This window comes from Paroedura picta, chromosome 13 (assembly GCF_049243985.1).
Source record: "Paroedura picta isolate Pp20150507F chromosome 13, Ppicta_v3.0, whole genome shotgun sequence".
Lineage (NCBI taxonomy): Eukaryota > Metazoa > Chordata > Lepidosauria > Squamata > Gekkonidae > Paroedura > Paroedura picta.
Genome location: NC_135381.1, coordinates 28,954,014 through 29,098,192, shown reverse-complemented (window position 1 = coordinate 29,098,192; position 144,179 = coordinate 28,954,014).

Genomic DNA, 144,179 nt, shown 5'->3' with positions numbered 1-144,179 from the left:
GCTTCTCCCTTATACAAATTTTGCACAATTTATTTTCATTTTTTCACCCCTCCATAAAATACAAGTATTTGTCATTATTATTTGCATGTCAATCCAAAAAAGTGGCATACATTGGCTATATAGATTACACAAAAGAATAAATAAACCCATAACAGCCAAATCCCCCCTCCCTTTTTCAACCTGCACAGAAAATGAGTTATCTGTGGATGTACCTTTTCTGTGCTCCTGATTTCTGAAATGTTTTAATAATCTACCTGAACATTCCTTTTGTAAGAAATTGATTACTGCCTTTTTTTCTCAGACCACTTCTGGCATTCCTGAAACATGTACCAAACATCTGCCCTGTTGTTCTTCACTGTTGGTAGGAAGTTCTGATGTTCTGCAACAACCATTTGAAGCTATTGACATTGTGAGAAATAAATGAATAAGCTATCTATTGCTATCAGGGTCTGGGAATGCCAATTATCTGAATGCAGCAAAGTAATTAAGTGATAAGAGCTCTTTCAAATAACAGGGAGATTGTTATAGTAAGATGCTTCTTCTTGGCAGATTTCCCCATTCAAATTCTGGAGATTTTCAGTGAAAAAAGAAATATAGTGCTATACTCATTCTGTACTACATCCTTTTGTTTTCCTTTCCATAGTTTACTTCCTGCATTTCATGTAATCCATACATTTTATTTGGGCCATGGTTTCCCTGTCATGAACCCTGGTTCATGTCCCCTCCTCTTGCTTCAGTCTCCCTATCTTCTCCAGGCTGGTTGTCATGAAACCATAAATCCCTTTGCTGGCTCCTGGCTCCATCTGCATTCCAAAGCTGCCCTCAGCAGGGTTCTCTTATCTCCTTTGCTTTCTTGTGACCTTGCTAGTCTCACTGGAGACTCAACAGGAGTACCAGTTTAGATCAAAGCTGGGCCATCTGGCTCTGCTGGGAACTTTGTAACTTTTTGCAAATGTACCTTTCCCGCCATCCTGATCCCTCGTACTCCTTCCCATGCTTGGTCCCCCTATAAGTACACACTAAAGTCTATTGTATCTTTGTCTCTGCCAAGATGTTTATTCACCAAATCTTGTCATGTATCAGCTGTTGTATTGTTATGTTTAATAAAGACTTTCTTCTGGATCTTCGTTCTGCCTGAGAGCTTGGAAGCTCCTTTATCACAGACTTTACTCACTGACTCCTGATGCCTGACATTCCACAATTGCAGAGTCATCCCTCCAAATGCCTTTCTATCCTCCTCTCCTGATTCCCTCCTGGTGGAAGTAGAAAGTCCTGTCAAGTCACAGCTGACTTATGGTGACCCTGTGGGGGATTTACATTGACTAAGACTGTCCTCCAATATACAGGGTTTTCTTTTTTTCTGTACTGTGATTGGATTTGGTCAATACTTGGTCAAGGCTCAAGGGGGTGGCAGGTTACAGTGAATGAGCGATAGGGTTGTGAGTGTCCTGCATAGTGCAGGGGGTTGGACTAGATTACCTAGGAGGTCCCAACTCTATTATTCTATGAATCGATGAATGCTACAATAAATATTTGATTGACCCTATGGAATTTTCAAGACATGAGATGTTCATAGGTGATTTGCCATTGACACATCATGACCCTGGTATTCATTTTGTGGTATCCCATACAAATATCAGCCAGGGCCAACCTTTCTTAGTTTCCCAGATCAGATCCTGGTTTGGTTCTGGTCCAGTAGCTGCTCCATGTTTGCAGTGCCTTCCTATATGCTTCAGATGAGATGTCTGTTTTGTGTTTTATTTTTTCCTGCAGGTTCCTGGTAGATTTGACAATCACGTATTTTTAATTGGCACATTTTGACCTCTTCTTTTTTAAAAGGAATGATTACACTGTTTAACATTATCCTTAGTAGTAAAGTTAGACTCTTCTCTGTTCACTTTCTAAATATGTTTAGAAGACAAGGAATCTGAAATGAGGACTGGATTATCAATGCTGTTCAAATCCAGCTTTGATTCAAACAGAAAAAAAAGATTTCACATATTTTTACCCGATCTTGATTGAGGTGAGAAGATTGTACGTGTGTCTAAATGGTAATGAATCAATGCACCTATCTCTTTACCCTTAAATTTCCCAATGTGTAACAATATATCAACTATAAAATACCCAAAATACTAAGGTGATTAAAATAGGCATTCGTTGAAGCAACGTGGACATCCGTTTGCTTACTGTGTTCTTTCAAATTAAGCACTTTATCTAAAGAGATGAATGCGTGGAAATGTGTGTACAATATGTGTGCAAAACATTTGCAGTATAATTTAGAACAATTCCAAGAGTTAGACAGAAAGTAGACGTTTTCCCCATAAGTGTTCAAGGCTGCTGTTCCTGATTTGTAATTGAATGGAATAGAAGAGTGTTTGCTTATTACTGCTTGCAATTGTTGGCCCTGATGAAAACACTTGTTGAAATACAGTGGACAATCTAGTATGAAGAAATTGCTCTTCTTTCTTCTGTGAACTTTTTTTCTGATGTTCATCCTTCCTTTTTTAAAAATAAAACACCAGAGCTGCCACTGGATTGTGCCTTAAAAAACCCACTCAGTTGCTTCATTCCAACGATGGTCTGGCCTAATGTAGACTTGCCTGGAGTTTCTCTACTGGAGGGTTCCATGATCTTCTGTGCCATGGCCTCAGCCAAAAACCTGGTGGAAGAGCTTTGTTTTACAGGTCCTGCAGAACACAGGGGTTGTAGTGAGACCTCTCTCCAAAAAGTCACTGGATCCGTGGAACCTGATCATCTACCACCACATCTTGCACTTCGTGTTTCTGGGGAATGTTGTTGAGTGGACTACCACAGACTAGCTTCTGGCATACCTTGAAGAAACTTCTATCCTGGACCCATTTCAGTCCAGCTTCTGGCCATGGGGTGGAGATAGCATTGGTTGTTCTGACGGATGATCTTTGGAAGCAGCTGGATCAAGACAGATCAGCGCTGCATGTGGTGTTAGATCTCACAGCAACAATTAATGTTGTAGATCAGAGGTAGTCAACCTGTGGTCCTCCAGATGTTTATGGACTACAATTCCCATGAGCCCCTGCCAGCAAACACTGGCAGGGGCTCATGGGAATTGTAGTCCATGGACATATGGAGGACCACAGGTTGACTACCCCTGTTGTAGATTGTAGTTTGCCACCTTGCTGATGCTGAGATATGTGGGACAGCACTACTCTGAAAACAGAGGGTTGCAGTTGGGGAGGACCAATCCCATTGTTGGTCACTGTACTGCAGAGTTCCGCAGGGGGTGGTTCTTTTTAAAGCACCATATTGGCCAGCTGGTCTGAGAGTTTGCTCTTGGGTGTCACCCAGCTCTATTTCCTTATGAGTGGCCATACAGATTCCCCATAGAACAACTTGCCAGATGCCTGGCAGCAGTGGCTAAGTGGTTAAAGGAAAGTCGCAGGCAGCTGGACTTTTCAGAGTCAAAGGTTCTGTGGCTGGGCATGATGGGACCAGTGGATGGTGTGCTGCTCACCACTGAACAAGCATCCAGGAACCTGTTAGTGATACTTGATGCTTCTCTATCTAGGGAGGTTCAAACAATTAAGATAGCTAAGCAGGCATTTTAAAATCTATACTGGGCTAAACTACTTGTGCCTTACCTGGCCCTGGTTCACCTAGCCACAATCATCCATGTAACAGTCATCTCCTGATTAGACTTCTGTAGCTTGATCTACATGAGTCTTCCCTTGTCCTTACTCTGGAAATTACAGCTGGTCCAAAAAGGCAGCAGCCAGAAGTCTTACTAGAACACCATGGATGATTCATATATGCCCTATGCTTTGGCAGTTGAATGAGCTTCCAGTGGAGTATGAGATTTGGTTTGAGGTGTTAGTTTTAACTTTCAAGGCCATTTACTGTCCAGGTCTAGAATATCTGAGATATCTTCTCTCCATTACACCCCCCTCCCACAAGAGCATTATGCTCTACTGGTTCTAATACATTAGCGATTCCTTGCCCAAAAGAAGTTCCCTTGGCCTTTTCAGTCTTGACCCACACCTGGTGGAATGAACTCCCAGAAGTGCCACCGAGCTCACTGAGTTCCCCAAGGCCTGCAAGGCAGAGTTTTTCCACTGGGTATTCTGTTGAAGCCATGCTATACAGTCCATGAGAAGCCTACTCCCTTATCCAGTTCATACAAATGGCCCAGACTTCGAAATGGAAGATATTGACTGCTGTTTGTGATAGTTTTAATTAATTTAAACTAATTGTATTGCTTATTGCGTATAGGTTTTAAATGTTGTACACTACCCTGAGACTGCTGTGTAGAGAGGGGAAGTTTATAAATACAATAGTTCAGTCAAAATCAATCAATCTTTTTGGAGCCAAATAGGAAGAATTGACTTGGCTGGATTACTAGAGAAATAAACTACATAACTTGACCTCAGCAAGATTTTTTTTTTAAAAAAAGCAAAATAAAAATCCAAGATAAACATATCTTTTGTAGATCAATATATTCATCCTGTTGGGTGGATGGATCACAAGACGTCCATGGGAATGCAGTGTCAACACATATATGCACAAGACATTTGAAATGGAGTTTAGATCAAGGATCAATGCTTGATAAAGAGTAAGCATGATTTCAATTTTTTGTGTGTACTGCTTGTAATTCAACATCAAATTGTGACTTATTGAGAAATATGAGAAATGTAGCTGGGGTCTTACCGCCATGCTGTTATTGATGAAACAGGAAGGGCAGAAGAAGGAGGACATGAGGTGTCCGCGTGCTTGGCTGAAGGGCCACGTGTGCTGGCCCAGAGGGGGAGGACGTGTGATCAGCCATGCCTATTTAAGGCTCTGGGCTGCATCACAATGGCCTTTCCCTCCCTCAACAGCAGCAAAGCCGAAAGGCTTCCACCACCCACCTGCACACCCAACCTGTTATGGTCATGGTTGTTATGGTTGTATGTTGATGGTGGAGTTTTTTTATTCCTGTTTACATGTTGAGTTTATTGTCACAGCTTTTATGGGCAGCTTAGGCACAGTTAAGGAGCCTGTTTTGGGGAAGGGAATCAAGGGGATTGAACTCCTTAGGTACAGGGCTTTCTTAAGGAGGTGGCCTGGGGACAAGTGAGGCTAACTCGGATGAGAAAGGTGGAAGCTCGCAGGGCCAGGTGGCCTGGCATGGGCCAGGAAAGGTCCATGCCTCACCTGGCATGTCAGATTGGAACACCTCCCAGGTTGTCCCCAGCAGCAGGGGAGACCCATTTTCTCAGGGGAGGAAGTGGGTAGCTCCCTGATGCTGTGGAGGCAATCCGGGTGGCAAGGTTCATTGGTACAGGCTCCTTCTCTTTGTGACACAATAAAGCTGTGGCCAATATTGCACCCAACAGAGTATTGTGTCTTCCTTCCCGACCAGAAAGCCTACCTGCCAGTCAATGCAGATTTGTAAGCAAAACCTTTTTTAACTTCTATTAAAATCCCTCCGATGCTTTCCCTCGGTATGAATCTTTCAGCTTGCTTAAAATTTTGATTGAGATTAAAGTGGAAACTGTCCTTAACCTTTAAAAATTGTTTTTTAAAAATTATTATTTTTTAAACTAAGTCATGAAGTTTCCTAAATATTTGCCATTGACTTTTGTCTTTTTAGGCATATTTTTCCTAGTATTGTTGAAATTTATTTTTGTATCCATTGGGGCTCCATTTATTGGTTTGTTGAATGGAATGTACCTTGAAGATGTAGGTAATGTTTTCCCCCTTGACAGTTGTGGCAATTTTGCCAGGGCCTGGGGAATTTGGGCAGGGAAACAAGACATTTTGCAGAGAACTGAACCTAAGTATTATCAGGGGAGTTAATATACACAGTTGGCAGGTTTTCTACTGAGAAAAGGCAAGACAGGGCATTTCCATGAAATTTCTGTATTAAACTGAAGAGAGGAGCCTTCACTAAGTGGATATCCTTGGGAATCCAGCACATGGTTCTGCTATTGGTGAGATAGCAGCAAGCAGCAAATTGAACCTAGCTCTAGAAGTATGGGATTAGAATCACTCTTCTAGACATATTAAGTAATTGTGAGCAAGTTCAACTCCATGTTTATAAAAAAGAAACTATACATCGACATCAGAAAGTTTTAATGTCAGAAATCAGTATGTGCATTAAGCGCTGTCAAGTTAATTCTCATTTATGACAACACTATGAATTAATGACCTCCACAATATCCCATTGTTAACAGCTTCACGGAGTTCTTGCAAACTGAGGGCCATGGCTTGCTTTATAGAGTCAATCCATCCCATGTTGGGTCTTCCTCTTTTCTTGCTGCCTTCATTCTTTCCTAGCATTATTGCCTTTTCCAGTGAGCGAAGGGGCATATAGTTCACTTTTTGTGTCTAAGGTTGGAGGGACAAAATGAGATCCAGTGTATGGCCTGCTGGATGGGTGGGGCTAAAAACAAATTGTGAGAGCCCTAGTGTTGCCATGGTTGACACCAGTTCCTGCCCAGTTGTACAGGATGGCAACTCAGCATGGACATAAAAGCCCCCCCCGAACTAATAGTTTGGGGAACTGTAGCATCCAGGCTGTCACTGCTACCAGCGGGGCAGGCAGGATATCTGGAGGTGCATTGAGTGCACAGTACGCTAATCAAATTGCCACACTCTTGGTTGATCCCAATCCAAGACCAACACATTCAATGTCTGGTATTGATGGTACAGGAAGGTCCCAGAAGGAGAAAGCCTCGTGGGTTAGGATTGCCTCCCCTCATCCCCTCCCGGCATTCCAAGACTGGTGGAGGACAGAGAACCCGGCAGAGGCTAGTTTTATAAAAGCAACTGTTTCACCCGCCCTGGGCCAGGTGTCTGTCACACCCACCAGGTCTGCTCTTTGTTCGGCAAAGTAGTTCTGCACAGTAGAAGTTCTGTTGCTTACTGACATGGCATTGCACAGCACCAGTGTCAGAGGTGGGTTGTACACCTTTTCCTTCACCCTAGTGTTGCAAGGGATGGTGAACTCCATAGCATTTTATTCCACAGAGGTTCCTCCCTGCTCCAAATCCTGCCCACTCCCAGTTATCCCCAACAGTTCCTGGTATTTCTCAATCTAGATTTGGCATTCCTAGGTGCAGGTGACAACTGTTGTGATGGCTGCACCTTCCCCCCTACCTTGTCCCCCTCACCATGGGAGAACTACCTGTACTTTTTCACCATTGGCAGTGTTGTGTCAGACCTGCCAAGGACTGAATTGGATGTCCGAGGCGGAACTGGGGCTCGCAATGTAAGGGATCAATGTGTGGCTAGATTCCATCTGATGGATCCAGTTAGTTTAAATTGAAACTGACCAAATAACGCACACTGGCAGGCAGCTCCATTGTTTGCCTGTGTATATAATTTTTTTTTTTTTGTGGGGTGGGGTGATTCAATTCAGTTCAGGTCTTGGTTCTGCTTGCACCATGCTGGATTTCTAACAAAGAGCTCAAATCACTACCAGTGTCTGTGTCTACAACTAACCCCATGGATCTAACAGACAGCATGGCAGTCTGCCTCACATTTCTCACTGCTGAAGCTTGCCTTTTGGCTGCTCCAGGATGGCTTCAATAAGAAGTGAGGAGGGTAAGCTTGGAGGCAGTTCCATCAGTTCCTGCCTCCTATGGCCATTGATTTGCTGAAACTTGTCACTTGTCCCTGGTTTTCAGTTTTTCCAGTGATGTGAGCATATGGTCAAAACTTCTCAGTTATGATTCCAGTTACTGAAATGCAATGACATTACTCTGTGATCTCCTTTGTGACCCCTTTTACTATGTCATCCCTTACTGGGTAGATTCATCCCCATTATGAATTCAGGAAAAAGTAGTATACAGGGGAACTATATTGAAATATAGAAGATATATCAAGGAAAGACAGATGGGGAAAGGCAAACATCTGTACAATATATGCACTGGAGAAATAATATCTGGTATTTAAACAGATGTTTTGTCACTGAACATCATCTACACATAATGTATTTTTCCCTGAATTTTTCTCAGTGCTTACACCTACCTGTTTTCAGTCCACATCTGTGTGTTCTTTAGTAACAATTTTCAGACCTTGCAGAAAAAGTGCTTTTTTCATATGACCCAAAATATTTCATGGCAAGGTCATACAAAACCAGCTCAGCATGAGATATTTTCTTACTGTATATCAACTTTTGTTAGTCCTCAGAGGCTACATCAGCAAGCAGCCAAATCTTATTGGGTGTAAGACCGTTTCAAACTTTTCTAGGAAGGTTAATTCCAAGGAAAGCTATTTCAGTGATCAACTGAATTTATTTATTTGACAGATGGCCATGTGTATATGTATGCGTATACATATACGCATACATATACGCATACAGCTGCCAAGTGTAGGGGCTTCTGGCGTGACCTCAGTGGCTGACTGCTCACTTCCACAGAAGAGCAACATGGACTAGATTAAGGGCCAGGGTTGAATTTATCACCTTAGAAAAAAGTGATATCTGACAGATAGCCCACACATTAAAAACATTGGACACTTTTGGAGGGGGGGGCAATAAAAAGGCAGATTTATAGAATGGAGAGAGGGAGAAGGAGGAAGGATGGCAATGAGGAAAGGGGCATTCTGAAACAACTCAAAATGGCAGGCATGGAGAAAAAATTAGTTGCATGCATTTCCACATTTGGCAGCCTCAAATTAGACCCTGTTAGTCCCTATTTAGCCTCTTATGGCTAAACAGAAGAGCAACTATTTTATGGTAAGTGGCAGAAATGCTGTCTGAAGCCATCTGCCCATGAGGCTGGGAGTTCAATCCCAGCAGCTGGCTCAAGGTTGACTCAGCCTTCCATCCTTCCGAGGTCAGTAAAATGAGTACTCAGCTTGCTGGGGGGTAATCAGTAATTACTGTGGAAGGCACTGGCAAACCACCCCGTATTGAGTCTGCCATGAAAACGCTAGAGGGCGTCACCCCAAGGGTCAGACATGTCTCGGTGCTTGCACAGGGGATACCTTCACCTTTATCTTTACCTAGTCCCTATTTTTAAAAAATGGAAACTAGTTTTCTGGTGATTCCTTTGTTCTGAGGGGGCAATTCAGATTGTGCCCAAAGACTCAAATCTCAGTGCCAAAATGGACAGAAAAAAACAAGCCTTTAAAAGGCAAATCCAAACAATATCCCTAGAGTGGAAACAGTCCCTGTTTGAATTCATAGTTGGTTGACAGATATTTCCCAAATGACTGATGAATAATGGAATGGAGATTGCATCTGTGATGAGATGAGGCTCCTATCATGAGAACCCTTTTTTCCTTTAAGTTACAAGTTAAGATGTATAGTTCTGCTTTAAGTCTATTGATACTATTGAGTAATCGTAACACGAGGCTATTTTGTTGTGTTTTGTTTGGATTTGCCTTTAATAAAGGAAAACATTTCCAATTGTCAAATGTCTGGTTGAACAATAGTTGCTGGATAACAAAGACAGTTTGTTGGAGAAGTTTCCTATTTTCATTTTTAAAATTCCTATTTGAGATTTAAAAAAAAGATTTATAGAAACTCTGATGCCATGGGAATTGCCTAAGAACAGAAGAGTAACTATTTTATGGGTTTACTACTGAATTGTGGAACTCATTGTCATGTTTGCATTTGGCTCATGTCATGGCAGCTTGACCAGTGTCCTGATATCCTCCCGGGGAGCTGGATGCCACTCTCCCTCTGGTTTCCTCTCCTGGGTTCTCAAGTTCTCTCAGGCCTTTTCACCATCTGGTCTCTTATCGTTTTGTGAATATTATGGCTGCACCTTCCTGCCTCTAGATCAGCTCTTCTCAACGTTTTTACTTTGAGAACCAACAGAAGTGGTGCAATCATGCAGAACATGTTTGGGAAACATAGCTGTATACACACCAATCTAGAGTCCCTCCCCTTCCTGCCCCCTCAAGCCCATCATTGGCCATGGGGGAAGGTTAATATATAAATTAATTAAATCTCACCTATTTGGGAAACCCTTCCTGTGCCATGAGGAAACCCCAGGATTTTACCAAACTCTGGTTGTGAAAGCCTGCTCTAGATAGTAAGTTGTCTATGCTCTTTGAAGATAATGGGATATATTGTATAAGATCACAGATTGTGGGAACAAATGGGACAGGGGCAAGCTGAGACCTATATCTGCTTCAAACTTCTGTATGTTGTGAGCTTCAACAATGAAGCATTCTATGTAGCCATTAACAGGCTCTCAATAAACCTCTGAAGTTCTTTCTAAGACTCAGAGTTTGCCTTCTTAGGATTGAATTGCTATGGACTATGATAGATTTGAAATAAATATTCATGGCATTTTGTACTGGATTGTGACTTTTCTCTTGTGGATTTTATACCACACCAATATTGGAATTACAAATTCTGATGGCTCATAAAAATAAACAAACACCGGGAGGCTAGAAAGTCTTGGATCAGCCAAACTTACATAAAGGTATTCAGTGAATCAAAAATAAATGTTGAAATGGAAAATAATATGATTTGTTCCATTGGATAGAATTTCAGTGATTATGATGAATGTGTTTCCTGAATGTTATTTTATTTCAGACAACACCTGTTTTGACTTTAGACATACCATTCAAATAATAGCCAAAGGTTATATTTAAATCCATTTGGCAAAGGATAAAAAGGAGTAAAATTTAAACTATTACAAGACACAAAGGAAATAGGTGGATTGGGTTTACCTGATTTGAAATAATATTTCATGACCTGTTCATCAGTTTGGATTAAAGACTGGTTTGTGTTGAAGAACAGAAGATTACTGGATTTAGGAGGACTTGATTTGAGACTTGGATAGCTTGCCTACTTTATGGTATGACAAAACTATGTTTTGTACTACTTTATGTATATGGGGGGTGGAATGGTAATGACTGGGGAAGGGAATGGCAAACCACCCTGTATTGAGTCTGCCAAGAAAATGCTAGAGGGTCAAACATGGCTTGGTGCTTGCACAGGGGATACCTTTACCTTTATGTATATGGAACATGCATCAACTTAGATTATGGACAAAAACACTCATGTATTTCTACAAAAGAAGCTTTTTATAGGAGAAATAAATGGTGGACATATTGAGATATACTAGATTTTTCACAGGAGGACTGTAAAATGTAAACAAGAGGACTTGGTAGGTGAAGGTCATTCTTGTCAATAGTTCTTTTATGTACAAGTATTTAAAAGATTTAGGCAGGTAAAAAGTTCATGGTGTTGACCAAGTTAAGACAGTTTTTGAAGTAGAATTATGAACAAACTAGCTTCAAAGCCCGTTCCTAAGAACAGGCCTTGAAAGGGTCACCTCCCCTGGCCAGGCAGCTTAATGTGACTTTGGACCGCATCTCACAGCCAGATCAAGTGGGGTGAGTGGGGGCTGAGCAGCTCATTAGCAAGGCCAGTACAGAGCTTCTTAGCAGGCAGTCAGCAGGCCGGGAGGTCTTCGTTAGCGTTAGCAGGCCCTTCACCACGATCCTTTGCCCAGGGCCCTTTCCTCTTACCTGCTGCTGGCTCCAGGCACTGAGGCAGGTCTGAGAGCAAAGAGGCTAGAGTCCAGGGACAGAGGGCAGGAGCTGCAGGGGCAGGGCCAATCAGGGTGCAGCCCTATTCCAGCCTGGACAGCCAGACACGTTCCAACCCCCCAGGCTGTTTCACAAATATATAGAGGAACAACAGTGAATAAGGATTATAAGCATATTATTGCCAAGTTGTATAAAATATGACTGAAATTTGAGACAAAGGAAGTATCTGTGAAAAAAAGGTATGATAAAAAGGGCGAAAAAATTGGACATATGATATACAAATGGAGCAATGGGAAAATGCGTGTTTCATGGGTCTTAAATTTACATGAAGTCCTAAAGTAAGGAGAACTTTTGGAGAATGATGTTGGGAGCAGATTACATTTCTGGAGTCACAGTTACAGTCTCTCAAACAAGGTCTCACACATTTATATGCTCGCCCCTCCTGAATATGAACATCTCTGTGTGCCATGAGGTTGAAAGTGAGTGCAAAAAGTGATAGTCATGAAAGAAGTCTTCACCCCCTGGGTAACACAGGCCATCATACCCAGAAACCAATCCCTGTCTGCCCCTATGTGGCAAAGTGCCAGGTGTGCCATACCCATGTCTGGAGGGGTGCAAACACCCAACACTTGTCGTTCTTCCTCTTCCTTAGGCACCAGCAAGGGATGCACTCCAAATAGTAACACTGGAGGAAAGAGTAGAGGCCAACAGGAGGAAGAAGCTTAATCCCAATCAGCAGGGAAAAGTGGAGGGGAAGCAGGAGCCCCTCTCCTAAAAGGTTTCCTACACTCAGGCTGCCATAGGAGGGCTGTCACTGTGGCCTGCATGGAGGGCCCAAGAAGTAGTCACTTGCCACATTGTCATTGCAATGATTGCTGTAGATATTCAACCTGTTGTAGATATTCAAGCCTTTGTTCATAAAGTCACCATGAGTTGGAAACCACTTGACAGATCCTAACAACCATCCCTCTTGAAGACGTATTTGCTCCCTACCTAGGTATGAACAAAGGAATATTTCAATATTTTGCCTTTTGTCCTTAGCTTGTTTTCTCTTGGTTATGTAGATCAGGGATATGTATTAGACAAGTTCAAAAAATATCCTGTGTGTGTACACTAGGTATCATATGACACATAAGTCTCGTTTATCAATGCATCAAATAATGTTGAGAATTTTGAATATATTATGGGAGGAACTCCATGGGGGAAATAATCAGCCAATTTTGCAAAAAATAATTGTGTCTTCCACTTGCGAAATCGGTGTTGAAATGTCAGAAATAGGGAATTCCAAACAAAGCCCGTTCCACGGCAGTTAGTTTGACATCAAGTATTACATGTTATTGGACCTAGGAGTAAACATCACAAATCCCCATCTGTTGAGTGGAAAGGGATGTGCCTAGGAGCCATGTCTCTACATTGAACCCCACCTCAAAGTCACTTCTTAAATATTTTCACATGAGTCACTGGATCCATTCTAATCACGTTTTATCTATGACTACTACTCTCTCTCTCTCTCTCTCTCTCTCTCTCTCTCCCCTCCCTCCCTCCCCCTTCTCGACATATTCTGCTTTCCCTCTTTCTCCTTCAACTGTTCCCATTTTTTTGTGGAGAAAATCAGAACCCCATGGTCCAATTAATATTAACTATCAGCATAATGGCAATTATCAAGTGCATTTAATTACATCTGTTTTAGTGAATCTCCTGATCTTCAAAATAGCAATTTGCACATAATTGCTGACTCCACTCCTACCAAGCAGAATGACAATTAATTCATCACAGAAGCTGCAATGAGGCTGATGCAACCCCCCCCCACACACACACACTTTGTTTTTTTTATATTTAGTATTAATTAGTCTGCATGACAAAGTAACAAATTAAAATAAAAAGCACAGTAATATAACTTAAAGGCAATGTATCCCCCCTCCCCATTGCTGCCAAAAATAAATTCATGATAGAAAACCAGCCAGTTTTCAGCGTCCTTTATATTAATAAGTGCTTCAGTAAAATTGTGTAAATCATACATTGTAGACTTTTGACTGTTGTCATCTGCCCTAAGCCTCCAGGGAAGGGTAAATAAGAAATAGAGTAATAAATTAATTAAAATTAAGTATTTTTATTTTATTTTTTAAAGAACACTCTTTTCCAAGATCTTTACATATTCACTATCAGAGTAATTTTGATTAACCATTTGATTGACCCTTTTAACCATTTTCATCTTTATATAGGTTGACACTGGCATTCCTTTCGTTTACACTGCTACTTTTTAAAATCCTTTTGTTTGTATGCTATTTAGATGTTATATGCCAAGTGGGGTACTATTGGTTAAAATGCTCATTTAGTCTTACACTACTCCATTTAAATGCCTACCCAGTCATGAAGGCATTTAAATGGGGGGGGGGACCTGTCATCATCTGATGAGCACTCTGGTTGCTCCTGTAGCCAGCACATCCATCGACTGTTTATAACAGGTGCTCTGCTAAAAGGCGAGTTGCTTCCTGCTTACAAACATGGGATAGCAAACCTCACATTTGCAGCCCTCCATACAGAAGCTCAACCCCACGTTTCTCTTCCACTGTGTTGCACCTTTCCTCTTCTATATGAGGCCTGGCTTAGGCTGAAGAGCAAGCAATGTGCTCTTCACTTACCAGTCACCGGCCTGTTAATCATCAGTGACCAATCAACTCTCAGAGGTGTTGGGGGGGGGGGACTCTAAACTTCCCCAGAATAATCTTTTTAAAATCTTTTTTAAAAAGATTATTATTCATTGATATACATCAACAGCACATCATTAACCCATTCAATGAGACTTATAATAGGGATTCACCTTCTCCTGTCATTTTGGAACCCGCTGTTCAGGTGACAGCCAATCCACATCCCGCAAACACCCCCATGTGATCTCTGTAAACCCACCAATCAGCTCACCTTTCCACTACGCCCCCCTAGATCTTTTCAAGAGGACATCATTATACAATGGAGAATTTGTTCTTGGCAAAGCTGGGTAGGTTAGCAGTTCAATGGCCTGTCAATCACTGGAGGGGAAAAAAGCAACTCTCAGCAGTGTTTGGGGGGCCTCTAAACTTCCCACAGAATACCAAAACCTTTTTTTAAAAAGGAGACTTGTTCATTCCTATGTTCATTCACCCATTGAACAGGACTTATCATAGGGATTCACCTTCTCCTGACATTTTGGCACCTGCTGTCACTTTCTCCTGTCATTTTGGCACCCTCTGGTTGGGAGACAGCCAATCCACAGTGGCCTGAACATGCCCCAATGTGATCTCTATGAAGCCACCAAGCAGTACACCTTTCAGCCATTTCCCCTCAATCTTCATAAGAGGAAATCAGAATGGAGATTCTGTTTATGGTGATGCATCTCTCACCTGTGCTGCTGATAGCCAAATGGCCAAATGAGGGTTCTTTTGCCCAGCCCCAATGAGTCACACTGACATAAAAGCCTTTTTATATTTTTACTGCAGAAGAAATATAGACACAAGGGGGCTCCCAAATCTGTGCAGAGAACAAGAGGATTACATTGTGTTAAATATACTTTCTCTGGAGATGGGAAGAGATGATGCCTTGCAGGATGAGCCAATAGCCTGGGGTCTCTACCTCCCCACTCCACCTGCTGGGAATACCCTTACGCAAGCCTTCCAGGAACTGCTGACAGGTCCAAAAAGCTGCTCGCATACTTCCCCCACCCCAACCTCCAATTGTTTTCATAAACAGTAGTGACACAGTCTTTCTCTCTAGCCTTGAAAAGATATAAAATAAACTTTGTTCTTGTGAAAGAGCTTATACCTATATGCATCTATTAACATTTAACATATATACATAATTACATAGTTGCAGGTGTCAGCCATAACTGATAGGACCTATAGCATATACCTTTCTGCTTTTGATTACATCTAGTTCAATTCACAATACACAGACACCTGCACAATATACTTCTCAGTGGTTGAGCACAAGCAATCCTGAGCAGATATATTCAAAAGCAGATTGTTTAATTTTAAAACCAACACAACTCCTCAAGCATTCAATCATTTAGTTCCACTGGACATTTTAGTTTCACTTCCCAAGTTTCATTGCAAGGAAAGAAATTCTTGTTTTTTTCAATCCCCCTCCCCCCCCGCGTCAGATTTTTAAAATGCTACATTTCTGCCCCCTCTCTTTCTTTCTTTCTTTCTTTCTTTCTTTCTTTCTTTCTTTCTTTCTTTCTTTCTTTCTTTCTTTCTTTCTTTCTTTCTTTCTTTCTTTCTTTCTTTCTTTCTTTCTTTCTTTCTTTCTTTCTTTCTTCCTTCCTTCCTTCCTTCCTTCCTTCCTTCCTTCCTTCCTTCCTTCCCTCCTTCCTTCCTTCCCTCCTTGTTTCTTTATACATACATACATATCTTTATTACGGTCATAGACCAGCAAAATTAAAACTATTTCACAGTTACAGAAATAATAGAGCTAAAACATGGTTTTACTCATAAAATAGCATTATGTATGCATGTAGTTTTCTTTCTTTCTTTCTTTCTTTCTTTCTTTCTTTCTTTCTCTCTCTCTCTCTCTTCAGGCACGGAGACCTTGAGATAACATTCCTTCACTGAGCAGAGAAGGGGAGAGAGAAAATTGTTGTGGCGTATTCAGCCCCTGGATGATACCTCCCACCTGGACTATTTTAAAACAATAAAAACTTCCAAATTATACACAAGCTACATTGGATTCACTGAGCCTAATAATTTTTAACTGACCATTACTGTCTCTTTCAAACCAGAGGAAAAAAAGGACTTTAAAGGTTGCTTTCTTATACTTGGACATTGTGAACACACTATCCAATTTCTCAAAGATCACACCATAGGATCTAGAGAGGGAGAAATTTCTGGGGTCTGCTCAGATGTAAACAGACCATTAATACTTCTAGGCAACAAATGTCAGTAATTTGTGATTACATTAGTTCTTATTAAGTCATAAACTGAAACACATTTCACTTTTGGCACATTAGCAAGCAGAATGCCACAACTGAATTGAATTCTGAAATACTCTTAGAGAGACAACTGACTAAATGAACCTGAAATATAAACAGCTAAAATCGCCACCATTGGAAACCAACAACTTTTCACTTGGTGCTGACTTAGTTCAATTAATACATAGTGGCTACATATTAAGTAGTGGGTACTTAATATTCAAATAAGGAGAAACTTTTTACTCAAGACTTTAACATCTAATAATCTACATGATTGCTGGAGAAGACTCTTGCGAGTCCCTTGGACTGCAAGGCGAACAAACCGGTCAGTCCTAGAGGAGATCAGCCCTGACTGCTCCTTAGAAGGCCAGATCCCGAAGATGAAACTCAAATACTTTGGCCACCTCATGAGAAGGAAGGACTCCCTGGAGAAGAGCCTAATGCTGGGAGCAATTGAGGGCAAAAGAAGAAGGGGACAACAGAGAATGAGATGGCTGGATGGAGTCACTGAAGCAGTCGGTGCAAACGTGATGGGTCGGACATGACTTCGCAACTAACAACAACAACAACAACAATCTGCATGATATATAATGCCATTCCTTTAACAAATGGCCCAACATTACCCAGATGCTATATGCTCTATAAACAATTCTAAACCTCAACAAAATTTTATGGAGGGCTTGCTCCTCCAAGATTTTCTTAAGAGCACAGTAAATCATTTCAGCTTGCATTTACACATACATTGTCTTAAACATTTTGCTCACATTAAATGTGGTGCCTGTCAGCAACAGCTGATTGGTGCACGCTCCCCTCTACCTTCTCAGGTTCTGCCTAAGAAAGCAGGGGGTGGGATGCATTTGGGTGGATTGCCAAAATGCAAGGAATGGGTGGTTCAGTTTGGATGAGCTGAAAATGTACATCTGAGCTGATCTGCCTGTGCTTATTGTTATTGTTAGGTGTAAAGTCATGTCTGACCCATCGCGACCCCATGGACAATGATCCTCCAGGCCTTCCTGTCCTCTACCATTCCCCGGAGTCCATTTAAGTTCGCACCAACTGCTTCAGTGACTCCATCCAGCCACCTCATTCTCTGTCCTTCCCTTCTTCTTTTGCCCTCAATCGCTCCCAGCATTAGGCCCTTCTCCAGGGAGTCCTTCCTTCTCATGAGGTGGCCAAAGTATTTGAGTTTCATCTTCAGGATCTGGCCTTCTAAGGAGCAGTCAGGGCTGATCTCCTCTAGGACTGACCAGTTTGTTCGCCTTGCAGTCCAAGGGACTCGCAAGAGTCTTCTCCAGCACCAGAGTTAAAAAGCCTTAATTCTTTGATGCTTGTTTATGGCTGCGAGCCACCTAGCTTTGATGTATGAGTCATACAGATAGAAAAAGGCTCACCTAACAAAATTCCAATTATTTTTTTAAATTTCTGTTATGTAGCAAGAACACCGTGTATCTGCATGCAAGTGGAACGAGCAGGGTTACCATTAGTCATGCGCTGCAGCACCTTGGACTGCTTGAAAGGGGTTTGTTACGCCAGACAAGAGCCCACAATGTTGGACTGGCACTATGAGCCCCCACACCAGACTGCCACTGATACCCATGCTGACCTAGGCAAGAAAAGCTAGACTACTGTTACAAGGCACTCTGGGAGCACCAGTAGTTATGCTTGGAAGAACTGACTCAGCTCCTGAATATGGCTTTTTACACAGAAACTGGGGGTCATACACACATCAAGATAAAAAACATCCACCCTTCCTCATACTCACACACACACAGGCCATTGTATTGCCAAATAGTGGCAGGCAGACTTCTTTCTCAATTTCATTCTGAAAGAAAATCCTTTGTTGCACCAACCCTTTCCTGTATCAACACTGAACCAGCTTGCCAGGCGTTTAATTATTACCATCAGCTAGATGTTATATATCACCCCGTTTCTGGATTCCTGATTTCCCCCAAATTTTTCTGTTGTTAATCATCTTGAGCTCTTCCATCCTAGGGCAATCAAACCTTTTGTTTATTCCCCGAAAGCTCATCCAGCTGATGTGATTTCCCACCATGTATGTGGCTGAAAAAAGGCTTAAAGGGTCTCAGGCCACCAAGGTACTTCTCTAGTGAGCAGCATCCCTGGTATGGATCCTGCCAGACATCCAACAGGTCCATTCATGTTGCTCTGTTTCTTTCCAGTGTACCCCATGTCCAGATTGGTCATTACAATTCTTGCTGATCCTTATTTCCCCAGATCTAGTCCCTTTCCTTCCTTGTTTTTTCTGGTGTGAGTTTGTTACCCTAATTAACTGCATATGTCTGCTAGTTCATTATTCATCTAGTATATGTGTCCCAATAAAAAACTGAATTGTTTTATTTTAATATGTGTTGTCTGCCTTGGATTCATAAAGGAGATAATCGCCTCATAAATACTAGCAAAAAATCTTGCTAGTTACCCCCTCATGCTCAGCTAATTCCCACTGTCACATGTTTATTAACATTCATTTAGGATAATACGTTCCTCAGGGAGTTATTCTCACTGACCATTTCCACACTGGGAAAGGCTGTACTGGCTCCCATGTGGGAGCACAAATCCAGGGCAGATTACTGGTATGCAGATGACACCCAGTTATATTTGTTGATAGGCACCCATCTGGCTTCAGCCCCATTTTCTTTGGACAGATTCAGGAAGCTGTGGTGGATTGGCTCAAGTAGAGTTAGCTGAAGTTGAATCTGACTGGGTCAATGTGCCCTAAATGAGTCTGTCTTACTCCTGGCTCTTGATGGGGGTCCAACTAATATCTTCAATGACTAGGTGTGATCCTGGATGCCTCACTTGGCATGGAGGCCCAGGTCACAAATGTGGTGCAGCAGGTGTTTTTTTTTTCCATCTTCACCAGGCATCTTGATTGGCACCTTACCTATTTCCCCCACATTTGGAAAAATGGGCAAATGAGAAGAAGATGGAAATTAAGAAAGATAAGTGTAAAGTTCTACATATGGGTCAGAAAAATGAAAAGCGTGCCTATTGGATGGGGGATACGCTTCTAGGTAACACTGTATGTGAACGAGACCTTGGGGTACTTGTGGATTGTAAGATAAACATGAGCAGGCAGTGTGATGCAGCGGTAAAAAAGGTGAGTGCCATTTTGGGCTGTATCAACAGAGGCATCACATCAAAATCACAAGATGTCATAGTCCCATTGTATACGGCACTGGTCAGACCACACTTGGAGTACTGTGTGCAGTTCTGGAGGCCTCACTTCAAGAAGGACGTAGATAAAATTGAAAGGGTACAGAGGAGAGTGACGAAGATGATCTGGGGCCAAGGGACCAAGCCCTATGAAGATAGGTTGAGGGACTTGGGAATGTTCAGCTTGGAGAAAAGGAGGTTGAGAGGGGACATGATAGCCCTCTTTAAGTATTTGAAAGGTTGTCACTTGGAGGAGGGCAGGATGCTGTTTCTGTTGGCTGCAGAGGAGAGGACACGCAGTAATGGGTTTAAACTTCAAGTACAACGATATAGGCTAGATATCAGGAAAAAGTTTTTCACAGTCAGAGTAGTTCAGCAGTGGAATAGGCTGCCTAAGGAGGTGGTGAGCTCCCCCTCACTGGCAGTCTTCAAGCAAAGGTTGGATACACACTTTTCTTGGATGCTTTAGGAACCTTTGGGCTGATCCTGAGTTGAGCAGGGGGTTGGACTAGATGGCCTGTGTGGCCCCTTCCAATTCTATGATTCTATTGGCATCCAATCTAGCCACACTGAGCTATATAAAAGTCACCTCTAGGCAATATTACTGTAACTCACTCTAACAAGGCTAACCTTGAAGCAGCTCCAGAAACTTCAACTGTTCCAAAATGCAGTGGGGTGGGTCCTAACTGGGACCCAGTGAAGTGCACATATACAACCAGTGCTCTTCCAATGGCAGTAGCTCCAGATTGAAGAACAGGGCCCATTATGTACATGTTGGATTATGCACTTTCAAAGTGCTTTTGCAACTGGATTTTCCTGTGCAGAACAGGATAATCTACTTCTTAATTGCATTGAAAGTGCATTATCCAATGCGTGCAGAATGGGCCCAGATTAAGTTCAAGGTTTTGGTTATTACCTTTAAAGCCCTAAACAGTCTGGGATTGCTATATTTGCAGGACTGTCTTTCCCCCCAAGAGCACTACTATCAAGCAACCAAAATTTACTGAGGATCCCCACTCCATATGAAATAAAATTGGCCTCAGCCAGGACCTGCTAGAACATTGTGCCTAAAGAGAATCCCCCCACAAACTCCTATAGAGATATAACTGGTCTCAACCTGGCCTGGTGGAACACTTAGCCTAATGTTGATCAGAGTCCTGTGGGACCTTAAAGTGCTCCATGGGGCTTACAAGCCAGAGCTGTTCTGTCAGGCTATTGGTTGAAGCCTAAAGCCTGCTGGCCCCCTTGCCTGAACCAACCCATTTGTCTGAACTTACCCAATATATTGCTATTCCCTATTGCCTAGAAATACAAGATATCTCCAATGGAACGAGTGCCATCTATTTTAAACTACTATATTTATAATTTTATTTTAAAATTCATACTATTTATATTACCTGTGTGCAGTTTAAATGGGTTAAGTTTCTTAAAGTGTCTTGGTAAATTATAGGAGATTTGTGGGGCAGTGCTATGAGAGGGGAGAATTTTGGGGAGATGTGATGTCACTTCACTGCACACAGGTAATATAAACAGTATGACACTCTAGGTTACAGATATAATCCTTTGGCATCATTATGAAAAGGTCATTTTCTCCTGTTTTTTCAATTCCTCAGGTTCAGTAAATTGGAATTCAGGATGGATAAATGAAAGGTCTGCTTAGGGTGTTTACAACACTTGCTAGTCCTGCCAACCCTAATTATTGTCTTACCAGGAGACCAGGTCTATTAGAGTCCATCTCAATGGAGATGAAGAGTGTGGAGTAGGTAAAAAAATTGAAGACAATTGGAAGTTACCTCAATTATTCCTGTTTGCCCCTCAGTTGATCAAATCATCACACATTGTCCAAAGGGGATAAGTGGCTAGTTAAGCAAAGCTGACCTGGGGATTGGAACAAACTGATCGACAAACCAAAGTTTGTGAACTGACAGTGAACTTTCCTGAAATTTTGCCCAAGTTTGTAGTTGTTTATGTAGAGCGGAACATAATGGTATACCCCTGCATTCTGCTTTTCACAAGAAACAGCTGAGGGGCTGAAAGCTCCCTACTGCTCAGCTGTTTGTTTTAAATAGCCCAGAGCCAGTAAACCCTGATTCGAGATCCCCAAAGCTTTTTGTGGGGAGTGATTAGTAGAAATGGATAAGGGAAGCCTGTTCTCCAGTGATACTGTCTCCCTTTTGTCTGGCTGCACAGTCAGGAGAAAGTCAAAATTATGCCTCTTTCCTGGTGATCCCATTTCCCTTTGATCTGACTGTGCAGCAAGACAAAAAGAAGATGGGAAACCTCTTCCCCAGAAATCTTGTCTCCCTTTCCTCTGGCTGCATAGCCAGGACAAAAGGAGATGGGAAATCTCTTCCCCAGTGATCCCTTCTTCCTTCCTTCTGGCAACCCCCCTATTTGTTCCCTTTGTCATGGCCCTCCCTCCATTTTCTGATGGCTGTTTGGTGGAACAGCCCAAAAGAGCCCCAACCCCCTTGACTGTTTTGTGGGACTGTAGTCATAGTGAGGGGTGATATATAAAATGAATGAATGAATGAATGAATGAATGAATGAATGAAGGAAGGAAGGAAGGAAGGAAGGAAGGAAGGAAGGAAGGAAGGAAGGAAGGAAGGCAGGCAGGCAGGCAGGCAGGCAGGCAGGAAGGCAGGCTCTGTGGAACTGCTCTAGCACCTCAAATTCATTGGGCATCACATTCTAACAGCCTGGCCCTGATTGAGGCCAATTTTACATCTCTAGGGCTGGTAATCCTGAGGGAGGTAGAAGCTAGTTAGAATCTTTTCCCCACTTGCATGAAGTGTTTACAGAATTTAAAAATGTAATCCTTGCTCTCTGGCACATGATACTATCCTAGCTTTAAAAACAAATTGCTTGCAAATTCTCTACACAGTCCATGTCTTGCCCGTGTAGTTTTGCTTGCAGAAATATGTCAGCTAAATTGCAAGGATTCTAAAAAGAAAGCAAATACACCTGACATAACACATTTGTGCTTTGTTTGTTGGGCCAAACAGCTTTCACTCTTATTCCTTGCCTTTTCTAGCTTGAAGAACACATCTCAAAAATAAGCCCAACCATTGCATTTTTATGATAGACTACTATATTTGTGTGTGTGGTGGGGGTGGGGGATAAAAGAGTTATCCATACAACAAATAGGACTTGTCAGACGCCAGACATGCAGAACTAATGCAGGTGTCCAACTCAAAAAGACTGCCAGAGAAAGACAAGCTGGAAGAAACAACTTGTCACTGCTGTCTTTTGACAGAATGAAGCAACTGTTAATCTGAGAACCACTTTAGAAGACTGAAGACATTCAATCCCCACCTCTATGAGAAATGCAGAGAAGGGTGTAATCTGATCCTTGAGATATCATATTAAAATTAGAAACAATGCCTATAGGACCACCCAGCTCTATCTCTTGATGGATGGCTGCCCCAACACCCCCCCCCCCCAAAGAGATTTGCAAGTTTTTTGGAAAGAGTAATTGGCTCAAGAAAAACGGCTGAAATTCAACCCCTCCAAGATGTAGGTCCTATGGTTTGGTAGAAAGGGATTGACCTGGAAGTGCATTTACCAACCCTGGATGGAGTACACTTAGAGACCTCACACTCAGCCAAGAATTTGGGGGTGATACTGGATACCTCCATGACAATGGAGGCCCAGGTCACCCAGGTGGATCAGTTGGTGCTTTTCCATCTGTGTGAAGCACAGCTACTAGCTTCCTATCTGTATCAAAAACATCTTGCCACAGTGATCCCTGTGACGGTTAACTCCAGAATGAATTCCTGTAATTTATTCTATGTGGGCCTTCTCTTGTCTGTGACCTGGAAACTCTAGCTGGTGCAAAATGCAGCTGCTAGGGTTCTCACCAGAGAAAATCCATATCCAGCCAGTGCTGAGGGAGCTGCATTGGCTCCCAGTTGAATACTAGATCGAGTTCAAGGTTCTGGTTTTGACCATTAAGCCCATGTGTGGTCTGGGCCCAGTGTATTTGGACCATTTATCTCCTTATTTTCCCCACAGTGCCTAGTGTTTTGCAGGTACAAACAGGTTGGAGGTCCCTGGTCCTTGTGAGGTTCACCTGGCCTCTCTTGGGTGGAATGAGCTCCTGTGAGAGCTGTGGTGGAACTTCTTCAGTTCTGCAGGGCTTACAAGATGGAACTCTTTTGCCAGGCATTTGGTTGAGACCATGACCATTTATGCACTGGGAACTTCACTGCCCCACCCCCCTGTCAGGAGCACAGATCGGGGGGTGATGAGGTACACCAGGCCAAATGCTCCCCCATGTGGGTGCAGGAAGAGGTGAGGCAACCTGCCATGACTAAAACTCCAGGCTGCAGCCCAGCATGAAACCTCCAGTGCATAAACGGTCCATGATGTGGAAGATCTGGCCTCTCCTCTGATGCCCACTGCCTTTTGGCACATGAGTGGCTTTGATGCCTGCCTTGTTTTACATCCTCCTGGGCACATATGGCAGCAATTGTAGGCTTGGAATTGGGGGGATTGGGAATCAGGGTGGGAAGGGTAAGAGGGGGGTTAAAGGTTATGTTCTGTTGTTTTAATTGTGTTTGATATTTGTTGTCAGCTGCTGCAGGCTAGCCAGTCTAGGAGTGGTGGCATAGAAATTTAACTAATAAATATATGTCATAAAGTACAGGATAAACGTTTATGTTCCATAGAGAATGATGGGAGAATCCAGGGCTGCAGTTTATAGCCATCTTAAATTTCTGCAGACTTAACTACCATTGGGGAAAGAGCAGGTATCAGAGGCTTCAGGGATGCAGATGCTCAGAAATGGCTGCTTTCATTCTCAGTTCAGAAATATAAAAGTCACTTGTGGTAAATGCAGATGAGCTGAATTTCATGGACTAAGCAAGCACCTGATTGTTTCAACACAAGTAGCACATGTCTGTTTTTAGATAAGCACCAAATTTATATATTATCTTACCTAGTATACATTTTTATGTAGAAACATTACAGGAAATATATATTTTTGCAAAATGGTTTGCTAGATGATCAGGCAAGTGAAACTATAAGTAGAGAGGAAAGAAAGAAAGGGGATAGTTATGGATACTTAAACCCAGAAATTAAGGCCATGAACAGTCAAGAAAGATTTCTGCGAACCCCAAAAGAGCCCCAGGTTTGCAGAAAAATATTTAAAAACTCTAAAAAGTGGTTTAACCTCATCCAAATAATAGAAGCAGGACCTATAGCCAAGAAACAAATTCCCTCTCGGTGGCCATTGTAACTATTGCTAGGAAACCACAAGAGTATTTCTCATCTTCAAACAGTGGTTTCTGGCAGTAAAAGACTGCTTTGGCCTTTGAGGGAGGACTCATCAGGGCCCACGGCAATCTAATGCCCAAATCATACAGAAGTTTCTCCTTGACAGGCTGCCAAGGGAAGGGAAGAAAGTTGAAGATAAAGCTAGTTTGGCTGGTAAAGGTAAAGGTAACGGTAAAGGTATCCCCTGTGCAAGCACCGAGTCATGTCTGACCCTTGGGGTGACACCCTCTAGCGTTTTCATGGCAGACTCAATACGGGGTGGTTTGCCAGTGCCTTCCCCAGTCATTACCGTTTACCCCTCAGCAAGTTGGGTACTCATTTTACCGACCTCAGAAGGATGGAAGGCTGAGTCAACCTTGAGCCGGCTGCTGGGATTGAACTCCCAGCCTCATGGGCAAAGCTTTCAGACGGCTGCCTTACCACTCTGTGCCACAAGAGGCTCTTTAGTTTGGCTGGTAGGTGGGTATAAAACAATAAAGCATAAAAAGGTGAGGAAGCTTTAGGGCAGTAGTTCTCAACCTTCCTAATGCTGCGACCCCTTCATACAGTTCCTCTTGTTGTGGTGACCCCCAACCATAAAATTATGCAAGTGTTCTTTCACAGAAATTAAACCAAAACTGTGAAGATCCATTGTTCATGATTGTATATAAACTGGTTATAAATTGTATATAAATTGGCGGGCACCTTCAGGAGGAGCGGCAACAGTGGCACCCCTGCTCCCCGCCAAGCTGCTCGCCCTGCCGCGACCCCTGTGAAAAAAATCATTTGACCCCCAAAGGGTCAGGTTGAGAACCACTGCTTGAGAACCACTGCTTTAGGGTATTTCAGGGAAGACAGTGATGTTTCATTGATCAATTTGGCTGTTTGGAAACAATGCAAGCCTGTTTACTGAGTTACTTTTTACATATTCGGACATAGCAGTATATTCTAGCTGAGGGGGATAATTCTTCATGATTCTGCTATGGCCTTGGGGAAGCATTCAGTATGCCCCCCCAAGAATATCTGCCTCCCTGCCAGTTCTACTCTGGGTGAGGTGGGTGAAAACTGTGACCAGAAGCTGATTACCTGAGATCTGGATGGAGCAGGCACAACTGTCTGCCACTGAGCGAAATGCGCAAGTCCCACATGTGGTGGGTGGAGTGGTTGTTGCTCTGAGTCAACATCCAAAAAAAGCAGGTGCTAACATTGGCTGTGGGAGCCCGTTCTTTTTCTTCTTTTTCTCCACCATGAGGGTGGACATGGCAGTAATCTGTCAGGTCCTCCCAAGTTTGCAGCTGTTCCTGTCTCCTATAGACAAAGACCACTCTGCTTCTCACAAAGTCCTACTTTGACTTCTTGTCCATGGACCTGCCATTGCTTCTCACTACTTGACTTCCAAGCATGCTTTTAAAAATAGTGGGCACAGGAATCAGTCAGTCAGTGGTCATAATAAATAAGTCAATACTTCATTCCATTTTATGTTCATTGAAATCTCTGTTACTATTTTGCACATGCACATTTTTGCACAGCCTTTGGGAGACATAGTTTGTCCCTTATGTCCTCGAATTAGCAGACCTGACCGCCCTTGGGTGGAATCATCTCACATTCTACACAAGTGCAAAAGTCCCCCACCCCCCTGCAAGGAAAAGAAACTCTATCATTATAGGGAGGCATAATATCACTACCACAGCTACAAAGCTGTTTACATTATTCAGGGCGGATTTGGGGAAGGCAAACTAATCAGAGATTAAGTTCAAGGGCAATTAAGGAACTCAAACACATTGAGTGCTTTCATACACATGAAATAAGGCACTTCCAATCCACTTCCAATGCACTTTGTAACTGGATTTTACTGTGGGACATAGCAAAATCTACTTGCAAACTGTTGCTGAAATGCATTGAAACTGAATTATTTAACATGCGTGAAAGCATTGTTTGGCTATTACATATATTCATGGGGTAGCTTTTAAATGAGTAATGCTAGTTAGGCCCCTATAATCAGTGGAAAGCCTATCAATGGTGCCACCATTTTAACATGCATGGAGACTCTAAGGGAATCAACAGTTCTCAGTTCCCATTCCGTCTCTCTTCTAACTTAAGGGGTTTCACCAAGCTCTTTACCAGATATTATAAGTAAAAGTAAAGGTATCCCCTGTGCAAGCACCGGGTCATGTCTGACCCTTGGGGTGCCGCCCTCTAGTGTTTTCATGGCAAACTCAATACAGGGGGGTTTGCCAGTGCCTTCCCCAGTCATTACCGTTTACCCCCCAGCAAGCTGGGTACTCATTTTACCGACCTCGGAAGGATAGAAGGCTGAGTCAACCTTAAGCCGGCTGCTGGGATCAAACTCCCAACCTTATGGGCAGACAGGTTCAGACAGCATGACACTGCCTTGCCACTCTGCGCCACAAGAGGCTCATACCAGATACTATAGCCAGCACTTAATATTGCTGAAATGGGGCATCTGAAGATACTAGGTCAACTAAGATGCCACCCCCCCCCTTTTTTTTCCCCTGAGAGTGCTGTGGTCTCAAGCATTGGACCTCACACAACTTTAAGATTTTTGCAGTTGATAGCCACTGCATAATTTTTTTTTTTAGAACTCAGAACCCTGTTTGCAGCTACATGGCAGGCAGGTGCCCTGAAAGTCTGTCAGGTTTCGCAGTTGAAGCATTAAATGGAGCCAACCAGTCTTCCCAATCAAAATTTAACCCTGATTGCTCATTATTTTACTATATCTCCTGCAGGGTGGCTGTGTCAGAAAACTGAAAATCAAAATATTCACTCGTGGGTTCTTGTTTGTTGTTCTTGTTTTCTCCAAGCAGGAATGCCAGCTATGCACTTATTTATTTTTAATAGGCAAATATGCATGTGCCATGTAGCTTTGTGCTATTCAACCCATTCTAATTCCTAAACTGGTACATAGCAGGCTGAACACCATTCTTTACTTAACTTCCAGCAGTCAGAGTAGCTGTAGGCAGTGTCAAAGAGGAGCCTCCTCGTGGGATTTGTGAGAGACAGAGACGTATATGGGGGGCTGTAAAATTGTTCCTTTTTATGTTTCAGAACATTTTTATACATTAAGAGAGCCGAGTCCCTGCTATTCTGTAAAAGATCTTTTGATTTGAAATGCTGGCATCCTTGGGGCTTTTAAAGACACGAGCAGCTCAAATGCCACTTAAGGTTCCTCGAGGGAGCAATGGAAACATGGAGGAAAAAAAACCTGACACACAACCCCAGCTCTCTGCCACAACATTTTTTTCTTTAATATTTTAACATGTTTCAAAAAAAAGTTTTCAATCACAATGTTATAACTCTGTTCTTTAGTGGCATGTGTAGGAGGGGTGCATTTGGATTCTTCTGCCTAAGTGATGTGTTGCGCAGGCATTGCCAGCATAATGTCACTACAGACTAGTGAAAGAGAAAGAGGTAAATGGATGCTGAACTTCAGGTGAGAGCTCATGCAACTGTAGCTCCAGCCATACGTTGTGGCATCATATGTCCCTGGTTGTGAGTCAAGGGGTGGAACAAGGATGACTTGGGACAATTGTGCCCATTGCTAGCTGACAGCCAGGCAGCTCTCAAGCAGTTTCCTGCAGCCTGCTCCTAGATGTCACTCAAAAGCTGTGCAAGGGAACCACTTCAGGTGAGCACTCATGTAACTGGAAGTATTTCTTTGTAAAAAAACAGTATGGAAGTTGTCCATTAGTGACTGGAGGAAACATATAATTGATTTTTCATCAGTTCCACTGGTGTTGACTTATCAACTCTTGCTGCCCCATTACATTCAAGGTGTCAGCTTCAACTTTTATAAATACCCCAATGGATTAAGATTGACCAATAAGGTTTGCCAGGCACTCCCCTCCCAAATAGACAGAGGTCTCCTGCCACCAGGTCCTTCTCTAAGCTGCCAATCAACCAGCTGATGGAGGGCTTACCAGGAGAAAGGAGAATGTCTAGGCTTCATTGTGGGCAATGTGCAGGAAGTTCAATCATCATACGAGAGATGTCCAGGTGATATTGTGATATTTGATGAAAAATTCTGTCTGGATGTCACTGGCATGATGACATCACTCCCTGTCTTGCACATAGCTTCAACAGTGAATAGGGTTTCCAGGAGGGTTCTGGCAACCCTATTGATCAGCAAAGCTGTGTACAGGACATTGCCCCTTTTTAATGCCAGATTTGTTGCCAATAGTCACATAACATTTTCATGGTGGCATCTCTGTGCTTCAGAGCTCTTCCTCAAGAGTCTTTGGCCACTGGACAAGCCTTTTCTACTGAAGTATTTAGACAATCTGTAGATATGGTCAGTCTTTGGAATATCCTGAGCATTTGTCTGATGAAACTGCACTGTATCTTGTTCGGCTCTCTAAACAGGCCCAAACATTTTGGAAACAGCTGAACTACTTAAATGAAAAATCACCTTTCTACTGGAGCAAAATTAGTTTCAGATGAAACACAAGGACAGCAGACTTATAGTTATCCTTCATGGTTTTTCAAGGCAAAAGAGGAGCAGAAGTGGTTTGCCATTGCCTGTCTCCGTGTAGCAATCCTAGACTTCCTTAGGGTCTCCCATTCAAGTAGTGAGCTTGGTTTAACCCACTTAGCTTCTGTGATCTGACAATATTAGATTATCCCATACCCTGATTGGCCTGTATTCAAGTACGTACCCCCCCCCCCCAGGCATGCTCCTCCCACAGGGGCGTTTCACAACATGGAACCATGGATAAGTACTGCAAACAGGGATCAATGCAGTGTTCTCCCCCACTCCCACCAAGAATGCAACTTAGCATTTTCACAACATTATGTGATTTCTCCTGGCCTTCTGCAGCTAACATTTCTAGACCTGAAGAAGAAGGTACAGTGAGAAGGCATCTTTCAAGCATGGCTGGATCATCTCCAGTTAATAGTTTCTAATTTCATTTAATATTCCTGAGGGCAAAAGCCTTAAGAGAACCCTTACATTATGGATATACAAATCTCCAGCTGCAATCTCCCTTTCTGCTGTTTTCAGCTGCCATTCCAGAGGTTGGTGTCAGAATTTTGTGATTTTTGCCATTATTTAGGATGTTTGTGTAACCAGGATATGTAGAATTTCATCCCAGTGTAGGAGATGGGGCAGCTTGTCTCCTTTGTTATAGTTTATGAGCCTGACATTCTTTCCTGCATTTCCATCCCCTCCCCCTCTTTCTCACCTTTTAGCAACCCATTTGCTCTGTTCCTTTTCCCATCTCCCTTGATGCCCATCTGCATGTTAAAACTGTTCGATATTTCCGTGTCCTCACTGGATTCCCACAGGATGGGGGGACAGGGTTTGGGATATATGCTAAGACCTTTGTCCATGGCCCCAGTTTAGATAATGCCCTGATGAGAGTATTTTCTTCCTTAATAAAGAAATCTTTGACTATTTGCCGAGAGTTTGCTTTTCTGAGTAACTAAACATCTTCACAATTTTAGGGGGAAAGGAAGCATCTTCCTCTTCACTTGGACCCAAAGCTTCTTCAGAGCCAAACTACATATGGCACTGGAAGCTCTGTGATGGAAATCTCAAACTTAAAAAAACAAACCTTAGCATTAGTGACATTTGAATTGAAACCATGATATAGACAGTGGTCAGATTGTAGTAATTTTACCCACTCTGTTTTGCCAATTTGAAACATCCCTGTGGAGATTATGTTTGGCTCTTCATGGGAAATGTACTGTTTTGTATTATCTTTTTATTTATATCTGGTTTTGAAATTGCTGTAAGCCCCTTTTATAGCCATCTTACTGAAAAGCAGAGGGAAAATACAGTCAATCAATAATACAAAGTTGCTGCGAATGAAGGAAAGGCTGTATTATAATGCTCTTTTTGACTCAAGAAAGCTTATTGCAGTGCTAGTTTTCACACAATCTTCACAAAGCACTTAAGCACTTCACAAAGCAGCTGCCTGTCTTTGGTCTTTAAGAAATGTGAAAGATACAACCTATGGCATATGTCTGTTGCAGGAGCTTTGGTAAAATAAATGTGACCAGGGAGGAAAACAAATAGATGTTCTTGGGAAATTTTCATTCATTTCAATGGGACTTTTTTTTTTATGAGATCGTCGTAGGACACAGTAGTCATTGCTTTCACTAGACATGTCCTTGGATCATTCCAAGACTTGATGATTGGCGAGTGTGGTTAGACCAATTTTGTTTCAACATTTAGCTGAAGGAGAAATATTCATACAGTGCGGAATAATTCCTCTGTATTTCTTTGAGCAGCTTCACATTTTTATGCTGGAAAAGGGAGCTTGAACCCGTCTGTTGCAGAAACCTATTATTTTGACACATCTTGTTGACAAGAGCCATTGTCTAAAAAGCCGAAATCATTCTGTCACAGGAAGCTTGGCAATCTTGCTTGTTGACAAATGTTCTGAAGGGGAAGAAATATCATCAATTATCTTTAGAAGGTTCTGTCCAGTGTTTCCAGGTATATTTGCCAACCACAAAACTATATTTAGTAGCAGAAAGAACGTCTAAGTCTTTGTATGCTAACTCAGTGTAAACTAAAGGAAAACCATAAGTTGGGGCCTACTTTAGTATTATTGGGATATGGTTATGTTTTCAAGGGGTAGTTTAGATAAGAATTAGATACACAACCAGTTGATTCACATTTTAATGGACTGGTCGGTCCAGAAACATAGACAAACAAGTGGATTTAGAACAGCATGACAGACAATATCTGTGAAAAAAAAGTTTTAAGATGACTCATCATAGTTATTTATATCAACAGTCCTAATGAAAGATTTTTGTCAGACTAGTTTTTTCCAGTAGTCAGTCAAGTCAAATCTCCTTGCCAAAATTGAAAATATCAAATGGTGAGGGGGAAATAGAAAATATGGTCACATCAATAGTATATGGTTACTGTATACTGTATACCAGGGGTAGTCAAACTACGGCCCTCCAGATGTCCATGGACTACAATTCCCAGGAGCCCCTGCCAGCGAATGCTGGCAGGGGCTCCTGGGAATTGTAGTCCATGGACATCTGGAGGGCCGCAGTTTGACTACCCCTGCTGTATACTGCACACTGTATAAACAACTCAGGCAGGAATAAGTGGTGGTTATGCTAGGGCAGATATCGAAGACTGTATGGAATTAAGTATTCTAGAAAATATAAAAGGAATGAACTCTTTTATGCTATCATTATGGCATGTCTTATACCAGCCCCTAGAATTAACTTAAAAATATTGGGTGTACTACCACTTTCATGAACAAAACCAGCTTGAGATGGAGAATTAAATGAAGGAAGTATCTATAGAAGAAAATATCGTAACATTTTGTAATGGAAGGGAAGTTACCCTGAACTTTGAGCTTATAAGGTTATGATGCTGTTAAACGTAACCATAATGCTATTAAATTTAGCATTAATGTTAATGGAAAGTAACTCCAAAGGTTTAAAACCATGATATTTGATCTCAAGAGTGAAGTTTACAAAAATAAGTTGGACAATTCAGAAGGAAGTTGAGTAAAATCCTTCCAGAAAGTGTGGAAACTGTTTAAAATTACATCAAGGTTGAATAGAGATGGTAAGAGGGTTTTTTTTTTTACAAAACAGATTACTGAGAAATTAAAAATGAATGAATAATTTGTCAGGTAAAGATGTTACTAAAGATTAACCTAAATGTGGAAATATTGCTCTTATCAGCACATGTAACTATTGGAGAGCAAATGTAGCACCACATGTTAAAAAGATAATCAAGGAAATTACATACTAGTTAGTCTAAATTCTGTTTGAACACCTTTGGAATTGTTTGGATTAAGTCAAGAGAAGGGTCTCGCCTATGCTATGGATACCTGAGTTCATGACAGTTTCTGAATTACTACCATTGAGAAAGCCTTGAAATACTTAATACAATGTTAAGGTCTAACTCTGTGTATGACAAAATATTAGGATATGTATTCAGTTTTCTGTGTACACAGATGTAGGTACCTGTACATATTTGTGTTTTTATGACATTAAAGACATTCTATATCTATTGCCCAAGAATGGAGGTAAATTTGCCATGTTCAAAATAATTGATCAGATAATTACATGGTTTGTTTGGTTTGTGAATTCTTCCTGGTTAGGAAGCAACCTGCTGAGGAGCCACAAGCAGCCAAACTGAAGATTAAAAAGCAGCTCCCTGAACACTACTGGTAAACTGGATGTGTGCTGATCGGACAGCTGTTTGAGCATCTCTAGTTTGATCCAGCAGGATTCCTCTTAGGTCCTTAACATGGAATAAAGATATTCACTTAGCAGGGGAAGAAATATTTGATTCACACATCATTTTTGCAGGGACAAATTGTAGATTTGATACTTCAGGGAATACTTTTTATTTAAGTTTTCTAATTTAAATCTTCCCCTCTCTCATTCTGTTTGGATTGCAGCACTACACAAACCTTTTTTTTAAAATTATTATTATTATTATTATTATTATTATTATTATTATTATTATTATTATTATTGTTGTTATTATTATTATTATTAATTTTGATTTATTTCCCGCCACTCCCAAATGGCCCGTGGTGGGTTACAGTGTCTTATTGCAGGCATTTGATCTTTCTCTTTTAGTCATTTTTGGAAATCCAGAGCTTGGCCTACCTCTGCATGTTAAAAATGTTCAAAAAACAAAACAAAACACACCAACCTTTGAAACAGAAATTAAATAGCACAATTAAATCTGTCTTTCCATGCCTATCCAAATGTACCGTAAGAATCTGTATGGCTCCTTATTCTTTAGCTAATGTTAGATGTTTTAAATGAGACTTTCTATTGTTCACAACATTTACCAATGCAAAGCAGGGCTTTCTTTCTTTGTTTCCTGAAAATAATCTCATTAGTTTGCTTATCCGTTATTTGTGTTATTGTCACTTGTCTAGATAGCTTTCATTCCCTTGATTGGCACAGAATTTGCTTATTGCAACTTTTTTTTTCTCATAAAAGTTGTCATTTCACCTGATTTCAGAGGAGGTGTAATTATTCTTAACAATAAGCTCCTTGTGGTGAAACATGTTTGCTCTACATTTGAAGATCAAAGAGCTGAACAACAGGTTTTTGATGTTATTTTTAGATCTACATGATTGCAGGAGACAAAGAAACAATCAAGCCTTGTTTTCACTTGAATGATTTATACTTTGACAAAGACAGGTAGAATAAACCCACCACATCTTGTTGGCTGAGTGGGATAATGAAAGTATGAGTGGTACAGTCCTAACCCAGTCAAAATGGGACTTAATGGATAGTGCTGGGTTTGCAAAATTGAGATAGAGGTTGAGGTTGTACCTCTTTGTTCTTGGGGCAGCCTCACACATGCAGCTATTACACTGCTTCCTTTCTTTTCACTTTCGCCATTCCATTGACAGAGCTGACCTCTGCAAGATGCCCCTGATAGTTGGACCAGAACCAGTTATTTGAAATCCATTCAAAGGATTCTCAGTTAAACATCTGGAAGAAGTTCCTAACAGCTAGAGTGGTTCCACAGTGGAACAGGCAGGAATACTGGCAGGTATTACAGGCAGGAATACCTCCTCAGGAGGTGATGGCACTAGGTCATCATGGGTGCTTCATAGAGCTTGTTCCCAGAGGTCCACAGATGGGCGGACCTGCCAGCCCCAGTGATATAGGATCACCTCCCGGAGATGGAACTTGGATGGCTCAGATGGGCATTGTGTGACCTGGAGAATTTGGGCCTGCAACCAAGGGTTGGCTGGTTGCTCTTGCACCTGCTGGACAATGTTGGGAATAGCGGGAATGCTGCAAAGTCCAGTAGCACCTTTAAGACCAACAAAGATTTATTCAAGGCGTGAGCTTTCAAGTGCAAGCGCTCTTCTTCAGAATCTATCCATGTGGGGGGAGTGAGGGTTGACCACCTGAAAGCAATATAGTACCTGAACTGAGAGCCCTTTCTCAGTTTAAGCAAAGTGTGTGTTTGTTGCCACTTCAATGCTACCTAATAAAGAACCTGACTTCCATAATCACGAGTCTTGTGTCTACGGAACACAATCCTCACAGGGGACAGCCCTTCAATGGCTGATATTCTTTCTCCAGGGCTCCAGACAGAGGTTGCCATGGGAGAAAATCAGTCATGATACTGTTAACTCCCATGTGGAGTTCCAAAGGGCACAGTTCTCTCTCCTACTTTATTTAACATCTTCATGCACCTCTATCCCAGTTTACTCAGGGGTTCAAGCTTGGGTGTCATTTGGAAGCAGTGATGGCTTGGCTCAAGCAAAGTCACCTGAAAATCAGTCCTTCCAAGATGGAGGCTCTGTGGAGAGGTAGGAAGGGACCAGGCAAGGAAGCATGATTGCCCTGCCTTGATGGTATGAAACTGACAGTTGCACAATTTGCTAGGAATTTGGGGGTGATCTTCAATGCCTTATTTTCAATGGAGATGTAGCTCAACTGCATTTTACCATCTTCACCAGGCAAAGCTTCTAACACCTTATCCTACCTCTGAACACCTCAACACAGTGAACCATATGACGGTCTCTTCCAGTTTAGACTCTGTAACTAATTATATGTTGGCCTATCCTTGACACTGATGCAGAAACAACAACTGGTGCAGAATGCTGCTGCATGAGTCCTCACAAGAATACCTTGGAGGGTCCACATCCAGCCAGTTTTTAGGCAGCTACACTGGCTCCCAGTTGAATTCTGGAGCCATTTCAAGTGTTGGTCTTAACCTTAAAAGCCATGAATTGTATGACACCAATGTACCTGAAGGATCACTTAACTGACTATACCCCCCCCCCAGACATTATACTTTGAAAACACCAGTAGGCCAGTAATTCCTGACTCAAGAGATATGTGGCCTCAATCAGGACCAGAGCATTTTCACTCCTGGCCCTACCTGGTGGAATGAAGTCCTAGAAGAGCTGAAGATCCTATTGAAGCTGATTCAGTTCTCCAGGGCCTACAAATGGAGCTCTTCCACCAGGCATTTGGTTCAGCCAATGAACATCAAGATTACCATCTTCAAATTCTTGAAGGGCTGTCATGTCTTCTGATGGAGCAGAGTCATTTTCTGTTGCCCCTGATAGTTGGACCAGAACCAGTTATTTGAAATCAATTAAAAGGATTCTCAGTTAAACATCTGGAAGAAGTTCCTAACAGCTAGAGTGGTTCCACAGTGGAGCAGGCAGGAATACCTCCTCAGGAGGTGTTGGGTTCTCTTTCTTTTGAAATTTTAAAGCAAAGGCTAGATAGACATCTGATTTTATGAACTTAGGCAGGTTGTGAGTAGGTGGGCAGGAAGGGATGTGCCAATGTTTGTCTCTTGTGGCCCTTCCTTGCATACCCAGGGAATTGCTGATTGCCACTGTGGGATGGTTGGTGAATTGCCTCCATGCCAGACTGGATTCTGGAGATTTTTGGTGGAGGGATCACATGGGCATGAAATTGAGTAAGGAAGTAGTTGTGAGCAGGTAGTTGCTTTGTTCAGGGGTTTGGGCTAGATGACCCTGGAGATTCCCTTCCAACTCTATGATTCTGTTATTCTACTATGGGCACCCTCCACAATACTCCTCCCCCAAATTATGACATTATAAATTAAGTTAATTATAAAAATGTAGACATAATGCTACACTAATTCTACTGGATGAGTTTTACCGGCTAATGGATGGCTTGAGTGTTTTAAATGGTTTAAATTATTATGTTTTACTGTTATATCAAATTATCTTGTATTTAATGAATTTGACTGCATTGTTAAGAATTAAATTTGGAAACCTCTCCAAACTGGTAGCCGGGGAGGGTATATAAATCACATAATAAATAATGACATTACCCACTAAATTGACTATAGAAACCCGTAATTGCTCTACAAGCAATTTTTGTACTTAGAACTCTTTAGAAGATTTTTCCCTTGCCAAAACTTATTCTGATGTTTTTTTAAAAAATATAATCTTTTTGTGTCTGCTTCTTATTTTGTAAACAAGTCCTTTTTTTTTGCAGAGCTGCACAGCCATGTCATCAAAAAGGGGTGTCTGTCACCCAGTACCAAGACACTGAGACGAAAGGAAATAGATCTCATTCCAGTTAATATAAAGAATACCCTTTGAGTACCTTGTGTGGGTCATCTAACAATTTAAAACCACTGTGGTTTGAGCTGAGGAGAGGAAATGGAAGTAAAATACATGATTTAAAGCAATTGTTGTCAGTTGATTTAAGTACCCATGATGAAATAAATGGAGACAGTTTTCTGTGATCACTTTAATGTACAATAAAACAAACGAATGTTGAATTATTAATTGTATAGGCATTTTGAAGATCTGATACAATCCAATAACATAGTCTCAATATTCTTGTTATGTACACTTGCATATAACCAAAATGAAGGTAGGTGAAATGTGTAAAACATAGCAGATGGCTTTGAAGCCTTGATGGGAGAGCTGGGACATATGAATGCTGGGGTGGGCAGTGTTGTATGATAGGAATGATTTCTGCTCTTGCCCCTCTATAACTTTGTCCTTGTTCAAATAGAATCCCAAATACTTTTAAACCTCCTCATATGCTGTCTTATTCTTATTTTACTTTCGCAAAATGTAAGCACTTGTCAACATCACTTGCATACCAATAAAACGGAATTCAGAACATTTAAACTGAATCCAACAAATTTAATCTAAACAAATAAAAATGCAAATTCCAATTAACAATTATATACTTAAATACCAGCATAACGCCCTCTGAGGTTGTTATTGCCTCCCTTCTGTTGTTTGTGTTGGAATATGAAAGATCTGCAGTTGTTTCTCTTCTTAATAAATTCTATTTTATTCTTTAAGCAGCCAGGTGCTTTGCTTTTTCACATATTTAAATTCTGTCAACAGTTTGGTACCTTTGCCATAGAGACAAGACCATGCTGGGCAACATCATTCAGCAGAGTTCGATGTACAAGCAAAGAGAAACCAAGGATGGGATTAAGCTTTGGTAATGGGGACTGAGACACAGTGGTAAAGCATGTGATTCATAGAGCATCTGTTTTACCTGTAGAAAACCCCAGCTTCAATGCCTGACATCTCCAGTTGAAAAGACCAGCCCCTGGATAGCTCCTGCCATTCTCAGTAGACATTACTGGCCTTGATAGACTAAGCTTATTGTTCAGGATAATTCTGTTTCATGTGTTCATACTATGTATGGAGCCAGAGAACCCATTTAGTAGTTTCTTTAAGTGCCCATAACAAAAAATGGTAAGTGGTTTTCAGGTTTAGATATTTAAAAATATGTTTAGATATTTGTTTAGTTTGACTTCTGTGTTATTGTCATCTTTTGGGGGAATGTGTGTGGGGTTAAAAAAAAGGCCCTCTCAAGCATAACAGCCTTACAGATCTGGAAGGAGACAATATGGAATAAGGACAATTCATGGAAGCCCTTTCCAAATGGTGGTCACAAAATAGAAAAAAAAGCTCTCTAACAAAACCACAGCAGAATTTGTTTCTTGCAACACAAACAGGCTGGGGTGAAATGTTCAAAGATTAGAAATGCAAAAAGTCTGTTAGGATTAAAAAGAAAATGCTGCCGATCCCCTACCGTACAAAATGTAGTTGGTCCTTTGAATTGTGAATGCAGGTCATAGGAGGAAATAATTTAAGGTCTTTTGTTCACTCCCATTATGTGAATAGCTAAAACAGCTATGAATCTCATTAACCCTCACTCTAGTGTTTTCTTCCTGGAAAAAAATGGTAAAAGAAAAGTTACCCAAATAAAAGTATTTGTCAGAGCCCCTAATGAGATGTTATATTTCTCTGACACACAACACAGATGCCATTCCAATGCATTTTGGAAAACAGGTTTTCTTCACAGGTGCACATTTCTTTTCTGCAGGAAAAGCAAGCATTTTGCAAATTAAGAAACCATTTTGTACAAAATGTTACATATCAGACACAATTGCGGGGGTTCTAGGAGAGGATAAGCTTCAATTTGGTCCAACATCTGGATCTTGTTATTTCAATAGCTTTCCGTAAGTGGTAGAAGCATTGTCTAATATGTGACTTCTGTCACTTTTGATTGGTTTAGTCGTTTATTGGACAAAGAAAGTCTACTGTCTGGTTATGTACATGAATCTGTATATGAATCTTCAAGATGGCACAGCAATGCTGAAATTGAATCATATGCCTTTAAAGGCCTGATAAGCAGATGGTTCTCCAGCTGGAAAAAATATGCTGCTAGCGGCGTTGTAGGCCCAAAGCAGCTATTTCAGTTAGCTCTTGCAGAGAGAAATTAAAACAGAATGAAGAATAAAGATAGCCAAGAACAAAGAATATAGTCCCTGTACACTATTGGTTATACCTCTTTGACCATTTATGCCCTGGAGGTTTCATGCCAGGCTGCAGGCTGGAGTTTTAGTTGTGGCAGGTTGCCCCCACCTCTTCCTGCACCCACACAGGGGAGTATTTGGCCCGGTGCGCCTCATCCACCCCCGATTTGTGCTCCTGCATGAGAGCTCGGGCAGTGAAGTTCCCAGTGCATAAATGGTCATTGTGTGATCTGCAATAATGTTTGATTGGAGCATGTGAGTGAATCTGCTTGCCTAATCCCACCCCTTGTTACTGGAATAAAAACAATGTTGTTATTAGGTGCGAAGTCATGTCTGTCCCATTGCGACCCCATGGACAATGATCCTCCAGGCCTTCCTGTCCTCTGCCATTCCCCGGAGTCCATTTAAGTCTGCACCTACTGCTTCAGTGACTCCATCCATCCAGCAACCTCATTCTCTGTCGTCCTCTTCTTCTTTTTCCCTCAATTGCTCCCAGCATTAGGTTCTTCTCCAGGGAGTCCTTCCTTCTCATGAGGTGGCCAAAGTATTTCAATTTCATCTTCAGGATCTGGCCTTCTAAGGAGCAGTCAGGGCTGATCTCCTCTAGGGCTGACCGGTTTGTTCGCCTTGCAGTCCAAGGGACTCGCAAGAGTCTTCTCCAGCACCAGAGTTCATAAGCCTCAATTCTTTGATGCTCGGCCTTCCTTATGGTCCAACTTTCACAGCCATACATTGCAACTGGGAATACCATAAAAACAATACTTTAATAATTTAAGTTTGAGGATGCTCCATCTATCATTTGTTTGGGTGCATCTCCATTAATCTGGCCTGAACAAATTCCAATTTACCAACCTAACCAATATTTGATCCCTTCTGGTGTTAGTTTAGAACCATAATAAATGTCTGACTGGCTATTTGATCCCTTCCATGGGACAGGAACCAACAATGGAAGGTCCATCAAATTCATCTTGGATCATGATGATTAGTGTACCAGAAGTTGGCCCATAGAGGCTGGTGTTAGGCCAAATGAATTTCACAAACAGACTCCAGTAAGAAAGATAGATTTATATTTGTGCAAACAGGAGAAAACTTAGCCCTCTTTGGTGAGAACTTAGATCTTTCTCAAAATTTGCTAGTCCAAAGCAGCCGTTTACACAATGTATCCAGGAAGATTGCACTTAAATTGTACTTCTCAGGGCATTCCTTGGCTGGGCTCACACTCTTTTCCCTAATCTCTCAGAACATACAATTTTGTACATTGCATGTACATTTAAATGAGCTATCTACCTTCCAGTAGGAGGGGAAGTTAATATTATAATTTCTTAATAAGACATTAAGCATGCACCTCAAGCAACTGACCTTTTGCTCTGTGGCTAAGAACTATGTTTCCTAACTTGTGGTTAGCTATCTGCAATTTTAGTTCCCCTTATCTTAGTTTCTAATATTTCTGAGCCTTGCAGTTTTGCCTTTTGAACACATTAATTTGCAACTTATTGCCTAAACATCTATGGGGGAAAAGTATAAATTTTGATTCATCTTTATGGCCTCTCACAGGTGATGAGGCAGAGGAGAAGAGGAGCCTCAGACAAGCACCAGCCAGGAAGTCCTGAGCAGAAGGAAGCTCCTGGAGCATTGAAGGCAGACACTGGCTGCTCTTTATCATCAGAGGTGGGATGGTGTATCTGATTGCTCATGGGATCATGCCTATTTGATGCTGAGCCATGGAGTGCTCAGTCTGGGTGCAAAAGGTGGAATTGTTGCTTTTCCCACATATGCGCACCTAGAATATTGCCCAGCCTGATCACCCAATCATGGTTGTCTCCAGAGTGACCATGATCTTGACTCCTTGCTGCCTGCTCTGACCTCTTAGACCATCTGTGACTACTCTGATTCGCTGCCTGTCTTCTGACTTCTGGACTGTGCACCAACTCACCCCTGGCTTATTACTTGAACTCTGGTAACAGACAGCTTGTTTCTGTGTATGCTTCCAGCAAGCTTGCTGGGACACTGTAAGACCCTTGCTGTAGTGTTGGCTTTCTGTCAGGTCTGGTAACTACAGCTGGGAATACTTCCAGCTCCAGCGTCAGCACAGCTGAGCACAGCCAGCATCCCCCAACTCCACAGGGAGAAAACCTGAGTTTCCAGCCTAGTTGGGAACAGGCTACTACATTGTGAGTCATGCTAGTCTTTCTCTATTCCTAGGCAAATGGGGAATGGGCATCAGCATTGGCCTCATGATGTCACATCCAGCTTGAAACCCAGTTCCTGTGGCAACTGCTCCAAAATGGACTGTCCCCAGGACAATCGCACAGTTAGACTATGGAACCAGGTTGCATGCAAAAAATTCTTTGGACCACCCCCAAACAACACATCCCTACACTCCAGAGACTGTCCCTGCAAAAGGACATATGGTGAATCCCAGTCCATACACTGGTTCCCTTCTGCACTCCAAGAGCAAAGATTCAAATGTCCAGAGTCATTTCATCAAAACGGCTGGAAACAAGTTTGCTGTTCAATTTTCTTATGACTTTTTTTTATTTCACAGTATATACATTGAGGACTTGCAATTAACCATACTGTTAGCTACTAGGGAATGAGAGCCACCAATGACCAGGGCACGTTGATACTATTTTGACATCAAAACACAATAATTTAGACCTGGATCCTCCTCCACATTCTCCTCACTAACCTACTGCTCCTCATGGCTTTCAAGGCTCACTTGCCAGATAAGTCCCTGCACTACCTAAATCTGTAGACGAGGCTGAGAGAGCTCTAGCAAGTATGCTCTGTGAGAACAGCTCTAACAAGGCTATGATGAGCCCAAGGCCACGCAACTGGCTGTATGTGGGGGAGCGGAGAATCAAAGCTCCCTCACCAGACTCGAACATGCCACTCTTAACCATCCAGTCCACCTCCCACCTTCTAAAATCACACACTCCTGACAAGGGCTCATCCATTCTCCTCCTAAAAACTTCCACCACCCTCTGAGGCAGCATATTCCAACTATGAACAGCCCTCACTGTTGGAAATGCTGGGTGACCATGGTCCAGTCACAATTCTCTCAGAACTCACTCAGCCTCACCTACCTCATAGGGTATCTGTTGCGGGGAAAGGAAATCAAAGGTGTTTGTAAACTGCTTTGGATCTCCTTTGGTTAGTAAAAAGTTCGGTATGAAAAACCAGCACTTTCCCTCCTAAACAGAACTTTGTGCCTCCTTGAAAAACATGCCATGTACTATGGAGCTATGAGCCTTAACATAGAACAACATTCACAGCAAAATATTCTTATTGTTGCAGGAGTGTATCGCTTTCCGGAGGGTGAATCCACTTTTGGGGATTTCCCTGAAAGCGCTACAAGGAAGTGCTTTTTGCAGATTGGTTTCAGGTGTGTGGCAGATTGTCGACGACGTTGTGCATAACAGCAAATCAGTAGCATTTTCAATTGGCAACCATTGTGCTATTTTGAAGGCGTGCAAAAAGCCCCTAAGTTTTGGAGTGAAGTTTGTCTAGGTCTCTCATTGACCATTTACGCACTGGAGGTTTCATGCTGGGATGCAGGCTGGAGTTTTAGTCATTGCAGGTTGCCCACCTCTTCCTGCACCCATATGGGAAAGCATTTGGCCCAGTATACCTCATCTGCCCCCTATTTTTGTTCTTGCATGGAAGCTGGAGCAGTGAAGTTCCCAGTGCATAAACGGTCATTCTCTCCTTCCTTAAAGTTGACTTGAAATAGTATATTTCCTCTATGCATATGGTCCTTGTCTTTTTTAAAAGGCTCAGTTTTCATGTAAAAAAAATGTTGGACTCAAATTTTCAACCAAATCAGAAAAGATTGGGGGGTGATTTGAGAATGAAAGATGACTACTCTCTAAGTGATTGCTAAGAGCCAAACTGAAGGGAAGACAATATCAGAGCTTGATAGGAATTTGATATCAGCTACTACTTTTAATGCCAGTGATTCTATTTCTAAGGATAAGCTAATAATGGCCATTTAATTGCTTTTGGATTCTCTGTGTTGTCATCAATATTTTGGACCCGCCTTATTTTCATTGCTGACAGTATAAGTACATTTGTTTTCCTTTTCTTTTACACCATTTTTATACTGTTTATATGAAATGTATATACACGTTGCAGTGAAAACTGTGTAGCTTTATAATGGCAATAAATTGCCTCCTGGATGCAGAAAATCATGTGAAAATATCTATTTAGTACATATGTATCCTGCCCTTCCCCAAAGATCTGAAGGCAGTATTAATGCTTCTCCTTTACCCATTTTATCTGTTAAGGTACAGGGAACATAACTAATAAAAATTTAGACCATTTTGGATTTAACCCAAATGTTTCCAGTGGTGAGATAAGAACAGAGAATATTTTTCTCCCCCCCCCCCTTTGCCATTGGAAAGTGGAGGTCAGATGGGGGGCAACCTCTTTGGCTGCCCATGGAATTGATTCAATCTTTTTTTAAAAACTTGGAGGGGGTGAGGAGGGGCTCCCACAGCTATGCTGCAAATTTGGTGCCTCTACTTCACTCCCCCCTCCCCAGACCAGGAAATAAAGGAAATTTTGCTCCCTTCTGATGTCCATATGGGGCCCTATCATGCCTGAATCATGGTTCTGTGATTTGGTCAAAGCTGATGTGGGCAGTTTAATTACAAGGGAAGTTTGATTCAGACTAGATTAATCCAAAAAGTATTGGAACCAACATTAATTCGAGCACTTTTCAGTGTATAAAAACCAAATTTCACATGCCTAATCATGACTGTCCTAAGGTTATCCAGACAGGCCTGCCACAGAACAGTCCCCATTGGCCCCCTCTGTGCTGAATACGGAAGAATCTATGTTCCCTTAGCACAGGGCTTTGGGAGCCTAACCTGTGCCAGGCCGGGGGGGGGTGGTGGTGGTCAGCAACCAGGCAGTACTGTCGTTTGGACACAGAGATTAACCCCGGGTTCAAACTGATGCTGTCCCAGCCTTTTCCACCCATGTGGAATTGACCAAAGACAGGCATATTCACACAAAGAGAAGACTTGTATTTCCAAAGGATATGAATTAAAAGTCATAGGAGACACCAGAGCCCATGAGATCTTCTTGCAAACAAAGCAGGAACCCAGATTCAAAGACAATGTAGAGCATGAATAATGGAGCAATTTGCACATGCAGAATAATACTTATTAGGAAACTGCATGTGAGGCCTAAAGTTAGGTCACAGGGGTCTGTATCTGGCTTATGTGGGTAGCCTCATCATAAAGCCAGATACCAAAATAACAGCAGCACACCCACCAAGATGAATTACAGCGTAAGCACTAAATTGTACCACTTATAGTGTTATCAATTATTTCTTGTATATTCACAGCAGTTGGCTTCCAGCTCATGTGGCTGTAGGAGAAATGTGACCAAAACTATACCTAAGAAATGCCATGTATTAACCAAAGGCTTTGAAGGAGCTGCTTCCTTTTGTTACCACATTATGTTTTTTTTTTGCTTGTTAAGTCTCCAGATGTACAACTTCTCATCACTTTAACTTTCAGTGCTGCAAAGATACATTTTGGAAGAAGATGGGCAAAGATGGCTTGACCATCTGCTTTTGCTACTGAGCAGAGTGGGTTAAGGGGGGGGGGAGACTAAGATGCAGGGAGAAAAAAAAGACTGCAATCTGCTCAATCCACTTGGGTTATCAGACCAACACAAGACTTATGAAGGTTTTCCAGAGGTTATACAAGATACAGAAATCTTTGAAGGATACTGGAGTTCTAATAACTCAGCCCCCATACACCAGCTGGCTGCTCATGAGGCTACCCACATAAGAACTGAAGGTAAGAAATGTCAATCTTTCTGGGGACTCAAAATGGGAGCCAAGCCTGCCACTCTCCTCTCTATAGAAGACAGCACATGCAGAGGAAAATCAGAAGATGCCCAAACAGCCTGCAGATGGTGTATTCTGATCCTACAATGGCTTGACCCTAAAATAATTCTGGAAATTGTTCTTATGATGCTCCACTGCCAGACAGGTCATTGGTTTCCCCAGATTGATTACTAGTAATGTTTCAAAATCATGCTTGTCTAACACCAAATGTTGGTTTTGCCTATTTTGCATTTTAAACTTTCCCCTACATTTCAGAATGGAGAAGCTAGTTATGATTTTAGATAGGTCTTATTGATGGGTGATCTGTATGTCATTCCCTCCTTTAGGGTGGGGTTTCTATTGGCCATCAGTGATTACCCTGTCCTGGCTCCAGACTGAGACACTTCTTGTTATATTTATCTAGGCTGATTCTGTACTTACTTTGTTTTTTGTTGTTCAGATTCAGATTCAGATTCCTTTGTTGGCATACGATTTGATAGACATAAAACAAAATTTAAAACAGAAACAAATTCCGGGCATAGACATATGGACAACAGTAATAAGGCCTTATGTCGCGTAGCCCATCTGCAGTATAGATAGATGAGTTCTCGATATAATTGACAGGATTTTTGCGAGGTCCACTATCTGAGAAGGCTCCTTTACACTCAGCAACATCTTCACTAGATGTTTCTCATCCATGCACAGATACTTCAGTTTTCCCATAAAATCCCCCAGATAATGATGGAACATCTGAAATTTGGGGCAGTTGAATAATAGGTGGCTAAGGAAATCTGGTACATTGCACCCGTGCAGATAGCTTCTCTCATTCGAAAGGATTTGAAGGAAGCATCCTCTTGATAGTTTTGAAGGGAAGATGTTTAGGCACGCAAGGAGAAAGGCCCTTTTAAGGGAATAGTCATCTAACACTTGAAGATTTAGGGGCATTGATTTATAAGACCAGGGGATGTCCCAGTGGCCTGGTGAACAGATCCTGTGGGTTGATGCACCAATTATCTGAATGTCCTGGTCTTCTAGTCTTTTAGTGATCAGCTTCAGGACTGTGCTCTCATCATAATTAACTAGAGTAGATAAATATAATCCTAAGCAACAAAGTTTATAAAAAATTACTTTGTTAAAGCCCTTAATAAAATAGGGATCTCCTAAAGTGTTAGAAAGTAGAGATAGTGGGAAAGAATGGAAGTGGATTTTTAACCAGTATTTGAATGTACAGACTCTGGTTTCTATGGTCTGTTGACCAAGCTCCACTAAAAGTGTATGGTTTGCGACACATTTTGGTACATCCAACAATTGCCTAAAAAAGGTAGATTGACATTTTTCAACTTTGTTGCTGAATGCACCGATCCAAATACTCTGTTGTTTTATTGTTGTTGATCTTGCTGAATTCAGATAGATTTGAACTTGGGTCTTTCTCTATTCCCCCCCTTGAAACAGAAAGTGTTTTGTACCTCATAGAGGAAGCTCAGGGTGGGGAGGGAAGCCAAGCACAGCAGGCTCTTTCTTTTCTTGAATGACTGGGGGGGGGGGGGAGAGAGAGGATTGGAGACAGCAGCTCACTAAGAACAAGAAGGGAGAAATAAATCCAAGTGGCAAATCTCTGCTGAGAAAAGTGTGGCTTCTGGAGCACAGTCACTTTAAAACAGGGCAAAAATAAGTCTTGGGAGGGAAATCCTGCAACTGGGAACCAGGAAGTATTTGAACTGACTGCTTTGCTATGTCAGCATTGCAGGCACAGGGCAGGAAGTTAATCCACAAAACGCAAAACATCTACACTTATACTAGGGACTTTAAAAGCCAGGTCTTCAAATATAATGACTTATATCTGCTCCTGGATATCACAAAACAACAGAGAGTGGCAAAACAAAGTGTTTTTTTTTTGTGGTCCAAGATCAGCAAATGGGCCATCATGCTAACAGAACTACTATTCTCGCTTTGTATGTAGCACCCAATGAAACCCTCAGCAGTGCTGGGAGAGAATTCTGTTTTTACTTTCCTCTGCTGGATAAAAGAAGAGGGCAAGGTCACCCACTGAACATCCATGGTGAAGGGGGGATTCCAACCTGGATCTCCCAGATTCTGGTCCAACATTCTAACCACTGCATCACACTGGCTGGGTGTGTGCTGGGGGATGTAGGGCAGATGAAACTAAAGTATGGTTCCTGGTAAACGATTCAATAATGTATTTCTCTGCAGCATCATGAACATGTACTTTCCAATATTAAGAAGTTGGTGACTACTCTTGGAGTTCTTGATTCCCTCCCCCAACTGGGTAACAAACTTCATAAACACTGAGCCAATTTTTAATTGTGCCAGAGGGAGTTAACCTTAATTCCAATCATGTATGTTTATGGAGAAATATACCCCATCAGTTCAAGGCAATTTACTTCCAGGTGTGAATGCAGCCTGAGAATGAGAAGCTGTATGAATCACATTTTGTCTGTTCTTCAGCAATTAGCATTGACTTGGCTGAGTGTAGAGAAGAAAATATTGTCCCACATTTGCTTTTTCTCCCCTTGGTATTTGAAGAGAAAATAAAATTCTATGTTTTCATGCTACTTGCTTAGTGCTTTAAAATGATCTGGCTGGCATCATAGTTGCAATGCACCATTTTAATATTTAATAATTAGGGCAGCTGTACAACTGGAGAGGGGAACCCGGCATTGTGATATATATATTTAATGTTTAGAACTACTTGGAAGGTTCTTGTAAAGTATATTTAATGGCTGGAGCACTTTAGTTGATGTAGCAGAATTTTAAAACACAGGGAACAGCATAAGTACCATTGTCTAAATAATACAGTTGTTTCTGGGTATTACAATCCCATTGTTTCTTTGCTAGGCTGCAGCGAGCCTAGCTAAGTGTGATTTGCTTTTAACTGCTAAGAGAGATTTAATACATTCTTGCATAGGAAATGCCTTAAATCATTGCTAAATGACAGAGAAAGCTAAAAAAAAAATAAACCACCCTGGTAATCAAGTTGGCAAAAGAAAAAGAGAAAGGAACAACAACAAATCAGATTCTCACAGGTGATGTGGGAACATATACCTCTCTGGGGCTCCTTCTCCTTGCCTCCGCCTCTTCATCCTGGCATGAAGGCTTTCCCCACCTCCTCCCTGCTGTCTCTCTCTCTCTCTCTCTCTGACACAGAGACACACATGCACACACAGATTCCATCCCCCCTCTTCTTTCCCCCACCCTTTTGCTTCCCCAACCTTCTCCTTGCCCCTCCCCACATCTCTCTTGCAGATGCAGATACACTCACATGTACAGAGATATAGACTCTGCTGCCTCAGCCACCAGCCCCACAGCTGCCTTCTTTGGGCCTCCACTATACTCTACTGATGGTGGGACCAGACATGGAAGGTGAGCGAGGGTTGCAGTGCAACAGGGCTCAGTGCTGGCCTTGCCAGCCACCATTGTCCATCTTCCGAGGTCAGACCTGGTCCCAGCCCCAGCTCATGTGGGCAGCAGCTGAGCAAGCTGGGCTCAGTGCTGGGCCTTGCCGTCACCACTGCCCATCTTCTGTGGCTCACAGTCTGTGCCTCAGCTGCCCGCCCCACAGCTGCCTCCATCGAGTGATGCACTCCCTGGGGCAGGACTAATGGATGTCATGTCCATTATCATTTCCATTGAGGGAGGCATGCCAGTAGATGTCCCCATGTTATCAACAAAAAGTGTCCAAGGTCTAAAGGCCTGTTTATCATTACAAAGGAAGTGGCTATTTTTACTGAAATGGTTGAAAAAGAAGCAATTCATATTGTCATGCATTTCAATTTGGTACATTAAAGGTGAGCAAGATGGGAGATTAAGCTCTGAGGTGATAAGGTTATATAAGAAGCTGAGTTGCATCAAGGTGGAACATTAAATCTATCACAGACTGTTCTGAATGGAAGCACATCTCACAGGGACCAGAAATGGATATCTCCCAGCTCACTACTCATTGAGTTAAGATGTAGAAGATCTTATTCCATAGTAAGTTTTATCATAAAGGAACACACAACTCCACTCTAGATTTACCATGGGCAGTACTCATGAGCCTTCAGGGTATTTCCAAGCTTTGAGAAGAACCAGCTCTCAAATGTTGTTTAAAGTCAATTTGGAGAGATTGTGGATTGGCGAGAGAAATGAACATGCTTTGGAGGAAGCAAACATAGTTTTGGTAGTTTTCAGGGTCAGAGTGCTGGACTTCCAAATAAGCAAAAAAAAGGGTTTCACAAAAACCTGGTTGAGAAAGCCTGATCTCTGGAGACTATGGTCTTCAAGGATATGTAAGTATGTACTCCCTGGATCCTGTGAACCACACCCAAAGTTCACCAGTAATTATTAAGCATGGATGCAAGGGGGGAAAATTAAGTTCTTGGGTGTACTTTACCTTGATTGAAGAATTATTAGAGAAACATACCTAAGAGTTTATTAAGATTGTCTAATGATGTATTTTAGCACCATATTAGAGAGTTCAGCTATAATGATCCTCTAATTTAAAACAAAAATATCACATTAGAGACCCGGAATATATCACATTAATGAAGAACTGGGTGCACTTTACGACTGTTCCATGAATCACAGAAATAAACAGCTAAGTACCTACCACCACCACTTGCATTAAAGAACTTTAGCAAGCACCTGGATATGTTTTTCAAAAGATTCCAGGACCAGATATTGGAAGCATTACCCAGGATTCCCTGACACTGAGCAAAACAAACAGGTAGAGCTAAAAATATTAAGCTTGGTATGAGTAGTCACTGGAAATTTAATAGATCAGGTTGCAATACAACTAGCAATTTAAATGGATGAAATACAATCATAAAATTCAATCTAATAATATTTTGCAATCATGCCAAGCTGTGTATTTCAGTAGGATCTGAAATTAGCTTTATCATAGAAAATTAATATCCTGCCCATGATTCCCATGGAGAAAAAAAGTTGGAAACATGTATAAACTTCATGTTGATGTAGATCTTAAGAAAAATCAGTGAATGGCTGCAAACATGAATGGACAGAATTCCCACCTCATTTCCACACCACAGTGTTTGCTTAGCAGGAGAGCAAATTGGCCCAGAAAGAGGACGCACACACTGAAGCTGACTTTTCATTGGCATAAAATTGATCACAGCTTTATTTTAACCACCTACCAGGAGTGTTGGCATAGCATGGGGAGGACCCTTGCCATCTTGTGATCAGCAGATCGCAAGGAAGTCCTGGATTCCTTGCCTCTGGAGCTGCTGAGCTTGGCCTCTCATTGATCACAGCACCCCTTGCCTTCTGGATCCACCAAGGGAAGTCAACCTTAAACTGGAGGAATCCTATGGGCATGGACCTTTACTTTGTTCCCCCCAGTTGCCCCATAATGCAAACCTGTCTGTCACCACAGCAGTGTTGGTGCTGTGGTTCAGCATCCATGCAATCTCTTAAGGAGGCCCCCATGCTGGAGAGTCCAATTTGCAGATATGTTCTCCCCCCAAAAGGATCCTCTCAAAACCCAAAAGCAGGACAGGATGGGGCCGAATCCTGACCACATTCCTACCAATGTTCTTACTCAGATAGCCAGGCCACAAGTATAGCCTGCATATTGTGCAGCCAAATGTCACAGCCCCAGTCAAAAAGGTATGCACCATTGTTGCAATATAAGGGGAGAGCCTGTGTACTATGTCCAAGTGGTTGATGATCATCTTCACATATGTCTGGTGATGGTTTTGCAAATTCTCTGCCTTGCTAAGTCAACTTTTCTGAGAGACAATGCATCCTTCCAGATGTGACATTGAAGCAGTTCTGACCAAATGATGCCATGTTTTGAGGAGATACTGCCATAAAACCTCTATATCAAACGGATGGTATGCAAAGGCCGCAGGCCCTTGTTAGCCAGCTGCATGTGAATAGCAGCCAGAGGGCCTGCATGGAAAACACCCACTGCTACAGCCGCCACAAAAGGATCCCACCTCATGCCCCAATGACTTGAACACTTGATGTGGAGGCAGTTTCCTAGCCCAAGGCGAGAGTCCCAGACACAATTGGTGATGTACCAGCCGGCCCAGTAGACAATGCTGTGGCCCACAATCAAAACATTTGGTGACACCACTGCAACACCTAAGAGAGGTGAATAGTAGAACACAGATCAGGTCTCATGTAGAGCTTGTAGGTAATGGAGTGCCAGTGACCCAGTGACATAATTTGCTGCAGGGAACAGCCTATCTGTGAGGTGTGAGTGGCTGCTTTGATACAGAAAGAATGTGTCCCAAATTGCCCCACATCAAGTCCCTAGAGGCAAAGACACAGCCTGAAAAGAGCTGAAAACTGGAAACATGCTAGGTGCCATTTGCACGTATGAACAATGTCGCAAGAGTAGCTGGGTGAACCATCAAGTAGTCATCCATGCTGCATACCAGGCAGGGCAGTGGCAATTCCACTGCTGACAAGATGCCTCATGTTTCCTCTAGTCAACCTTTGACCAGGATCCCTTCCAAGGCTTGAATGTCCTCCCTGGCCATGGCTGCCCCCCCCCCATGTCAGATCTTGAGGTGGCAAAGAACCCTGCCACAATACAAGGCCCCATAGAAGGCCAAGATGAATGCAGCCTGGAACAGTATCTTCACGAAAAAGGAGGGACAAACATCCTTAAGTTTGCTCAGTAGACTGTGCAGAAAAGGCAAAGTTATCAGCCACCTACCATCCTGCTTACTAGGAACCAGCCCCATTAAAATTGTGTAAGAATGCCTACCAGAAGACCAGGTCCATTTTAACAGCTCTGATGATCCTAATATGATGGTGCGGGATGGAGCCCCTGCATTGGACTGGCTAGCCATGCGCAGAATGTCCTACCCAAGGACACCACCTTGCAAATAAAATTGAAGTGGCCTAATAGAACCTGAAGAGCCTCTTGTGGCGCAGAGTGGTAAGGCAGCCGTCTGAAAGCTCTGCCCATGAGGCTGGGAGTTCGATCCCAGCAGCCGGCTCAAGGTTGACTCAGCCTTCCATCCTTCTGAGGTCGGTAAAATGAGTACCCAGCTTGCTGGGGGGTAAACGGTAATGACTGGGGAAGGCACTGGCAAACCACCCCGTATTGAGTCTGCCATGAAAACGCTAGAGGGCGTCACCCCAAGGGTCAGACATGACCCGGTGCTTGCACAGGGGATACCTTTACCTTTACCTTTAATAGAACCTGCATCTCATGTAAGGTGTACTTTGCCTTCCCCATGATGTCATTCAAAAGCCTCTTCAAGGTGGTGAGCTTGTTTCCTAGTAAGCTTGAAATCCACAAAGAGGAATCTAGCCTGATCCCAAAATATGTTTTGGGATGTCCATCCCTCAATCTTCTCTTGGGCCATTGGTACCCCTAACTTGGCAGCTAAGGCCTCAAATGCCCTCAACCTATCAATGCATGCTTGTGAGCCTTTCAGGCTAGTGAACAAAAAAATCATCCAGTTAGTATGTGATCTGGTGGCATCCCCTAGTCTTCATCAAAGGCTGTGCAGGCCAAGGAGTAGCCCATTGGCATGACCTTTTCAAAATACCAGAAGTCACAAAACCTAAATCCTAACACACAAAAATCATCAAGGTGAACAGAAAAGAGTCAGAAAGCTAATTGGATATCAGATTTGGCCATGAGGGCCCCATGGCCACAGGACCTAACAATATCTACCACCTGGTTGAAACACACATATATCACCAAGCAGAGCTTGGGTGCTATGGCCTGATTGATGGATATACCCTTTGGATGAGATAGATGGTGAATCATCCTAAATTGCCCCAGTACCTTCTTGAGATATCCCCCAGTGGGGATATCCCTACATTAGGAAATGGGCTTGATGCTTGAGGACACCTTGCCATTGTGACCAGCTCTCACCCTGAACCTCATCACCCTCATCTCCAGATGACTCACCAGAGGATTGTGCACATTGTGATACACAGATATGCTTGTGACTCTTCCTCTAATGCTTCTTGTGGCTTTCCCTGACTTGTACTGAAGTCCCTGGCTGATTACAGACAGATGGACTCTCATTTCCCTCCCCCCTCCCAGCTTTCATGCTGATAGATGGGAATGACCCATCAGCAGCTGTGCCAGTGAACTGAGCCACCACCTGGGAATAACTCTGTCAAAAACGGACTGGATCTATGGAAGGTGGAGCCAAAGGGTTTTGCATCGTTCTGCTTTGATCGGATATCTCTGCTTGGTGGCCATTCTGACAACTAAACCAGCCTTCCTACTAACCGAACCATCCTTCCATCTGAACCTGCAAACTGAACCACCATGCTGACTTGAGGTGTTGAGTTGCAGGGGTGAAGAATGATGTCATATATGGCTTATCTTGCTTTCACGTTGAAAGATTCCGGCAAATGGAACCCAGGGCGAATCAGGTTCTGAGGGAGTTTCCCAACAACCTATGAAATCATGGTGATGAGTGATCCTCTGAAGGGTATTGGGATCCCGAGTCCTGTCTACTCGAAGGGCTTATGAGAGCACAGCAACGGGGTTTCTGGAATTTGCAAGGGGGGCTAGTTAGGAGGCAGCCCAGTCAATTGATGAGTTCTTGGTGTTGCACTATTTGGCCTATTTACATAAAATGGGCATATTGCCCAGGACGATGAGGTGCATTTAGCCAGTCTATCCTTTTACAGCAAAGTTCTGGAGACCTGAGGTCCTGCAGCTTCTTTCTTGTCCAGTAGGCAATTGAGGGGTGGAGGAGGCAGGACCCCACAGGCAAGATCCCATTACGATGCCATTGCTAGAATGGTTGTTGGCTCAATCAAACTCAATGTGCTATAACAACTATGAGGTTATGTTGGTTAATGCAGCCTTTAACATGGCATATTTGGGGGCATCCAGAAGTAGTGAAATTCTGGCCTCCTTGTGGGCCTATAAAGGGGGTGCTGCTGTGCCACGGGAGGACAAGATATTGAGGAGGTGTGTCATGCTGTGCACATCTAGAACCAATCAGTGGGGGCAAGGAGTGTTGGTCCATTTGCCCTAGTCACAGGCCTCATTGCCATACCCGGTGGGGAGCATGATGGCCTACTTGTCCCTTCGTCTGGACATACCGGTTACCCTGTTCTTGCATAGGGACGGGACCTGTCTTTCTCACTTTCAGTTTATAGCCATTTTGAGAGAGAAAAGTTATGGGATGCACTCATTTCACTTAAAGGCAACCACTCAGGCACTTCAGGAGGGGCGGTCACCATAGGAAATCATGAGTGTGAGGTGGTGGTGGTCTGGGGCATATAAAACTTATGCAATGACTACAATCGCTGGCAGGGGGTCATGGGAATTGTAGTTCATGGACATCTGGAGGGCTACAGTTTGACTACCCCTGATGTAAAGCATGCTTGGGTCATCTACCAAAGTCAAGTTATAGGTACAAAAGATTAATGCAGCAGTGGCAGACTGGTCACAGGACTCTGTGGCCAAGTCATTTCTCCACCTGGACATAGATAAAGATATGGAGGTGTTTTAATGTGACAGGCTCCTTCTGACATAGCGGGGATTGGATATTTGGTTACAAGGAATAAGGGCCAACCTGTTAGAGTGGCTGTGCAGTTAGGGTGTTGGTAGAAATAGGGCCAGGTGGGCCTTGTTCTGGTTTTGGGGTAGGCACTGGAAGGAATCCACGTAGGGAAGTTCAGTAGGTGCATCTCAGACTCCCCATGAATAGGGGCCTCCATATAAGTTGGCAGGTTGCAAACAGGGTCTGACCTGGTTGGGAAGGTCAGGGAGGCTCTCAGTGCTGGGTACCCTGGGACAGTTACAAAGAAGGTTTATGCTGCAGCACCCCAGGAGGGGTCACTTCCCTTTGATTGGAATCCAGCAGTGAGGTTACCATGGGCTCAGTGGGGGACTGAGACAGGCTCCACTGAGCACTGCTGCAGAATGGGTTTCTTGTCGTAGGATGGCCACAAGATGCAGGCTGCCTCTCCCATGTTGGGCCAACACCCTTGTTGCTGTGGCCTTGTTTAAGCCAATCGAGTTGTTAACATCTTCCTTGAGCCCAAGATGCCCTCCTACAACTCAAAACCTAATTGTGGTTAAAACATAACATTAAAACAGCATTTTCAAATCAACTCATTACAGAATCATAGATCAGGGGTAGTCAACCTGTGGCCCTCCAGATGTCCATGGACTACAATTCCCATGAGCCCCTGCCAGCAAACACTGGCAGGGGCTCATGGGAATTGTAGTCCATGGACATCTGGAGGGCCACAGGTTGACTGCCCCTGTCATAGATGACTGAATAAACTTATGACAGAAGTTATATACCTTTAAAGTGTGCTTCTGTTCATCTATTTTGAGCCTTAACTTTAATATCCAGTGAAATGATTCCCCGTTCTGTGGCTTGGAGATAGAACAGCTGATGGAAAGTGTGATTCTACTCCTATGGAGATAACGCTGGGACACAATCCATACAAAATCTATTTTAGTGCTTAACTATGGCATGGCACAAAGCAAAACTGTTTTCCCCCTTCTTTGCTATATTGTGTTGTTTACAAAATGAAACTACCTCATCATGTTTCATTATTTCACTACTAGAGCTCAGGGATGATTTTTATAACTCAAGATCCATGTTATCAGGATACTTAATGTAGAAAAGCAGGGCAACTGGTCTTTTGGCAATCCTGTTGATAGCTTTGAATAGGTAGGTACATAGATGACTGATAGATGATCGATAGATATACAACTTAAGGACTAAAGCAGCTGGAAACTAACTGGTGTCATGTCCATCTCCTGTTTTACCTGGGGGCTCTGGCCTTGCAGTTTGATTCACTCTTCTTTCCCTGCTTGGTTATTTGATTCTTGGGCTCTGTTACTGCATTCAGGAATTCCTTTGAAGCTCCCCTGCTTAGCTGTCTTCCTTGGAAGTAGCTCTGGCTGGATTGACACTTGGGGACCACAGACTTTTAGTCTGTTTTTTGCTCTCTGTTACATCAAAGACAGAATGTATGGGACCTGGTCTTTCCCACGTTTTGTTACAAGAGCCACCCCCAGTAGATATAAACTCTGTCTCCTCTTTGTTCCCTGTCTTTGCCAATTCCTCTGCTCTGTGTAACTCCAGAAGATGCTTGATTTGCAGTTATTTTCCCAATAAAGACTATGTTGCTTTTGACTAAATGGAGTCGTCATGGCTCTGTCTTGCAAAGGGATTTATCTACAGACTGCCTTCCTAGGATTGGCTGGAACTAAGTTAAAGAGAGAATTAAACAATCTGATTATTTAATTTGTCTGCCACAGATTAATCCTTTAAGACTACCTTAACTCTAAATATGCTCAATCACCCTGTTCTGTAGGCAGCTAGCTACAGTGTTAAAAGGGCTAGTATTTAGAGATAGGACTTCATATGTGGTGGTTCCTGATTTGTGGATCTGTTCCCTATTTATTGGGATGATGTTTATCTTTTGAGATTTAGGTGCCAGGAGAACATGTGTTTATTGCCTACCTCTCAATGAAACTGTCACTCGATACGTTGGCTCAATAAAGATTTTATTCATTAATAGGTAGGTTTGCCAGCTGCACTTTGGAACATGCTGGGAGATTTTGAGTGTCTGGAGAGAGTGGAGTCTGAGGAGGAAATGTTGTCACTTCTATATAATGCATTAGGGATTTCCTTTCACCTCTATGGTAAATGTGATAGAGACAAAGCAAAATCACCACAGAGTCTATTTTCTGACCATTTTTTTTTCTTTTCACTCCTCAATTTCTTGAAAGTGGGTAATAGTAGCTGGAGGTAGGTGTTTAACCCACCATGGGCAGACAAATATCAAGCCTATTGACAACTAATGTGAGCCTTGTTAAATACTCACCCATCAGTGTGGCTTAGACTTATAAGAGAAAAGACGAGTAGCATCTCTTTATTATAATTAAATAGTTAAAAAAACTACTTCCAGGGACTGTGTCTCTTCCTCATTAAAAGCTACCTTTTCTGTTAGAGAGAGGACTTCAAGCCACCAGTTTCTTGGACTCTTAGGGGCAGAAGGCCTGAGTCGGGGGGGGGGGCAGGAGCAGAGATCAGAGGTGGTACAAGGGGGACAGATGGAGGTGCACCCCACACACACTTCCATCTCAAGTACTTGCCCTTCTTTTTGCTCCTTCTAGTCTCCCCCTCTGGACACAGTGTTTCTGCCCTACGCTCCTCACAGGAGGCAGCTCAGGAGACTCTCAAGGCTGATGAACCCTTTCTTCAAATATGTCAATTTCTATGTACATTTTCTTATTGAGATTTTTTAAACATTTAGTGAACCAATTCTTTTCAATGATGCCATAGTGCCAATGATGTTCTAGAAATTTCCTTAATTTCTTTGGGTTTTTTTTTTTTTACCATAGAGCTTTAGAAAATTCCTAGCACATGACATGGAGTCACTGCCAGGTTCCCAATAGTGATATCATGACACCACATCTCACTATTGCCCTTCCCCCAGTTTGTTTCCACTGTTCAATCAGTCAGAGGTGGCAACAGGAACATGGAACCCATAGCAGGTACTTTGGCAACCCTACGTATTTAACCTTTCTTCTTTGTGCCATGCTCATTTATAGTAATCCAACTTCAAATGTATTAATATCATCAGTCATGTTCATTCACCATAACTTTTGTATGAGACCAGTAGGATGTCAGTACACCCTTGCGATTGTTCTTTCCCCCATCCCCCACTAGTTCCACTTGGACCCCAGCATTGGGGGTCTGTAGGACACCAGCTGCATGCTTCAGGCCCTTCCTTTTCTCTCTTAGACCAAGACACAGTGTTGTTCTATAGCATTACACTGCCTCATTCCTCATTTGCCTTAGAAGCATTGTTCTGCTTCTGACTTTGTCCTGCCTCATCCACCCTCCCCCATTAACCTAATTGCTCCTGCACCTAGATCTAGCCTTGAGTCAGGTGGCTCTCTTTAATCAGCTGCTAGTTGGCTCCAGGTGATTCTCTAGGAGGCCCAAAGCTAGTAGCCTACTCTTTGGCACCAGAAGATGAGCTAGGAGAAAGTTTTCTTTAGTCATTGCCTTGATGGATTTTCTTTCCTCTTTTCTTTGTGAAGCCCAGGGCAAGGTAAGGATTTCAGTTATGTGACCTCGGGGGAGTGGGGTATATTCAGACATAGGTCTAGTTTTAGAGAAAATCTTACAAATTTGAAAGTTAATCCCAACAGAGAGTTAATAGACTAAATAATTCCCCCGAATGGAGGGAAATGTGAACCCATAGTAGTAAATAAAACTCCAGTTCTCAAATTATAGCCTAGCCAAGCACCACTTTAGCTTTTCAATCTCAATGCTATTGATAAAAGAGAGAAGGTCTCTTGCATGAATTTTCATACCTTATCACCAATGACGGAATCTTGATGATGCTATTTTTATGACTGCAGTTGGCTAGTGTTTATCTCAGAATACCCTGATAGTGTGAAACATCCTCTAAAATTAGAGGTTGACTGTTATAGAATTCAATATCCCTTAGGGAAGGGAAGGTTATCAAATGATTTTTTTGATAATTATCCCTTTGCAATGAATATGCAAGTTCATGTTGAGTATATCTATACGATGATTTGTCCTGGGCAGAGTTAAAGTTGAACCAATAGACTTCGTACTGCAATTTTCTCTGCAGTGAAATGCAAAGTGAATTTGGAGGTCTCCTCAGATAAAATATCTATGAACTTCAAAAAGAGCCAAACAAATTTTAACATGAACTCCTTGAAAGCTATTTTCAAAGTTATATTGTCTGTATATATCATTGTACCTATAGACAAGGGCAGATACCATTATGCTAATCACTGTTGTACCTAATGCCTTTTGTAGAGTAAAGGAAGGAAAATGTGCAGAAGAAGCATGCAAGAGAAATGTGACCCTATGGAGCAGCTTAGTAATTTGTACCTGTTTTCATACTGCTGCTTCAAGCTGACTCCCAAGTAGCCTTCAAAAATGCCAGTCGTCAGGAAATGGGTTCTCATTTTTAAGTGCTTGCTTCATGGATATATAGTAAGACTTTCCATGCTGGGAAAAATACCAGTCTCCTGGGGCTATGGACATTTATATTCAGAACAAGACGGCATATGGAAAGAATATAAATCATCCCCAGTTCTTTGTGTGTGACATTTCAGAGTTGGGAATATATACTTTCAGCTTGGGCTGTGAACCCAGATAACTATATGGAGTGAGATGTTTTTGTTAACTGCAATAGCCCTTGACATTTTTTTTCCTTTTGGGGAATTTGTGGATTCAAATAGCGGTATCCATTTCCAGAAATACTAAATGTACTGAAAAAATAAATTCCAGGCTGCTGTTGAAGAACACCACTCAGTGATGGAATCCTACATTGCCAAGGCCTGGACCACATTTTATTTGCTTCCCTGAGCTCCTCATTATTTCTGACTTTGCTTCCAGTGGGCCAAGATAACCTTCTTGAGATGCCATCATGATAGTCAGTGGCCATCTTTGTTTTTTTTTTCCTTTTGGTATTCATTTTACTTCTTCAGAATTTCCTGTGAGTAGCTGCTTTGAACTGGAAATAGCCCCACTGAAACAAGATTCTGAGCCTGTGCAGTTTCAGAAGAAGCTCTTTGTCTGGTTAGCCTAGCATTTAAATCGGACTAGATTGATGGGAAGTGGGTGGTGTACACTTTGCCTTCCTCCTTTGGCCTCATTTGGAAGGAGGAAAGAGGCAGAGGATGTCTTTTCCCGATTTCCCTTTAAGCGCTACAACGAATCGCTTTTAGCGGGACAGTTTCAGGAGTGTGGCAGATTGTGTGCGACGTCTTATGGAACTGCAAATTAGTAGCGTTTACAATTTGCATGCCTTTTGTAACATTGAAGTCGTGCAAAATGGACCTTGATTTTTCTTTTCCTTGGCTTTCCATAGGTAGCTTTCAAGTTGTGCACGCTGCTGTCCTCCTTGATTATGAGTAGGTCCCACTAACATGTTAATGCTTGTCAGAAGTCTTTCCATCAGTTCTGCTGCTGATTGTCTTTTACCTCTGTATGTACCGCATGTGGTCCCTTCCTACCATCACGCCAGAATTTATAATTTTAGAGACATTCTCTTCAAGTTAATGGCACGAAGGAACTGAGCCTGGAAACTTGCTCTAAGTTGACATGGCCTTAATTCTAGAGCAAAGCTGAGAGACCTTATCAGCTATTCATATGCAATTCCTTGTTCTGAATCTTTTATCTATGGACCTAGAAATGTTACATTCATTCTGCAGTGATTTCCACTCTGTATCTAGAGACCTTTGGCAGGGTGGATAGGTTGTATCCACATAGAACCTCACATGACTCAGTGTCCCTACAGAATTTTTTCTCCTATTTGAGTTGCCAACCTCCAGGTGTTACCTGGATATCTCCAGGTAGCAGAGTACAGTTCCCTTGGTGAAAATGGGTACTTTAGAAGGTGGACTCTATGTATTATAATCCACTGAGGTCCTTCCACCTTAAATCAAAAGATTTCCCAACCTGAGTGGGCAACATTAACTTTAATATGGATGATCATGTCTGACTCTTAAACATAAGAGATAAAGGGACACCATAACACCTGGGACCAGACTTGAGTAGCCCAGGCTAGTCTGCTAATAATTGAATGGGAAATCAGCAAGGAATTCCAGGATTGTTACACAGAGGTATGCAATGGCAAACCACCTCTGAACATCTCTTGCCAATGGAGTCACCATCAGTTAGCAGTAATAATAATGCCTTTGTTCAATATGAACAAATCCTTTGTGCATTTCTTTCCTTTCAAAGCTGAACTAAATTTCCTTTATTAATATTCTTAGTTCTGTAAAAGCTTTTAATTGCAATTGCTGTTCAGACCACGGAAATCTTGAACAAAATCCTCCCATTTATTGCTATCAAATTGCCTCTCTTCATTTCCTCTTCATAATCATTTTCCAGACCACCAAGTGACAAATCCAATGCCCCAACAGATGGTTCAAACATCTTGGCTGCTCTGTAGTGATGCAGACTGCCTGTCTGAGACTGGGGCTACATTTAATGTTAAGGCTTGAAATGAACCCCACGGCCAAGAAGAAGTCTTCCCTGCTGGCTATGCCAGGAGAGCACTTTTCCCAGTCAGTGTGATGAAATTCTTTATGGTGAATTCCACACACACACCCCAAGTTTGCAGAGCTCTCCATGTATGCCTTGCCAAAATAACACGAGCATCACAGTGTGAAAGATATCAAGAGAAAGAAAGGAAGATAGAAGCCAGCAAGATTGAGAGTCCACAATATAAGGAAAGAAAAATGCCTTTCCAATACAGAAAACAAGGATAATGTACAGTGGGAGAGATACATTGCAATGTCTTGCAAGGAAAAGGAAGCCACAAGAGGAAACTGTAGCACACAGTCAGGATAATAATTTATCTTCTAGGTCATTTATTGTCATTTGTATCACAGAAACTAGCTGTGCTGGATATGTGGATACCATACGTTTGATGCCCATAATACAAAAACCTACAAAGATGGAAAAGAAAAACCAGCATGTTTCTACTCCCTGCAACCTAACCTAGAAATCAATCAGCTGCCCCTCTTAATGGCGGCTGTTTGTTGAATTCCAGATCAATACGCTGTCTGGGCCCAGTGTACCTTAGGGACCACCTCACTGTCTATTTTACCCGCACTGTCTACGCTCCACCACTTCCAACTGGTGATTCCTGGCCCCATTGAAGCATGTCTGATCTCAACCAAGGACAGAACTTTCTCTGACCAGGCCCCACCTGGTAGAATCAGCTCCTAGAAGCGCTCAGGGCCCTGCCACAGCTAGCACAGTTCTGCAGGGCCTGCAGAAGAGTGTTCTTCCAACAGGCATTTGGTTGAGGTCAACTTAACCAACAACATCTATTGGGCCCTCCAGAACCCTTCCCCATGAACTGAATCCTGAACCGACCAATCTAGGGGGTCCTAGTTGACATGTTAGTGCTGTTACTACTAGTTACTGAAACTACTGTTACTACTATTGTTTTATTTGACATTATTACTGAATTATACTGTACTTACTCGTATGCTTTCCCATGCTCTATATAAACCACCCTCTGCTGCAAGGTAGGGCAGTATATAAATCAAAGAAAAATAAAATAAATAAAATAACAAAGGAAAGAATGGAATAAGCCAGGAGCCAGGCTTGCATCCTTCCTTCCTGGCATGCCCATAGCTGATTCATGTATCCTACTGGAGACAGGCACACACAAACAAACACCACTTTTAAACTATTCCCGGCCACTAATCCACCTCCCAACTTCATCTATAAACTCATATTGCCAGACTAGATCCATCCCATTTCTTTAAAAAAAATGCACGGAATTTTACAAGATGGAATAAGTAAGCAATAGTTGAGTTTGTACACTGTTGAAGGCAGGACAATCACTAATATTCTACAAAAATGGTTCTCAGAGAGTATATTTAGGTTAAAGAACCTCTACTTCCTATTTCAAAAAACACACCCAGTTAACAACACAATTTTTACAATAATTTCGACCAATATAATAAATGTTGGGATATCAAAATACAAGGGAAAATGTTGAATGCATTTAAAATTGAGAATCATAATAATCACAATTTAAATAGTAATCCATATAAAATTTGTAAACATATGGCTACTATAAAAAGGCACAAAGATTTCTTTTCCTGTGAAATTTTTGCATATCTAAATGGTGGCAGCACTGAATTTGGCAGGACATGGGGTGGTTTGGGTCATGATTTAAAATTTTCTTTATTTTTTCTTTTGCTGCTAGACCTGAGTACCTCTCTAATAAAATCTGTACTATTTTGTTGCAAAACATATCATATATGGTAGTGATCCCCAACCTGTGGGCTGCGGACCACATGTGGTCCATTGACTAATTGGAGGTGGGCCGCGAAGGACGCCTTCTCCCCCCACCCCGGCCCTTTACAACATACTTCGGGTGTCATTGTCACCCATCACTCCCAGATGGGACTATCTCGTTGCAGAGAAACAAGCTCAGGGTTCCCATTGATTTGTCATTGTCATGAGTTAAAATTTCCATTAACATAAAATGTTCCTTATGTTCATTGTTGTGGCGTGTCTATCTTATTTTGAAGGGATGTTTAAACATTACCATAGCGATCAGAAAGCGTTAGGGCAGTGGTTGAGAGTAGAGGAGTAAACTACCCCCCCCACCGGGCCTCAGTAAAATTGTCAAGCGTTGAGTGGTCCCCAGTGATAAAAAGGTTGGGGACCACTGATATATGGGGCAGTGGAATAGAAATGCTGCCTTGTTTCAATTGGATTTCTGGGGCAGGGGCATAATCTACTGCTGTAGGCAAGGCTGAGCATCTGGCAAGAATGAAAGTTCTTCTCTGTTTACTGTTCCCAAGGGTATATGGATAGGTAGCTGGAGCTGTTATATATTTGTTCCTATCTGATGTTAGAAAACTAGGGGAATTACTTGTGTCCTCTTGCCAACCTATCTTGGATCTTGTTTTTGGCCTGTTGTTGGTTTAGCTTAAAAACATCTCCAAGTTTTCTATTTTGGATGTCAATGTTCTAGACCATGATGGTTGAAGGGGGATGCAAGAATGTCAATTGACTTGCATGTGCTCCATTGAAATTGAATGACAAGAGGTAGGGACTACAAATTCAGTGTCTCAAAATGTAGAAGCATATATGATGTTTTTTCTGTGAGTGCTGTCAAACATGCATAATCATGAACATTTTTAAAAGAAGCAACTTAAAGGGTGGGATAAATTAAAAAGGTGTTTAGCGTTGAATGCGTAATCAACCCAGATCTCATATTTTTGCAGGTGAGTAGTTCTGGTTGTGAAAAGCCTCTTGTGGAGCAGAGTGGTAAGGCAGCGACATGCTGTCTGAAGCTGTCTGCCCATGAGGTTGGGAGTTTGATCCCAGCAGCCGGCTCAAGGTTGACTCAGCCTTCCATCCTTCCGAGGTCGGTAAAATGAGTACCCAGCTTGCTGGGGGGTAAACGGTCATGACTGGGGAAGGCACTGGCAAGGCCACCCCGTATTGAGTCTGCCATGAAAATGCTAGAGAGCATCACCCAAGGGTCAGACATGACCCGGTGCTTGCACAGGGGATACCTTTACCTTTTTTTAGTTCTGGTTGTATAGGGAGATGAAAACTAGCTCTTCTTCTTAGAATCCCAGTTCATTGTAACCCACCATGAGCTGTCAGGGAGTGGCGAGGAATAAATTGAATGAATAATAACAACAACAACAATAATAATAACTGCACCTCTTTGTCCTACTGCCACCTGGCTTATCTGCAACTTGTCTAGGTTATGTGAGATTTCTGACACCTGCAGCATTGTCATAACAACTTAGCCTGACATATAAGACATCTCACCCTGTTCTGAAAAAATGCTTTCAGGTTGCCGTGAAACTAACAACAGTCAAAGGCTTATTATACCTACAGGTAATGTTTTGTCAACATATGACAGGAAATATGTTCTTTCAACAGAAGCTCTGGAAACCTGCATATCTCATTAGTGGTAGCGATAGCAAGTGGAGACATTTTAAATTGAAGGTATTGGGAATTTTGGACTTGACTTGGTCCTGAGTCCCCCCAGCAAAATAGAGCTGCAGAGTAATAAAGCATTTTGAAATGTGCAGTTATTAGTAAACTTTGTGGTTGAGGCACAGATCCAGACTCAGCACTCTGAGTTTTAAAAGAGAGTGGTCGACTGAAAAAAAATATTTACAAATTATATCATATTAATTTGCTCCAGTTTCCTTACTGAATCAGAGTACAAAAGCTTAAAGAGTAGTTACAAAAGCAGCATATAGCAAGCCTCTATGGCTAGGCTGCAGACAGACTACATCCCACAGATCAGCAGATGGAGAGAGAGCTGATAGCCTTAATTATTGCTTCTTGCTTGAGCAAAAACACAAAGCTTCTCTTCTTGAACAAACAGGAAGTAGATGGGAGCCCACCTTAAATTAAGGAATCCCTAGAGAATTTGTTTGAATTTTTTTCCACTGTAGCCTCACCAGTGACTACTTGATGCCGTTAATGAGCACATAGGTACAGTTTATTTTATTTATTTATAATTTGACTTATAACCTGCCACTCCCCTAGCTAGCTTATGGCAGGTAACGTTTTAAACCCCACAATAAAACTCCCATAAAAACCATAAAACCCCCATACATGTGGCAGCAAAAGTAAATACTCCCCACCACTTAGCACCACTCACAGAGAGCAAGTAATCACCTAATGGGAATAATAGGGAGCAACATAATGACCTCATTGACTCAGGGAGGAACTAAGATCTCAACCAAAGACCCAGCAGAAGAACATAAGATCTTAAAAGCCTTGTGGAAGTATGAGAACTTAAACAGTGCCATCAGCTCTATGGGAACTCATTCCACCAGGTCAGACCAGGACAGAAAGGCCCTGGCAAACCTCTCTTAAGCCAGGGATCTCCAGGAAATTTGAACCTGCAGAGCAAAGTTCCCTATGGGGGGCATAAGGAGGCAGGGGGCCCTTCAGATATGTGGGGCCCTGACTGCAGATGGCCTTAAAGATTCATTTCAAAGCCTTGTACCTGATCCAGGTTGCAACTGGAAAGCAATGCAGCTGCCTCACCACAGGCTGCATATGGGTCCTCCAAGGTGTACCTGTGGGAACCCTAGCAGCCGCATTCTCTACCAGCTGCAATTTCCATATCAGGGACAAGGGCAGGCCTGGATAGAACAGAAATCCAATCTGGAGGTGACTGTTACATCAATCACTGTAGTCAGGTGGTTGAAAGACAAATAGGGTGGTAGTAGTTGCACTGGGCACAGATGGTAAAATGCCATATGGGCTATCCCTGTAACCTGAGCCTCCAGAGACAAGGAGGAATCCAGATTCACTCCCAAATTCCTTGTTGAGGGCAAGATGTTAAGTTGCACCCCAGTTAAGGTTGAGTAGGCAGGCTTCCAATTTTTTCCACTTTCCACCCAGCCACAGGACCTCCATCTTGGAGGGATTGAGCTTCAGGTGACTCTGCTCCAACCATCCAGCCACTGCTTCCAAAACCTGGCAAATGTATCTGGGTGTACTTTGGACAGCTGTCCATCAGGAGAAAGAGCTGGGTGCCATTAATATATTGGTGAAATCCCATCCTGTAACTCTGGACCAGCTGGGCCAGAGGGCACATATAGATGTTGAGCAAAGTGAGGGAGAGAACCACACCCTGCAGAACCTCAAAGGGGTAAGCAACTTAACGGCTTAACAACAACCCTTCTAGGCTGACTTCACAAAATTACTTGTTGATTGCAATTCCAATAGAAAGGTTGCTTAATGAGTAGAAGAAAAAGAAGTGAGGAAAGTTGAGTGTATGGGAGGTTGACAGAAGGGGTAGAAGGAAATAGTTTGGGGATACAGGAAGATGTAAAGTTTCCTGAGCACAAAAGTGGACCATAGTTTTCCAAGATATAGAATGTCAGAAAGATGGAAGGAAAGGAAATGGAAGACAAGTGGGAGAAGATAAAGTTAGATTGACTGGTAAGTAGGAAGGAAAGATGAAAGAAGACAAGAGCAAAGGCTGCAGGGGCTTTCAGAAAAGGGAAAGTGTAGGGAAAGAAAATGAGTTGTTGAATCAACATACCCTGTTTGTTTGTCACCTAGACCTCAGTAATTCCATTCTGCAGCTAGATAGACTTCTACATAAATGCTGCTGCAGATTGTAAGGCGATTACAGGGTTCCATACCACCCTTAAGGTTTCGTGAAAAAGTCTGTGTCATTTCCAAGATAATCTATGTAGCAAAGGGATTAGATACAGACATAACTTCTTTGAAGGAGCCCTGGGGAAAGATGAAAGAGAAACCAATAAGACTGCCACAAAACATGAAAAGAAGAATCTCAGAGCAACCTTATAAACACTGTGAATTGGTTGTTGTCTCAAGCTTAGCAACTTGTATCCTAAAAAAAATCCTGCTGATAGAACAATATAAAATCTGTATCCTTTCAATAATTTTTAGCATCTTCAAGTTCTCCATCTTTCCAGAATGTGTCCCTAAATCCCTAAGTGATATATTTTTATTTACAACATTAATTTCAGTTTCCCAAAATCTAGCTATTTAAGGCCTAGACTACATACTTCTGTGTCTCAGAACAGAGACTCCAAAGTTACAATTATGATCTTTTGAAGATCTCAGTGTATTTTTTCATGTCTTGATAAAGGAATGAATTCCCAGGATTACCTAGAGTAACCACAGACCTTTTAGTCTACCCACTACCACCACCTAGACTCAATGCAAATATGGCCTGCAAATGAATCACATAATTTTACTTGGTTCCCAGGTATGGATGCCAGTCTACAGGTGGGAACTGGAAATCCCCTGGAACTACAACTCATCTCCAGATAACAAAGATCAGTGTCTGTGGACAAAATGGTGAATTAGAAAGTGGGCTATATGATATTATAGCCCATTCAAGTCCTTTCCTTTCACAAACCCCACCCACTACAGGATCTACCCCCTAGATATATATCCAGGATTTTTTCCATTGCAGAGATGGCAACTCCATTCCCTGGGCACCAGGATTTTGTTCTCCAAGTCCATTGGCAGTCCTAGTGGACCTAGCTAGCCACAGGACCTCATAATTTTATCCCTTCCTTATTTTCCCTTATCCATCCCTGATTTAAAGGAGCTCGGAATGACCTGAATATTTAGATCTCCCATAAAAAAGAACAGAAAGCCATGCTAACAGATGGTCACCAAGCTTATCATACAAAAAAATGGCAGGGATCCCAGCTCTGTATGTCAAAACAGCTGTCTACCCTGAGGTTGGTACATATTCTTTGGTTAAAGGGAAGAAGATGGATATTTTCCAAAACTTGGACTCCAGAACCCAGATTTAAATATGCATTTAAAATAGGATAAAATCTTCCACTTGCATTTTTGTTCCACATAAACACTTTGGGATAGAAAGAAAACAAGGTGAAGGGTTACCTATGTGATGCATCTAAGTAGTGATATGATAATGGATATTATCATATCAAATGCTTTATCATTTTAATGTGTTTTTAACACTGCTCTAAAGCCCTGAACTTCACCCATAAAAGTGGTGTTTATCCCATTTTTTCACATATCTGATGTGAATTGAATATTACTGTAACAAAGCCCTTTTTTCCTTGAAAACACCATGCTAAAATAATTAAGGGTAGAAGTTACAATGGAGAGAGCAATGTGTAAGAGATTCATGCACAATGGTGGGAGGTGGGGAGAAGATTCAAGTATCTTCAATGCCAAATATTCTTTCCATTCTGGTTTCTACAATCATATTTTAGAGGCTGTCATCTCACGGAAGGTTATTTCCAGAGTATGATCCTTAGACACACTACTCATCATCTACATGAATGCATACCTGAATCTTTAAAGAAGGGTGGCATATAAATTCAAAAACAAATAAATAATAAAATAAATAAATACACCTGGTTGCCAGTTTTGGATTTACCAAAGCCACCATACTTATTTATAGATTTCTGAAGCCTCTTCATCAGGTTCATAGTCAGACCTGGATGAGTGCAATGAATGTGATGGAAGAGAAGAAACTTTGTCAAGGACTATTGCTGCCTTCAGCTTGCAAGTTTTCTGACTTTCAAGACCCAAGGCAAATGTGAAATGAATCTGCACTCTCTGGAAATTTAATTTGTCCATACAGCATATATAATATCCTTCAGTCAAGAATCCATTTTTTAAACTAACAGCCTGTCAAAGACACTTTAGACTACAAGGAATAAATTGATACCTTATCTTAGTTGCCTATGTTACTTCAGGTGTGCACCCCATTGCAATGTGACAGCCAGCCATGAAGGTTCTAGGATTGGACCTTGGTCCCCAACCATCAAGTAGGCAAGGGCAATGATATGCCATCTTTCCACCACCTGAGGTGGTGAGTATGAAAGCATTCAAACATTTAGGACATTAAAACCACATTTTAAATGTATGTGTGCAATATTTAACAATACAATTAAAACATATAGACGAACAACACAATACTTGTTGTCATAAACAACCCTTCAGCAGTTTTCCTTGCACTCCATTTCAGAATAATACTGTCTTAAGCCAATAACTCAACCTTAGTGTAACCCATGTCATTTTCATTGTAATGTTATATTTTAGTTTAGGATTAGACCCTAGAGAGCAAAAGGTCACATGGGCAGTTGGTAAAGTTGCTCACATATATTGCTATCTGCAGGAGTCCCACCTAAATGAGTAAATGTTCCAGAATGTTTTATGTAAACCACCCAGAGCCGTAGGGAAGGGCGGTATAAACATCTAAACAAACAAAGATGGTTTACCAAGTGATATGTTTAATTTTCCTTGAGCTGAAAGACTATTCAGGAAAAAGTATGGCCGAAGTAGTGGCATCAGTATGCATGTATGGCTAATCTCGGTATCCACATGATATTGCCACCGTTTCCCCCCCCCCCCGGACCTGCAATGGATTGGGCCCTTATTTGCCCCGGGGTAAGGGAATGCAGGAGAATCTCTGTTCCCTTTGCCTGCTTCAAGGGTAAATGGGACCTGTCCCATGGTAGACCTGCGTGGATGAGAAGAGCAAGGTCTTCCAGGCCTGGATGGTCCCTGCCCTACAGATGCTGAGAGGGGGCAAAAAATGTCCTGGTCTGCTTTGTGGCATCACAGGGAGGACCATGGCTTTTAAAAATTTTATTTTGCAGGAAGGTGGGGCATTCCCATGCAATCCTACCTTCCTGCAAAATATACACCCCTGCCACTCCCTTGCATGGCAGAACATCTCTGTCACAGCTGCATCCCCCCATGCTGCATGTTTTGGTGCTGGAGTCCCCTGCGGGGACACAAAAAGCTGTGGAGCATATAGCAGTGGTTGCACCAGGCTGCCGCCATGTCAAATCGGCCTTCAAGAGGCATGTTTAGATAATGTATCTTATTTCTTAATGTGTGTTAGAGGAGCAAAGCTTAACCTTCTTTGGTGAAAACCAAGACTTTACTCAAAACTTGCTGGTCCAAAGCAATCTTTTATATAGTTCAACCAGGAAAATTCCATCTAAACTGTCCTTCCCAGGGCAGTCCTGGGCCGGGCTCACACTCTTTTCCCTATACAGCCCAAACATACAATTTCCATACATGCATGTGCATTAAAATGAGCTCTAAGTCCACCCAGGGGCGGTGATTCTACTATGCTAATAAGCCTAACTATACTTCTGCGCAAGCGTCAATATTTATGACTTTTACCTTTTCTCCAAAAAGCTGGTTTCTTTTACAACAGGGGTCTTATCTACAAGAAGGGCTCCAGGATTCTAGTTGAACAGCTTCTTCATCCCATTTTATTATCATGAGACAATGATGGTACTAATCAAGAAATCTGACCCTTCATGTGTATTTTAAAACTGACTGACCTCAACCAGGGCCAGAGCTTTCTCCATCCTGTCCCCCACCTGGTGGAACGAACTCCCAGAGGAGATCAGGGCCCTGACAGAACTTGAACAGTCCCACAGGGCCTGCAAAAGGGAGTTCCTCCACCAGGCATTTGGTTGAGGTTGACTCATGCCATCACTTCCCAAGGGCCCTCCTCCTGAGTCCCTTCCTATGGCACCCACCATAATTCCGCCCAACCCACTGGGCTATCAGTATGAGTTAATTCAGTGTTCCCCACGTTTTTCTACTGTTCCATGTTGCTTTTTGTTTGACTTCATTCATTATGGTTAGTCTAAGTTATCTATATTGTTCTGTTTTATGTGAACCACCCTGAGCCTTTGGGGAGGATGGTATATAAATTAAATAAATAAATAAACACTGTCCCTGTTAGATATAAATTTGTAAGTTCTTTTAAAAAGAAAATAGCAGTAAATTTACAATTTCATTTTCTTTAAAATTCCTGCTTATTCCACATAAGGTTCGCAAGGTTTCATTAACGTTGAGCTGTTCCATACAAACATTCATGAGTGTCAATTCACTCAGATTTTTATGGCCAGATAGTATTCCTTTTTTTCTCTGCAGCAGGACAAGGCAAGGGGGATTTTTTTTTCTTCTGAGAACTAACCAGCTTGAATTCACAGGGAAATGGCTGATTTCCCGCTGGAGTCAAAACCTGATAAATTCTGCATCATCTCCAATCAGTTTCCCCCTTGTGTTTTGAGCCTACTTTTATGTTATTTCCAACTGGCTAAATATAACCTTTGCAGTTTAAATGCTGAACTCAAGTGCATTAGGAAATGTGTGTTTTCAGGCCCATTATGATCTTTTACCTTGCTGGGTCTAAAAGAAAGCATTCATTATTTCTGTTCTTCAGCTAAATATTTCTTTCATACATTCCATTTGTGCTTTAAGTGAAACATCTAATTAATTGCAGGGAGCAGCTAAAACAAGGAATGCATCAAACTCCCCCTTGTTAGCATTCTTTGTCAAAGTGAAGCCATTCCTTCAGTAGCCGCTCATTAGGGTTTTGCTATTAAAGCTCATCTCTTTGATTGGTTTGTAGTGTGGTGACAAGGTTGACAGCTTTGGGGTTGTCAGCCAGAGAACCATTTTGAAAGGGTTGCAAAGGGTAGATGTTTGCTGGAACATTCACTATAATTTTGCTTCTCTATCTGTCTCCTTGGGCATAGAACCAATCATGAATTGAGTATCTCTATGTTGTACTGGCTGACTAAAATCAATGGAATTGTACCATCATACCCATCTGTGCAATATTACTTCGCATGGCCATGGCCATATTGAGCATATTGGACCAATTCCAAGGCTCCATCTCCTATCAAATCACTCTCCTCTTTCTATCACCTTCCTCACATATACCATCTATTTTCCTTGACAACTTGGTTTCATTGGTTTGGCCTAAAAAGTAGGACATGGATGAGTTTGGCTCACTTTGTTCTGTAAGTAATTGTTTTTTAATTACACCAGAGGAGGAATCATCTGGTGTAATTACTGAGAAGATGTCAGCTTTCAGATAATGAAATAAAACATTAGTTGAACAGAAACTGACCGGAGTTTCTCTTCCTAAAGAATGGCTGCTTAATTTGCAGAAAATGGGTGTCATCTCTAAGATGGCTTCTCCTAGATACGTAAGTGGCCAGATTTCAGGGTTTTTTTTTTCTTCGAGATTCTCATCTGTGATTCACCTGCCCTCTCTCTCTCCGTTATGCTTGAAATGTTGTCTCTCTTTCTGAGAAAACATTATTTAAACTATTGATTTTAAGCAAGTGTTGTGTTTTTAACAGGTGTGATCCTCCAGGAGTTCTGCAGAATTCTTTTTCATTCATTGTTTGGCAGTGAACACTGGAGCAATGTGAGGGGAGGGAGAAGTAAGACTGACATTCGACAGGCTACATCAAACCTGTTGAATAGCAACAATGAATGCTAAATAGCACCCAAGCCTAAAAATCAACAACAGCAAAAATGACTAAAATCAGAATTTGCCCTGCTCATTGCAGGTGTTCCTTGGAAATTTATATATGGGAGTTGAAGGCAGAGCCCATAACAAATGATTGACTTGCAGGAGGGCATTATGTGCTGGAATAAGATGTGTCACCAATGTTGGGATGAACAAGGCCACAGCTTTTATTACCTACCCATGGGAGGGTTGGCACAGGATGGGAGAGGGAGCCTGACCTGCAGTCATCAGACTGCACCAACAACCCACAGAGTCCAGAGGTATCTTGGGGATCCACACCTTTCCCTGCCAGGAGAGCTGATGCCCTTGCCTACTGAAGTCTGCCACTATGGGAAGCATCCTATGCAGGGGAGTTACCAGGCGCCAACCTGATTTGACTGCCCCCAAGCCATCTGGCAAATGAGTCCCTGGCCTCCTACCTGGGTAAGCCACGCTCGTATACCAGTTCTGCAAGATTTACAGGACAGAGCTATTCTACCAGGCCTCTTCAATGTGAGAGAATTTTACATTTGTTTTACTATAATTAGCAGCCTGGTATAATCCAGGGCTGCCATTGACACAACAAGATGGGGCAGGCAGGAAGAGAGACTGTGGGCAGGGGAGGGAATTACGAGATGCATGAGGCTACAGCGGCAGCATGGTGCCTTGTGATTGGAGGATAAGGGGCTGGTTGGAACAGGTGCAAGGAAGCACCTCATGCTAATCAGCCTCTTGCTAGGAAGACAGGGACGAGCTCAGTTGCATCTTCCAGCTCTCTTAGAACAAGGAGTCAGAGTGGCCTGCAGCCATGACAAGAGTAGCCCAGTGGGGGGGGGGGGTGCTGAATTGATGAGGCAGTGGCCACAGGATTCCTTGTGGAATGTTTCCCCACCCAGGAGGCCCTGCTGGGTATAGCAGGCATAGCAGGAGGGGTTCAGCAAGAATGGTAAACTCCCCCCTTCCCTCCTTTACATTGCAGCCCATGATGGTGAGGAGGAGTGAGTTTTGGGGCAGTGAGGATGGGCAGAGGAAGAAGGTGACTGGGAGGATCCCATATATATTCCCACCATGGGAACAGAATTAATTTTTGCTATATATTCCCACGGTCATCTAAGGAGTTCACAGACTGGGGAAGAGGGCTTGCACTCGAAAGCTCACACCCTGAATAAATCTTGGTCTTAAAGGTGCTACTGGGTTCTGATTTTATCGTGCTACTTCAGACCAACATGGCTACCCATTTGAATCTTTCATCATTTTAATAAAACGAACATTTAATATACTGTTACTAGGCCCCCAACTCCCAATTTTCCTGTGCCAGATTTTTTCATATGACACTTAGATGGCAGGTGGGGAATGTAAACACAGCCCTGAAGCACCTTTTTAAAATGGAACAATCTTACTCATCTGATTCTGAAAGTTCTTTTCGATTCTGAACTGTGCTTGCCATTTGATCAGAATCTAAAAATTCATGGAGAGTTTGCTTTTTTTTTTAGCTTTGCAATCCTATATTTCATGTTAAGGTCGTGTTCAGCAGCGACTCTGAACTTCAATATTAGTGGTAAGGGAAAAGATAGAGTTCTTATAGAGCAAAATTTCCCCCTTTATCCTGGAGAGTTACATATGAACCTTCAGGTGGTGCTATTTCAAGGCTGGGCTGAGCTAAGCTGCTTATTAAGGCACATGAAAGATACTAAAATGGAGGTAGTTCACAGGAAGGAACTGAAAGGAGACTGCAGGCACCCAGTGATCTATTTGCTGGATGCCGCAGCCTCTCATCTCCTTAAGACTGCCATTTAAATTTGGCTGAGGTCAAGCCAGGGTCTTGAATCCTAGAAGCAAAACTTCTGTGTGCTTTAGCGTGACAGTAAGATGAAGCACAAAATGTCACTAGCAGTTTGGAGAAGAAGTTCCAGACTTCAGCTCCCCACAGGGCCAGTGTCTTACTGCTCAGAAATTCAGCTAGAACAAAATGAAGAAATATAGCAAATTGATGTGGCTGGGGTGGGCGGGGGGATGGAGCAGTCAAGGAGACACTTAGTAGGTTAAACAACTTGAAGTAACTCTAGAAACTGAAGTAGCTGTAGAAGAACATAGTCTTCCAAGTTTTAGAAAACTCTCTCTCAAGGATTGCCGTAACAAATACTGGGTGGGGGTCACAGTTCCTCCCCTCGTGCCTTTTCCCCTGTTGGGCTGGGTAGGTTGACATGATAAGTGTATAGTCCTAGATGTATAAAAAGGGTAAGCTTTGTAACCTTTGGAATCTTCCCATTCTGTGATCCTGGGCAGTGTCTGCACTTACTTTCTTTATTCCATTGTCAATCCTGTTGAATTCAGATCGCTTTGAACTTGAGTCTTCCTCTCTCCTCCCCCCCATTGAAAGAGGAAAGTCTTCTGCACGTGGTTAGGGAGGCTCAGAAGAGGGGGGGGGGAGCCAAGCATCTTTCTTTCTTTTCTTGAAGGGGGTGGGGGGAAGAGGAGCCAAGCAGGGAGCCTCTTTCTTTTCTTGGAGGGGTGGGGGAGAGGATTGAAAAAGGCAGAGAAGGGAGAAAAAAATCCAGGACCAACAGAAGTTGAGAGAAATTAGGGGCTTCTCCTTTAAGGCAAGCATGTCACATGACCAGGTGTAGCCTATCAGAGGTTCTCTACCACGGAGCTTTCTTTCCCAATCTGGATATTGAGGCTTAACAGCACTCTGAGATATCGCACAATAAAGGTAGGGTCACTCCGGATCAATTCTTCTTGCTGCAGAAGGAAAATTAAAACTGCCCAAAATCCAAATGGAAATTGCATTCTGTGTAGAGGGCAGGGACTGAATCGATCTGGGGTTGGAATAAAAGCTCCGTGCACTTTACACCCTGTTCAGAGGTCCAAAGCCAGCATATTTTAGTAACATCAGGGAATGGTGTGCCGGATTCCTTCCCTTCCACTCAACTGACAGCTTCTCAGACACTGGGAGGGAGAGGGCAGCATATTAATATTTTGTTTGTCATATCTTGGAGCACGCTGACTTTACATCTCTGGAGAGCTATTATCAGATTTGACTGAGGAGCAGGGAACAAGCAGAAATCCATTTGGACTCATCTTAATACAGTTCATATCACAGATATGCCATTCATTTGAGCATACATCGCTTCAGCTGGCAATCAGCTCAAGAGACAGAAAATCATATATCTAGCAAGGGTGAAGGAGTGAGCCGTTTGACCCTTTGGTACAGCTAACTTAATACACAGACTGCACTAAGGTAGGTAGATACTGTTTGGATGTGTATTGGAGCAGTATATAGTGGACAGAGTATCAGATTAGATCCATAGACATGCAGCTTCTAAATCTTGTTTTATGCATTGTTTGTCTTTTGGATTTGCAATCCCACAGGGTGGGTGTGAGGATAAATGTGAGGCATAACCTCTGTATACCACCCTGAACTGGGATGCATATATGATATATCATTGTTGATTGCTCTCTTCCTTCCACCTCCAAATAGGAACAGATTTGCAAATGAGTTTAGTAATAAAAGACTGCCTGGCAAACTTCCTGTTCATGAAAACTCTTCTTAATTTATGAAGCTGGGGTGGGGTGGGAATTCATTATTGCTTTGTTTGGCTGTTTTCTTTGGAAATATTCAAAACAAATGGAAATATGTCCTGGTATGGTTTGGCACCGATGTGCCCTTAAATAATAAAGGCCACCACCAGATGAAAGTTCATGCATTAATGGTGATAAAAAGCATGGATCCTAGGTACTAAAAAAACTTATTTCTGCATTTATTGAAAATGCTTTCAGTTTATTGAGAGCAGCCATGACTTAGGAAGGGGCTACAGGAGGGCAGATTGGGCTGGAATAAGATGTGACACGCCAATGTTGGGTATAAACAAGGCCACTACTTTATTACCTCCCCACAGGAGGGTTGGTGTAGCATGGGAGAGGCACCAACATTCCACGGAACCCATTTAATATACCAAATAAGGTGGGTGCCCTGGGGATCCACACCATTCCTCACTGAGAGAGTAGATCCCTTGCCTACTGAAGTCTACCACTAAGAGAAGTGACCTATGTGGGGGAGCCATTGGGAACCCACCTCATTTGGCTGCCCCCAGGCCACCTGGCAATGAACCTCTGACCTCCCAGCTGGGTAAGACACGCTCTTATATTCTCCATCTCTTAGGGAGGCCCTGAACCCCACGGAGTCCAATTAAACACCGATATCCCTCCCAACAGGCTCAAACCCACAGCGATGACAAAATATTAGCCAGGAAACATCCATGTCAAACACTGGAACAAGGCCGTTTCCACATCAACAAAGGGTAGATGGGAGGGAAGCTGCTCTGCAGCATCCTGTGTGAAACAGTCGGAACCCACACACATTGCACCTTTATAGGCACTGCGGGTCCCACCTACCCATTCTGATGCTACATGAATGGGCCACTGGGGCTGTTGCATCTCCCTCCAGCCAGCCCTCTGCAGAATCAACAGGTGGCAGTGGCGAGTTCTCACAGTGCATTGACACCAAGGAGGGCCAGCCCGTAGGAGATGCAACAACGGCTTGGCCCAGTGGGGTGCAAGCTTGAGCAGTCATACACAGCAGCAACATGAGAGGTAGGGTGTGATTGCCTGTTTAAGGCACCATGTGAAGGCTCCCTGCCTCTCCACCACAGTGGCCACCTGAACAGCTCCCCTCCTGCCCACCTGGAGTTTAATAGTTTAAGGTTTGCTGTGGTTGTATGTGTGCTCTAAGTTTCATTGCCACAGTGGCAGTTTAGGTAGCATAGGAATAATAAGTTTGCACGCTGGATCCCTGAGAATGGAGGGGGTCTTATTAAGAGACTGGCTCAAAAAATAAGCATGGCTAACCCAGCTGGGCAGGCCAGGGGCTTAGAGCCAGACAGAGAGGGAGGCTGAATGAGGTAGGCACCCATTGGCCCTCATTAAAGCTTCCTCGGGGTGAAGATACCAGAGTCAAGGGATGTGTCTTCCTGGTTGGGAAGAGATGGGCCCCAAGGGGCCTCTGGAGCCCAGGGACATAGCAGCCAGTTGTCTGTAGTTGAGAGGGCTAATTTCCCATGCTGTGGCCAACCCTCTGGCTAGAGGGGCTGAGCAAACAAATAAAAGCTGTGGCCTTGTTATCAGTCAAAGCTGAGTGATGTCTTACTTGGCTGAATGCCATCCTGCCAGTCAATAGAATTTACACAAGAAATGGTTTGTTTGAGTTGTCTTAGTAGAACATACACTGAACATCAGTCACTTGATGGCTAAAAAGGCAAACAGGATTTGGGCTGTATTAAAAGAAGTATAGATTCCAGATCATGTGAGGTGATGTAACCACTTTACTCCACTCTGGTAAGACCTCAGTTGAAGTACTATGATCAGTTTTGGGCACCACAACTGAAGAAAGATGTAGAGGAACACGAGCATGTCCAGAGGAGGGCTGCCAAGATGGTGAGGGAGGTTGGTCTGTTTAACCTGGAGAGAAGACACCTAAGAGGTGATATGGTAACCATCTTTAAATACTTGAAGTGCTGTTACATAGAAATGGAGCAGGGTTGTTTTCTGTTGCCTCAGAGAATCAGATCTGAACCAGTGGGTTGAAATCAATTCAGTTTTGGGCTAAACAACTGGAAGAAGTTCCTGACAGAGTGGTTCCTCAGTAGAACAGGCTTCCTCATGAGGTGGTAGGTTCTCCTTCTTTGGAAGTATTTAAGCAGAGGCTAGATAGTCATCTGACAAATGATGATTTTATGAACTTACAACATGAAAAAACAGGTGGTTCTGAATAAATATCCTAACAGAAAAAGAGAGAACCTGTCCCAGGTTATCAAAATCAGTTAACAATATATTTATACAATCTCTGTTTTAATGATAAATAAAACAACCAGAACGGACTCTAGATTTTGTTCCATTTTCAAAGTAGACCTTTCTTCGGTGGTTGTTTTGAAACTTCTCCTTTCAATATTTCAACCAACTCAAAGTTGTAATGATACTTCTATGCATATAATACCGGCCTTCATCACGCAGGTATGGGAGAGCTTTGTCCATACACAACTCCTCAGGCTGGATTCTGGAGGTTTTTGGTAGCGGGATCACTTGGGCATGAAATTGGAGTCACTGTGGGTGGGCAGGTAGTTATGAGTTCTTGCATTGTTGCTAGATGACCCTGGAGATCCCTTCCAACTCTATGGTTCTATGATAATTACTTAACTGATGGGCCTGAGCAGTGTAGTTCTCCCTATTTCCTGCCTTCTCAGTCAAATCAATGCCAAGTTAAAGTAGAGTATTTTTTTTAATTAAGAGTTACTTTACTGGAAAGTATAAAGCCATTGCAGATTTGAATGCAGTGACTCAAATTGCACTATTGATCTTGTTATAAACAGATGGCCAACCTTACTTATCATTCAGTATATTATTGATAGACTTAATTCTATAAATGTATTGTAAAGGAATATGCACAGGCTTTTTGCAGTGCAGTCCTAAATGGAGTTATACACGTCTAAGATCACTGACTTCAATGTATTTAGAAAAGTCTGTTGAGGATTGCATTGCAAAATGTTTTTTGAGCATTAATTCATTATGCCAAAGCTTTCTATTTGCTTGCTAGTCTTAGTCTTGTTCTGCCGTTAACCCCATGTAATACTGCTAAAATTAAATTTCATTCAAAGTCATGGTGTCTCTCACATTAGCCCTTCCATCTTTTCCTTGATCTGACACTTTTCTAGGGCTAGTCATTAATTTTTGATTAATAGATTTATAACCCCCTTTTCTGCACAGCAGAGCCCCAACATGGTTTACAACACTGTTTACTCCTCCTGTGTTTAATCCACCCAACAACAGTTATGTGATGTAGATTAGGCAACAAGATCACCCAGCAAGTTTACATGGCAGAGTGGGGAACTCATGATAGACTTGTATGTATGATCACATCAAGATAGCTTTTTTAACAGGTATCAATGGGAACTATCAATGGGAACTTAAATCACTGAACTGGGACTATAGCACTTTGGTCACATTTTGAGAAGATAATCTCACAGTAAAAGACAATAATACTAGGAAAGACAATAATACTTGGAAATAATACTGGCAGTAGGAAAAGAAAAGCCAACACAAGGTAGGATGATAAATGAATGACACCACGGCCCTCAGCATGGAAGACCTGAGCAAGGCTGTTAACAATAGCACATTGGGGAGGTCATTAATTTAGTGTCACCACAAGTGAATGGAAGGAACTGTCATCTGTATGTAGAACTTGGTCTTTCATTTAGAGATAAAGTGTAAAATCCCTAATGCATCAGTTCTGCACTCAGCTCTCAAAAATCCAGGGATAAATTGGTATGAGGAGAATGTCAGAAGGATTCCACAGCAACATTTGCAAACCTGCCAGGAAGGCAAATAATCTAGAGACGATCTTCATGTGCTTTAGCTGGCACCACTATATGCATTTTACGCACCAAGATGGCAGACCGTTTCATCCACACATAACTCTTGTAACTTTTGAGCCTCCAAATTTTTCTTAGAAGCCCAGCTGATGGCAGGTTTTCAGAAGGAAGGTAAAGGCTTTGTGGACAATTTTCATTAACGCTTTCTTCCAAATGTCATGCCGCTTGTTTTTTTTAAAGAGTTTTCCCAATTAAAATAATTACAAGGTTTCATATACCCGTATAGCTTTTAGCCTTTCTCTCCAGCAGCATTGATGCAGAATGATACAGAGGTCACAATATAAAAGACCTCCAGAGGAGTCAACAACATACTGCATATGGAAATGTCTCTCTGCATCCAAAAATGTCTCTCTGGGTCACCACCAAATTTTATTTTCTTCATTTATTTCATTAAAATGAAATAGGTGAAAGGAGTCCTCATACTGCATAAGTGTTGTGTGAAGTCTGAGCTTTGTTTCTCTCCCTTCCTGCCCCAACCTCTTTAAAGTCAGATTCTGTTTGCTTTCCTATTATATAATGCACTAAAAAGCTAATGCATTACTGACTAAATAGCATTCAGTTACTGGAAAAGGGTGTACGGAAAATGACCTTCTCTGGGTAGACTTCCTTTGCCAGGATTAATTAAGAGGCTTGTTTTAACTTGGTTCCTTACATCCTTCCTAAAGTCTCTGGTTAATAACAAGATAGAAAAAAAAAGTTTTTTAAATGAGGTAAAAATGCACCCTGTAGTAAGCATCCCCTCTAAAAAACACAATTGCTTGAGCATGCTGACTGTGAGGAATTATGCAAATGTATCTCAAGATACCTGGTTTCATGGTTGGGGGAGTCCGGAGCTGTTTAGGGAAGATGTTCCCCAAATGGTTCTTGGGGAAAGTAGTTAGGCTTAAACAGCCTGAGAAACCCAAGATTGAACTGGGTTAGATCAATAGTTGCCTGTAAACATGCTCTCTGTTGTGGATCCCACCTTGTACAATGGCTTGCTTAAGGAAGTCGGGAAGGCTCCTATACCTCTGTTATTCTGCAAATGTTGCAAAACAGAACTGTTCAGGAGGGAATAGGGCCAAAGAATAATGGAAAGGCACAGGAAAGTGCTTTTAAAAAGGGAACTGTTGTCTATCCAAGTGGTCCCCAACCTTTCTATCACCGGGGACCGGTCAACGCTTGACAATTTTACTGAGGCCCAGGGGAGGGTAGTCTTTTACTGAGGGATGTCGCCGCTGGATGAGCCCCTGCTCCACTTGCTTTCCTGCTGGCACCCCTGACTTCCCTCCGCCCACTGGGGGGCGCTGCCAGCAGTAGCTGTGCAGTGACACGCCATGGGGGAGCCCCAGCCATGGCGTGAGCTGGTGGCAGAGTGGCAGGGCAGCCCCCAAGGCAGCAGCCAGGGAGGAGGATAAGGAGGAGCCGCGGCCCGGTACCGACTGATCCACGGACCAGTACCGGTCCCCGGACCAGGGGTTGGGGACCGCTGGTCTACCCCACTATTTGTGTTATGCAATATCTGTTAAACCTCAGTGAGGAAGCTGAGCTATCAAAAAGTAGGTTAAAAAGTGAGGGATGTCTTTATCATTGGCCCTCTTAAAAAGTTAGTATGGTACAGAGTGAATAGAGTACTGAATTGTGATCTGAGAGAAAAGTTCAGTCTCTGCTGTGACCTGACTGACAGGGCTGTTGTAAGGGTAACATGGAGGACAGGAGAGACAACAGGCCCTTATGCTGTTTGGAAGAAGGGCAGGATAAATGTGGTAAATCAGTTACTCTAGCAGGCCTATGTACCACAACGTTTGTGTGATCAACTATTCTGGCCTTGCCTCTTTCAAGTTGACAAGATGACCAGTCCTTTCCAATCCCAAGTTATGGCACCCATGTTTAGAATAAGCTTCTCACTGAAAACATTTTCAGAGTTGCATTGAAGTGTGCGTCTAATTGCAGTTCTGAAAAAGGGCAGCTTGCCCACAAAAAAGCACATTATCATGGAATGAATTGGCATGCCAACCAATATTTCTCCAATAATAGAGGGGGTGAAAACTCTGATGTGACTCATAACAGTAGTGTCTGATTGCTCTTGATTGCACTTCATTGTGTGGTGCTTGAAAGGGTCGGAATGGTGGTGATGCTGTTTCCTGTGTTTTAGAATAGAGCAGAATTTTCCAACTATACATTATCAGGAGACACATATAATCAGCAGCCCCCATGAATCTCCTTGTAAGATCACTTGGGGTCACTGAGAGTGGGCAGGTATTTGTGAGCTCCAGCTTAGATGACAGAATCAACTCTATGATTCCGAGATGCAGTTTTCACCTTAGCAATAAGATGTTTAAAGAAAAATGTGCTACCCTATTGTATAGACATGGAAGCAGACAGATGGAAGGGTGACAAGAAGAAACCAACAGGGGAGTTTAAAGATGCATATTGTATTGTATTATAATGACACTAGATATATTTACTAATTCTGTATTTTCTAGATAGGGACCAATTTGCAGAATTAAATGTTGTTGTTCTTTGCCACTGGACTCAAAACTTTATCCAGACAAAGTATTATGCTTTTGCTAAGGAGGAGTCCCAAACACATTTCCCTTCCTCTCCCCACAACAGAGACTCTATGAAGTAGGTGGGACTGTGAGAGCTCTAATAGAACAGTGCTGCAAGAACAGCTCTAAGAGAACTGTGACTAACACAAGGTCAACCAGCTGGCTGCATGTGGAGGAATGGGGAATCAAACAATTCACCAGAATAGAGTCCTTCACTCTAACCACTACAACAATCTGGCAATTCCCTTCCACCATCCACAAATTACACTCAAGGTGTTAGCTGTGGTTCTTACCCTTTGAGCTTCCTGGGAACAGAAATATTCAGTAAACAAAAAAGTTGAAGGGACATGATTTTGTCTAACATCATGATGTCAGGATGATGTTGCCCATGTGGGAATTAATCAAATAATTTTCTTCAGCACTTATCTCAAATTTCAGTTTATGAATTGCTCTTTATTTCCTGAAGATTCTTGAATCCTGGAAGAACCGCAAAGCCTCAAAAGTGCCTGGTAGTACCTTGCAGGCAACAGATGCAGCTGATCTATAAACATGGTTAAAATTAATTTGCAATGCGACAGATAGTGTGCTGTATTCCATGGTGCATTATTTTCCTTACCCAGCCAGAATATCATCAATTTCATAATGACATATGTTCATTCATCACTTGAGCATGGAATGAAAATATGGATTACTTCAATTTACAATTATCCATACATTTATTCTGTTTAAAATGTTCCATGTTCATGGGGGAGGGGGGATGAACAGCTTAACACAGCCAGTCCAATCAAATGTACTGTTGCTGTGAAGACCTATACTCATAAACATGAGAAGAATCTCCTACAGGGGGTATTAGAGGAGATGTGTGGATATCACATTTAAATCAAGAGCTTCCTGGTATTTTTCAAATAGTCTCCTTCTCCTGCTTGTCTCAGCTGAAGACTTCCTGTTCCTTTGAGCATCCTTCCTCCTTGCTTGCCTCCAGAATGAATAGACTCAATGAACAGAACAGTTAGACAGGACTCTCTCTCTCCTCTTTTATTGTAAGCTGTTTGTCTTCTAAATATAAGTATCTTTTTATCTTAAGCAGCTTGATTCTCTGCCAACAATCAGGACTCCCCTTGCCCAGGGCTGTGAATGACTGCAGAAGGAAGGTGGCAGCACCCCCTCCTCATTTACAGCCCACATTCTCTGTTGTTTGTGAGCACCTGAGGGGAAAGGCAGACAGTACTGAACAGAAGTCCAACCTTTTGGGGTCAGTGTGAAAGAGGGGGGCTTTTCTCCTTTCTTTAGTTCCAAGTTAGAGGCAGAGTCCTTTCCATACATTTTGGATATTTATTTATTTATTTATTTATTATTTAAATTTATTTCCTGCCACTTCTGAGACCGGCTCGTCGCGAGTTACGAAGTCTTATAAAATCCCCATTAAAGCCCCAATTAAAAGACATCTAAAAAATCCCAACATGGTAGAAAAACCCACTCCCAACCCCCACTGTTAGAGGGGAGGGAAAGGAGGTCAGATGCACTACTCATACCTGGAGGGGGGGGCATTGATCTACCTCGCCAACCCCCGCCTCAACCATACATCAGGGCCAATTCTGCACACATTGGATAATGCACTTCAATGCACTTTTGAAGTAGATTATCCTGTTTTGCACAGGGAAATCCAGCTGCAAAAGCACTTTGAAAGTGCATTATCCAATGTGTGCAGAATAGGCCCTGGTGGAAAAGCTCCATTTTAAATACCCTGCAGAACACCAAAAGCTCCTGCAGGGCCCGTAGCTCACCCGGGAGATCATTCCACCAGGTTGGGGCCAGGACCTGGCCCTGGTTGAGGCTAGGCATGCTTCCCTGGGGCTGGGAACTTGTCATGAGCTTTTGCAGCTGGATTGTCTTGTACAAAACACAAAAATGTACTTCTTAAGTCCATTGAAAGCGTATTTTCCAATGGGTGCAGAAGGAGCTAGAATTCAGAGTGCCACTTGAGAAGATGGGGAAAAAAAACGAAACAACATACACAGGGGGAAACAGTAAAGATTTTCCTTGCATAAAGAAAGATAGGACAGATTATGAAGCATACTGCAGCCTATACCAATAAATGTTAGCCCATACACAATATAGAATTGTCTTTGTTTTGATTTAGCCTTCCAGGGCTCCAGCTACATGTTATATGCAAAAATTCTTAAGAAAAGCTAAGAGCCCTGATTGCAAAGGGTTGAGAATAGATTTGATCTATGGGCTTCCCTTTCCCAGCTCAGACTGCAGCCCAAAATGAGGACTAAATTCAAATTTAGCGAGCTTATTTTGAGTGATATGCATAGGATTTTGCTGTTTTTAAATTATGCTCTTTGATTTGAAAGTAAGTAATGAAAACGACAAGAAAATACCATGAGAAAAGGCTCACAGTGCTGGGGGAAATTTTAGCCTGGAGAAAGGATGACAGGTGCGCTTTGATGGCCATCTACAAATATTTGAAAAGCTGTCACAGAGAAGATGGAGCTGATTTGTTTACAGCTGTTCTAGAAGGTAGAACTCAATCTAACAGGTATAAATTACAAGACTGGAGGTTTTGACTAAACAACAGGAAGAACTTTTTGATGGTAAGTAATAAGTGCTGTTTGACAGTGGAACAGGCTATCACAGAAACTTGCCAACTCTGGTATGTTGGAAATTTTAAAGCAGAGGCTTAATGGTGTCAAAACTCTGTGGTATTTGCCATATGTTGTAGTTCGGTTTTGATTTGGTTTTGCAAGCAGGCAAATTCCTCATGTCTATCACGCCTCACAAGTCACTCACATCCTCTAGTCTCCTGTACATTCCCCACATCCTCCTTAGTTACCTTTGGTAATTCATATCTCCTTGGGCTAGCCCCAACACCAGGGCTACTCCTTACTGAGAGTGACCAGCCCCCCACCATTGCAGGACGAATGAACCACGTTGTTATCCCTGGCTGAGCTTGCATATGACAACTTAACAAAACCTAGCATAGTCATGTGAATGGGGTAAAATCTGGACTGGAGCCCTGGGTCTGCTTGATAATTGGGGGACTGGGCTTAAACCTCTACTAAATATTTAAGGCTTCCCCAAACCTCATGGAAGCTGGGTAAAAAATATATAGGGAATCACCTGGGTAGAAAATCCTGCTTGGTGGAACTCATACTACTGAAGACCTATTCTAGTGTTCATGCTGTTTTTCATTTCATCCTGTTGAAAAAAAAACCCAGACCCAGACCTCTGGCATCCAGCCTCGAGTGACCCCATTCCCACTTTAATTGATGAATATACATATTTAGAGGTCTCGGACATCTTTGACTTTTGCTGCCATCATGGAAAGCTGAAATATTGTCTAGATTGGAAGGATCTCCTGGAGGGAGAGTAGGAGTGGCTAGTCACAGAACATATCCAGGGCCCCTGATAGATAGGACAGGCCATCACCTGGATAATGAGAGGAAAGCCTGGAGGGGGTGATGTCAAAACCCTGTGGCATTTACCATATGTGTATTTCTGTTTTGATTTGGTTTTGCAAGCAGGCGGCCATTAAGCCCTGTGGATTCTGCATGTCTCTCATACCTCACTCATCACTTACATCCTCTAGTATCCTATATGTTCCACAGGACATTCAGTAAGTGTCCTCAACAGAGCTGTTTTATTACAAAGGAACTTGAAGAATAGACTAGAAAGGGAGATTGCAGAAATGCAAGTTATTACAACACTCAAAACAATGGCATACTCTGGACTCTACAAGGACATAGAGCTTTTTTAACTCACTATGCATGCTAACCTCATTCAACTCTTATATCCACATTTCTTACAATCCTCTCTTCTTTTTCATTCATTTTATTTTGGACAATGTGACTTTAATGTGATGTTAGTACTATGTAATGTAATTTTGAATTTAACTTGCAGGGATGTTTCCACACTTGGGTGGAGATGGATGGGTCTAGAAAACACTGGGAAAGTGTTTGCCATTAATTACTAACATTAACAGTTTTATTTCTCCACTGTTTTTGTGAACTGCAGCTAAACTAGAATCATAGAATCATAGAGTTGGAAGGGAATCCTGGGTCATCTAGTCCAACCCCTTTCCACTATGCAGGACACTCACAACCCTATCGCTCATCCGCTGTAACCTGCCACCCCCTTGAGCCTTCACAGAATCAGCCTCTCTGTCAGATGGCTATCCAGCCTCTGTTTAAAAATTTCCAAAGATGGAGAACCCACCACCTCCCGAAGAAGCCTGTTCCACTGAGAAACTGCTCTGTCAGGAACTTCAGAATGTGTTTTGAAAAACTGGAGGGCCCCTGTGGGAGAGAATCTGCTTTCTAAAAGTAGACTGAAATTCTTGTGCGGTCATGCTTGGAATTGGTACCATTTGGGAAATGGCTATTGAGGGCATATTGCCAACAACTAAGAAAAGCTGATGAGCCAATGTACATTCAGCTATTTATAAAATTAAGAAATGAACTCTTGAATTAATTGTCTTTATGGACTGACAAGGTTTTTAATTGTAGGTTTTTCAACTGTGATGTGTTGTTTTGAAATTACTGCTATATTGCTGAAGACATCTGAGAGGATGCCTTACTTTCTGTGCACAGGGAGGGTTTATCTTAAAGGGTAAGAAAGTTATAAATTATAGAATTCTTTTTTTACAATCATAGAATCATAGAGTTGGAAGGTGGACTCCATTGCATTTTACTCCATTGAGATGCTCTCCCGTTCCAAAACCCACCAACTCCTGGCTTTAGATATTTCCAAAACCAGAAAACCCTAATTAATCAGTAGCTTCAGGAAATAGTAGAATATTTGGGAGTGCCTATCTGTTAGATCTGTGTGAATACCCTTTATCATTAGTTTTACTTTTGTTGCTGTGGTGCTCGTTTTATATAAATAGCCATGCCACAGACAGTAAGAGGGGGCAGGAGGTCTAACAGGAGCTGGCATGCCTCCCAATCCATCCCATGCCAGACTCCCCTTGAGACCTGGTCATGTAGGTGGGGAGGGCAGGGATGTTTGGCACCCTCTTCCTGGCCACAGCTCAGGCCTCCACCTGTCCTTCACTTCCAGAAAGATGGTGGGTGTATAAATACTATCACAAATCTTATTAGTCTTGAAAATATTTCTGCACAAGTTAGGAAACAATACATATAACACAGTTTAACAGTAATACAGTTATAACAGTTACATAGTAGAATGATAGAATAATATGGAGAACATTAAATTAATGCATACTGATAGCCCAGTAGGTTGGGTGGAACTGCAGTGGTTGTCATGGGAGGGAGGTTCAGGGGGAAGGCCCATGGGAAGTGGTGGCTCAGGTCAACCTCAACCAAATGTCTGGTAGAACAGTGGTCCCCAACCTTTTTTATCACCGGGGACCACTCAATGTCGGGGACCACTCAACACCGGGGACCACTCAATGCCTTTTACTGAGGCCCGGTGGGGGGGGGTAGTTTACTCCTCTACTCTCAACCACTGCCCTAGCGCTCTCTGATTGCTATGGTAATGTTTAAATATCCCTTCAAAATAAGATACAGACACGCCACAGCAATGAAGTGTGTTGTAAAGGGCTGGGGGGGATAAAGTAGAGGGCCGGGGGGTGGGGAAAGAAGGTGTCCTTTGGGGCCCACCTCCAATTAGTCAAAGGACCACATGTGGTCTGCGGCCCACAGGTTGGGGATCGCTATGGTAGAGCCTTCGGGAAGGGTGGTACATAAACATCAGAAATGAATAAATAAATCTTTCCAGTGCTGTACTATGAGTCTCTTAGGCATAGTGAGAACATAGAGGGTTCATTTAGGCTGACCATTTGTTGACTTCTCAACTCAGTATGAGTATATAAGTAATAAAGCTAAGATGTACAAAAAGCCCATGAAGGTCTAAATCCAACTAGGAAGTTAACACCAGCAGCTTGTGTATTAAATTGAATAAAAATTAATTTATTTTCCCTTTTAACAATGAGATTGTCTAACTGGTGAATTGTTCTTTGGATACATTGATGTTCAGAAGTATTTTGAAGTTATTAAAAAAAATAGCAGAATTCCATGCTATCAGAAGTCAGATAATCCTAGAATTGCTCCCTCTCTAAATTTTCACAGTGTGGTTTTTTAATTTCATCTGTGACTGTCAAGTAGTGCTGGGATTTTCACACAGTAGTGTTGGGCTTTCTTTTCCTTTTTCTGCTCCAACAACCAGCCCAAGAGAAAAGAAACCTTCTGGTGCTAAGGTGAGCTTGATTTTCCTCTTGCTAACAATCCACACCTTGCTACAGGCAAGCCATATGTTGTCACCCACGTAGGTATTTAGCATACCTGTCTCATTGATGAAGTGTTGAATTTTGGAAGACTGCAGGAGAGTTTCAAATTATTAAGCTCAGCTTTTCCAAACACTGCATTCTAACACTGACTACAAATGCTGCTTCTGAGGTCATTTCTTTCTCACCTGGAGCAATGGTTACAATGGAGAAATTATGCCAAATCTACATCTCCATATGAATAATAAAATTCTTCTTTGGCACTGGCTAAATTCACAGGTACTCTGTGTAGTAAATGAACATTCTGATTCAAGGCTTTCCAATGCCTCCCAATTAAGGTAGTTATATATTCACTAATTTTGAATAGGATAAAGAGAGGAAATAATTTACTCCTTTTCTCCCCAAGCATTAGAACTAGTGATGGGCAAAGACCTCCTTGTTCAATCTGAAAACTCTTATAATTTTCCAAGCCACTAAAAGTGTTCAGGCCCTTGTGAGAGTCCAATAGGCCACCAGCAAAATGCATGTATGTATATGAACAAAAGCAAACACAGATGCCTGACTTTTCCCATGGGGCTAAAGAAACTACAATGCCTAACAACCTCTGCTGCAACCATATAACTGAGCATACAACAGCAGAGGCTACTGGTTGATTCCCTGCGTAATAAGCAATTCAACCAATTGTATAAACACACACGTACTTGAAATTCTTGTTTTAAACTGCAGCAAGTCATCAATAGGAGCAAATGAGATACTTCTTGCAAATGAATCATCAGTGTGATGCTTGACTTGAGAGAAAATTATAACAAACATAGCAAATGTTGGGTTTTTTAAAATATATTTGCAAGGATTGCAACAAAATCAAATAGAACTTAGAGCACCCCTTTTGGACCTTTTGACTGTGAAGGAGCCCCCAAAATGTTTTTCAGGCTTCAATGAACCCCAGAAGTGGTGACATGCCCTTTCTAAGACGTGTGCACATAAGTAAGATGTGAGAACTAACCAATCAATCAATCAACCAATCATTTACCATTTCCATCGTAGAGATAGAGACTAGGTCTGGGCCCCCATGATGTCTTGTCTAGTCATGTCAGCAGCCATCCAAACTTCTGGGAAAGGCTGTGAAACACTTGAGGAGCTATCACATAACCCCAGGGCTCCCTGGAACCTTGTTTGGGAATCCCTGACTTAGGGCCATCCAATGAAATCAGAAAACTGCTTCATGGAAATCATTGCCCTAAGACAGGGGTAATCAAACTGCGGCCCTCCAGATGTCCATGGACTACAATTCCCAGGAGCCCCTGCCAGCGAATGCTGGCAGGGGCTTCTGGGAATTGTAGTCCATGGACATCTGGAGGGCCGCAGTTTGATTACCCCTGCCCTAAGATATAATTATAGCCATTCAAATAATAGATTTTAAAACAATTGGATACCTTCATTGCCAGATAATTCTCAATGCCTATCTGTCTCTTACTGCTAGTCCTAAAGACAAACCAATGAGGCTGATTTTTTTCCTATGGCTACCAACTTTCAGGGGGGACCCGGAGTTCTTGTAGGGATAGTGGCCTCCAAGCAGGGCCTATAGACCTTCCAGAATTACAACTGATCAGACTACAGAGATCAGTTATCTTGGAGGAAATGGCTGCTCTGGAGGATGGACTCTATGACATTATGGCATCACACTAAGGGACCCACTGCAAACCCAGCCCTCCAGGAATTTCAAACCTGACCTGACAACCTGGAATTATAACCTCTATGAAATGGCAGCCTTGAAGGGCAGGCTGTACAAAATCTCGTCCCCACCAAGTTCCTCTCACAATCCCACCAATTTCAGTCTGAATATTTCATGGAAAAAAAGCTGTAGAATAGGAATTCTACAGTTGCACGTCTCAACTCCCAGTTTGGTTGGGAGAATTAGATAACTTTATTGGAGAAGACTCTTGCGAGTCCCTTGGACTGCAAGGCGAACAAACCGGTCAGTCCTAGAGGAGATCAGCCTGGACTGCTCCTTAGAAGGTCAGATCCTGAAGATGAAACTCAAATACTTTGGCCACCTCATGAGAAGGAAGGACTCCATGGAGAAGAGCCTAATGCTGGGGGCGATTGAGGGCAAAAGAAGTAGGGGACAACAGAGAATGAGGTGGCAGGATGGAGTCACTGAAGTAGTCGGTACAAACCTAAATGGACTCCGGGGAATGGGAGAGGACAGGAAGGCCTGAAGGATCATTGTCCATGGGGTCGTGATGGGTCGGCCATGGCTTCACACCTAACAACAACAACAACAACAATGCTGCCATCTTTGATATTGTTTATATTGTTTTAATGGGGGTTTTATGGGCTTATTGTGTTTTGTTGTTCCTTTATTGTAAGCCATCATGAGACAACACTTGTTGAGAGTGGCAAGGTAAAAATTGAAATAAATAGAAAATTTAAAAAACATGTGCATCCATACCTGTTAAACATGATGAATACATCTGCAGCAGCCACTTAATCTGAGGCTAGTGAATATTCATCATAGACAGTGTTTCCCTACTTATTGTATGAACCCCTGCCAAACTGCTCCTTGAACCCCCCACCCCCTGAGAACACTGTACAGCAGGGGTAGTCAACCTGTGGTCCTCCAGATGTCCATGGACTACAATTCCCATGAGCCACTGGCAGGGGCTCATGGGAATTGTAGTCCGTGGACATCTGGAGGACCACAGGTTGACTACCTCTGCTGTACAGCAAACTCTTCTCAGTCATATCTTATGCATGTGCACCTCTGGATTATGGCCCCTGTCTTGCAGCATCAGCTAATTTATCAACAATATCATTCTGCTTGGCCTATGCTTCACCCAAGATAAATGCTGTTTAATAAGGACTGCTGCCCAAAAGTGTTAACAGCTTTGTTTGGATCCATTTACTTTGCCTTGTTATCAGAGAGGGGAAAAAAAGAGTTTCTTTTTTTCCTCTGGAATTTCTCCAAAATGGATAGGATGACTGAGATATGCCAGGTATGGAGAGAACCGTGGAGGAGAAATTCCAAAGTTATAAGATATTTGACCATTGCTAACTAATGAAGGCAAGCTGCTGAGCCCACTTAGAATGGTCATCAGATTTGAGAAGCTCATAAATCACCTGCTTAACTCCTTACCCCCATGCATTTGCCAGTCACCTTGCCTGGGAATATTTGAGTGGCAAACTCTTTCTGAACAGCCACCCTCCCAGAGTGCACTTTGGAGAGAATTGACATTGCTATGTAACTGGTTTTTGCAGGATGCAAGTGGAGCTTTAAAGGCCAGGTTTATGGAATGGGGTTTTTCTCTTCTAGCAGGGGAAGTGAAGCTTGAGAACATATCTGCCTGCTGAGGAAGATCTGGGCTGAGCTTCTGTTGTCTTGTTTGTTTAGACGAATTTCAGTCTGGGTGCCATTCAAGGCATTGTGAGTGGGTGGGCACAAAGGGATATGTCATAGAATCATGTCAGTGTTTGTCTCTTGTGGTCCTTCCTGGCATACCCACAGAATTGCTGATTGCCACCGTGGGATGGTAGATGGATTCTGGAGATTTTTGGTGGGGGGATAATTGGGCATGAAATTGGGGTCACTATGGTTGGGCAGGTAGTTGGGAGTTCCTGTCATGTGCAGGAGGTTGGATTAAATGACCTTGGAAGTCCCTTCCAACTTTATGATTCTATGATTTTTGGTGAATAATTCTGTTCAAATGTAACATATGCAAAACAAATAAATTGATATATAAAAATAATAAAATAATTATATGAATATATACCAGGCACAGCCCCCCTCCAAACAAGGTATCCATATGTTTGCACACGTATAATTAGAATGTAAAACTGTGAACAGCAATATTTCTAAGGATGTTGGTTAATAGGGTCAGGGGGTGGGATTGTACTGCCATTGTAGTCTAAGAAAGGAGAAACTATAAAATATATATGACTTTACATATTGAACTTGAATTGCCATGAAATTCAGTAACATTCCTACTTCAGATTCCGGAAGAGTAGCCAGACTAGCAAAAACAGAAAAATGCAATGGGAGCATGGAGAACAGCTTGTTTCTTGTGGCTTTCATACACAACTTCTTTCATCAGATGTATACAACTGAGAAAGGAAAAGGCACCAGGTTGGCATAGTCAGCGTGAGCCAGGAAGATGAGCACAGGTTATCAGGTATACATTAGAGCAGGGGTAGTCAAACTGTGGCCCTCCAGATGTTCATGGACTACAATTCCCATGAGCCCCCACCAGCATTCGCTGGCAGGGGCATGAGAATTGTAGTCCATGGACATCTGGAGGGTTGCAGTTTGACTACCCCTGCATTAGAGTCTTGATATATTAATTGTTTTGCTGTTTTCATTGCACTGAAAACTAAAAGGTCAGCCAGTTACCTAACAAGCCACTTATATGGCCAGTGGGTACTTTCAGCTTTTAAGGGCAAGTTATGCAGATCTTGGGGGGCCTCCGTGAGCTGAAAATTGAAACCTGCTCTCTGCTTATTTGTAAGTGGAAAGAAGAATGCTTTGCACAGTCCACTTGGTTTCTGTGCCAGGACAGCATCAGGTAAGCCTGATTGGGCACCCTCCACAGCCAAGGACTGAGGGCTAGATAAGAAGAAGAAGAGTTAGGTTTTAGGAGATGATGCATGGCAGCAGCCTCGCTGGACAATGAATTGCAGCAGAGTAGCATGCTTTGCTGTTTCTTGTGTCCCTGTAGGGGACACATTTCAGTGGTGGAATTGTCTGCCTCTTTTTTGCATCCACACAGGGGGCACATTTTGGCAACAGAGAAGCTCCACCACTAAAATGCGTCCTCCTGGGAAATGCAGCCATGGAGGAAAGGGATCTGAACTGGCTGATTCAGTTAGGGGACAGTCCAGCTCAATTCATGGCTCGATTTGTGGGTCACCCTAAAACTTGAGTCAAGCCAACATTTTTAGGTTCAACCAATTGATCCCTATAAGGCATGGTTTCACAGACTAAATAAGCATTGATCCCACTGAACTTTGTCAGCCTTCCTTCTAAATTTCTATTCTGACCTGTATTTGACATGGGTTATTTTTCTTTTTCCAAAAAAGAGATAAAAGAAAGCATGTTTGCATGGTTTAACTGGAAAGTCTATTGAAAAGAGAGCTCTCCCTTAGTAAGGAATGGAGAATTGTTTTCTCCACAAATATTAGAACTAAAGATGGATGTCATATCTGTTCTCTTGATCCTCCCTTTTTAGTGTTCCATTTTTTCCATCCTTAATTCTACTTTTTCTGAATTCCAGTTTAATTAAAAGTATTTCAGATGTTTGTTTCAGAATTGGATCCCTCCAATCTATTTGCAAATCTGGCTCACCAGCTGTGTCTACTGGGCACAGCATTATGTGGCATGGACCGGCTGGGGAGAAGACCTCCAGCTTGGAGATAGCATCTCCATGTCATGGATGGGCCACCAGGGAATGTGCTGGCTGGCCCTCCTGGACGTTGTAGGCCAGGCTTCATGCCTGAAGGATGCTCCAGCAGCAATGGTTATCCACCTGGGAGGCAATGACCTGCCTTTGCTAAAAAGAGCGGAACTGAAACATGCTGTGATGGCAGATTAAACAACTTTGAGGCAGCATTTGCTGGACACATACCTAATTTGATTGGATATGGTAGAATGTCGCCCATGGCAGGGGTCAAGGTCATCAGAGACTTTAAACCAATTAGTACACAAAATCGATGTGGCAGTGGCTCAATGGGCAGAGGCATTTGGGGGGGGGGGCGGACAGTCATCCATGCTGGGCTTGATAAGGATATAGAGGCCTACTACAGGGCAGATGGGGCACACCAATCAGATTGGGGCCTTGAAGGTACAGGGGGTACAGGCTACTTTGGAGTAATGGCTGAAGGAGGTGTGAATTGTTGGCGGTACCGGGAAAGGGAAGTACCCATTCCAGTGGCAGATGGGGGCATGGGGAGGAGCCTGCTGCAAAAGTTGAAGTCAGGTCAGGGGTACCTGATTCTGCATCAGCGGGACCTCCTTAAGAGGGGGCCAGACTGCAAACTGACCTGACCCCAGCTGGGGAAAGCCAAAAACTGTGTTCATCTGGCCACGTGGCCTGGGGTGGTACCCTGGAGACTGTAGGATTAATAAAATGGTTGGCAGACCAAGGTATGCAGGCCTCCACACCCATGCCTAGCCAACACTTTGGAATTGTTATGTTAAATGGTTAATAAGAGCTGTGGCCTGTTATAAAGCCAAGGAAAGGGTGTATGTGCCTTTTTGAGCCCCCAACGCCCACCTGCCAATCAATAACATCAAGGTTGCATTTATCAATGCACATAAACACATTGCTGCCATAAATTGTAGCAGAAAGATATCTTTGAAAGGAAGTAATTGACAGCTGTAGCCAATTATGCTCTGTACCAATCCAAAAACTTTATTTTTTAATGGAGGAATCTTAATGGATTGGTTGTAGTTTGGAAAGAAGGTCTCTTAATCTGGATTTTCAGAGTCCAGGTAGGAATGTGGATGAAGAGACTTTCAAAATCATTCTTATTCACCGTCTTTCTGATAAGTTCTCAGAGAAAATCTCTTTCCATACTGACCTAATGCCCTTTAGAATGAATTGGAATGTTTTCCTTGAACAGTTTCTTTGTCTTATATTTTCCTGCTACCAATGAATACTCTTGCCTGGTTTGCTACTTCTGTTTGAGACATTTTCTAGCAAAGATTCCATTTTGTTCATAAATATTAAAAGCACAATGTTCTGCCACTCTCTATACAGTTGGCATTGTGATGTAGTCAGAGGAACTTAAATGCAGTTTACTAACAAGAGACAATGTAATTATTACCCATTAGGCACCTGAAGGTATACCCCCTTATGTCTACTGTTTGAAAAGGAAGCCCAAAAAATAATACTAGGCTACCTTTGATAGTTGTGATTGCAACTATCACTTTTTTTCTTACTAGTTATTAATTTGACAGTCCAGGGTTATTTTTAAAAGACATTAATGGGAAAAAACTACAATTGCCATTAACATTGGTGGGAAGTTATCATAAGGAAGACTGGGAAAATGGGAAGCCTATCATCTGTCTAAATTCACAGGAGCAGCTTGAACTTTTCCTCTGGAAATGGGAATATTTATGATTTGGGGTGGGAAAGACTTGCAGGAAAGTAGCAGACAGTATGTGTACAAATATGTTTCCTTCCTTCCTTCCTTCCTTCCTTCCTTCCTTCCTTCCTTCCTTCCTTCCTTCCTTCCTTCCTTCCTTCCTTCCTTCCTTCCTTTCTTTCTTTCTTTCTTTCTTTCTTTCTTTCTTTCTTTCTTTCTTTCTTTCTTTCTTTCTTTCTTTCTATGCCACTCTTCCCTGAAGACTCAGAGTGGTTCATAACATATTAAACAATATTTAAACATTTAAGTTATAAAATCAATCAAATAAACCAATACATATTTAAAAGCCCAAGAACTACCGGCCTTTCTCCGGGTGGGGAGGAAGTGCTATGTTGATTTCAGTGACTGCTGTCTAGTTGTTGTTTCCTATGTGATTATTTACAAGCATTCTACCAAATGTTTCCAAATGCCCCTTTAACGTTTTCAAATTTTCAGCAGGGATGCTTACAAAAACTCAGGGGATTAGGGGTTGTGCATCCCTCAGTAAAGGTGAAGAAGTTGAATCAAGTCTAGGTCTGACAAAATTGTTCAATAGGTTGCTCCACCTACTTAGATTCTTAGATATAAGGCAGTGCCTATTGAAATAATATCAGTTAAAACCCTTTAGGGAGCCCAGAAAGACAGGAGAGTGATATTGTAGAAATTGAACACACGTGAAGCTGATGTTGGAATTTGCAAGCTCTGTAGTGTACAGGATTCCAAAACATATGAAGATTATCCTAAAGGGGGCATTGCAGAAAATGTATATTTAGCATAGTAGGATTACGAACTTTCAGACTACTTGAAAAAACATTTATTCTTATATCCTGATTGATTCATTGGAGACTTCCTGCTCCTTTGAGCACACTTCCTTCCTGCTTGCCTCCAGAACAGAATGGCTGAACACAGCAGAACAGTTATACAGGAGACTCTCTCCTTTATTTACATGTTATTTCTTTTCCTAATAAAAACAGTTATTCTTCAAGCAAACTGGTGTTTTGCTTCTCTTTGCATATTTAAACCCTGACAACAGCTGCTTTATACTGAACCAGACCAATGGTTTATTAAGGTAATATTAGCAATGGCTTTCCAGGGTCTCGGGCATATGTCTATCATATCACCTGCTGCCTGGGCCTTTTCGCTGGAGATTGAACCTGGGACCTTCTGGATGACAAAGCAAGGTTTGCTCCACAGAGTCTCAACCCTTTCCTAGAAGTAATGAGTAGTCATTGCTGGGTGGTAATATACTCTGAGGAACATCAGTGTCTCAGAAAGTGTGAATTTGGGAGGAAGTCTGTTGAAAGTAGGGAAGTGTTTATCTTTGTATGCTAGGGACAGGTGCTACCCTAAACAAACCCAATTATGTTAATACTGCCTTGTAAATGAATGATCCCACCAAGCAGGCACCTCCTTCCCCAAGTGGTCATAGCAAATTTTCCCAAGTCATAGCAATTCAGAGACCTTGAAGAGAAGAAAATATTATCCCTTCAAGTTTCCCAGACTGTGATTGTGTTTGACACAGAAATCAATAACGGTAATTTGGGGAGAAAATGAGGCAGTTGCTTATTATGAGCTCAGGTATGAAATAAAAATTTGTTTTTGTTGAATGGTAGCAAATCTGCTGGGTCTCCACATTGTTGTGGTGTACAATTCTGCACTGCTGGTTTGTTAATGACTTATATGGGTTTTCCCCTGCCAAGTAGCCTGAGAGCAACATATACAAAGGAAACTATATCCTCCAGGTGTCAAACCACTTAGTCTAATAAATGAATTGAAAACAGATTAAAGTGTGCCTGTGTTTTCCTTCTTGAGCAAAAAGATTGTAAGAAAAATACCCAAGAAATTATATTGTTGAAATGCTATTTAAATAGACTGTTCCAATTCAAGGTTTGTTTGGTGGGTTTTGTTTGTTTGTTTTTTTACAATTTAGGATGATTATGTGGGGGAAACAAAATTGTGTTTACTAGGTGGAAAAGAATGTACACTGGACTTGTTCACTATATCAGAATGCAACATAGTGATTTCCTATTTACTGTTCATATTGCTGAATAAAGAAGCATTTAAAAATCAGATTACTGTTTCCAGTCTCTTTTTGTTTGATCCATTTGTGCCAGTTCCCCACCTCCAAGTATTCTGCAATTGTTCGTAGTCATACATCCCAGAGAGGGCAGCTGTGTTGTTATGCAGCAGAACAACCAGGTGTATTGTAGCACCATAGATTAAAAATGTATTGTGACAAGTATTTTGTGAACCAGAGCCTATTTTGTTAATCTTTCAAGGTACAACATTGTTGGTTTCGCTTGTTTGTACTTGAAGTAAGGTTCTGTAATCCCCCCTCCCCCGGTTGAATGTACCTGATACATTCACTGTTGCTGATCTTAATGAGATGATCATTGTATGAGAACTGGAGAGACCAGGGCCTATTATGCACACAAAAGATAATGCACTTTCAATGCATTTTAGAAGTAGATTTTCCTGTTCCGCACAGGAAAATCCAGCTGCCAAAGCACATTGAAAGTGCATTATCCTATGTGTGCAGAATGGGCCCAGGTTTCCTGGCCTTTCCCTGGCATGAGAATCTCAGTGTGACCTTGAGCCAATTATTGTCTCCCTCCCTCTCTTAGCCCGATTTACCTAGCAGGGTTGTTGGGAAGATAAAATGATGGACAAGACTATGCTGCTCTAAGGTCCTTGGAGGAAAGGAAAAAAATAAAAATATAATAGAAGGGACACTCTATCTTTGGAACAGCCTGATGCTACTTATGCATCAAATCAATTCATTGAAATTCCTCACATTCTTTGGCAACCTGCCAAAATTTTCTATCACTCGTGATTAAAAAGAAATCCCTACTGCTAAATCTAACTCTATTTGAATGGGTCTGTGGTCTGTGGCAGGCCACTTGAATGACACGGGTAATCCACTCCAATCCAGAGCTATGTCAGCAATGCGCACAAATTTTCCATTACAATTGGATTCATCATTAATTACTCTGGCTTCAAGCCTGACTAGAAGATTGAGAGAGTACTGATGGCCTAAGTCAATGATCATCTGAATGTAGTCTAGGGCTTTGCCCTTGATACTGTGGACAATGTCATCTTGTTAAGATATCTGGAGATAGAAGTAGGGACTAAGACATATTGTTTGGATTGTTTTAAATAATTCCTTATGGTCAGGTCTTAAAGAATGGCTGTTAGAGACCAATTTTGTCATCAGTGCAAGAACGGGTTTGAGAGTTCCACAAGGCTCATGTGTATCCATCATGCTATCTATATAAAGCCCTTAAGATAAATCATTCATGGTTTTGGAGTAAGTAGACATCAATATGTTGATAATATCCAGCTCTTTCATTCTTTATCCAAACTTCCAGGTGACTCTGTAGCAGACTTGAATCAGTGCCAGACTGCTGTTGTTAAATTGCTGACCATGTTGAAAATGAGTCCTGACAAGACAAAGGTAATGTTGATTGCGAAGGTTGTGGTCCCGAAGGACATTGCGCTTCCCACTTCCATTGAGGTCCACTTGATATACACTAACTTGGTTAAGAGCACTGGTTATTTTTTAATGGATGTTCTGCATCTCCAGAGACCTTCTTGAAGTGACCATCATAACAGTGGTCAGGATCTAGCCTTCCATTCTTTGTTGAAGGTCCTTTTCTCTCTATGGCTTTATGCTGTAAGCATCAGTTTGTTCCTAGAGCCATATTCAATCCAAAGAACACATTAATTCTTTTGGTTCGAAATGGTGGATGCGTGGAGGAAAATAATTCACTTACAATCTATTACAACATTTTCCTAATAAGCTTCATTCATATATGAAATGGCTGTGAATATGTCCTTATTTGTGCCTTCTATTTATGTGTATGTATTAGAGAAAAATTCTTCCACTACCACTCTAATTTCAGAGATTTCTATACATCTCAAGTTGAGAATTTGAAAACTTCTCCATTTCTTACTACTGCTCAACTTCTGTGTGGCTTCTGTCCTTGTACATCCCACAAATCTCAGCCTTAGTTGTCAAAGGAACCTTCCTCCCTTTTTCATATGTAGAAAATCTGGTAGAGGTTCAAGGTACTGTAGTATATTCATAGTAACAAATGTTTAAAAACACCCCAAAGGCAAAATCAGAGATTTATTAGAAATGGGTATGGACTAGAAGAAATAGCCAGTGTGCTAGAAAGAAATGGACTACAGAATAAATGCCACATTGAAAAGGTTTTGTAGACGGAAAGTATCTAGCATTTGGTTGAGTGGCACCATCAGGCATAATTACACTATGCTAGGTGTTATGTGGCTTGGTTATGCATTAATGTATAACACAGCTACAGTTAACTGTGGTATGTTACACTAGCGGTCCCCAACCTGTGGGCTGCGGACCACATGTGGTCCGTCAACTAATTGGAGGTGGGCCGTGAAGGACACCTTCTCCCCCCCCCCTGGCCCTTTACTTCATCCCCTTCCCAGCCCTTTACAACACACTTCGGGTGTCATTGTCTCCCATCACTCCCAGGTGGAACTATCTCGTTGCAGAGAAACCAGCTTAGGGTTCCTATTGATTTATCATTGTCATGAGTTAAAATTTCCATGAAAATAAAATGTTCCTTATGTTAATTGTTGTGGCCTGTCTGTATCTTATTTTGAAGGGATGTTTAAACATTACCATAGCGATCAGAGAGCGTTAGGGCAGTGGTTGAGAGTAGAGGAGTAAACTACCCCCCCCCCCGGGCCTCACTGGTGATAAAAAGGTTGGGGGCCACTTTGTTACACCATCTCAGATCTGCTCAAATCTTTTCAGTTCTTAGTTCCTTCCCCAATTATATACCCATCTGAATTCCTTCAGAAATTGGGTCACTTTTTAAAAAGTGCATCAGCCCTTTTGCCTGTTGTTGTCTCATATGAACCCTCAATGTTTCATCTTAAGGGCTGTTTTGTAGATATGTCTTTATTGTGCAGGACAGGAAAGAGAGGAAATGCAATTTTGTGGCTATTTAATGTATGTTGGTCTGAATTTTATTTTTGTAATTTCATAGTCTATGGCTTGCTTTACTACTATGGAGACTATAAATATTGTTAAATAAAATGAAAAAAATACCATTGGTTTGTGCCACACTCTCTACAAGACAGGTGCTGATCACATGGGTAAATGTAACATTAATACCATTTTGCTGTAGCACAGGTATGATTCTCACACACAAGACCAATCTTATTAGCACTGAAGTCATTCACCAAAGAAAAGAGGGGCTATATTAGGAATATTTTAAAGTGGATAGCTGTGTTGGTCTGAAGCAGCACAACAAAACAAAATCAGAGTCCAGTGGCCCCTTTAAGACAAACAAAGATTTATTCAAGGTGTGAGCTTTCAAGTGCAAGCACTCTTCCTCAGACTATGAACTGACCATCATGACAGTGGAAATATATAAGCAAAAGTTAATCCTGTTAACAGCCATATGATTATTCTTTGCTAAACCAGCCGATCAGACCCCTCGAATTCAGTTGTAGTTCACAGAGACATAGGAGAAATAAAACTGTCAATGCCAGTGATCAACAGCTTCCACCCCACCATTTGCTGCTGGCCCCATCTGACTCCATACTAGTGTGAAACATTCCTTCAAGTAGAAGCTGAGCTGGCAGCTATCTTGTCCTGGGAGCAGAGAGTTGAATTCAAAATTACATAATATATTACTAACAGTCACATAATCCCAATTAAAATAAATGGTAAGGAATGTGGATACACAAGTTAAACAAGGTTAGTATGCATAGATAATAAAACCTATGTCCTTGTTGAGTCCAGGGTATGTCACTGTTTTGAGTGCTGTAATAATTTGCACTTCTGCAATCTCCCTTTCTAGCCTGTTCTTGAAGTTCCTTTGCAATATTTGTTCCTTAGGAATATTTGTAAGAGATCTACTCAGGTTATTCATTTTAAATCAGAGCACTACTTTCTTTTTATAATGAGATTCTGGATTTATGGCCACTCTGAAAAATTACCTCTTTACCATAATGCAGTAGTCATCATAGGCTGAAATCTCAGTTTCACAGTTTTTGCTAGCCACTTTCAAATGGATAAAATACATTGTTGCCCTCTTTTTACTGTTCTCCTTAAGACACTTGCTTGTTTAAGGAAAAAAGAAAATGTTATTTGCTTCATTTTTTGATGCGTAGTATGAAAGTGAACTCTACTCCACTATACCCTGGTCATTTTTCTTATTGTATATCACTGGCAGTTGTCTGTTTGAATGCCATCACTCTCACAATTAGTGTAGAGGGTCACAGAATGTGCACAAAGATTCTTCCTTCTGAGAAATAAAGATCATGGAAGGGAGTCCATGAGGGGAATAGAAAGTCAGTTTATCTTGGGGTAGTTTGTTTTGGCTCCTAGAGCTGGGTAAGATTTATTTATTTGTTTTAATTTCCAGACTACCTCTCCCCCCAAGCAGACTTGGGGCAGGTTACAACATGAATCTACATTAAAACCATTTAAAAAACATCATAAAACACTATGAAATTTTTAATTTTGCTGTTGCTTCAGGCCCCATTGTCTAGCTGGCTGTTCTATTTTGCACAATGGTGAGATGTTCCCCAAAAGTGCACGGGAAAGCCAAAGCAGGATGGAGAACATGAATAGGGGAGGCAGAGGGAGGCCCATTGTTGTATGTCAGTGATCCTGGATTCAACTATAGGCCTGGTGGAAGAATGCCATTTTATAAGAAAAGGGCAACAACAAAAAAAGCTTATTCTCTCTCCCTCCTGCTGGACATGTTGGTAGAATGCATGGTGGCTGGCAATCTCTCCTGGTTGGGGATTTAAGTGTTCCCTCAGGCACTGGAGAATCTCATCCAGATCTGTGGTATCTACATCATCTGGAGTGAAGAGGTCTTGGGTGAAGAAGTCTTGGCTAGCAATCGCTCCTGGCTGGGGACTGAAGAGTTCCCTCAGACACTGGAGAATCTCATCCAGATCTGTGGTATCTACATCATCTGAAGAAGTCTTGGATGAGGTTATAGGTTACTGACCTGCAGACACTCAGGAACACAACACTCTTCCTCTTGCCATCAGTGATGGCATTTGCTATGAGGTAATGACGGATGGACTGCTCATAGGATGTCCATCTGGCTGGAGTGCTGGGGTCAGAAGGCTCACTTTGGCCCGTGGTAGACATGATTTCCATGTGTGCTGAGCCTGCTCTCTGAGCAGTGCATCAGTGGAGTGGTCAGTCCCTTCCCTAGAGGTTAAGCACCGACAGAAGAGTGATTTCAGCTGGTGGATTGTCCCTCCTTGGAAAGCAGGGTCCTGCACGAGAGATTCAGCAGGAAATCACTTACCAGGGTCTTGTACCTAGCATCGCCTGTGTTAAATCCATGGGTTCAGAGGTGGACACAGATACTGGAAGTGATTTGTATTAAGACACCAGCATAGCACTAGCAGAACTGAGAACTGAACCAAAGAATCCCCCCAAACAACCCCAACTTACATATAAAACCAAACAAAAGATCTTCCTGCCAATGTACACTATTGATCAGTTTCACTTTAAACTGACTGGTTCCAGCAGTCAGGATCTAGCCACTCATTGGTCAATTTTATACTGGCTTGGATCCTGCATCAGACCTCAGGCTCAGTCTTTGGCAGGGTTACAGACACAGCACAGACAGACATGCAGCTTAATTATTTGCAAACAGAGGCTATTGGCCAGAGAGTGACTTGAAATGTCCAGATTCATTTATCTTGCAATGAGATTTGTGCTTATCTCCATTCCTGCCCCAAGCTAAAAGACTTCCTGTTGAGCTAAGTCCTGCCTCTTGTCAGTTTCCTCTTATCAGTATTAACAGATGTTTGACAACAATTTTTCAACAATTCAGCAAAAATATGATAAACTTCAGGATTGGTTATCTATTTTAAAAATCCAGCTTGCAAGTGTTGGTGGTGGTTTTGATTTTTTTTTAAGAAGAAGAAAAATAGTTGGTTTTCATACACCACTTTTTATTACCTGAAGGAGTCTCAAATAATTTCCCTCCCCTAAACAGATACCATGTGAGATAGGTGATGCTGAGAGAGCTCTGACAGAACTGTTCTTTGAGAATTAATTAAGGAACCTTTATTGGACCAAGAAAGACAACGACTGTAACATAATTTGCAATCAACAATAAACTTCAGAACTCAGACATAAAATTATATAATGAATACTTGTCAGATTGAATAATTATAGCATCATAAAGAAACTTTGCTACAATTTCTGTGGTTTCTTGATCTGCATTATCAAGAAGAAAAAGAACCTTAAGATACTCAGACCATTCTGTTAAATGTATTAAAATAGGGTTTAAAAATTTAGAATACAGGATCTGATAAAAGGCACTCTGAAGAACATGAGTTTCAGTATGAGCCTTTGCAAACAGTAACACCTGATATCATACAAATAATATAGCTGAAAGGATGTTAAATCTAGCCAAAGAAAAAGCTCTATGCAAATTTGTTATATAGAGTTAAAAGAGATATGGACCCATGTGATCTTGGTGCTAACCTTAGATTCAGGAGGGGAAACGTTTTATTAGCAGCCTTATAAAGATTTTGTAGAGTCCAGTAAATTTGATTTTGTTTTTTTGAAAAGCCTCTGATTCAGAGAGTAGGGATAAATGAATTCTATATGTGTTAACTGATTAGAAAATGAATATTCAGAAAGCAACTGGTATGTATAACTGGACGGGTCAGAATTAAAATAAAGTCGTAACCAATATTTAATGCTGTAACCAATACTTAAACCACATCTTAAGGTAAAGATAAAGGTATTCCCTATGCAAGCACCGAGTCATGTCTGACCCTTGGGTTGATGCCCTCTAGCATTTTCTTGGCAGACTCAATACAGGGTGGTTTGTCATTCCCTTCCACAGTCATTACCGTTTTACCCCCCAGCAAGCTGGGTACTCATTTTACCGACCTCGGAAGGATGGAAGGCTGAGTTAACCTTGAGCCGACTGCTGGGATCCAGCTCCCAGCCTCATGGTCAGAGCTTCAGACAGCATGTCAGCTGCCTTACCCTGCGCCACAAGAGGCTCTGACCATATCTTAGTTACCAATAAATTCTGACCACACTGCAAATATAAGGCAGTATAAGGCAGGGGGTAGTCAACCTGTGGTCCTCCAGGTGTTCATGGACTACAATTCCCATGAGCCCCTGCCAGCATTTGCTGGCAGGGGCTCATGGGAATTGTAGTCCATGGACATCTGGAGGACCACAGGTTGACTACCCCTGGTATAAGGTATACATATTGGGACCCCCAAGATTGAACTTGTTCAACTGTATTATCAATAGCTTCTCTCCAAAGGGACACACCAAATAATAACTGAGATCCATTTTTAGCACTGAAAGCTTTTAGGGCAGTGAGTACATATTGGTTGCCTTTATCAGAGGAACAGAATAGAGATATTGCAGCAGTGCTCATTTTAGCTGTATTAATTGCCATCTTCCAGTGACAGGTCCATGAAGCATTAAATTGGAAATAGACACAGAGATATTTAAAGTGATTAACCTGTTCAAGGTTATTGCCATTAGTATTCCAATCATACAGCATCCAAGAATTTGAAAAAAAAAATCTTAGATTTTTCATAATTCAACTCCAGTCTATTAATCACATGATATCCATAGCAGTGGTTCAATAAATGTATTCAAACCCACATGACAGACAGAAAAAGAACCACATCATCAGCATATAAATAAAGGAGAATGTACTGAGTGAAGCCTAGTATTGTGATCATCAATAGATGACAAAAAGGGGCAAGGTCATTTTTAAAAAAGACACAGGGTGTCTGTTGTGGGGAGAGGAAAGGAAAGGCGACTGTAAGCTGCTTTGAGCCTCCTTCGGGTAGGGAAAATCGGCATATAAGAACCAACTCTTCTTCTTCTTCTAAATAAAATAAGGGGTTAAAATGCACCCTTGCTTAACCCCCTTATTGAGAGAGATCTTTGGAGAACGTCTCCCAGATGAAGAACACCTAACTTGCCATGTTGTGGAGGTATTAAGTCTTTTAAAGAGGAATAAAAACCTCTTATCAAAAAACCTCACATTTCTTCCACAGAAGACTCCTTGAAGGAGAATCAAATGCCCCTTTAAAGTCCAAAAAAGCAGTATATAATTTAGATACAACTTCTCATAAACTTACAGTTCAGAGGAGAAAGAACTAAACAATGGTCCAGGGCTGAAGGTGGCACACACTACTGAACAACCCATTGGCATGGCCTTGTCCACATACCAATGGTTGTTAAATTGAAAATCGAAAACCCAGTACACTAAAGTCATTTGGGTGGATTGGTAACTAAAAAGCAGACTGGATGTCACACTTTGCAAGGACTGTAACAGCCTATCTTCCATGTTAATCATGGCCAGTTTAGACCAGAGTTGAGCTCAAGGGACTGAGTTGAAAGTACATTTGAGGTCCTAAAAAGCTGCATAAAGTTTCCCATTCTTGCAATGTCAGTAAGTCTTTAGATCAACTTATTGAGATTGATTAACTTACAGGTTGCCCTCCACCCCCAATGGCCAAGCTTGTTTCTTAGAGAATTGCAGGGTTGAAGAGTAAGGCAAAAGACCTTGACTTCATTGAATATCATAAAACTTTTTTTAAGGTGCTGGTAAAACAGCTTTTATTGAAGCCTGCATAGACCAGAGAAAAGAGAAAATAAGAAAAGACACATAAAACATAGATTACAATCTATTATGCCTTGCCGTCCTTAACTAACTACATACAGTCTTTAACTAACTACATAGATAGTTGATATAATAGCTCCAGAGTTCCTGGAATTCATCTGCAGAGCGACTGTTCATTATGCTTGCAAGCTTTGCTATTCTGGCCAACTCTCCCAATTTCTTAAGCCAATTCACAAATTTGGGTGTATCCTGGTGTTTTCACATTTTAGCCACCAACAGTCATGCTGCTGTTGTTGCATCAAAGGTTAGAGGCCTTCTTATGAAGTGGCAGGTCTATGAATGGGGCTGGCCCAGCAGGCGAAGCATGGGGCTCACAGTGCCAGGTGGCCCGGAGTGGGACCAAGGGAGGTGAGTGCCTCTCCTTGACACCCCAGGATTTACAGTGCCCAGTGGCCTGACAGGGGGACCAAGGGAAGTATTCACTTCCACTTGGCACCCCCTGTGGGACACTTCCTTACAGTGGGAATCCAGCAGCAAGGGGATCCACATTTCCACTGGGGAACTGGGTGGGCCCCAGGGACTGCTGGAGTCTAAGTTCTTCTGGCCAGTTGATTATAAGTCAAACTCCCTCTCTCGTGCTGTAACAACACTCCTGTACAGTTAACAATAAAGCTGTGGCCTTGTTTAAGCCAACAGAAATGTTTGCATGTCTTCCTTAATCCCAAGATGCCCCCCTGCGAATCAAATGTGGCTGAGATTTGCTTCTGGCCACCTGTTGACACAGCAGAGGACCTGGGTCTAGAAGCAGGATGTGCTGGGTGAATGAGCCCATTGGCACAGGAACAAGGAGTGTCAACATGGTATTGCCCTGGAGCGGGGTAGGAGGTGCAGACATGGAGCGCCTGAAAACACACCATGTATGAGGCGCCTAGCCTCTTTTGCCTGAGCCACTGTCAGGGCAGCATCCCTCCCACCCACCTTTGATGGCTAATACTATTTATGGTTTTGAATGGGTGACTGTCATATGTATTTGATCAGCATTTTATCAGCAAAGTCCCTGGCCTAGATGTGATTATCTCTGAGGTACTGAAAGCAGATCTGGAGTGGAGGGCTCTTCTGCTTGCCACAATGGTAAATAAAACTGGCCAGATCCCATTGGCCTTGACTAATTATTATTACTATCTATAAAAAGGGCTGCCATCTTAACCGCTCTAACTACAGATAGATAAGGATGTGAGAACAGCTCTAACAGGACTGTGAATGGCCCAGAATCATCCAGCTGGCTGCATGTGGAGTAGTGGGGAATCAAACTTGGCCCACTAGATTAGAAGTCACCACTCTCAACCGCTATGCCTTACTGGCTCCTTGATTAAACCATTTAAAAAAGAAACCTAAAAATGCTACTTTCAGGGGAATGGATTTTTTTCTTGTTTGTTTAGATGAAGTTTCATTCTTCGACATCATATGAGGCATCCTTGTTCATAACACACAGCGAGAACTTCAGAGGCAATTTTGCTGTCCAGTTTTGCAGCATTTTCACAACCTAAGGATTTCTTTCTCCCTGATCAGTCCTTCTTTTTTCAATGTTAAGCTTCACTAACATGTGATGGTTGAGGCTGCCATTAGGGGTGCTCAAACACTGTCTGGCCCCAGTCATGATCAGGCAGCCCACTTCTCAATAGCCAGTTTGACTGTTGCAGACCCACTTGAAGTGATTCAAACAGTTGTGCTCCTTTCCAACATGACATAACAGCAGCAACAGGTTTTATGCATACACATTGTCACACTGTGTGTTAGAGCTGCCCATTGTGAGTCACCACTGCATACTGCTTCATCAAGCATATAAACTTGCTGGCAAATACGTGCCACATTGTTCTTTTTTGTATTCTATAGCCATGGCCATAGCTGCTGATCTGTTTGAACTGAGAGCACATACATGATTTTGCCAGGCACCAGGGAAAATTGCAGTCCCTCCTCATGTCTCTTTTTTTGAAACCCTGATAGTGCTTGACAAAAAAAAAAAAACTATTGCCCAATCCATGGAGGTAAATGTAAAGGTTAAGGTATCCCCTGTGCAAGCACTGGGTCATGTCTGACCCTTAGGTAGATGCCCTCTAGTGTTTTCATGGCAGACTCAATACGGGGTGGTTTGCCAGTGCCTTCCCCAGTCATTACCGTTTACCCCCCTGCAAGCTGGGTACTCATTTTACCGACCTCGGAAGGACGGAAGGCTGAGTCAACCTTGAGCCGGCTGCTGGGATTGAACTCCCAGCCTCATGGGCAGAGCTTTCAGACTGCATGTCTGCTGCCTTACCACTCTGCGCCACAAGAGGCTCTTAATCCATGGAAGAGGATAAAATATTCCAGACAAGCTCCTTGCATTTTCCACAAGTGTTATGTATGATAGAACCCCTCTCTGCTGGACTGGCACATAGTGTTCAACTACTCATGGCATCTACCCTCTGTCTACGCTTGAGCTAAGCCAGATACCATGGTACTCTTGTCAGCCAGGACAAGTGTGCCTGCTATAGTGTGCCTGCTATATGATAGTCTTACCTCTGTCTTTATTCCGTTAATAAATAAAGCCTGTTATTTTATTTACTATATATATGTTGTCTGCCTCAAGTTCTTAAATAGAGAATTACCTTGTAAACATAGGCATTTCGATCCTAAGCTAAGTTACCCAACCTCTCCCCAGAAACATGTGTCTTCTGACATGCATTTCGGGTAACACAAGGCAAGCGATTATGTTATCAGCTTTGTTTGGCTGCCTTTGTATTCTCAGGCAAACCATGTCTAGCAGCCAGCATGCTTCTAAGCACAGCAGTTTCCCCAATCACATTACCAACATGGTGGTCTGAGCAGAGTGCTCACTGATTTCCTGAAACATTCCAGATATACTCATAGCAGCAAATACTTTTACTATACCCTCTGGAAGAAGACTTTGTGTGTGAGTGAGAGGGGGGGGAGTAAATCTAAGCCCAATCTCCTCTCCAGCTGGGTGACCTTGGACCAGTCACAGTTCTCACAGCTCTCCCAGTGTCACCTACCTATTAGGATGTCAGGAGAGAAAGGGTAAGCAATTATAAGTTTTCTTTGAGAGCCCCTTAGGTAGCAAACTGTAGTGTACAAAAACAACTCTTCTTCCAGCAACCCATCTTTATTCCTAGTACATTCAGGGGAAAAGACACAGGCTTTGTCTGTATTGCTGGCTGCTATAAGCATATATAAGAAATAATCATATCATGGAGCCCCTGGTGTCTGTCATAAATCAATCAATATCTTCCTTTGGCTACTCAAAGAAGCAGTTATCAGTCCACTACTTAAAAAGAAAAAAAAAAGATGTTGTGAGGATTGGATTCTATAAGATCTGTGTAGAAATGTCATGGCTGGGAGGGCTGGGGGTTTTCCCCCTTCCTTGAGTTCTTCTACAGCAGTTAGAAAATGCACTCAGTTATCCAGCAGGCTTCCTCAGAAGTCTATGTCCACAGATAGGGAAACCAGCCTGGGGATCCCTTGGAATTACAGGTTATCTCCAACCAACGTATGTTCTCCTGAAGAAAATTGGTACTTTGGAGGGTGTGCTCTATAGGACTGTTCTGCACTGAGGTCCCTGTTCTCCCCAGGCTCCACCTCCAAATCCAAGTCCCTCTCCTAAACTCTGCCCTCCCCCACCCCAATCTCCAGGTACTTCCCAACCAATCCCCCAATATCCAGCAGAACTTTCCCATCTCATTTCTCTCCCCCCACCACCACCATTTTTATTTATCCTCCATTGTCTTCCTCCTTTCTTCCAACCGCTCCTAATTTTCTCCCCACTCCCTCCAAATTTTCTCTCCCCCTGCCTGTCAATGGTCACCCACCCAGGCCAGCAGGAGGAGGGAGTGACTGCCATGGCTGAGGCAAGCTGGATAGCCATGCTTTCTTCTCTCCCTCTTTGGCCTTCATTCTTCTAACAGATCCCTGCATCTGTGGGTCGGGTCTCTCCTTCTTCCCTTCCCCCCTGCCTTGATCTGCTGCATCCTCTTTTGCCACAGCTTCTCTTCTTCGCAGCACTACTGTTACGGCCACCACCACCTCCTCCACGGAGGACCCTGCAATGAAGGGTCTGTGTGTGTCCTCTCACCACCTCTCCCACCACAGCTGGTGCTCTGCAGGCCTTGAAAGAAGTGGTGGAAGGGCCTGCCACACTGAAGCCAGCCTGGCTGCCACAACTTTCAGGCTGCTGCTGCTGTGTTTGTCTGTGGACCCACCATGGCCTGCAAGGTTGGCAGCTGGATGGCAAAGGTGGCTAGAGATGGGTGATGGAGAAGATGGGGGTGGTGGGAATAGCAGCTCTGCAGGAAGAGACTGTGACAGAGCAAAGGGGATGTGATAGAGTGAGGCGGGGGTAAGGGAAGGCGGTGAGATGATTTCCAAACGGCTGTGCATGCCTTCCTTGGCTGCCTAGGTATCAACTGACGTTAGTCTTCAGCATGTATGTGTTTGGGGTGGGGGCCTTGCACATGCTCTGGCTCTCCTTTTGGGGGGAGTTGCATGTGCTCTGGCTCTCCTTAGGAAGTGGGACTCACACACGCACTGTCTGTCCTTAGAGGGGACTCACATGTGCTCTGTCTCTTCTTGGGGGGGGGGCTCACATTTGCTCTCCATCTCCTTAGGGGAATTCATATGTGCTTCTGGGGGGTGGGCTCATTCCTCTGGGAGTACAGCCAGAGACTCACAGCCCGTGGATACCCTGCTGGGACTCTGCCACATCTGGGCATTGTCACCTTTGGGGAAGGAGAGAGTCTTGCTGGCCATAAGGGTGTGAAGCTGTTGCTGCTGAGCTTGCAGAGGGCAAGGGCACTTTATCCAGGATGCCTGGATCTTTTCTGCAACATCTTTTCACTTGGTGGACATTCTAGCAGGGCCTCATTCCATGAATGGGAGGTGGGCACATCTGTGCTGAGCCAGGCAGTTGGGCTGAGGGAGGCAGCATAGTGATCTAGACTGCTTCCCAATGGAAGCAAGCCCTACCCAGCATCAAGATTCACCTACCCAGGGCTCCAAATAGGCTAGTTACACCACTGGCACAGAGGATCACAGGATCAATGGCCTGCCTTCATTTTGCATGTAGATATAAATCCCTAGGTTCAATCCTTGCCATTTTCAGTTCAGTAATCCATCATCAAGAGTCTCGGAAAGACTTCTGCCTAGGACCATGCAGAGTTGTTACATCTTATCCTGCTAGACTGGCAATGGCTTGACAACTCAATGTTTTCCTTATAACATAGATTCTCATAATGATAGGAGGATAGTCAGGCAACATTAGCTCCGTAGGGCCTGCAAGATGGAGCTCTTCCACTGGCATTTGGTTAAGGTTGGGTGGAAATATGATCGAGGGCTCCTCCTCAGTTCGGCCAGGGCATCAGACTCTCCTCCTCTTACATCCTTTCCCCTGAGGCGTTGGACGGGCATGTTGTCGGACAGAGAGGTGGGGGGAGGCTTAGTTGGTCATTGGACTCAGAATCATTTTAGTTGGGGATGGTTTCTGTGGGGTTTTTAATGTTGTAACTCACCGTGAGTCAGCTATCTGGGAGCAGTGGATAATAAATCCAACAACAACAACAATAATTATTATTATTATACCCCAGCTTCTAAGACTTTGTCTGAAACGAGATGCATAAATAAAAAAATAAGAAGGGAATAATTACTATCAGAGAAGGCAATCATATGTGAGTGGTAATAGAATTTTCCCTGGTGCAATAAATTACATCTACTATCAGCACCTCAAACACAGACTGCGCTGAACGTTGAAAAAGAGGACGAAAAATTGATTTATAAGATCTGTAATTAAAATGGCAAGGATTAAGTCATAGCTTGAGGTCCCTGCTGATTGCATTATCACAAGTGAACATTCTTCTAGAATATGTAAATTATTATTTGATGACATAAATAGAGAAGTCCAACAGGAAAGAAAATCTAATTAAATCATTTTCTTCTTGGCACATGCCCTGTTGGTTTTCCCCAACCCCTTCCCTTTGATAAAGTTGTTCCAAAATTGCTGCACTACTGGTGTTTCCCTTATTCTTAAAGAAACAGAAGTTGATGGAAAGTATGACTCTATCCTTTATTCTTGGACACTTTTCCATATTCCTGTGTATGGCATTTTCAGGGCCCCTGTTGGCCAAAACAAGACTGCAGTTTTTGAAAACCGATATTCCTCTCCATTATAAAAAATGCCTGTAAAGTTGGATGGCCCATTCTCTAAATCAGTGGTCCCCAACCTTTTTATCACCGGGGACCACTCAACGCTGTGGACCACTCACCAGGGACCACTCAATGCCTTTTACTGAGGCCCGGGGGGGGGGTAGCTTACTCCTCTACTCTCAACCACTGCCCTAATGCTCTCTGATCGCTATGGTAATGTTTAAACATCCCTTCAATATAAGATACAGACACGCCACAACAATTAACATAAGGAACATTTTATTTTCATGGAAATTTTAACTCATGACAATGACAAATCAATAGGAACCCTGAGCTTGTTTCTCTGCAATGAGATAGTCCCATCTGGGAGTGATGGGAGACAATGACACCCAAAGTGTGTTGTAAAGGGCTGGGGGGGATGAAGTAAAGGGCTGGGGGGGGGGAGAAGGCATCCTTCGGGGCCCACCTCCAGTTAGTTGAAGGACCACATGTGGTCCGCAGCCCACAGGTTGGGTATCGCTACTCTAAATCACAGTTGCAAAGAAACTGTTCCACCCTTGCCTTTTCTTTCTTCAGTCTGGCAGGTCTAAGATTGTAGCCACCATTATGTTCAAAGACTGGGTCACCTCAGGACAGTATTAACTCAAAATTTCTGGATCTCCAAAGCTATCTCTTCTGTATAAAATCTCACAAAAATTAGGGTATGAACATACACAGGGAACCATCAAAGAATGAAAGTCAAACAATATATAGAACATTATTTGAGGGCATCTATCTAGCTGTAGATAGTTATAGATGCAACATATCAAAGTATAGATCTTTTCAGATGTCTAGATACAAATTTAAATGCACACCTTTACAAGTAAACCACAAAAGCACCAAGTCTAAATGAGCTCCTGACTTTATAAGCCGATGATCACTTGTGGTGCTGTTGTTGTTATTAGTTGCGAAGTCGTGTCTGACCCATTGCGACCCCATGGACAATGATCCTCCAGGCCTTCCTGTCCTTTACCATTCCCCGGAGTCCATTTAAATTCACACTGACTGCTTCAGTGACTCCATCCAGCCACCTCATTTTCGATTGTCCCCTTCTTCTTTTGCCCTCAATTGCTCCCAGCAATAGGCTCTTCTCCAGGGAGTCCTTCCTTCTCATGAGATGGCAACAGTATTTTGTGGTGCTAGAAGATTAGAAAAGATGAAAACAGCTGTATTCTAAGAAATATTTGTCAATTTGTTTCCATGCAAGTTAACTAGGTCAGAAAAATAATATCAACCAGTGAATGAATGAGAATGTGCATTGTTTGTTCTGGTATGTAGAATAAAGAAACTATATTTTGAAAGGGGGAGCTTCCATAAAAGAAGAAGAAGAAGAAGAGTTGGTTCTTACCTGCTGCTTTTCTCTACCTGAAGGAGGCTCAAAGCAGCTTATAGTTGCCTTCCCTTTCCTCTCCCTACCATAGACACCCTGTGAGGTGGGTGAGGCTGAGAGAGCCCTGATATCACTGCTTGGTCAGAACAGTTTTATCAGTGCCATTGCAAGCCTAAAGTCACCCACCGGGCTGAATGTGGAGGAGTGCAGAATCGAACCCGGCATGCCAGATTAGAAGTCTGCACTCCTAACCTAAGTCTGCACCAAACTGGCTCCCTATGTATTAAAAGCAGGTGTCTTGTTTGTGCAAACTAAGGAGGATACCAAATCCCTTTCACTCCATGGTACAATTTCTGCAAGCAATAATAAAACATCCCCATCTGATTTTTATTTGTCTTTCCGAACAGACCAGCATGAGTGTTCTTTTCAGAGACGACTTTGAATTTTTCATCCCTGCTGCTTTGACTGAAACATTTCCATTTTGATTCTCTTTCACCTTTCTGAGAAGCAGATCTATGAGTCTTTATTTTCACACATTTTGGTAGCTGCACATCACATTTTCTGATTTCAGTTATGGATCTTAACAATAATGACTTGCATTGTTTTTTCTGATCAATGGCATATAACAGCAGACAACAAGAATGAGAGTGGCAAAAAATTATGCTGACAAAGCTCAGTAAAGGTTCATTTGAAAGTGTAGTGGTAGCAGCAAAAATGTATGCGTCTCTAATATCACTCCATTGGCATACAGCTTCTTCAGGCTGATGTGGGCTTTCACAGCTCCTAACATAGAACAAAATACAGATAGGGATTTGGTGGTGATGTTTTAGTATGAATTATTCATCAATTAAAGAAGAAGAAGAAAAACCTCCCAAGTCCAATCCTATCATGATTCTGAGTTATTAACTGGTTCTGCGGTGGGGATTTCTGTTGTCTGTGTGGTCCCTTTGTAGATATTTCAGGCTTGTATTTCTGAGGAACGTTGACAGAGTTTAGGGTTCTATGAGGACCTGTCTTCGTGGTATTTCTGCTCATAATGGCTTGTGAAATCTTGCAGAGTACTGAATTATGTATGTGTGTCACGAACTCCTCATTTGTTGAGGGAACTCCCCCATAAGTTCTGAAGAAAGCAGTGATTAGACTTTTATTGGGGGAAAAAATCTACACTGGATGTTCAAGTGTTGGATAATTAGATGCCAGCCCTTGACTCCCCCTTTATGGGCAAAATAATTGAACTGGGGGTGGATAAGAAATTACAGAAATAACTGAATGACATGTGTACCCTGGACTCATTTCAATATGACTAGCTTCAGGAAAGACACAGCTTTGGTGGTTTTCATGGACAATATTTACAGGTAGATCCCTGTAGATTCTTTTGAGCCCCATAGGGAACTTTTGATAAATTGATCACTTGCTAATGCCTGAGTATTAGAGATCATATATAGGAGGTAGAACTATAGCTTTGAGGTGATGTGAATCTCTCTTGATTGGTCAAATGCAGAGGACAAAAGCAGGAGATGGGGAATTGACTATGTATGACTTGGTGTGATCTCTGTCCCTTTAATGAGATCTTCCAAAGTCTGAAGTGTGTTATCATCAGAATGTAGATGGCATCAAGCCCATTCCAAGCAGCAATAGCATCAAGGCTCAACTATGGTAGCATGCTCTACACAGAACTGTCCTTGAAGATAAATCAGAAACCGCAGTTGGATTTGACCTGCAAGAATCATTGCCTTGGCTACTTCTAGCCCCTTTACTTTAATGATAAAAAGAACAAGTACCTTATAATACATACCAAACTTTCATTTCATCAATGGACAAAATGTCAGTGAACCAATATTATATTGTACTACAAAGACTAGATTCTAAGTCCATGGTCTAAATATAGTTTAATATTTCCTTCCTTGCTTCCTCCTTGCTTAGGAAGTAGCATTCCAGCATATAATGGAAAACAACACTTGGGTATCATTAGCATATTGATGACACTCCACCCAAAACTCTAGATCAGCTTGATGAAAGGGGCACATGTAGATTTCAAATAACATTGGGGAGAAAATTGTTCCTTGTGGGACCCCATATATGCAGGCATGCCACTGTGAGGTTATCTCCCCCAGCACTACCCTCTGACCCTGACCTTTGAGGGAATATTGCAGCCAATGAAGGTTCAAACCTTGAACCCCGACATCAGCTAGGTGTTGGGTTTATAATCCATGGATAATTGTTTTTTAAACAATCTTGTAAGCCAATTTGGGTCCTTTTGTGAGAGAAAAATAACATGCTTAAAAGTGTTTAAAAACATTAAAATAAATCAATAAATAAACATTAATGTCAAAGTGGAAATGGGGTGTGTGTGAAAAAGACCACTGATGAAAATCATGGCTGGCTGTTCCTGTTGGCCTATGTAGCTTATATTCCTCAAATATGTATATATCTATGTCTATATAACAATGGAAATATAGGAGAACATATTAATGGAATTCGCTCCCAAACTGGGAGCCAACTCAATTTGCTCATAAGTGGCTTCTTATATGAGTAAACCAAGTAGCATTGGAACTTAAATATAATAGGAATAAAGATTGATAAAGAGATGAGAAAGGAAGTAATACAATGATTTTAATGGAGTGGAAAACCAGACAGCCATGGAGGTATATTGTTTTTCTGTTCTCTATAATGTGAGTGCATTTATGAGAAACATGTAACACAAATCTAAACTAATTGAGGAAGCCAGGGAAAGATATATAATTTAACACAGTGCATGACTGACCCCTGGCTACTTAAATTGGCTCTAAAGACCCCTCAGCTTTGGATGGTCAGCTCAGAAAGATGTGTAGACTTGCATACCTAATCCCTTCACACCACATTGCTTTGCATTATCAGAACTGTGAATAACCCTATTACAAACTTTTTATTTTCTTCCCAAGGCCCTGTTAGCATCTCTTAGCAGCCAGCGGGTAAAGCATCACTGAGAAACTTTTGGCTACCTAACTGAAATAAATTTCAGATATTCTGAAAGAACTTGACCCAGTAATGGCAACCTATGGAAGGAAAAGAGGCAAAAGCAGAAATAACGAATAACTCTCTGTGAAACCGATAAAATAGGACTTAATTTATGAAGTGGGAAAGAACATTAATTAAATATATGGAGAAATGTTTCCCACAGGTCTACTGTACTGGAGAAGTAAAAGGCCAACTCTTCTTAAAATCGGCTGAAAATATATCCTGTTTTTGGTATGTATAATGCTATGTTTTGATTCAGAACCCCAAGGAAAATATTGACTCGCAGGTGGGCATTTTGGGCTGGAATAAGACGAAACACACCAATGTTGGGATAAGCAAGGCCACAGCTTTTATTACCTCCCCATGGGAGGGTTGGCGCAGCATGGGAGAGGGAGCCTGACCTAGCAGTCAGCAGATTGCACCACAATCCACGGAGTCCAGAGGCGCCCTAGGGACCTGCACTAGTCCCAGCCGGGAGAGCAGATCCACTTGCCTACTGAGGTCCGCCCTAAGGGAAGCGACCTATGTGGGGGAGCCAATGGGCATCCACCTCATTTGGCTGTCCCCATGCCGCCTGACTAATCAAGGCCCTGGCCTCCCATCTGGGTAAGCCACGCTCCTTTACATGCCACCTCTTACGGAGGTTCCGAACCCCAGGGAGTCTGATCGCACACCAGACTCCCTGCCAACAGGCTCCATCCCATGCGAACCCGCAACTGTGACAAAATATTAACAGAGAACATCCACATCAAACATTGACATAAGGTGGGAACGTAGGAAGCTGCTCTGCGGCATCTTGGAGAAGAGGCTGGGACCCGCACACATGGTGCCTTTATAGCAGGGGTAGTCAAACTGCGGCCCTCCAGATGTCCATGGACTACAATTCCCAGGAGCCCCCTGCCAGTGAATGCTGGCAGCGGGCTCCTGGGAATTGTAGTCCATGGACATCTGGAGGGCCGCAGTTTGACGACCCCTGCTTTATAGGCACCGCTGTCTCGCCCCAGCACTACATACTGCATGCTGCAAGCTGCAAGCATGCAGTGCTCCAGGGCCGCTGGGGCAGTCGTGTCTGCCTCCAGCCAGCCCTCCACAGCGTCAACTGGTGGCTGCGGTGAGTCTTTGCCGCGCATTATAAGGAATGTGCCATGACTGTGGCCCAAATTGCTTTGTTTCATTTCAAATGTATATTTACATTCTCCCCTTTCTTCCAGGACAGCTGAACCCCAAGCCTGGTGACAACATTTTAATTAAAATATTGATATCCTGTATATTTAACACATTTAAATCACCTTCCTGACTATAATTAATTGAGTCCTTTAAGCCGAAGAATTGCTAAAAGTTATCAAAACAAATAAATCACAGGAATCAGAGGACTGCCAGATGAAAATGTTATTGACTTTGATACCTCTACCCAAAGCAGTTTACATCATCATTCTCACATTGTACACAAGGCATGCACAAAAAAAAAAAATTAGACCAGTTTGGGTTTGGCACAACCCAATTTCAACCAATTTTAAGCCATCCAATTCAGCTGATGCAGATCCGAGGCTGGGAGAATAGATTTGGATGGCTCTAAAGTTTTTTGGTTTTATTAAAGTCTGTGGGACCATTACAGTCAATGGGAATTTTCCCATTTTTGATTTCTCTGTGGTCTGGGAGATAGGGGGTTGAGTTAGAAGCTCCAACACTTCAGTGTAGATTGAAGAGCCTCTTTTCAATCTCCTCTCCCCCCCCCCACAAGTTTCAAGAAGATTGGACCAGGGGATCCGATTCTAGAGGCACCCAAAGTGGTTGCCATCATCTGGTCTTCATTGTTTCCTAAAATGGGAAAAAAAGATTATCAGATCTACGTTTGCTTTATTGGATACAATGAGGCCGAATAGGGGCATTTTATGGTGCCTGTAGAATTGGACCCCCTGGTTCAATCTTCTTGAAACATGGGGGATTTTCAGGGAAGAGGGTCCTCAAGCTACACATAAAGTTTGGAGCCTCTAACTCAACCTCCCCCTCCCCCTTCCAAGCCATGGAAAAGACAGAAATGGGAACTTTAAGAAAGCTGTTCTAGTTGTAGCTCAAGGCCTTGGGCCACCATCAGGTTCATCAAAGTCTACATGCAATCTGAGTCAAAAATCCCAAGGAGTTTAAACCCTGGCAGGGGTTCCCCAAAGTCACTGGGACTAACACTAGAGTGATGGGTGCACTCAGCATGGCTCCACCTCTAATCTGGTTCAGCACCTGCCACTGGGCATTGTTCCTAGCAGGTCATACCAATTTCCCATGCACTGGATCTCCTTGGAGACTTCCTCTTTTGGGGTGGATGAGGCCTCCAATTCTTCCAGAGTTAGCAGCACTCTTACAGAACAGGCCTCTGCCTTGTTCTACCCATTCCTAGCCAGATCCTGGATGCCTCTAATGGCTGCTGCTGGTGGTATGGGTGCTTCCTTGGTCAATCCCTGTTGGGTGGGGGTCTTCCTTGAGCACTCACCCTGTGCTGGTTGTGCTCAGTGGTGTACCTGGTAGCTCCATGTTGTCCCTCTGAATTGCACAAACTCCCAACCAGGGACTCGTCTGGCTTACCCCCACTGAAGTGATGTTGACTTGCTATCTTCACTCTGTAGTCAACTCTCAATCTCCCCAGTAATGCACAACTGGCCCATGAGGATTTGCTGGTTATCTTACTGGAGTGCTCAGTCCAGGGTTTCCAGGTTGAGACCCTCCTGGAATAACTAGGCTTTGATTGTGTCATATACCCAATATGTGCATACAAAGGACAATAAAACAGGCGATAGTTTGCTGTAAAAAAGAACAATCCCAAGACTGTTTATTAACATATCCACAGGGAACATCATAGGACTTGACATGACAGGGGAAGATTGCTAAAAGTAATTTCTACAACCATCATATCACTGATACCACTTTGGACTCCACCCATATACAACACAAAATGACAAGTAACAGCATCAGTGTGACATCACTAAACAGGCATGGCTAAGGCATGGTTTTCCATTTTGTGCCAACTATGAAAATATGCATTGTTTACATCAAAGCAAGCTATTATTTGTTAAACAATATTTCTAGGATAAAACAACCTGGGAACCATGGCCCCTCTTACCAGATGATTCATTTTAAAAAGCAAGGAGAGTACTGGTGCAGATGTCTCCACAAATAAGTATTGGCTCTAAACTTCAGCAATTCATTCATTCATTAAGGAATGGGAAACAACTTCTTAAACAGTCCATGACCCCTTAACCAAGTGTTGCAGCAAATAAACGGAAATTCAAATACAGTTTTCCCAGGCTTCAGACTCCAAATCAATAAGTGTGCTTTCCAATAAGACTCTTAAGTTGCAATACCTCAATGAGGCCTTTCATTCATGAGCAAATGACCAAGATGACCAAACTCCAGCCCTGCGTCTTGCTAACTAGCCTGCTTAACTCCCTGGTGTAGTGTGCCGCTGACCAGGACCCATGTTTCAACCACTGTAGTTGGTTGCAAACTTTAAGTCACCTGCATCAGGTCTTCAGAGTGTTCCCAGAGAGGCTGCATAAATAGGTTGAGTTTTTGAAGCTTCAGAGCCTCCCTATCTTACAAGTCCACTAGCCACTCTGCCATATCCACCTCAAGGAAGGCATTGACGTAGCACACTCAGCTCACATTTGTGTCAAAATTCTCCTTAAAGTCCCCCATGAATGAGGCCACCTGTATGACAAAGTAGGAGAATCTCTCTGCAGACCCATCAAACCAGGCCTAGAGGGGTGGTGCCCTGGAGGGGGGGGTGGTGGTGGCTGCTGCTGCTGCTGCTGCTGTAATGAGGCATCTTGGTGAGGTGGCAAGTGCTTGGCCAGGTTCTGTATCGGGTCCTTGAGCTCCTCTACCTTTTGCTGAAGGAGCACTGTCTTTCATTCGGGAGCATTCTGAGTGTAGCTCATGGGCTTCATTGTACGGGGAATGCACTTGATAATCGTAATTCTTCTGATGGACCATCACTCATGGATCATGTCAGACCTCTGCCAGGTTGGGGTGCTCACCATCAGAGTGGTGGTCACTACCTGGGTTCCTGTCACCCCGGGGCTCTCCACTGCCTTAGAGGGCACCATCCCCTCCTGGGTACTGAGTTCCTGCTGGGAAGCACATTGTCCTTTCTGGTCAAGTTTCCATCACTGGAATCAGACATGGTGATTTAAACTGCAGTGGTTCAGGGATAGTAAAATAAGGTAGTCTTAGCAATCTGTGAGATTCCATTGATTACTCCCAATAAGTAGACTACATTGCAGAAAAATCTCTTTACTGAAAGAATAGTGAACTGATCATCACAGAGTTCTTGCTATACTGTCAACTTCAATTTGGGCTGAGAGCCAGTTTGGTGTAGTGGTTAGGAGTATGGACTTCTAATCTGGCAAGCCTGGTTCGATTCTGCACTGCCCCACATGCAGCCAGCTGGGTGAACTTGGGCTCGCCACTGCACTGATAAAACTGTTCTGACCGAACAGTGATATCAGGGCTCTCTCAGCCTCACCCACCTCACAGAGTGTCTGTTGTGGGGAGAGGAAAAGGAATGTGACTGTAACCTGCTTCGGGTAGAGAAAAGTGGCATACAAGAACCAACTCTTCTTCTTCTTCAGCATTATTTTATGCTGTTATGCCCTGGCTTGTTTTAATGTCACCTTCTTTTTTAACAGATTGTTTAATGACCTCATTTTTCATTATTTTATTTTAAATTAAAACAATGCTTTTGTTCTATTGTTTTAGCTGTTAGACACATTCAGCAAGTCTCTGGAGAGATAGTATATTAATTTGCCAAATAATGCTCTATTATCCAAATAATGCTCTATTATCTAAATAATGTTCCAGTTCTATGATTCTATAATCACTATGGTACACTGGCTCCCTTCTCTGTCATCTGCTGCCTACTAAGTACTACTTCTACACCATCACCTTCACTTTTGCTATCACTTTTGGTCCATTTTAAACAGCCTCCAAAGATGACAACTAGAGGGATTTCTTAGCCAAGGAACATTGAATGACTCTTTCCTACTGAGCCCTACCTTAGGATTTCCTGGGTCCTGTCTCTTTAAATTTGATGCAGACCAGAGTACTATGTAAGAGAACATAACTCCTTCCAGAAGCTGGTAATGTAATGGTCAAAGGTATTATCCTATAAACATGGAAGGCAAAAAACAACAACCTGAAATTTCCATCTGGCACAAGTTGAATTGCTCAAGACTTGTGAAGAAAAAGCTTTTTGCTATAAATCAGAGCTTTGCTCCCTTGAAGAAATATTGCTCGCAGTCTTTGTAATATAGGATCAAAATACCATACAGGAAACTGCTGGCCAGCATTGCAATCACTCACACTAGGACTATTCATTTTAGCTGACTGGTTTCCATTTTCATGATCCTTTCTTCTCCTTCCCTATCTCTTTCACTTGCCTTTTTCCATAGGTTCTGATGCTTCTGAGTAGCCAAGCAGAGGGTAATTTTGCTTCAGGAGTATGATGGGAAAGTAACATGATGCATCGTACCTGCTCTGACTAGGATAAGAGTCACACAGTTAGCAAAGGAATGATAAGTCTTTCCCTGCTGTCATAACTTTATTTATTAAATTTATAGACCACCTTTTCTGCAAGCAGGCTTGATGCAATTTACAACTGATTTAAATTCTGGTTAAAATGTGATAAAACAATAAGACTCCTTTAAGCTTCGCTTTCCCACTGCTCAGCCATATGTCCTAGTTATCATATCATTGTTCATTATTCAGTGATGGGATGTTCTAAAAAGGAAGTTTGGGAGGGGGCTGGAGGGAAGTCTGTTTGCTTTTATTTTCTTGTTGTGATCTCAACCATAAGCCTCGTGCAATAGTGTAATTTTATAGACCCTGCATAAATTACTTCCATTGGGGCTCAAATCTTGGCTGACAGCTGATTGTATCAGGGGCTAAAGCTAAGAAGATCCTGGCTTTGGTCAAGGCCAAACATGCTTCTTTCAGCAGGGGCCACCAACATGTTGGCATCAGAAGATCATAGTATACTTTGAGGGGCATGATGGGAAATAAAACTCCCCTGTTCCAGATTCTGACTGTTCACTGGGCTTTTAATGAAATGAACACCTTAAAAGGCACAGAAAGATAAATTCAATTTGCTAGTCAATAATTGAGAAACATTAATGGAAAAAAGTTGGCATCCAGTGGTACCTTTAAGACCAACCAAGTTTTATTCAAGGTACTAGCACTGAAGCTGTTGCATGCAGGAATGATAATAATAATGATATTAATAATAAATAATGATGATGATAATAATAATGATGATGATGATGATGATGATGATGATGATGATGATGATGATGATGATGATGATGATGATAATATGCTCACTAGCATAGATGGGTTTTTAAAGGCTTAAACAAGTTCATGGAGGATAAATCGAATAAGGCATTAATAGTTGAAAAATGCAACTTGTATATTCATAGAGAGCATAAGTCTCATTATCAAATGCTGGAGGAGACAACAATGAATGGCACCTACTACTATAACATTAATTAAGTTTTCTAATTTAGGTTTTAAAATAAATAATTTAAGAGCTGCTTCTCCAATATAATTAGGGGAGAGGTTTGGTTGGTGTTTGGGCAGATGGTTCTCAGTTACATTTTAAAGTAAGGAGGCCAATACTTTGTTGGATGTTGGTTTCCTGGTCTCAATCATAAGCCTGGAAGAACTCCTCTTTATATATATATATATACGTCCTCCAGAATTGCTTAAGATCCTGAAGAGTCATGAACTCTTTAAGCAGAGCATTCTAACAGGTGAGGGCCAGGGCTGAGAAGATCCTGACCCTGGTCAAGGCCAATATTACTTCTGTGGGGCCAGGGACCCTGAGCAGGTTTTAATCATATAATCTTAATGCTCTCTGTGGGTAAGAGCAAAGAGGTAGTCTCATAGATACAGAGATCCTAGACTCTTTCGGGCTTTGAACATGAGGATCAAAACCTTGAACCTGATTTGATCTCCAATCTGGAGCCCATGCAGCTGAGAGAGCACTGGCATAATATGTTCTTTCCATGGGGTCTCAGTAAGGACCCAAGCTGCTGCATTTTGGACCAGTTGGAGTTTTCAGATCAGTTTCAAGGGCTTCCCTTCATAGAGTGATCTAGAGGCAACTGTTGTATGGATCATAGTGGCTGGTTCAGGTACTAAGAGGTAGGGTACAAGTTGTCATACCTCACAAGGATTGTAAAATATCTGTGACTTGATCCTCCATAAGTATGGAGGCATCTAGGGTCACACCCAGGCTCCTGACATTGGTTGAAGGTGTTAAATGGACCCCATCAAGAGCCAGGAGTTGCACTACCTCCTCCCACCCTGGCATGTTGGTCAGCCAGATGTTGGCAGGGTGATGTCTCTGCTTTTTAGGATGCTTTCCTCCCAAGGAGCAAGTGTCTTTTAATTTCTTTGCTGCAGTCCCCATCTGCAGTGATCTTGGAGCCCAAGAAAATAAAATCTGTTACTACCTCCATTTCCTCCCCATCTATTTGCCTAAAATTGAGAGGGCTGGATGCCATGATATTAGTTTTCTTGATGTTGAGTTTAGTAGGTTGTGGTCACAACCCTTGTTGAAACCCTAGACCATATGGGCAAAGAAGCACATGTATTAAATAAATTTAGGGAAAGAATAGCTCCCTGCAGGGCCCCACATACTAGGGCTTGCCATGGGAAGTTCTCTCCCCAGTACCACCCTCTGTCCCTGACCTTTACAGGAAGGTTGTGCCTCGAAACCCCATGTTGACTAGCCATTGAGATAATAGCCCATGATTTATAGCATCAACCATTGCTGTCAAATCCAGTGAGAACAACAGTGTGCACCCATCTAGATCCATCTGGGTTCATATCTTTGCATAAAGCCTATTTGATAACCTTGGGTCAGTAATTTATTCTCAACCTAATCCTTACAAGACTGTTGCGAAAAAAGGGACCATCCCCATTCCTCTAAGCTCCTAGGTATAACAGTGGAGACAACATGTAAGGAAATGATCATATGCTCAATATCTAGAATTGATCTAATGCCTTCCTGGTATCTTCTCACTGCTGAGGTTAGTTCTAGATACCCCAGAGATGATGGACTTCTGTGTAAAAAAAAAAATGATCTCTTTCCCTATCAGAGAAATCAGCATTATTGTCTCCATGATTGTCTGAGAAGATAACCAAGAAAACAGTGGCCCATTCCACACACGTTCAATAGTGCCCTTTCAATGTTCTTTCGAAGTAGATTTTCCTGTTGTGCACAGAAAAACCCAGTGGCAAAATCACACTGAAAGTGCATTATCTAACATGTGCAGAACAGGCCCTTTTCAACTCAAATTAGCTTTACTTGACAAAAAAAAAAGAAAAAGAAAAAGAAAAAAAGATTAAGTAGAGTTAAGTCTATCAGGTTTTCAGGAAGAGAGGTACTTCTTATCTTTCTGGAATTAGGCAGGTAAATTTACAACAAAATTAATTTTGACACACTCTTGAGAGTGTCACACTATGATTTTGTAATTGGTTACTCTCTTTCCTTTACCTTTTGAACGCGAAGGAACCCCTGAAATATTTTCCAGGTTTTGAGAAACCCTGGAAGTGGTGACATGCCCCTTCAGAGAAGTGGGCACTGAAGATGCAGGAGCCAGCCAATCTATCTGTAGATCGTTTACTATTTCCACTGTGGAGAAAGAGACTAGGCCTGTAGAGCAACAGGGGAAGTGGGCTCCAATGATGTCTAGTGATGTCAGCATCTATCCAAAGTTCTGAGAAAGGCTGTGTAACCCTCTGGGAATCTCTTATGGAATCCTTGCTTTACACATTTTCTTTTGCTTCTGTTGTCCCTTTCACCTCTCTGAAGCTGATATTTCCAACCATGCATGCCAGTAAAGGATGCTTTCAAAATTCTGTTCACAGGAATTTATTTTCAGATTTTCATGTTTTAAATTTCTGAAGTAGTTCTGCTTTATTAAGAATCCTCCATTATTGGGGGGGTGTCAAAATTTGTACAGAGTTCCATGCCTCTCAATGTACTGCAGCTTTCACTCCATTCATGCCTGTTTTTCTTCTAGACATTTCTGGCGTGCGTGGGTAAAACACTGCAGATAATAATCTTGCTGTGATTGTATGCAAATCCACAGTGACAGTTCTTTTTGCACTGTAATTTACTGAAGCAGAGCAGTAAACCATGGAACAAAATAGTCTGCAAAAAGCCATGGAACAAAAATCACCCTGATGCAAGTATATACTAACACATCAAGGCTCTTCTTGGTTTAGCACAGTGGTCCCCAACCTAAGGTCCGCGGCCTGGTACCGGGCCGCAAAGGCCAGGGCGCCGAGCCACGGTTCCCTCCCCCACCCCCGCAGTAAAAAACTTCCCCGGGCCGCAAGCTTGCGGCCTGGGAAACTTCTTACTGCGGGAGGGGGGGAGAGGGAATCAGGGCCGCGCCGCGCATCATGCATGTGCTGCCTGGCCGTGCATGCGCACATGTGTGATACGCGGCCGAAAGCACGCATGCGTGGCACTTTCTCGCATGCACACATGCGCGAAAGTGCCACACATGCGCGATTTCAGCCGCACATCGCGCTGCGCGGGCGGGGCAGTTGCCCCGCCGGTCCCCAGCCGGAAAAAGGTTGGGGACCACTGGTTTGGCAGATGTATCAATCAGGGATATGGGGGAGACACACAAGTACAGTAAAGGAACTGATATTGGCAGCACACCATTTAAGAGCCAACTATGGAATTTATTTTAGAAACTATCATAGAATTGATGTAGAATGGAATGTGGGATGGAAAATATATACCTTAATAAAATATTGGAACAGAGTAATTCCACATATTAGTTTTGCTGGGCACTTGGCAAGGATCCTAACCTTTGTCTTAATTTGTTCTTTCCCTAGCTAGCAACCATGCTGGGCTGTTGGCAGCACAAGCAGATGCAAACTGACTATGTCTCTCAGTAGAGCATTTTTACCCTATTCTTCTCTTGCCACCTTTTTATCTTCACATTTCAAGATGGATCGAGATGAAGGTAACCCTGTGGGCTTCATGGAAAAGTGAGTATTTGAACCTGAGTTGCCCAGAGCATAATCTAACACCCTAACTCTATATCACAGTAGTTCCTTACTGTAAGAATTGAGGCATCAATAGCTAACACCGCAAGGACATTTCAGGAGCTGCTGGTTCTATGAAGAAACAGCAGTCCAAAATGGAGAGATTTATTGAATGAGATCCCAATATATCAAAAAGCATAGAGGTGATAGGTAAACAGGAAACAAATATAATATTATAGAAATCCAGATACAAAAAGTCCAGATTTGAATGCTTTTCTTGTAATGAACTAGGCCTGACATTGCTACGGGTATAGACTGTCTAGGTCAGAGAAAACCAATGAGTTGCCTGGGGAAAGCAATGCTCAGTGTTTTCTTCTTTAAAAAGAACCTACAGCCTTCTCATCTATCTGGTCATGACATCACTATCAATTTGTCAGTATGTATTGATTTATTTATTGATGGAATTTCACTGTGGGCTTTGTGTGAGGATTGCCCTTATAGACGCCAACAAGACTTATGATTGTAAAAGTCTTTATTAGGTAGCATTGAAGTAGCAACAAACAGTCTTTGCTTGAACTGGAGATGGGCTCCCAAGGCATATTAAAAGACGTTGTCCATTCATGACTCCATTTTATTCTCACCCTATTGTATGCCTCCCTCAGGTCTAATTTTATTAAAATGTGCCCCTTCCTCAAGGACCCTAGGAGGTAGGCATTCATGGTGAACAAAGGATTTGGCCCTCAGTAGTCTTTGCACAGTCTAAGAGTCCCATCCTTTTTTGTGAATAACATTGGGGCAGCAATACTGGATGTAGCCAGGTGGATGAAACTCCAGGCCAGGTTCTTGTTGAGGAATTTCTTCAGCTCTTCCATCTCCCTAGGGGACATGGCATACTGTTTGGCTTTACACTATGGAGCCCCCTCCTTCAGTTTTATAGCACAATCTGTTCACCGGTACTCAGGAAGCTGGTTTGATTGCCACTCCTCAAACACCTCTTGTAAGCCTTAATACTCTCAGGGTAGGTTGACAGATTCCTCCTTTTTCAACCCCACCTGTGGGCCTCCAAGGAGAAGGAACATTGGCAAGGTGGCAACCAGAAGTCCCTCAGCCCTCTCACCATGCCAAAGATGGAATATCAACTTAAATTAGTGGCTAACCTAGCTCCTGAAATATTTATTTTCTCTTCAGTCACTTGGATAGCATGGTCATTAAATGATGACATAATAAGAACATAAGAAGAATCCATAGGGTCCAGCAAACTGTCTCACAAAGTGACCAACAAGTTCATCTGGATGGCCAACCAGGGAGCATAGAGGCCATGGTCTTACCTTGATGTTACCCATTGTTTATGGCATTCAGATCCTGAAACTTTGAACCTGACCCTTAGTGTCTATAAATGTAGTTGTTCCCCTCAGAGTGCTCCTGCATGTGGAATCACCACGGCTAGTAGCCATGTATAGACCTGTCCTGCATGAATCTATCTAATCCCCTTTTAAAGTATTTTTCTGTGTCCATCAATACATCTTCTGGCAGTGAATTTTGCATTTTAATTACATACTGAAATATGTATTGGCATTATAGAAGACAAATTGTATTTTGAGGAGTGTAGGTGACATGCTCCATATTTTCTCACATTCTAGCTCTAAATCACAATGTTATGATTTATAATAAGTAAGAAATATGTTTTCTTATGTAGTTGTATGATCATTGTAGTCTTTTGTAAAGTCCCTTTTATGTCTTGCTGTTAGAGTTTGTTTCAGGCTGACTTTGACAGGTGTCTTCCTTGCAGGTGTCCTTGCAGATTTTTTCTAGGCAAAGTCTGTCCCATCTACCATGGGTTACATGAGATAGCAAAGAACTGTAGAGTAGATAATTACAGAACAACAGTGTTAACTGTTGAGTATCAACTTTACTTAACCTCACTTCATTTAAATACTAAAAATCATGCCCCACTTTAAAACTCAACCTCCACAGGGTCAAGAACAAAGTATGCTAATTTTTGAAACCTTATCTGGGCAGATTTGACAGGAAAGCTGTTATCAGGGCTTAAAAGGATCTGAGTTAAGAGTATACAGTTGAAACAATGACTTAACCTTAGGTGGGGTTACACAGCTGCCCAAGAGTCTACTGGCTCAGAAAGAAGGGGGGGAGAGGGAGAGACTGTTGGTTGGGGAATGGCACCACACCTGTGAATCCTGCCAAGTAGAAGAAAGAGGCCCTGGTAAGCTGCTGCTATAATAATAATAATAATAATAATAATAATAATAATAATAATAATAATAATAATAATAATAATAATAATAATAATAATAATAATAAACTCATGTGAGCTATAAACATATTCTCAACTTGACCTACTTCAGAGATACTATAGATAAGATAATGAGATAGGTCTTTTATATTGCCCTAACCCTATAATAAATGAATAATTGTATTTAAATGCATGTTTAGATAGGGAACCATACTTCAAATAGGACTCAATTCCAAGCTAATATTTACAGGACTGGGGTGTATATTCTCTTATTTTTATAAGATAATGATCAGAATAGGGCAAACTTGGCTATATTTCATCCAATAGAAGACCATATTTCACCTGACATGGGCTTAATGCACTGAAATAAAAAAGAAAATGCCCCATTCTTCCACTCTACTATAATTCTCAACTGCACATAAAGACAATGGAGACAGCCAGAAACAAGGGATAATTACTGTAGAGCAGAGCTTTCTTTAATGAGAATGTAAAAATGTTGCTTGTCTTTAAACACAACCAGAATCCATTGGGAAATGTGTATGCTGAGCTAGTCATTCCAATACTTTGTCAGTTATGGACTAAGTTTCTGTACCTGAACTCTAGCAGGTACCTCTCAGTTATTTCTCAATTTCCCTCCAAATATGTTTTTTTAAAAATAGTTTCTTCTGTCTAAAGGAATTATGTTGCCTAGTTATCTTATAACATTTCAATTTCCCCTATTTGTGAAAATTCCATTTTGAGATATATTGTAAAGCTTGAGAGGAGCATAAAGAAGTCATTCCCCCCCCCAGATAATCCTTTTCATATCTTCTCAGCTATCAAGGAACCCATTCACATATATTGCATGATTTCTGTGGACATTAGAGGTGGATATTTGGCCAAAGCAAACCAAAAGATATACATTCTCATTATTTTTCAAGTATTATTAAATCCAAATATAGATTCTCTGATCAGATCAGTTACCTATATAGAGGTAGGTAAAGGTATCCCCTGTGCAAGCACCGAGTCATGTCTGACCCTTGGGGTGACGCCCTCTAGCGTTTTCATGGCAGACTCAATATGGGGTGGTTTGCCAGTGCCTTCCCCAGTCATTTCCGTTTACCCCCCAGCAAGCTGGGTACTCATTTTACCAACCTCGGAAGGATGGAAGGCTGAGTCAACCTTGAGCCGGCTGCTGGGATTGAACTCCCAACCTTATGGGCAGACAGCTTCAGACAGCATATCGCTGCCTTACCACTCTGCGCCACAAGAGGCTCAGTTACCTATATAGCTGAGCCCAAATAAAAGTCTCTTTTTTGTGTTGTTTTATTTGGGGGTGTTCATCTATACCGAACAGTTGGGGCCATGTGGAGCTCTCAGTTCCATTCAGCCCTGGCTGATGCTCTCAGGTCTGCATGCAGTGGCAAAAGACCTCCTTCTGCCACAGCAGAAGCCCTCCAAAATGTGTCTGCTGGGAATAGGGAGATCTCTCCTCACTTCATGCAGATCCTTCAGCCAACTTCTGCTTTGATGTGGTTTAAACCCTGCCAAAGGAGAAGCCAGCTCAGGACTAGTTGGAGTGCAGGAGCTGAATCAGCTCCATGCCAGTTCACCTGGGGCTGGCTCCTGTTACTTGCTTGTTTAAACTGTGCTGTAAGAAAGAGAAGCCAGTCCAGGGAGTAGTATGCCTAACATAGAGACATCTTCACAAACAGAAGCCCATGACTGGACTCTGAGCATGTTGGTACATGTAGAAACCAGTCTAACAGAGACTGATTATGGAGTCTATAGGGCACCTTAACATACCTAGGAAGCCAGGCCAGGTCTCCTTCTTGTTTGGCTTCACCAGCTTTCTTTTACTTTGGAAAGCCAGGCCAGATTTCAATCTGGTTTGAGCTTGACTAAAACCTGACAACCAAATGTGCACATTATACAAAATAGTCTGCAACCAGCCATGCCCCAAGCCTCCCTCCTCCCTGGGGAGTGGGTACTACTTACCTGTCTCCTCCTGCTTCTGTCACTACTTGCCTCTGCCCACCCCCACCCCCACCCTCTGCTGCCACCATCCACTTCCGCCTGCCACGGCGCTGCCGTGGCCAGCAACAGGACAACCCTGTGAAAGGGGTCAAGCACCCCAAATGTGTGACCCCAAAGTTGAGAACCACTTTACTGACTGAAACATTTTTGTGTCTTTTAATCAGTGTAATTTCTGCCTAGCAGCTTCACTTGCCCCTAAATGTCTCCTATTGTACTCCCCACAGAATGCTTCCTGATTAAACAGTATAGGGCCAGTAGTGACACATTATACCTAGCCAAGGTATTGTTCCACTTCATGAGCTTACTCCATACCTCTCACTCTAGTGACCTCATATACCAACCACCCTTTCAGTTTCATCCATAACTCACAACCAATCATCAGTCACTTACATCACATCATACCTCATTGTGGGTGGTCCATGAGCTGGCTGTGGGAAACAATATGTCAATCTCTGCACAAAATCCAAAAGTGTATGTTCATCTTGATCCCAGATTGACTATCCAAACATTATGCTGGACTAAGCATCTGCCACTTTTGCCCTTTAAGAACCCCTCTCTCCTGGACAGGTTGTATGCATTTCTTGCCCCCAAATTAACTCCTCTGTCATGGATGCCATAATCATTATTTCTCTCCGAATGCTAGTCCCTGTGTATGGTAAATTGTTTAGGATTTCTTCTTAAATAAAAAACTATTTGAGATCAATATTAATGTGCCTCAGTTCCTGCAGTTGGTCTCTTGTATAGGAATCTCATTGTTATCACCAGATGGTGCACATTCAATACCTTCTTAGTTTACATAGAGTGAATGCATCAATTTGATCAAGTACACTAGCAGCCCCAAATTTTGTAGGGCTTCCCACAATTTGTTGTGATCCACACAATCAAAACTTTCTTGTAAATAAAGCAGATGTATACATTATTCTGATATTCCTGTGATTTTTCCAAAATCAAGCACAGTTTTGCTGGGATTACAAATGCCATGCCAGCTTGAAAGTCTGGTTATTCTCTTTCAATGGTTGTTGTTATGCATCGTTGTATGATTTTAAGCAAGGTCTTACTAGTATGAGAAATGAGATTTATTGTATGGTAATTGGAATACTTTTTGAGTCACCCTTTTTTTTATTATTTATTTATTTATTTATTTATTTATTTATTTATTTATTTATTTATTTATTTACTTATTTATCATACTTATATACCGCCCTCCCCGGAGGCTCAGGGCGGTTTACATCATAACAGAGAACAATACATAAAACAATGTATTTGGTAGTGGGATGAACACAAATTGTTTCCACTCCTCTGGCCAGTTATTAGTTTCTCAGATTTTCTGACAAAATGATGTCATGGTTTTGATTGGTACATATCTCAGCAGTTCCATGGATATGATGTCAATGCCTGGGGCATTGTTTGGCAATTGACTCAAGGCTCATTCAACTTCCTCCTCAGGAATGGCCAATTCAAGTTCTATTTCTGTTTTTTTTTTTTCATTTTGAAGAGAGTAGATGTCTGTTCTGCATGTATACAGTTCTTCAGTGTATCCCTGCCAGCTGTTCTTGATGCTTTATTGGTCAGTCAGTTCCTTCCCTTGTTTATCTTTGGTAATACTTTTGTGATCAGCAAATGGCTTTCAAAACCTCTTTACTTGTGCAAAAGCATTTCTCATATGTCCCTTTTTGTAATCTTCTAACAGCTTACATTTCTGATCCCAGCAAACTTCAATGTCTATTCTTGCTGTCCTTTGAAAATCTGCATTTTCCCCCTTCCTTCCTTTTGCCTGCAGCTTTTGCTGCTTTTCTGCATTCACATATTCTTATAGTTTCATTTGAGAGCCATTTTGATCTTTTTTTTCTGGCTTCTTGTGCAGTATGTTTTTAACTGCAATTTTAAGCACATTTGATTGAGCTTCCTGTTGTAGTTCATCAGGGATCTTCTTTGTTGTATCCAGTAGTTGACATCAATTTTTCACCTATACTGCAGGTGAGCAGAATTTTATTTACATTGAGCTTGATGCTCTCTTGATATTGTAGAGTTTTGTTTTGATTTTAGCTAGTAGCAGTTCATGATTTTAACCACAATCAGCACCTAGATAAGTTTTGCACCTAGATAAGAACCATCATTGGCTGCACAAGATATAGTCTTTTGGATGACCTTTGCAAATAATCTGAATATGGGGCATTTCCATTTAGATCACAGCTACTTTTTCTACTTTTTCTTACAACATTGAATCTGAATAGCTTTTGTCATGCTACTAATTGGTTAATCAGGCTGATCAATTGATTAATGCTTTCAGTTTTAATATTTGACTATTATGTTTCAGATGGCAACAGATTCCTCTTATTAACATGCTGGGAATGATGCCAGGTGCCATATTGCTTGAAGTGTCATCACAAAAATAAATTATGTGTCATAAAAACAATGTGAATGCTGGAGATTCCATGAACATCATATTGGGAACATCAAGGCTGATTGGGTTATAATTGCATATTAACTGAATTAGCTCAAGAACCCTTTCTCTTTCCCTTTTTAATATAGGGGATATGGATATCTCAGACACAAAGTACTTATGATTTCAAGAGCCATTTTCTCTAATTGTTGAGCAACCAGGCAGAGAGCCCTGCAATATGGATACAATGCTAATTATTGGTACAGCAACAGGCCTGAGAGACAAAAGGTTCCAGATGTTTTTTTCTAATTTGCCTCATTTTGACATTGGTGTCATTCTACTTACATCCATGGAGTTACAGCTAATATACTCAAGAATGCCAGGAAGAGAATACATCTCAAGGATTTATTATTCAAGGGAATTTGTTCTCAAGGTAATATTTCTTATTGTAAAAAGTGTTTTGAAAAGGTGCATCACATGCTCTGAGATTAGAGGAATGGCTTATCAATTAGCATAATCAAAGTGGCATTTCACCATATGTCAGCAGTCAGTGACCTTTTGGACATCCTTGGACTTCTACCTTACCCTTCAAACTCAGAGGTGAAAGGAAAATTAGAATCAAACAATCTCTGTTGAAGATGTTTTACTAATGGAGAGCTTGGGAGATAGAAGTCAGGGATTTCCCCACCTACACACCCCTGACTTCCTTCTTTAGACAGGCTATGCCAAGCCCATACCCATCCATTCTCCTCCATCAGAAGCCAGATTTGCCCTCCATTATTCTTGCTTTGAACAGTTCATTACAGTTTCTGTTAAAAAAATTAACTCTTCACTGTCCTTTACTCTGTCTGAATAGCTCGTCTAAGCTTTTAAAAAGTACAGTCAATTTCAGAGGCCTGACCTGGAACATATGCTGTGTCTTCAAGAGAAATTGGATGAACCCAAATGATCAGACAGAAAGCTGCTTCCAAGAATAGGTTCTGATTTGTTGCAGGAATCATATGTGAAGTTTTCCATTCTATTTTCAGAGTATAGAAAATTTCACATATATCAGATAATGTTCTTTCAATGTGCTTTAGCCATATTGTGCAGCAGGATATTCCTGTGCAAAACAGAAAATCTACTTGCAAACAATAGCTAATGTGCATTGAATGTGCATTATGTAATTTTATCCTGATTCAATCTGCCCTGAGTGCCTGGAGAGAGGGTGGGAAATAAATGCAATTATTAAATAAAAATATAAAATGACATATCCAATGTGTCTGAAATTAGCTAGTGCTGTCTATGAATACACATGAACTCATAGACTTGTACCATGTCTGAGTAGTGATTCCAGACTTCATGTGCATATTCCTTAAAGGGAAACTGAGAGTCCATATGGTGTAGTTGTTAAGAGCAGCAGACTGTAATCTACAGATCTGGATTTGGTTCCCCATTCTTCCATTTCTGTGACCTTCAGCCAGTCACAATTCTCTCAGAATTCTCCCAGAATTCTCTCAGCCCTACATAACTAAAAAATGTGTATGTTGTGGAGATAGGAAGAGAATATGATTGCAAGTTACTTTGAGACTCCTTAAAGCAGAGAAAACAGCACATAAAACCCTTGGTATCTATCAGAACATATGGCAATGCCACCATTGTTCATGTTATCATGATTTATGGATTGTAGCATACTGCAATGTGCTCCATGGGAAGGTTCTCATGAAGCCACTCCAGAAATGTCAATTGATTCAAAACACTTTGTTTGCTTCCAAATATTAGAAAGAAGGGACATGTTATGCCTGCCAGATGGCACCCACTCCAGCAGGCCATCCTGCGGGGCCAAGTGACCAGCCAGTCAGCTTTCCCTAATGGGAGGATGGAATAATGTGGGCCCCTGTAGGCATCAGCCTCTGTTATGGTACCTGCCAGCCACCTGCATTGTGAGACATCTGACTTACAACAGGAAGCACAGTTGATCACATGCACCCAGCCTCTTAAGGAGGCCCCTGAACCTGCAGAGCTTGGCATGCAAGCACAGGTACCACCCAAAATTTGCCCCTAAAATAACTTGCATAGAGCAGAGGATGAGATGGGGGCCCCAACCCCACTCATTCCAATGCTCATTCCAAAGCATGACATATACCATCCAGCCAGAGGTCCATCCCCCTTTCTGAGAGATGAACAACATCCCCTTAAACAATGTTTGATAATTTCTATAATGAATTCATAGCAAACTATACCCTGATTGCCCTTGACAAACTTATTAAAAACCAAAAGTGGGGGAAGGGGCATGCAAACCAGAGATAAAACTGAATTAGACCAAGGAGTGTCAAAGGGCATTCAGCACCCTGAAATGCCTTTTAACTTCCAAACTTGTGTTGCATCACACCAACCCTGAGGAGCAGTTTGTAGTTTAAGTAGTCTAGAGTGATGTGACTATGGGGCCATGATGTTGCAGGGGGGGGGGGATGAGAACCTCCACCTCATGTTAGACCTCTCCCACAAGTTTAATGATATAGAGTGTAATGGGGCGATTTGGGAGAAGGAAACTGTGGCCATTAAAGTCGCCCTGTTGATTTGGCATCACTGGCTCGAGGAAGGGCTCATCCTGTTTATGGTGTGGACTGACCATAAAAACTTGGAAGCGCTAAAGCAGCCATGCAGACTCAAAGTCAAACAGATTAGGTGGGTTGAGGTTTTTTTTCCCATTTCAGTTTTGAACTCAAATATCTGCCTGGTAACTGGAATGTTATGGCAGATGCTCTGTGCTATCATCCACAACAGGAGTGTTGCATGGATCTGGTGGTTGACATGGTTCTTTCCCTGAAGCAGTTGAGACTGGTAATGGTGACCCACAGCCAGACTCACCAGCTGGATAACGGGGACAAAATGGCAAGGGACCCAGTGGGGAGTGAAATACCCAGTGAGGTGGGAGATGTGAGGACTTGGGATGATGAGTGGGGCTTGTTGAAGGACAAACTGGTGAACTATAAGGACAAGTTTTTCATGGAGGAGCGGGAGTATGTTTCCACTCTGAGGAGGCAGCAGGTTTTATAGCTATGTCATGACAGCCGCATGGCAGAGCATTTTGGATTCCTGAAAACCTTCCACCTCCTGAGAAGGCATTGCAAAGGACAACCAAGCATATGTGAAAGGCTTCCTGATGTTTAACTATGAAGAGGGGGGTGGGGAAACCCCAAAGTTTGTTGTAGCTGCGGGAGGATGCAAATGTGCCATTGGCAGTGGTGGACTTCCCTTCCCTCCAGTAATATCAGGGCTCTCTCAGCCTCACCTACCTCACATGGTGTCTGTTTTGGGGAGAGGAAAGGAAAGGCGACTGTAAGCCACTTTGAGACTCCTTCAGGTAGAGAAAAGTGGCATATAAGAACCAACTCTTCTTCTTCATCATCTGCATCTCAAGGCAAAGCATTACCTTGTTTGGGGAATGAGAGTTGACAATCCGAAAGCAATATAGTACCTAAACTGAGAGCCTATTCTTGGTTCAAGCAAAATGTGTGTTTGTTGCAATTTTAATGCTATGTAATAAAGAACCTGTTTTCTATAATCACAGGTCTTGTTATTGCTTACAGGAGGCAATCCTCACACTATCCTCCAATGCACCTGTGCCAGGATGTGGCCTACTGGTTTTTGTAAAGTCTCCTAACCTGTAGAAAATGGAAAGTCATCAGGAAGGTTTTGCAAGGAATGAAGACATAATTAATGTGCACTGCAAGGTCAAAGGGATGATCCAGTAACTAGATCTTTAATCTCATGTGACTTGTCTGCAATCTGTGGGGGGAAATGAAGAGTGAATTAGCTTATTATAAAAGGCGGAAGTTCACACACTGAATCTTGAGTTCTTAAAAATATAAAAATAAACTCATTCTAAGACTTTTAATTGATGCTGGATAACAGAACTGAGTAGATAGTTGGTTCTGGATAAGATACTGATCTGCCAGCTTTAGACGGGGCCTTCAAATTCCAGGAAAGAAAGTATATCCATAACAGAAAGGCCTGTCAAAGGCTGATAGCTAAATGGAGTCTACATGTTGAAAGGAAACATGTTAGAGAACTCAAATGGCACTGGAAGAATGTTGCCCTCATGCTTACAGGTTCTCTAGAAGAATCTGGCTGGTGACTGCTGGAAACCTAACCTTGAACTAGATAAACCTTTGAAGGAAACCAGAAGGGAGCTTTTTCACTTTGAGCAAACATTTCTTTTCAACTCTTTGTCCAAAGTGCTCTATATTTCATCCTTGTGCGCATACACACACATACACACACACACCATTATATCCTCACAATGACTTAATATTAGAGTGAAAGGCAGTGATTTTCTCTTGAGAATCATGGCTGAGCAGGGTCTGAAAACCATATCTCCCTTGTTTAAATCCAACACAATACATTAGATCATCTTTTCTCTCTCCAGTCTTGGAATGCTTCTGCCAATTCAAGCTCTGGATAAATGCCTAGTATATTAGCCACCTTCTTCTACATGGCTGATTCACCTTGGAAATAATGCAAGCAGACAATGATGAAAAGTTGGATGCATTGTACAGTAAGACATTCATGGCATGAAGCCATTTTATCTCTTTTTCCAGGTGCTATTTAGTCTTCCTTCCTCCTCTTTGTCTCTTGGAAGCAGGGCCATCATCTTCATTTATTGTTTTCTAGAGAGCCATGCATAAAGAAAAACAGAAGCCTCAAACACTGAAAAAAATCGACAGCCATCTTCCATTAATATAAGATACTGTTATATTGACATAACATGGAAGATGGTTTTTGTGAAACAGTCTTTGTCCAGTGGGATGGTGTGTTTGGGTGGCATGCAACTTTTAGAAATGCATGACTGTACGTTCTATATGACTGAGAAATGTTTTATCTATAAGGGTTTCCTTTTATTTCCTTTTGGTTCTCTGTCAAAGCTCAATTTAAAGCTGAAATCAAAGCAGCCTTACTTAACAAAGCAATTTCATTTTTTGCTTGAAACAACAGGGTTTAAGTTATAAGCTTTAGGGAGACTCGGAAAACATAATACATCGATAACTTTAAACAAAATCCAAAGGAGGACTCACTGCCTACCTGATTTTCTCTCCCTGGCATGGGCCCCAATCCCAGGTCTGACCCACCATTGGCTTCCTCCTCTTCTTCCTTCTTCCACCCAGAGGGTCAGCCTACTATCCTGGCCCATTTCACAAAGGTAAGCAAGGAAGAGAGTGGGGAGGCTGAGAGGAAGGGAGGCAGAGGCTGGGTTGCCCAGAGGCTCCAGAGATCCCTGGCTAGCATTGATATTCTCCTCCATGCGCTTTCTTGAGGGGGGTAGACCAGAGTGTGGAGGACCAGAAAACACTGCCCAAAGGCCCTATAGGTCCTAGGAGCAGCCTTTAGAGGCTTCAACATATTTCCCCTGTTGGGGGGGGGGATTGCAAAAGGTCCTGAAAATTCCCCCTGTCCACAAAGGGACCTGCATAGTAGGTTTTTTGTGGCCCTATGTGGCCCTGCCTGAGTGGGGAGGCAGGAGACCCTGGAAAGGCCATGTGTCATCCCTGGGGCCTTCAGGGTAAGGGCTGCTGGCCAAAAATGATTAGGGGAAGAAGGGCAGCAATCAATGCCCCTGCATTGGGATTTGAGCCTCTGTGGGATCTGCCACCAAAAAATGAGTTGGGGGAGGGAGGAGAAAAGCCATCATGGCCCCTGCACTGGGACTGGGGCCTCTTGAAGTCCTGCCACCCAAAAACAAGTTGGGGGAGGCTGTGATCCAGGCCCCTGCACCAGCTGGGAGCTGGGGGCAGACTGGTAGTCCTCACTGCACAATGTCAAGGTCTGTAATCACTGCAGGTTTCTTCTGGAAGTATAAACCACAATATAAAAGAATTACTTGCTCCCAGACAAGGGGTTAGGAGGATCGGATAGCTGCCGGCCGAGGTAAGAGAAGCAGAGGGGGTGGGGGAGGTGTGGAAGGGCCAGGCCCCCTACACACAAACTGGTGGGTCCAGGAGGTCGCCCTTGCCAGCTCTGTGGCTCCACGGACCCCACAGGGGCATGTGGTGTCTCTTAAGGGATACAGTAGGGTCGGGGCTGGGCGGGCTGACAAGCCTAGTGCTGGCGTTTATGCACAGTGCCGGCCCTCCGCAGCCCCGGCTTACCCAGGAAGCTACGGAAGATCCTGCATTTGCTTAACGCAGGCCTTCCGTAGCCCTGGGCCGGGAGGCGCCCGCACTGGCGGCGGCGAGAATTATCGGGGATTTTCCCCAAAGCGCTGCTGCCAACAACGCAGGCAGTACGGCCCGTGCATAATGGCCCATAGATAAGAGAGTAACAATGATACTGTGAGATATGCGATAAAAAAATCAGAGTACTGTAGCTGATAGTTTTTACATGTAAGAATGCATGTAATGAATGGACAGATGCAAAAAGAGATGTATCCTTGAACCGAGGAGATAGTCTGATAGTGTAGTAACTGCTCAGGATTGCCAGCCTCGATCGTGGGGTGGATGGCAATTCCCACCAAGGGGTGTCTGGGGCTATGTGCATTCCATTTGATGGGATGCATGTGATGGGAGAGAGCTTTCCCTTCAGCCTAACTTTCAGGAATAAGCTATACTTCCAGAAGATCCTTAGACACCACCTGGAATTCCTAAACCTCAGTGGGGTACAATGCCACAGAATCACCCCCCCCAAAGCAGCCATTTTTGCTTGGAGAGCTGATATTTATAGTCTGGAGATGAACAGCAATGCCTGGACATCTCCAGTCCCCACCTGAATGTTGACTGTCCCTGGTTTGAACATATTCCTTGAGGTTTGGAAGTGGGGCTTCAAAAGTGTATAATGCCTCCACAGCCACGTAACTGACCTATAGCACCCCCTGACCTATTTCCGGTCAAGAAAACACTGCAGAGAGGATGTAAGGTTGCTAGACTTGTGAAGGTTCATGTTCTGGAATTCCACACTACCTAGGTGTGTATAAACCTGACTACGGTCAGGACTAGGGTTGGGTGCTTCGAAGAAGCCAGCGCTGTGGTGCATGGAGGGGGCACGTCGGCTCATGTGCGCTGGTGCAGTGTCTGTGTATGCCAGTGACTGTCATGCCAGTGACTGGCATGCCAGCACCTCCCCTAACCCATCCCATGCCACGGCTCTGGCTGCTTTGGGCGTAATCTGCTGCTTTGGCGGCCGAAGCACCCATCACTGGTCAAGACTCCTGTGCACAGAGAAACCTTCTCTTAGGTTTGCCAGCCTCCAAGTGAAACTATTATGTTTTAAAGTGATATTGTAGTTGGAAAGCTGAAGATCAGAGCCTTCAATGAAACTGCTGCAAAAAGAGCATGAACCACATTTAAAGTGTCCCTTTGGCAAAAGGGAGTGTTTTGTAACTATATAATGGTCTGTTCTGACTAACATATCTTTAATATTCTTTGTCCATTTAAAGGCAATTCTAGTGGGCGTTTCAATGCCAGTCAAGTCACTAACCACATTCCAGTATTTAGAAATGGTATTTTTGATAGTGTAGGCTAAAGGTGAGTATTCTGGAGCCCAGGTGAGTCTATTCTCACTCTTAGTTTTTCTAATTGTGCCAGTTCATGTGTCCTATATATTATTTTATGCCCTTGCTCTTTGATTTATATTGGAAAAAGCACTCGAGCAATAAGAACTCGCCTGAGTGAGCACAAGTCTCGATTAAAAAATGGCATTCTTTCTGCCCCCATTGTTGAACATTGTGTAATCAAAAACCACAAAAGGGAACAATTGCGGTGCTATGTCTTTAGAAAATTTGAAACAGAAAGCTTTAAAAGGCTAGATATTAATAAACTATTAGAACAGGAAGAGACTCGAGCTATCTTCAACATTGTCACCATGGAACCCAATGGGTTAAACAATTTACTAGATTTCCGTTGCTTTCTATAACCATCTTAACTTTTCCCTTATCTGGTCTTTTACTGTGCCCCAGCTGTGGGCAATTACAGATAGTATTTAGTATCTCCTTTACCCTGACTCAAATGCGTCTGGAACGCCATTAGCTAAGAGCTGCGATTAATACGACCTTGTAAGTCTCTGTTTTGTTTTTGTTTCTATCTCTCTAAAAATTTTAAATGACCTTAATAACATAGGTTGCGGCACTTTAATGTATAAGACTCTTATTGTTATAATTGAAATGTCTTATTTTTGTTCCAGACATACTGTCCAAGAGACAAGGTTTTTTTGCATATAAGAAGTGTGTTTGAAACACTCATGTATGTATTCATGACATCTCTATACGTACTATATTTAATTATTTATTTATTATTGTTGTACAACCACTAATTTCATATCTGTATTTGTATTTCCCAAGATTTGTCCCTTGAAAAAGCCAACAGGTGAAACGCATTGGGACTTATATGAAGGATTAAAAAAAATGACTGAAATTGAAGAGAGACGACTTTTCCTTGATTTATTATTGCCATTGCTGTCCCAGTGCATCTGTACTGTTTCACAATTGTGTTTTTCACTGGAACCTACCCCTCCCAGTTCATTCATATTAGCTTCCAAGTGAGGCACTAAACCCACAGTAAACCATGAGCTAGCACCTGTTGCATTACAGAATGCAACAAGTTGTATTACTAGGTAAAGGTAAAGGTATCCCCTGTGCAAGCACCGAGTCATGTCTGACCCTTGGGGTGACGCCCTCTAGCGTTTTCATGGCAGACTCAATACGGGGTGGTTTGCCAGTGCCTTCCCCAGTCATTACCGTTTACCCCCCAGCATGCTGGGTGCTCATTTTACCGACCTCGGAAGGATGGAAGGCTGAGTCAACCTTGAGCCGGCTGCTGGGATTGAACTCCCAGCCTTATGAGCAAAGCTTTCAGACGGCTGCCTTACCACTCTGCGCCACAAAAGGCTCTTGTTGTATTACTAGTTAAATATAAAATGAACCCCACACAAAAGTTGGGGAGATTTCAACATTTGGAAAGGTAGTTCTTAGAAATTTGAAAGCTGTGGAGCCACATTCCATTAAACCTGTCTAAGGAGGAATTTGCAGCTTTAAGAACATTACAAAATGCTGACACTACAGTTATTTAACAAGAGGACAAGGGTGGTGGAGTGGCTGTATTAAACGAAGCAGACTATTATAATAAAATCAGGAAATAACTATCAGACTAATGATACTACTATTCCACAGAAAACCAATTGTGGCTCTTTTTTAGAACCCCTGTCAACATTTCTTGTTTCTGATTCACTGTTGCAGGACACTACACACTTTATGAACTCTACCAAATCTTTGACTGTTCCCTCTGGAGCACTATTAGTAACACTGGACATTACGGCTCTTTACACGAGCATCCCTTATGATGTGGCTATGAGGGCAGTGAAAAATTCTCTGAATGATTGGGAGGATCAACATCCTACATACCTTTTGCTTGACCTTTTTGATATTGTGTTAGAAAATAACTGTTTTGAATATAGGAGAGGGGCATTAATTTATGCAAATTAGCCGACTCTCCATGAAAGCAAAAGTTGTGTCTGTAGCCACCAACCTTTTCATGTTAGAGGTAGAGAAATCATGGCTTTGTAATCCACAGAGGAATCCTTTTTGAATACATTGTTTAATGCCAGGTTCTTAGATTACATCTTTATGATGTTTGGTTGATCAAGATAAATTTACATATTATTTTTTATGGATCAACCAACAACATGAGACCATAAAATTAGTAGCACAACATGATATAAAACCAATTGCTTTTTAGACACCATGGTAATGGGTAAGACTGATGGGGGCTTTGTGTCTCCTCATATAGCAAACCAACAGATAGGAATACTCTACTCTGTTTTGATGCCAATCATAAAAGTCATGTATTTTTTATTTTCTTGAATTTCTATACCACCATCCCATAATGCTCAGAGTGGGTACATAAAACATCATGGGTATACATCATAATAATCATAACAATTATCATAACAGTGGTTCCAAAATTTTTGACCACTAGTTGGACAGAGAGTGGCAATTAGAACTCTTGTACCACCATCTTGTAATGTTTTATCGTTAATGTTTAGTGTTAATGTTTTAAGGGTTTTTTAGGGGCTTTACTGGTTTTTATTGTTTTATTGTGAACCACCACAAGTTCGAATGGAGAGCGGGAGTATGAAAACTTGAAAATAAATAAATAAAATACAAAAATGAATAGGTGGACTCATATCCAGCCGGTGATGAGGCAGCTGCATCAGTTGCCAGTGGAATGACCTCCCAGGAGAGCTGAGAGCCCTGATGAAGCTGTCACAGTTCCACATAATACAGCTCATTCACCAGGTCTTTGGTTGAGGCCAGTGATAGTGCTAAGAATATCATGGCTCCACCTCCCTCTCTCTTTCTCTTTCTTTCTTGCTTGCTCTCTTCCTCTACCTTCCCTCCTCCCTCTTTCTCTCCTTCCTTCATTTCTTTCTCCCTCCCTCTTTTGAACTTTATTTTTCTTTTCTTCTTTCCTTCCTTCTTCTTTCTTCTTTCTTTGTTTTTTTCTTCCTTTGAGCTTCCAGCTGTTTTCTCCAGAGAAACTTGGGCCTGGAGGTCAGTTGTGATTCCAGAGAATCTCCAGCCTTCCACCTTGACGTTGACAACCCAGCTGCCTGCATATGGAGGAAGAGTGGCTGCTGCCATGTATAATGGGTGCAAGAAATGTCACAGTTTTAATCTCCATCATTATCTCCAAGCTTTATTTATTTTATTATATTTATATACCCCCCTCCCCAAGGGCTCAGGGCGATTTACATAAAACAG